The 102,500-nt window shown below is 45.4% G+C and overlaps 3 protein-coding genes and 2 long non-coding RNA genes across 5 annotated transcripts in view; 1 reads left to right on the top strand and 4 right to left on the bottom strand.

Moving 5' to 3' along the window:
* Nucleotides 1–10,062, bottom strand: part of LOC146198143 (uncharacterized) — a 22,539-nt gene extending 12,477 nt beyond the window's left edge. The window contains exons 1-3 of the mRNA XM_084593473.1: nucleotides 9,907–10,062; nucleotides 7,238–7,323; nucleotides 905–1,009 (exon numbers count right to left, since the gene is read on the bottom strand). Of these exons, the coding sequence (XP_084449599.1) occupies nucleotides 905–1,004 (100 nt within the window). The 5' untranslated portion in view covers nucleotides 1,005–1,009; nucleotides 7,238–7,323; nucleotides 9,907–10,062. The remainder of the gene's footprint in view (nucleotides 1–904; nucleotides 1,010–7,237; nucleotides 7,324–9,906) is intronic.
* A 13,391-nt stretch (nucleotides 10,063–23,453) lies between these two features.
* On the bottom strand, nucleotides 23,454–62,212 carry eIF4A (eukaryotic translation initiation factor 4A). Its single transcript, XM_084593474.1, has 9 exons — nucleotides 62,070–62,212; nucleotides 60,295–60,385; nucleotides 60,061–60,193; nucleotides 54,972–55,277; nucleotides 51,215–51,324; nucleotides 31,854–31,997; nucleotides 31,527–31,664; nucleotides 26,715–26,884; nucleotides 23,454–24,241 (listed from the first exon to the last, which is right to left on the bottom strand). The coding sequence occupies exons 1-9, from the start codon at nucleotides 62,090–62,092 to the stop codon at nucleotides 24,097–24,099; spliced, it is 1,260 nt and encodes a 419-aa protein (XP_084449600.1). The 5' UTR covers nucleotides 62,093–62,212; the 3' UTR covers nucleotides 23,454–24,096.
* Nucleotides 62,213–62,935: 723 nt separating this feature from the next.
* LOC146198145 (uncharacterized) lies at nucleotides 62,936–66,373 on the bottom strand. The gene is made up of 3 exons (XM_084592571.1): nucleotides 66,242–66,373; nucleotides 63,475–63,652; nucleotides 62,936–63,097 (listed from the first exon to the last, which is right to left on the bottom strand). The coding sequence occupies exons 1-3, from the start codon at nucleotides 66,371–66,373 to the stop codon at nucleotides 63,000–63,002; spliced, it is 408 nt and encodes a 135-aa protein (XP_084448697.1). The 3' UTR covers nucleotides 62,936–62,999.
* A 13,574-nt stretch (nucleotides 66,374–79,947) lies between these two features.
* Nucleotides 79,948–89,021, top strand: LOC146198146 (uncharacterized). Its single transcript, XR_014704951.1, has 3 exons — nucleotides 79,948–80,104; nucleotides 80,837–80,944; nucleotides 88,817–89,021. It is a non-coding gene; the product is annotated as an uncharacterized LOC146198146 (long non-coding RNA).
* On the bottom strand, nucleotides 82,076–92,477 carry LOC146198147 (uncharacterized). Its single transcript, XR_014704952.1, has 2 exons — nucleotides 92,242–92,477; nucleotides 82,076–82,437 (listed from the first exon to the last, which is right to left on the bottom strand). It is a non-coding gene; the product is annotated as an uncharacterized LOC146198147 (long non-coding RNA).
* Nucleotides 92,478–102,500: the final 10,023 nt, after the last annotated feature.

The raw sequence follows: 102,500 nt of genomic DNA on the forward strand, positions 1-102,500 counted from the left end.
CGGCTTTTTTTTAATGTTTTTTGTGAACACACTAGCAGTGACAATGCGACACTACGAAATATCTCGATGCAAGCACCGGAATGAAGTGCCTTGCGTTGACACTCGAAGACCGTGAGAACCACCCTGAAGTCATGGAAGGCGCCCGTTTCGATGTTGTTCACTTTCTGAGGGGACGAAGCATAAGCTCATAAACATAATGCTTTCGTTGTGACATCGAGGTGAAATGCGAAATGTGAAGCGAGGAACACTAGGCTAGCTTGTTTACGCGGACGTCCTCGCTCGCACATCTTCTGTGCAGCTCGACCATTATCTCTATAACGCGAGAAAAACACGTGCTATACCATTTCTACCATCAGGTTAAGCTTCTCAAAATGATATCACTCGTTTCAGCTTGTTTATTTTTTTTTATGTGAGAAATTGTTAGTAATCGATGAGTGAAAAAAAAATGGAGTGCTGCGAACAATAACCTTACAAAAACTTTATCGGCGCATTACAAAATCCACAAAAATGTAATTTACTACGAGTAATTAATTAATTTGCAACTCATTAAGCACAGGTGCAGACATGAGTAAACTAAGCGTTACATCCCGTTCTAATTGCGATCACGCACGCGTTCCCTATAAAATATCAAGAAGCACCTGCCTGCAGGCACATAAAGTTGCTGGTAATTTCAACTAGGCAACTAGTGAAATATGTTAGTAAGCAACAACAGCGTGTTCCGTTTGCTTTTGTCGTCCACACCTGAACCAGCCTGGCAACGAGAGCTGAAAGATACACACTGAAAAAAAAAATGCATTTTAGCGAATACAGTATCCTTGCCAGTGTCATTCATTCTAACTACTCTCGGTATCACCATCCTCGTGATTATAGTCCTCATCGCTAGACCTGCATTCCTTGCACTTACCAGGTTTCGGGCCGCATTCGTCAAACTTCGAGCCCTCTCGAAGCATCAACATGGAGGCGTACGTGACGGCATAAAACCAGACTCGAGAGGCGTGCTTCATTGGTCCTGAAAGATGATAGACTGCTGATGCTATACTTGGAGACTCGTGGTTTCCACTTTTAATGCAGTAGCACACGGTAAACTTTCACGGCATAGCACAGATCACTAACACTGAATAAACCGCGCCTCACGCGGACAACAATAAGAGGCTCATTCAGTTCAGTTCAGTCGTTCAGTCGTGTCCGACTCTTCGTGACCCTATTGACCATGTCACGCCACGCTTTCCGGTCTCTCACTATCTTCCTAACATCACATAACTGCATCTGCAGTGCCTCGAGGATGCCATCTAACCATCGCGTTCACTGCCTACCCCTTCTCCGGCGACCCTCAACCTTTCCCAACATCAAATCGTTCTCCAGCGACTCCTCTCTTCTCATCAGATGACCAAAGTAGCTGAGCTTTAACTTTAGAATTTGGCCCTCCAATGAGCAGTCAGAGTTTATGGTCGACAATATTGACTGATTTGATCTTCTGGCAGTCCAAGGAACTCTCAAGAGTCTTCGCCAGCACCACAATCCAAACGCGTCAATTCTTCGGCGGTCAGCCTTTTTCACAGTCCAACTCTCGCATCCATACATCACAACTGGAAAGACCATAGCACGAGTTATACGGATCTTGGTTGGCAGACTAATGTCTCTGCTCTTTACTAGGCGGACAAGGCTAACCATTGCTCTCTTTTCCAGAAGCAGGCGTCTCCTAATCTCATGGCTGCAGTCTCCTTTCGAGGTAATCTTGGAGCCCAAGAAAAGGAAATCTGTCACAGCTTCCACTTCTTGTCCCTTGATACTCCAGGACTTGATAGGGCAAGACGTCATGATATTTGTCTTTTTAATGTTCAGTTTAAGCCCAAACTTCTCACTCTCTTCTTGTACGCGCATCAGAAGTCTCTTGAGTTCCGCTTCACTTTCTGCCATTAAAGTGGTATCATCCGTATATCTAAGGTTGTCGATACATTTTCCAGCAATCTTCACTCCAGCTGAAGACTCGTCCAGACCGGCTTTCCTCATGATGCACTCTGCATATAGGTTAAATAGGCAGGGCGACAGTATGCAGCCTTGCCTCACTCCTTTCTCAATCGGAAACCAATCAGTAAGACCATGCCCAGTTCTGACTGTGGCCTCTTGCCCTTCATACAGGTTCCTGAGGAGACAGATGAGGTGAATTGGAACTCCCATCTCTTGGAGAGCTTGCCACAATCTGCTGTGATCTACGCAGTCAAACGCTTTCGCATAATCAATAAAGCAGAAGTAGATGGGTTCCTGGAACTCTCTTGCTTTTCCCATGATCCAGCGAAGGTTGGCAACTTGGTCTCTAGTTCATCTGCCCTTGCGAAACCCAGCTTGCACGTCCGGAAGCTCCCGATCCACATACTGCTGCAGCCTACCTTGGAGGATTTTCAACATCACCTTGCTAGCATGCAAAATAAGCGCGATCGTGCGGTAGTTGGAACAATCTTTGGCACTGCCTTTCTTTGGAATGGGGATGTAAACAGACCTCCTCCAATCCTGTGGCCACTGCAGGGTTGTCCAAATCTTCTGACATAATGTATGCAGAATGTTAACAGCGTCATGGTTGAGGTTTTGAAGCAACTCAGCTGGAATGCCATCAATTCCGCTAGCTTTGTTCTTAGCAAGGCTGGCTAAGGCCCATTCAACTTCACTCTTCAGGATGCCCGGCTCGAGATCAGTGATCACAACCGTCTTATGTTGGGTTTGCACATTCGAGTCCTTCTTGTACAGTTCTTCTGTGTATTCCTGCCACCTCTTCTTTATCTCTGCGGCTTCAGTGAGGTCCTTGCCTTGTTTGTCTTTTATCATGCCCAGCTTAGCACAGAAGCTTCCTTTGATATCTTTGATTGTCTTAAACAGAGCTGTTGTGTTCCTTAATTGGCTGTCGTCCTCAACTGCTTGGCACTGTATGTTCAGGAAGGCATTCTTATCTCTCCTTGCTATTTTCTGAAAATGCGCATTGAGAACCTTGTATCTTTCTCTTTCCCCCATAACTTTTGCCATCCTCCTTTCCCCAGCTATTTGCAAAGCCTCTTCAGATAACCAGATTGCTTTCTTGCACTTCTTTTGCTTTGGAACTACCTTAGTAGCAACTTCTTGTATTATATCGCGAACATCAGTCCACATCTCTTCGGGCTCTTTGTCTTCTAGATCTAATTCTTGAAATCGATTCCTCACTTCCACAGCATATTATAATGGAGCTTGATCCAGATTATACCTGAAAGGCCTTCTAGTTTTCTGCGTTTTCCTCAATCGAAGCTTAATCTTGGCAACAAGAAGCTGATGATCGGTGCCACAATCGGCCCCAGGCCTTGTTTTTACTGCTTGTATGGCGCTTCTCCATCTCTGCAGGCAAATAATATAATCGATCTGATTCCTGTACAGACCGTCCGGTGAAGTCCATGTGTACAGGCGCCTCTTGTGCTGTTGAAAATGAGTATTCGCTATGGTCAGGTTTTTTTCTTGACTAAACTCTACTAGCCTCTGCCCAGCTTCATTTGGCTCACCAAGACCGAACTTGCCTGTAATTCCGGATATTTCTTCACTCCCTACATTAGCATTCCAGTCTCCTATGAGAAAAACGACGTCTGATGATGGGGTGCGGTCTAAAAGGCATTGCAGGTCCGCATAAAATCTCTCAACGTCAGCTTCTTCAGCAGTAGTGGTCGGTGCATAGACTTGGATAACTGTTATGTTGAAAGGGTGACCTTGGATCCGAAGTGAAATCATTCGGTCGTTTTGGGGGTTGTACCCTAGCACTGCTTTGCCCATTCTTCTGTTTACTATGAGAGCGACCCCATTCCTTCTCTTGGATTCGTGCCCACAATAAAATACATAATGGTCGCCGGAATTAAATTCTCCCATTCCGGTCCACTTGCGCTCGCTGATACCCAAGATATCAATGTTCAATCTGTCCATTTCTCGCTTGACGATATCCAGTTTACCTTGCTTCATAGATCTTACATTCCATGTTGCTATGTGATACATCTCCTTGCAACATCGGACTTTCCGGTCGCTTCCCGACACATCCACAACTGAGCGTCCTTTTGGCTTTAGCCCAGCCGCTTCATTCGTCCTGGAGCTACTTGGTATCGCCCTTGGTTCATCCCCAGTAACATGTGGGACGCCTTCCAACCTGGGGGGCTCATCTTCCGGCGCCATATCATTAATGGTATTGTGACTGGCCATAGGGTTTTCTTGGCAGGAAATACTGGAGTGGGTTGCCATTACCTTCTCCAGTGAATCACATTTTGTCAGAACTCTCTGCCGTGACCTGTCTATCTTGGGTGACCCTACACAGCAGAGCTCACGACTTCATCGAGTTTCGCAAGCCCCTCCGCCACGACAAGGCAGTGATCCATGAAGGGGAAGAGGCTCGTACGTATTTATAAATTCACCCTGTGTATCGAAGCCTGTGCTTGTGCGGTCACCCTTGCAATTAACAGTGGCCGTATGCCCGCACAGTGGCTTTCGGAATTGCGGTATATACTGTGCCGCTCGTCGCCAACACGACAAGATCAGTCTCCAAGTCCGCCAACGGGAAGCCGGACGTGAAGTACACCGGTGCATGTCCAATGTCGGTATCCAGGAGTACGTTTGTCGGTACAGGTTTGAAGCTCGTTAAGCCAAAGTCAAACTATTTGGAGCAACGGCTCATGGGCCAGAGAGGAGTTTAAATGCATGTGCCTTCGCCGCCCGGACTTCAGATGGATAAAGCAGACTTCATGGTTCAAACGGATGTTTGTGGTACCAGGAGTGGCACTGACAGCAATTCGCCAACCAATCTGGCATCGAGAGGTGAGCGACCCTATAAAACGAGCCCATATGGCAGTGAGGAGGCGGAGGACTGGCACGCAAGTTGTCCCAAGCCCTCTAAAACACCGACAAAGCAGTGATCAAAACTAGTGGCGGTTTAGCTCTGGTTAAACCTAGTTGAATTGCGATAGCAACGGCGGGAGCTTCTTTTGCTTGCTAAACTATTCTACTATCACGCCCTATCAGTGTAGAGTGCTACATTATTGGGGACACTTAAGCCCAGCCTTTAAGAGTATGACGCGAGAGCGTAAGCTACCAACCCATATATAAATGAGAAGAGTTCAACGCTGCTGAACCGAATGTGGAGCGAAATCATTAGCTGCCGAGGACCGAGCGTTCTTCTGCGCGGCTGTTCAAGGTCAAGGCCCTTCACGGGACCACGCGACGGGCCGGAACCTGGCGCAGTATTACTATCACAATAAAAGGGAAACCATTTGCAATAGCGCCACATGTAGTGGCGTCTTCTGCGATGATAGGACCATGGCGTGCACTATAGCGGCGCCAAGGGGGGCGAAGGGTGACGGCCATCACCCGAATATTTCCTGGCCACGGTAGAAATTTGGAACACACCAAATCTACAAAGCTCTTGTGTCATCCACCACAAATTTTCTAGCGCTGTTGCTGTTGGCGCGCTGAAAAACAGGCAACTTCGAGCCAATTTATTGTCTGGGCTGAACATAGCATGCCCTTGGTGCCAAACTGCCAAGGGAACGATCGGTATATTGAGCAGGAAGGCGCGCATCTATCGCTACCACCACTGCCGACCACGCAAGCCATGGCGGAAGCCAGTTCTGCGAAAGCTGACAGCGTGCTGGCGACAACACTAGGGTAGCGCCGGGACATGCGTATCATGCACGATCGCAACTACACACTAGTAAGGCAGTGTAAACAACCATGCGAACGATGCTTTGAACGCTGGTATCAGGGCCGGCTGGCATGGCAAGTACCAAATTTATATCCACAAATTGCCAGAGCGCCAGCTGCCTTCCAAGAAGCGATGTCCCATTTCCGAGGAACACTTGAACATTGGTGATATTCTTGTGTAGAGTTCCACAAGACAGAATCATGACAACCGTTTGAAGAAAGCCCTGAAAAGGTCCCAGACCCGTGGTCTATCTCTTAATGCGAACAATTGTGGCTTCGGCTTTCAAGAGCTCCTTTGTATGGGTGACATGATCAGTAAACGGGCATTGAACAACGGAACTCTAAATTTTGATGATGCCTGTAGATATAAAATTCTCAGCCAGCATTGGATCTGTTTAGGTAGTTGGGAAAATATTTTCTTGGGCCAGCAAAACGTACAGCCCTGCTTTGAGGAATTTTGAAAACCGATGCGAAGTTCAGCGGTAACAGCGGCCTCTCCACTGGCTGGAAGGACGTTGCTGCAGCACTGGCGGTGGCAGCACCCCTTTTCGACTTCTATGGCCCAAAGCAGAACGTTTCCAGGAGCTTACAATCACAGTACATCTCAAATGAAGCCGCCTATCGGCCAATCATCTGGTCACCGAAGAGCACATCACTTTCTGCCGACAGAGATAGCAAATGACCTAGTCCTGGCATGGATCGTTAAATGCCTGCGAGACAGCATAGCTATGCAAGTATGCAACGCGAGCCGGAACAGATTGCCGTGAATGGTGTGCTCTTCGAAGACTATGCCAGTCAAGTTGCATGTGGTGGCTGCATAGGAATGAACGAATGCAAGCAAAAGATACTGCTAAATTTTCGACCTGGGATCAAAGAGCACATTTTAGTCATGATTAAACGTTCTCCTAACTGAAATGAGTATGCCTGTCGTCAAGCAGCTGAAGTACTTATGATGAGATCGCCACGAGGACACCCGTAGTTTCGTGTTGGCGTACTCTTGTCCCAGTGCGCTGGAAAAGTAATCGCTTCCGTGTCCAGCTACCCAGCAATGTGGACGCTGTATGAGTGCTACCCGATCTCGAACAGCCATTTCGCTATTCACTCATTTTTTTTCTCGCCACCAGACTTGTAACGGGCTCTGACAACGAGCCCGTTCAGGTCTAATGTCCACGTCTAATGCTCTCTGGATCTCTGCTAGGGACTATAGGTACAAATCTCTGCAACGAAGCACGTGTCTGTAATATCTTAAGACTTCAGTTCACTGGCGACTTAGTTAGCTTGATTCACCTGTTTTTAATCGTCTGCCAGCACTGGTATCGCTAGGTTTCAAAAATTATATTATTAAATAGTTAAATATCAGTGGCCTGAACACACACACACACACACAAGCGCGAGCGCGCGCGCACACACACACAACGCACGCGCGCACGCGCGCGATGCAACTATATCGAAAGCTGTGAATGCACTGTAAGGTGAGGGGGATATCTTGATGACTTCCAGTGACATGGCGACTCAACAAAGCTTCTGGCGGCACCCGGAGCCATACCTGCTTCAGTTCAGCTTCCACGGTTATGTTTCCGTCAGTGGCATCTCTTTATTATTATTTAGCTCTTCTGTTTTCCTTTCTTCACCCTGAAAAAGAATGACAGACAGTGACGTTTATTAGTTTTGACGCACATATGAAACCAGTGTTGGTAACGCAGCGCGAAACTACTGCATGTACTATGTCGAGCGCAGACTGTCGGCTGACTTTTACAAAATTGCGACATTTAACGAAAACTGATAGTTAATTCATTCGGTTCATTTCGATAATAAAACGATTGTGTATTGAGGTTTTCTATTCAGTTACGGCTACCGCACTGAAACTGAAACTTATTGACACATTGAAACTTCTTTACACACTATACACATTGGCAATTGAGACTCAGTTGAGCTCGCTCGACACGCTCTACAGACTCAAATTACCTAAGGGAAGTCATGAGGTTGTGACGTCACTACCTTCTTTACCAATCCAGAGTTTTGTCACGGGACATCGTGGTTTGCTCCGAATATCCTTTCTATGCTACCGCGATAAAAAGCGGCGATGGCGTACTATAGCTGCCTGGCGCTGCGGTCAGCGGAGCGACATGTCCGCGCCTTCGCGGGTTCGTCTCTGTCTTCCGGCTGTCAAGTTATTTACTGATATCTTCTGCAGGTGGGACAACACACGCAACCTTGGCATGTCGACGTGCGCCTTGGCGTATTTGGCTTGTTCAACAGAAAAGCTGTCGCCGCAACCCAGGAACGTATCGGTAAAAATACGGAAATCAATAAAAGAAATCTTTTTCTCATTGGGGGTACGAACCCATGCCCTCTGCATAATAGGCGTGGATGCAATGCATATGTCACAAACGGTCGCTCGTAGCAAGCATTTATTTGTACCAAACAAATTCAGCGTTGCCAGGCTTCGCTTATGCCCGGCAATCGTGTCATCCAGGTGTGGCATTAATCATATTGCTTCATATTGCTTAACTGTTTTTGTAAGTGCATAGACGCTTGGTACAAAAAACACTGTGAATTCTGTTTCCGTAACTGCGATGCCAAAAGCTGTTAATTAATGTGAATCAAAGTGCCCGTAAGTCATGTTTTTTTTTTTTTTTTTTTTCTGCCGAAATTAAAACCGAGTTACAAACCTGCGTAGAAACATCAGTTTGTGACGTACATAAGCAAGACGCAGTGTAGCTGCTGCCGCCGAGTTGGGTTAACAGCGAGGGGTGGTCCATAGGAATGCAAGCGCACGAGAATTTTCAAAGTTGTTCCCATCAGTGTGCGCCGCTTTTTTTTTTTTTTTTTCTTCAACGTGTTCCCTGTTTTCCCAGTGCAACGACAAGGTTGTGCATTTAGCTTGCAAAATCCAAGCACATCCTGTAGAATGGAATGTGCAAGTATAAGGAAGGTCATTTCAAAGTCGGTGTATGTTTAAGACATCACAATTTGCGCCTGTCTGTCGGAATTCGCCTACGAATGGTAATAGCGGTTGTGAGCACCAGCTGCCCATAGAAACGAGGGTAAACAATACTTCCCATGTGCTATTTTTTTTTATTTCACTGCGAACCTATGAGTTATTCGCTAACCACTCACGAGTGCTTTGAACAATATTATAAAGTATGTAGTGCCATTTTTCAAATCGTCAATGCATTTTTAGTGCAACGGATATATGCCCCTACAACGCCTAGGCGCTCAGCCAGCTGCTAGTTTCTTTCCGAATGGTACAAGCTTCTCGCAGAGTCCGACATGCTGCTGCGGGGCACTACATTCGCCAGTATGTACACAGTCTTTGGAGGTAGACAGCCTGGATAACTATACGTGGAACTAACAGTGCTAACGGAGGGGCCAACTGATTGATCATTGGTTAAAATACGGGAAGAGAGAACCACAGACGACACAAGCGCAAACTTACATTGTTTTAGTCCATACCTATGGAACATGTTTATACATAGATCGAATCATATCACAGGGGCATATTCATGCATACACGTTATCATTTCCACATTCCCCTTTATTTCGCCTTTACTCCATATATCTTGACTCAGTGAGCGCGACTGATGGTGAACTTCACATGCTCCTTTGCCCGCTGTAGGATTAAGCCTTGCACCTATGTTCGCGCGGACTAACCAATGAGCATTTTACTCCGTCACTGGCGAACGACGCGATGGAGCTAGAGTCGCTCACTGCTGATCGTGTTTCTATGTCTTGCCGAGTTCGCCTCCTAACACAATTGGTACCTTCTATTGCGCTGTGTGCCTAGGCGCAAACAAAAACAAAGGCTAAATAGTCTCTACAGCTGCGTAGACAGTGGGCCGATCGTTATTCGTGTGAAAAAAAAGAAAGTGTTACTGCCCACGATAACTCGAATGCCAGTGTGAAAGCGCCAGAAGAGCTGACCCAACATTCTTGAAAGTGGTCAACTGTTGCCGCTAAGGTCAAGCGGAAACATTGTCACGCTGTCTATTTTAGTTCACTGTAGTATCAGGCAATGGTGCAAACGATGACCTCGACCGCCTCCGGCGTCTGCGATAACCATTGTTTGTGAACAATATGTTGGTCTATTCAAAATCCAAAGAAAGGGTGAGAATCGTAGGCCGTGAGATAAGAAATACTTATCTCATGCGCGTCATTCGCTAACATAACCAATGGAACGTTGTGATCCTCCTCAAAGCCTTCAAAAGTACTTACTCTCTTCTGGGATTTGACCAAGAATATGAAGCAGTATTCGCAAGTGCTTCCCAAAAGATGAACTGTGCAGGGAGAGACAATTAACCTGAGACCTCGTTGCATAGCGTCGAGTCGGATACGCTCTGCTTGCACAGCTGTCTCGCCGAACGTGACGGCCTATACGGCGGCGCAGCTAGCTTGCCATTCCATAACGGCGAGAAACAAGCGAAAGAAATATGAGGACGCATTGTTCTGCCTCACGGAGTTTGTCGGCAGTCGGCAGGGTGAATTATTTACTTGCTCAGCCGCCGCACAGCCTCAGAAGCGCAGCGAATGGATCTTTTCTCCAAATATCTTCTTCTGTTAAACGCTGAGACTATCGTGATTGTCCAGTCGTACGAGTCTTGGAAATACAGTGCCACTGCCTTCGGAGCAACTGTGAGAGGAAGGATGCAAGTTTGCAATTAACTGTATATAGGAAGCATGCAACAAAGAGTACGACGGAGGTACCCAGTATGCATACCGCCTCTCGTGGCTATATAACTGTAGTTCTTGTCAATCAAGACGTCTCCGAAGCTCTGGCACTGCAGAATTCTCATGCACCAGCCTATGTGATAGGACTGTACGTCCAAGAACTCATGCACGTTTTTTTTAAACTCTCATGCAGGGCATGTGCGTACGCTTTTGGCGCGAGCGTACGTGTCCCAATTATAAAGGATAATGTGCAGATATATATATATATATGTGTGTGTGTGTGTGTGTGTGTGTGTGTGTGTGTGTGTGTGTGTGTGTGTGTGTGTGTGTGTGTGTGTGTGTGTGTGTGTGTGTGTGTGTGTGTGTGTGTGTGTGTGTGTGTGTGTGTGTGTGTGTGTGTGTGTGTGTGTGTGTGTGTGTGTGTGTGTGTGTGTGTGTGTGTGTGTGTGTGTGTGTGTGTGTGTGTGTGTGTGTGTGTGTGTGTGTGTGTGTGTCGGATAATTTAGTGTGGTTCGGTCAAATGCGAAGTACGTGCGCTAGAACTTAGGCTTCTACTTTGGTATCAGTTTCCGGTCGCAAGAACTCATTAGCATACTTTCATTATCTATCACATTATGTGAAGCACCATCAGACATAGGTACAAAGCCGGATCCAAGGGCCCCGGAGTTACCTACCTCCACCTCAGAAGCACTGCCCAAGTTGGCAGTTACTGACATTAAATATGGTGAGGCGACCAAAAGAAAAAGTAGCTGCGTTTCGATGGAGGCGAAACGAAGAGGCATCCGTGTGTTCTGCGATGTCAGCGCACGTTAAAGATCCCCAGGTGGTCGAAATTACTCCGTAGCCCTCCACTACGGCTTCTCCTTCTCTTTCCACTTTAACTCCCACCTTTCTCCCTTCCCTTAAGGCGCGGTTCAGGTGTCCACAGACACAAGTGTGACAGATACTGCGCCTTTCCCTTCCTGTGAACCAATTATTATTATTATTATTGTATTGTTATTATTATTATTCGGACTCGGCCTTGTTGTCCTGATGAAGAGTGCGGGACGGACAGTCAGCAGCAGCACTGTGCTTCTTCTCTGACTTTTACACGATTGTGACATCAGATTCTTGCATTCGAAGACACCAGCGTGCAAGCCGCCCTGAAGAAACTTTGAGGTTCGTCAGTCAACCCAGCGAATGGTGATCGCTCGCTCTCGGGAAAGGTGACCATAAAAATACGGGTTAAATTTCGTCACTGCGCACACGATGTATAGCTAGGCATTCTTCATCGGTGGTGTAATAGTTCTTATCGAACCGTAATAAGGTGCGGCTTGGTTACGCGATTACGTGCTCGAGACCGCGTCCTGCCACTGCACAAGGACTGAATCGACTCCAACGTTGCAGCTCCGTATCGGCTTCGTCGTCAGCTCTCAAGTATGACCGTACTTTGAAGACAATGTAGGCGTTCGAAAGTCTAGTTCTTGCTCCCGGTCTCAGAAGAAAGACTATTTATCTTTTTTGCGGTGGCTTAAGAGCTCAACAATGTAGTTTTTTTTTTCTTTTTTTCACAAAACGGCGATAATAGGCGCACAGACCAAGAAACCGTCGCAGCGATGGTGGCTGTCTTAAGGCACGCTCACACTAGCGGAAAAACGCGCAACACTGGACGTTCTCCGCGCGCCGTTTCCCGCAGAAGCCAGTTTTTTTTCCCGCAGGCTGACTTGTTTGACGTTCCGCGGAGCGATGGGGTCGGGAGCTATTTTTCCCGTCCCGCAGAACGGAGTAGCCAATCAGAGCGGAGCGCTGACCGTGACGTCAAATTGTGCACGTGAAAAGCGCGTGCTTTCTCTTCTCTCTTGTCACGTGACTGCTCTTTCTCGCTCCGCTCGCCTTCGCCTCCTCTGCATTCCACAACAAATGCAGCGGGAAAACAGGCGTAGTGTGAGCGTCCTTCCGAGGAGCTGCGACGCAGCGGCGGCATGAACGTTGCGCCGCTGCGGGAAGTTTCCCGCTAGTGTGAACCGGGCTTTACCGGGGTCTGCGCTAACGCCCTTAGATCTCACAATATAGACGAGAAACGAGGTCTTGAAAGTCTAAGTGACACGTTACCGGCATAGGGAAGGGGATGGCTGAACGAATTGTTTCGGAAACGGTGCGCGAGCCCCTCAGGTGCTCATCGAAAGTGACGGAGAAGACCACAACGTCTCCAGGTACACGACACAAGACTGCCATTTCAGCTCGCCGAGCACGGTGTCTATCATCGGCTGGAAGGTATACAAGGAGCTGGGCGGAGGCCGGAACGGAGCGCTCTGATTTAGTACAGATCGTCAATGGTAATAAACGCGGTCTTCCCCCCATCAAGTTCGTCCACCTATATTTGTAAACAGCCACTACGTAAATCGAGCGACGAAAAGTACGTTGCGTGGTGCAGCCGGTCAAGAATAATCAATCCGCAGCAGAGAAGAAAATTGTTTATATTGTCTTTGTTTAAATGTGTGTTTTCAATGAAGAGCCGTAAGGTTCCATTTTTCTCTGCCACCAGGAAGACTGTCGATGTCCATGGACTCGTCAACGGCTGTCTCACGTCGGCCTGGAGCATTTATGAACTTGAAAAAGTATCACGTTCTGGGCCGGGGTTTTCATCCCGGCCAACTTACACTGCAGCAGCGACGCTTGCCTGCGGACTCTGGAAGAAGAGTTTTTCCATTTCCTCGCGAATCATGCTCCGTGCGAGTTCTCGGAGCTCCACGGCGCACACTGAAGTAGGTGTGCAGTGCATGGTGAGCGCCTGCTGCGGTAGCCTGTTCAAGTTCATTGTTTCATATTGTTACAGGGGTGTGTTAATACTGCGCCAGGTTTCGGCGCGTCCGTGGCCGCAGTCATTAATGACCTTGAACAGCCGCGCAGAAGAAGAAGAAGAACGCTCGGTCACCCGCAACTAATGCTTTCGCTCCATATTCGGTTCAGCTTCGTTGTGCCCTTCTCATTTTTTATTTACAACGTAAGCGGGGAATGCATGAAATGCATGAATGCAAGGCACAGTCAGAGTAAGGTTTGTCCTAGTTCTAGTCCACGCACTTCAATCTAGTCCTTCCCTTCTTGCGCAGCGCCGCGTGGCGCAGCGCAATTGACGTAACAGTTGTCCCCGGAACAGACGAAGCTCGTCCTTGAGCGACTCAACTAGATCTATGATTGCAGCGTTTCAATCGTGCTACGTGAGCCAGCTGCGTCTTTCCCGAGCAGCGATTCGTCCATGTCGATTTAACTATAACGTAGGTTAATTCGCTTAACCGACTTTAAACAATAAAGGGTCCGGCGTAGATCGCCACAGGAACTTTTGATAGAGTCCACGGCGTCGCAATGGCGTCCAAAGCCAAACCAATTCTCCGGGCTCGTAAGTGACTACAGATGAGCTGCATCACCTTTTCACGGTCTTGGGAGGCGATGGTTCGCAAACGAGCAAGACGACGTGCTTATTCAGCAAGACAGAGATGTTGCAACACGGATTTGTCACCGTGAACGGAGAATGGAAGAATTATGTCCAGGAAGGTTGCGTAAAAGAAGTGTGCGTAAAGGAAGAAAAAAAGGAGAATATCTGGTCACTTTATGCTTAGCTGTATTATAGGCGTAAATAACAAATGACAAGATGTCAGTTCTTGCGATCTGACGCTACATACATCGACATCATGTTGATGAGAGTCCGGGTTAGGCGCTCGGTAAGGCCATTTGTCTGAGGGTGGTTGGGAGTAGAATGACGGTATTCGAAGCCACAAAAGCGCTAACGTTCTTGCACCATATCTGCAGTGAACTCTCGACCGCGATCACTGAGGATCACTCGGGGCGCGCCGTGGCGAAGAACAATTTGGTGTGATAACAAGTTCGACACGTCGGCTGCTTTGGCAAAAACGAGTGCAGAGTGGTCCAATATGGCCGAGTGAAGGTTTGTTTAGTCAAAGATTTGAGTAAGGAGGCGGTGCCTGTTGGGTGTGTGTCGCAGGCGAGTTTGATGATGGGCTAGATGCGTAGCAATAAGTGCATCCACTGGTGGGGGTTGAGCGAATCTGTGAAGCTCCGTGATGCGCATGCGTGTGGATAGACCAGTTATAACCCTCAAGGCGGAGTTATAAAGTAAGCCTTTAATTGGCTGCGGTCAAGTCAATGTAAGGGGCACCGTAGCGAAGCTTAGCGAGCAGAATATCGACGGTGAGGCGACGCGCTACCTCCGTCCCTGCGCCCCCACTATGATTAAGTGGAGCGTTGGCTTCCATTGCGATTTTAGCTGTTGGATCCAATCCTTAGCAGTACCATTTTGATTAATGGGAACGCCAAGTACGCGGAGATGACCTTCAGGGGGTTGTTCGGTGCTCTGACCGCCGAAATGAAGGGACGTCCACGCCGCCAGGCGGTGGATGTATGACCAGAAATTTAATTTTTTCAGGGGATGGGGCGCATGTCTGCAGAATGAAGTTCATTGTCGATTGTATCTAGTGGTAGTTGCAGCGACTCCGTTTGTACTCGAGCCGTATTACGGTACGTGGTCCAGAGCATGATGTCGTCCGCGTATATTGTGAACCATAGGCCATCGGTTCTGTCTAGTTGCCAAGCGATTTTCGCCTTGACGAGGTGTTAAATAAGCTGAGGGAAATGACTGAGTCTTGAGGCACGCCCGTGCGATTTGTAAACTGTTCCGCCGTGTGGTTGGTATTGATTTGAATTTCATAGGTTGTTACTCAGGAAGGATATCACAAAGTTGATGGCGCGGACTCCAACTCCAGTGTGGATGAGAGCGTCGACAATGGCTTGAAGGCTGTTGGTGTCGAATGCCTTGTGTAAATCGGCAGCTACGAGTATGTCGGGACGGCCTTTGCACCATCGGCGTGCTCTGTTCAGGTTGGTGTGGAGAAGATAAAGGCTGTCCTGTGTTCCTAGCTGAGGGCAGAAGCCAGTCTGGAACGGGTGAAAATAATATGAGGTATCAAGGTAATGTGTGCGTGGATTGGTGACCATGCGTTCCATTAGCTTACAGAAGGTAGAGGTTAGAGAGAGCGGTCGCAAGTTGGCAAGCTGCGTGGGGTGTTTTGCAGGCTTGGGAATGGAGACGACTACCGAGTGTATCGAATGTAGTGGTAGGCAGCCCATATCCCACAACTGGTTGATGAAGTCAAGCAATTTTTCCTTAGTAGGTGTGCTCGAGTTCCGGAGCATACTCCAAGTGATGCCATCTTTGCCGGAAGGGCTGTTCTTTTTCACTTGTGAAAGAACATATTTGAATTCAAATGTGTTAAAGGAGGCGTTAATGCCAGTCTGTGGATGAAACGAGGGCAAAGGTATAAGGTGAAGGTGGTGAGGCGGGTTGTGGAAAGTGCGGGCTGCCTCCTGTTCAAGTTCGGTAGCACACGCTCCACCACATCCACGCACGCACGCCAGAGGGCATGCAGTACAAGTACTATCACAATGTCTCGGAGCTATGGGCCACTACAAGGCACGTCAAGACACAAGAGGCCTGGCCATGTGACGTCCAAATCCATGCCAAAATTCCAGATGTGCGCCGTGTAAAATTCCATAAAGACGTGTTGAGCGGTCTCCCGCCTGTCACACAGGAGACAGTTTGCGCCCCATGTTAGGAAGATACCCCGCTCTTCCTGACGGGCTTTCACGGGCAAAACTCCTGAGTGGAGACGGTAGTAGAAATCCTTGGAGCCTGTTGGAACGGGCAGTCTCCTGACTCGCTTGAGGAAATCAGTCTTGCGCACCCTTGAGGATAGCTGCCGATATACTGGAGGTTGCAGAAATTGTGCCAGTAGGTCCTAATAAAGCTTTTTCGGTTTTACTGCGAGCAGGTACTCCCAGGAAAAAAGTCCTTGCAGCAGCGCCAGAGACTGCGCTACCTCACTGTAGAAAACCGTGACTCATGCAGTGGCATATTGGTTTAGTTGAGGCCAGCCAAGGGGCCAAATGCGCCGAGCCGAGATACTGAGTGGCCGCGCGCAGAAAATTATCTTTTTTGCTCCGAAAGAAAATGAGCCTTTGGACGACAAGCTTAAGCTCTACGTTCACTAGGCCCAGTGCGCGTCCCGCTCCATTCTCCAGAAAAGGTTGTATCGGCGTATGGGCTCTGGCGCAGAGCGCCAAATGAAGACTGCCCGTGATCTATGTACCCACGGAGCCCTTATCGATAATGGTCACTCTGGATGAGTATAATATCGCCAGGTAGACCACCGCATTGCATACACAGGCTCTCGTGAACACGGCTATGTGTCTCGGCCGCCAAGAATCTAGCTTTCTTTCAGCGGCAGCTAGTTTGGGTTGCCACCTGTTCATGGCCACTTTGCCAATGTCGATCGAGACTGACGCCCAGGTACTTGTCAATTTTTTCGGTCCATTCTACTCCAAAGAGTTGGCGGGGCTTCCCACTCTAGTCTCCCAACCAGGCGCCTTGCGATTTTTCTAAATTTAGCTCGGCTCCAGAAAATTGACGGAAGCGGCTAGCCAACCGAATCACCTCCTCCACTTGTTGCTGGCATGTGCAAGTGAAGGCTGCGTCGTCCGTGTATGCGATGACGCGCAGTTCTTGGCCGACGAGTCCTGAATAAACTCTTGATGGCTTCAGACGAAAGAACCATGCAACACAGGGGTTCCAGATACAAGGTAAAGAGAAAAGGCGATATCGGACACTCTTGTCGTACCGATATATATTCACCTGCATCGGCGTGCTTAGTATACCGTTATGGACGATTGAAGTACTGATCTCAGTGTAACAGATTTTGAGCCAATCTATTGTCTTCACCTACTTCGCATTGCTGAAGGAGAGAAAAGAGGAACGCCCGGACAACCTGATCAAACAAACACCTTCCTCAAATCAATCTGGAGAACCGCCAAAAAGGAGCCCTACCGCCGCCGCCTCGCGGACAGTCCTCATGCGGTGCAAGTTGGTGTTTATGGAGCGTCCTTTGAAGCCACGTGTTTGGCGCTCTCCCACCACAGTGCTGAGGGCGATTCCGAGTCGACGAGCGAGAGCACTAGCCAGAATTTTATAGTCCGTGGAAAGAAGACTGATTGACCTGAAATCAACTACGTCGGGAGTCGATTCAGAAGAAGGTTTTTTAGGAAATAGGACTAAATTGCTGCGCCGCATTGATTTTGACGCTCCGGATCGTGAAAATATATAATTCCCCTTGTCTACCGTGAGGATGATAGCGATACTCCCAGAGTGACAGACACTGCGCCTGTCCTTTCCTGTAACGCCGGTGAGCTTTGATGCGTTCAGTGAAATGCTGGTTGTGTTCTACAAGGGGCTCGCGATGTACAGTCACGACAGGTGATGAGGTCACCAGGCGATTCATGCATATTCGAAGCTGACCCCGCCGGCCGTCCGATTCAGGCGTCCGTGCGGCGCCTTTCATTTGACACTTCCTCAAACGGCGCACCACACAGCAAACAGAAGCAGGCCCAGATGTCTAGGTGGCGTTAGTACAGCAGGCATCAGCGGCATTTCAGATTCATTTAAAGGATAGAAAAGGCGCAGTATCCAATCATATAACTCCGCGGACATACGTACCACGCCGTAAAGGAAGAGAGGAAGGCGAGAGTGAAAGAAGAGATGGAAATAGAGGTGTCATAGTTTAGGGCTACGATCCACCGCACTGTAATGGATTTCGCCTCATCGTACTTTAGTGATCCAAAGTACCCTCGAATTTTTTTTCGATATCTCGGCGCATATCGAGCAAAAAAAGAAAATATAAAAGCCTCGGAGATATCCAGAGGAAAGAACACGAGACGTTTCCTTGCCGTACACGCAGTGAAAAGGGCGCACGCCAGCGGCTGTCAGCAACAACAAATAAAAGGTATAAGGCTTCGCGGCGATATAATCCATCCTTAAACGCTGGAGCCTTAAGAGAGCAAATTAGTTTTTTTTTTTTTTTTTTTTCCACATTCTGGATATTTTTATGGACACTTATACACCCTGCCCAAGGCGGCGAGGAAGATTGGCGGATGACCACCTGGGGCGTCCGGGGCGCCTTTTAGAAAATAGTTACATTCCCCGTTCATATACACGCTGTTACTGTTGCGAAATCTGGTTTAAATCTGGTCGATATAATAGTTTGCACTACCACGTCACCTGGCAATAATTACAATCAGCCTCGCCCAACGATGACCAAGAATATGCACCAGAAATACGCTTCGAGCAAGCAAGGATATACCCGCTTTCAAGTTGCGGAGGTCACAGCAGACATGCTGTGCTCTAAGTACTTGCATTAGGAACGACAGTTTCACTTTAGTTTCACGCACGTTTTTCCTGCGTTTGCCTACAAGCACCTCCATCTTAGTTCAGGGGCCCTATTTTCGACACGTGGGGGTAGGTGGTGACGGGTGGCTGTTTCTGGCCCTACGGGGCTGGGACAGGCAGGTCAACGCCGCTTGCGGCGGTTGCTAGCCTGTCACCAAATTTTTTATCTGTTGTAGGCCGTCACTGCACCCGCCACCGCTAAGGTGGTGGACGACGGCTGTTACGGCGCGCGTCTTTCTTTTTCTTTCTTCTCTACTTCCTTTCTTCTGTCTGCACGAGGCAGCGGAGGTAGTGATGGCAGAAACATTTACTGCCAAGATTACAGAGGGTGGGGGCGTTGCCTCCTACATGGCATTTGGCCCCCTCCATGTACGGAGGGCCCTCTTACAAAGCAAAAGAAAGCTCTTCGAGGGCTATCCCAGCGGAGCGCATGTAATGATGTTGCGCTGGTCCTTGTAGGAGGTACTGGTGAGTTGCTTCTTCCAGTAATCTAGGGCCACCTCTGGTGAAGGAGAATGAGGGAATGAAGGACAGGTGAGTAATATGTTTAGAAAGTCGCCAGGTTTGCCACAGAGCTTACAGGAAGATGAAAACTGGTCAGGGAAGCGGGCGAGGAGAAGGATGGAGTATGGGGCTGTGCGCGTTTGTAGCTTGCACCAAAGGGCAGCTTGCGTTGTGAGATTCGTGGCAGGGGGTGTAAGTCCTCCTAATTTCGCGGTGGTAGGTAAGCATGATAGGCCTCTCTCCTTCTCATAGGTGTCAATAGCGTTGAGGGCTGTTTGGACGTGAGTATGGTAGCGTCACGCACCCGCATAAAGAGAGAAATGTATGTTTGAAAATGCATGGGCCTGCTACTGGCTCAGTACCTGAGCCAGTAGCAGGCCCATGCATTTTCTTTTCCTTCTTCCTACAGCCACAGCATTTTCGACACACATGGCCGCCGTTCGGCGCCATGTTGTTGTCGAAAAGTCGTTTTAAATTTGTGACGCGAAATTGCGGTCTGTCGAAATGGTGTTTCGCGGTGACGTAAAAGTGACGTGAGCGTGAAAACGGATTTTTAGCAGCGTTATGATGCCTGGAGGGTATATATAAGTAATTGTGGAGCGAAAACGAAGTTATAGATGGTAGAGAGGGAAGAACTTACGCTTGTATTACGAATGGGGTGAAATGAACTGTCCATTGTCTAAAGCCTCCTCCTGAAATCTGATTGGCTGACGTTGTGTGGCGAAAAATACGTCATGTATAAACACAATACGATGATGTCAAAATGACGTTTCATTATGTGAAGGATGTGCTGCCATTGCTGTAAATGACCAAAGTTGGGCGCCACATTTCCGACCATTTGAAGCGACCGCATAAAAAACTGCAAATTCGACGTGGATTATAGACGCGTCTTAGCTCACCGGTTTGGTAGGAAGTTTGGTGGGTGGTTAAGTAAGCTGAGACAAGGGTAATATTTAGCTGCTCAAACTTTTAAAGGATTAATAATGGAGACGCAAATTTACAGCCGCACGAGGGTCCTACCTGCCTTCCCGTTGCAAATGATTTGCCCTCATCGATCCGCGCCGTTGTTGCCAAGCGCAGAAATGGCGGCCTGCTAACTCAAGCGGTTGATCTGCGCGAAACGAGGCATTTAAATAAATAAATAAATTGGTTCACAGGAAGGGAAAGGCGCAGTAACTGTCACACTTGCTCTGTGGACACCCGAACCGCGCCGTAAGGGAAGGGAGGAAGGTGGGAATGAAAGTGGAAAGAGAGAAAGAGGAGCCGTAGTGGAGGGCTACGGAGTAATTTCGACCACCTGGGGTTCTTTAACGTGCGCTGACATCGCACAGCACACGGACGCCACTTCGTTTCGCCTCCATCGAAACGCAGCCGCCGCGGTCGGGTTCGAACCCGGGAACTCCGGCACAGTAGTCGGGCGTCTTACCACTGCACCACCCCGGCGGGGCGAAACGAGGCATTTCAGAGCATTATTTGTCTGAACGGTTTGCGAGTTTAACCTGAGGGGGCATATGGTGCGGTGGCTGTGCAGGAACTTCGCGCGACGAGCAGCGATGGACCACCAAAGACTGCCTTAAACGTCGGCCCTGAATACGTTGCCTTTTTTTTTTTGTCTAGCACTATGTACTGACTGCAATGTTACTTGCAGAACTTTCCCACGATGGGAAAGAGCAAGCAAAACTACTGGCAGCTTCTATTTTAATAAAGGAATGTAAGTGCCATGTACTTGGCACATGTTCGCTTGCCACATCACATTTATGCCACATATGCGATGTGTTTAATGTAGTCTCGTTTTGATATGCACGCAGGCTCACCATTTGCTTATTTTTTAGGGAAAAAATTAGTAAAATGAGTACCCCAGAGCATGTAATGACGATACGCCTTTATCGATTTGCAATTTGCCGTTTCGGCAGTAGGCGCGCGCGCGTTCTACTGCAGGCCCCAAATAAACGTTTTACCAATCCAATCTCTACTTTCCGCTCCCATTTTGCACCAGCGATGGCGAATATTCCGTTGCCGTTCTTGCTCTTCAACTGAAACTCGCGCAGCCTTTCCGTGCGTAGAGATCGCAACGCCAAAACATATTTCACTCGCCCACACTGCAACCCGAGACTTCTGTACCGTGGAATGCATCGCAGCAGCTCGGTTCATCAAGCATCGTCGTTTCTCATACTTAGCGCCTATATATAGAGCGAACGACAGCGCTTCTTTTTTTTCTTCCGAATGCGCAACCGGATCATGTGCTTACGTAGCCTAGCTGGCACCGTCCTGCTGCATACGTCACACTTTGAACAAAAATGTCGAATTGTCGAAAATAGGGCCCCAGAACCCCGCCATACGAGTGGTAAACAACACGAGAACTAGGTGGGATGCGCGCTAGAGCTATGTACGGGTTTAGGCCGGCCCGTACCCAGCCCGCAAACAGAGCCGCTCGAAAGCCCTTTCGCTCGGGCCAATGTATATTTGCTTCGGGTGGGCCGGACACCCCGATCACGAACACATGCAACATTTGCGAAAGCGCGAATCCGGCGTAGTGCGATAAGAGTCTAGAATGCACAGCATTTTCCCGCACCGTCCCCACGCGAGAGCTTCCGAGTTCTTCGCCGGCGCCGACCAACCTTTCCTCCTCGTAGCGAACGGATGTTTTGGTAGCAGTCAGTGAAAAAAAAAAAAAAAAACAGAGGGGCTACTTGTGGACTATTTAATTTCCGCTTTGGTAACACGTCTCTATTGAGACTTACTCCTGCCTCGGCATGGCCATGTTTGAAGAACGCATCTGCGGTTCAAAAGTTTCATGTTTCTCTTGTTTCGAAAATTTCGCATGAAAAGCACACGATGCCGAGCTGATCGAGTACTTGGCCACACAATCAACCCCTCCTTTAGGCTTAGAGCTCGCGCACATTTGGGGAAGCAAACTTGCTTTCCTACCGAAGAAAGTGCTAGTTTTTCCAGTTAGAAGTTGTGGCACAGAAACTTCAGCGCTACCGGGTCCATTATCCAAGAGCGCCGCAAATGCCTCAATTTAATGGATAACTTGTTTTGGCGCAATGCGTCAATTATACGCGCAGGCGCGGACATAAGTAAACGGAGCACACTTTTCGGTTCCAATCTCCATCACACCTTTTGTATTGGACATAAAAAAAAATTTGTCCCAGAGAAAGCATACTGAAGGCCCCTGCCAGCCTGCACATGCCACGGCTATCAGTTTCAATTATGCAACGCGTGAATTAGAATCAAATTGTGTTCCGTTTACTTTTTCTCCGCACTGGTACGTCCTGCGCCCTTATATATTCAGGAAATTTGTCATTTCAAACGTGAGCTCAACACTTGGTCTTGAACGTATCCCGAAATTATTTTTCATTCCTTCAACTGCAATTATAGCCCGGACAGGCAGAGTCCGGGCCTTAAATTTAAGCGCCGGACTGGGCCGGGCACGGTCCCTATCAGAGTCTGGTTCAATTTCGGTGCATGCACACCTCTAATGTGCCCCTCGAAAGAGGCACTCCAGGCAGTGACGTCAACAGATAGTCATGAAGACTCTTAACTTTTCAACTACCTGGATTAGCCAATGACCTTACCTGTGCCAAATGCATATTGCTCCTGCAATGGCTTAACTACGTTTGGCCAGAGCACGCACATCTGCACACCTGTCACTGTCTCTAGCCTGAATGTGTCTAGTACTATTCAAAACATGTGCAAGGTTTCCAATAGCACCATGCTTGAAGGAACAGAGAAAGTTCTACTCTCCAAACATTAGCTTTATTTGGCGTACCAAAAAGTCTCCCCTAAACTCTGAGTGTGGGCAGAAAAATAGAGAACACACCTTTTCACTCTCCCAGCCCAAAAAAGTTCCAATAGCACTCAATGACTCTGCAAACGGGGGCTTTTATGCACAGCGACAGGAAGTTAGCAAAGCACGATATATGTATATAAGATATATCAAGCACAATACTGAACTACGGCACGGTGAAACACCAGCTAAAAAGAAACGTGTTTGAACCCATGCTGGGCCTCTCAGTCGAGAACATTTGCTCCCCCTGCTTTATAAATATGTTGCCTACTATTATACAAGGCAAAATTGCAGAGCAACAAGACAGTTAGTGGAAGGTGTACGGTATGTACAGAGAACAACACACTCCAAGCAGGGAACTCTTGCCCAGCTAGGCTACTATACAAAACTCACCCAGTAGGAGTATGGTCGAACACCAATTGTGAAAATTAACTTAAAAGTATACATTCAAGGTAAAGATTTGAGAAATAAGGACACCTTTCACATAGGAAGATCCTTTCTCAAATGTGAAACAGTGGAAACGCAACGAAGTCGTGTTACGAAGGAGAAAGCATTTCTCCCTTTACTTTTATTAACATATTTAGCATTTTTTTCATTTAGTTTTGTTGTTGCCAAAGGCAACTTCCACAAAACACTTGCCTCGCCATATAAAAAAAATTCTGGGACATGAGTGAGGCAAAACGGGGGCGGGTGACAGCATCCTGTCCTGGTGAAGCCGCGACTTCAATGCACCAATTTTTTAGCCCCGTTAGTTGCGTGGCTGACCAATGCCGACACCCGACACATGCCAAGGGCAGCAAACAATGGCGAGACACTGGCACTGAAAGCAAGGAAAAAAGCTACCAGCAACAGGCCAAATCAAATGCATGGTGCAAAGTTGAAAAAATAAATTTTGAATGCCCCAAACGAGGGCTGCTGCTGGAGCTTTCTAAGCACATGCCTCTGCAGCGCCAGTGTTTGCAACCAATATTTTGCTGCCACTAGTGTGCCACCGACCAGCAGGCAATGCACATACCAACTAGGCATAGCTTTTGCCGAATTGCTGGCATCCCACCCCCCTTTTCTGTCCCATGCTTCAGTTCCCCCCCCTCCCCAATGTCCATCTGTTGCATGTGGGTGCCAATTCTCTGCCCAATCATATCTGCGAACCCCAGCACTGTCGCAGGGCCACACTCTAGATCAGGTCAGCCACGTTCATGGGCATTTCTTCAATCTCTGTGTTGTAAAAGCCCTCAATGTCCTTCAGGGTGCGCTTGTCCTCTTCAGTGACAAAGTTGATGGCGACACCCTTACGACCGAACCGACCTCCTCGGCCAATTCTGGAAGGCAACAGAAGGGAAAGAAAAAAAAAAATAGCAACTTCAGCAGATAACCAGCACATGAAAATATAAAAAAATCAACAAAGAAACTCCGGGAAGAGGTCGGAAAGAGAAATGTTTCAGAGGTTTAACGTTCCAAAGCAACTCTGGCTATGAGGACGCCGCAGTGGAGGACTCCGGAAGTTTTGACCACCTGGGGTTCTTAAAACAGTGCACAGGCACCTTGCGGTTCGCCTTCACCGAAAAGCAGCCGCCAAGGCCGGGATCTGATCCCACATCCTTGGGAATAGTAGTCAAGCGCCATAACTACAGCGCCACCCCGGCGGGGCAGGTTGGAAAGTTTGTAGGTCCTAAGAAGATGCTACTCGAACACACGTTTGCTTTAATATTTGACTTAGAGGTATGAAACTCCTGCTATTCAGTCTTTTATGCTGATTTGAAATCTGCAATTAGTTTTACTGTAAGTTGTTTTCCTGTTCAGTGACAATGTGCAAAATATACACCTTTTTGTCATACTAAACTTCCATAAACACACATCACTGATATCATTAATGGGTCATTTGAATCCATTTAAACTGTTGAGTGCCAAACACATATAAAGTATGCTAATGACGTGAAAATTTTGAACCCGGCAAGTTACATTTTCTAGACACCACCATGTGGTAAATTATTTTTTTTTTAAATATCTGAATGGCATTTATTCTTGAAATAGATAACGGCACTCCACATACCTCAGAGAAAATGTGCAAAATTTCTGATATGAGCATCAAAGTACCAAAAACAAGAAGGGGAAACTCAGAAAATTGAAGATTGCATTTTGAGAAAAATGCACTGAAGTTAAAATTGCATGTTTATTTAAAAAAGAGGGCTTCAATTTCTATCAAACTTTGGCACAAAAGAAAATAGCCCATAAAGCAGCCGCTGCCATTAGAAACTTTCTGCAGCATAAGTCACTCCCTCGCGACCGTTGCAAGTGGACTCTGACAGTGTACGGTGATTTGCTTTCGCTTCCGCAGTCAGCTTCAAGGAGATTTGTTTCTGCCTTTTTATTTCTCTGGTTATGCCAAGCTATGATGCATCACCTTGTGGCGTCCAATAATTGAGGAAAATCGCACTAGCTGCTCGTATCCAATTCTATAGAACGGGCCACCACAGCAGCTTTGACATTGACGGCGAAGCTTTCATGCGAGCTCCCGCTGTCATAATCTCGGCTTGCATCCTCGCTTGGATCCCTGCACACTGCAACTCACTGCGATGAGCATGTTGTGGGAACACTTTGCGGGCCGGCAAAGTTCTCACAGAGTAGTTCAAGGAACGAACAGAGTCTACGCTTCGCGGCTGCTTCCCGGACATGGGAAGTCCTAACGCTGGTGAGTTGGGCAAATCGCGCCCCTCGCCATAATCTCGGCCTGCATCCTCGCTTGGATCTCTGCACACTGCAACTCACTGCGATGAGCATGTTGTGGGAACACTTTGCGGGCCGGCAAAGTTCTCACAGAGTAGTTCAAGGAACGAATAGAGTTTACGCTTCGCGGCTGCTTCCCGGACATGGGAAGTCCTAACGCTGGTGAGTTGGGCAAATCGCGCCCCTCGCAAGAATGTTTAGCGCAGTCAAGTCAGTCTTTCCTCACCTTAGAAACGTCCACTCTTTTTCCGAGGCACTCACATACTCTAATGCCGCTTCAAATACCCTGAAGGCATCTGAAACGCTAGAGGGATTGGCGTCGTTTCCGCTAGGCCTAATGCGAGTCGAGTTGTCACTGGACGAGCCCTCCCGTTAAGATTTTCGCCGACGTCCTCTATATTTGTGACCAGAATGGTAATGACTGCGCTGGTTCGATTGTGCTTCATCCATGACGATGATAAAGTTTCCGAACCATCGTCATTCTGAAATGCACCTTGACGTAGCATGGAGCCAGCAAGTGGGCTTCGCCACATGCGCATGCATGGCAGCCAATGGCGATGCCCAATTCGTACCGCGTGATTTAAAAACCAGTCGCAGCACACAAAAAATGCAGTGAAGGCATGCTTTTTAAAATATTTTTTTGCGCCGTAGACACCGGGCAACTGTGGTGATTGGGAGAATGCGGCTTGGCTGATCTCCTCACACGATCAGCAGCAGCGAGCAAACGCGGCATGCCGGCCACGAGACGCTCTAAGATAGCATACTTTCGGTCATTCAACAGCCCCGTGTGCTCTTTGAACGCAATTTCAGCCCATTTCCCATTTAAATCAGCTTTGATTTTTATTTTCATGAGAGTAGAGATGCTTGAAAAGACAAGAAAAGACAAAAAAATCAGTCATTCTAAAAGGGGGAAAAAAAACTAACTTTTCGACCCCCATCTCCCCTTAAATAGCAAGTAAACAAGAACATCAGAAACGACAATACATCGACAGTTTTTTCATTCAGAACCAGGGTTCAACTGAAGCACATGAACTGGGCACAGCCAGCAAGAAAGTAAACACAGCTCACCTGTGGATGTAGTTTTCCCTATTAGTGGGCAGGTCAAAGTTGATGACCAAGGACACTTGCTGAACATCAATGCCCCGAGCAAGCAGGTCAGTCGTGATTAGCACTCTGCTTGAGCCCGACCGGAACTCTCGCATGATCACGTCTCGCTCCTTTTGGCCCATGTCTCCGTGCTAGACAAAATGTATAGGAAAGACCCGTCACCCCACTGATGACACACCAGCCCACACAAGTCAACACCCACATCTACCTCTTCCAGATACTCACTTCTTTGCCAATGACAAGCAAGAGCACAGAGTACATTGCAAGAGGCATCAAGATCTAACTGTGGGGTTTGGTTTATAGTTTAACGTCCCAAAGCAACCCGAGCTATGCACAGTCGAGAGCTCCCAATAATTTTGAGTATCTGAGGTTCAACATACGCCGATATCACACAGTAGACGGGCACTCCACTGAAACGCAACCTGAAGAAAATTAGAAGCGGCTGCATGCATCAGGCCGGTTAATATGAAACTCTGGGGTATTACGCCCAAATAGCCGATCCCAATTTCACCACAAACAAATGAAACGATGGCCCCTCGGGAGTCCCGAAACAATGCCACAAGGCAGCGCTGATGCTTAATGCGCCATAGCACCTCGGCCTCAACTCCCAACAAGCACACACAAAAGCCCCTGTGGTACTGTTTGTGAACCACAGAAATGCACCTGCAAAGACTATATGCTTCACTGTAACACAGCTGCAGATGCTTTCGGTACTCAAAACATGGCCGGAATGGCAACAGCGGCAGTATGTGTTCCTCGACCTGACCATTATTATTCTCCACGCTTTTTACAGGTTGACTGCACGAAACACCAGCACCATTCCTTTAGATGGTGTGCCAAGGCAGGAAAGTTGGGTTGCAGGCATCTGCATTTTTTATGCACTGCACTGTAAGGTCACCCAAATAGAAGAAAAAAATAGGGGTGTGCGAATATTCAAAACTCGAATATAATTCCAATATTATATTTTTAGTATCGGTATTTGATTCGGAAACCAAGTATTTGGAAACCGAATATTCGTGCATAATTCGATCCGACGTGCATATTCGTATTCAACCGAATATTCTATTGTGAGCACAGGCGTTTGTTTAGGTCCACAAGTCCTATCGACATAGACATAGCAACATGGCAGCGCCCAAAGCCATGCCGCAAGCTTTTTTGTGGCTGCGCGTCCGACTGATTCATGCCATGGTGAGCGAAGGTTGTGGACAGCCACCCACAAAGAGGGCAAACAATGTGGACACGACGTCGAAAGGCAAAGGAAAGTGTTATGTAGAAATATTTTGTGAAGTCATTGCCATCGACGGAAGAGCGCTTAAAGGGCCACTGTCCAGGGAAGGACCTTTTAAGCTAAGGAGCCCAGTGTTTCGATCAGGTACCGCAGATAATCTGTGCAAAATGCTACTGTGACACGCACACCGCAAAGCAACGAAAATACAAATCAAAGCTCTCGCACGCTCTCTTTCGGGAAGCCAGCTTCCCTGTTTCCTGCACTGGCCCGTCGAGCCACAGTTATGACGTACTTGCCGCGAACGACGTCCATTGGTCCGTCTCGCTGACTAACGGGAGAAACTAGGATGGGCGTACACCTCTAATTGTGTCCACCGCTCGCCGCTGCCCGCTTTTCCCTCGCCTGTTTCGTTTTCACGCATGCAGAGAGTACCACCATCACCACCCCCCTGCTCTGAGTCCGTTCTGTGTGCTGCGCCGTTTTTACAGCCTTCCCTTTCGCGCAACCTGAAGCTTTCACTCCAACGTGACCGCTCGTTTTCTCTCCCTTTTAGGAGAGAGGTTCGGCGACTCGGCCCAACGTCAACGAGACAGCAAAAGCAAAGAAAAAGAAAAGTCTCAAAGGCGGGGCCATGATGTACGCGAGTGAAGTTCACCTCCCACCTCCCGCCAAACGCGGAAGAGGAAGGGGAATTTGGCTTACGGTGGCTAGAGAACCGAGCAGGAGAGTGAAAACCTGAGAGGGGACGGAAGGAAAGGGAAGTGCAAAATCTGTTGACTGCAATGGTAACTCCATTATTGATTACTCTTCAAAAACTTCCCGCGACCTTGCGTTGTGGGGACGAAGCCTCAAAGCCACCGCGGAAAAAAAAATTTGGACCGGAGGGTGGACAGTGACACGGCTACATGCATGTGGCCGAGATAGAGTATCGGAAGATGAAAGCAGGTGTACCAGAGAAAGGCTTTTGACAGCTTGCATAGCCCTCAAATTAACATCGAAAATTCAACTACCTTCTTTCCGCAACGACGGTGCCGCAGAAAGCGCAAGTACATCATTTGCGCTGCCAACCCAAGCTTTGTTCCCACTGAACTGAAAGCCCAGCTTGCGAGCACTGCTTGCACTTGACATTCTCCAGAAGCCTGTTTAGGGCCGTGACTTGCAAAATGACGAATTCATCCGCTGACTGCACTGGTGAGCGCTTGGCCCTCACCAGTCAGCTCCATTTTCCGTGCAGTTGCAGGCACAGAACTCAGCTTTCATTGTATTTTTGCGGCGGCTTCCTGCAACGCTTCTGGCAATAAAAAACGCAGCTGCAGGTGTGCCTGGATGTTGCGCCCGGGTGCTCGTCGACGGCGTGGCAATATGTGTGAAGTTCCGAGATGAACAGTGCGATGACCCGCCGACGCTTCCAGCAATCCAGAGCGCAGCGCGTGAAGTTCACCAGTACCGCCGGTGCTCTCAGACGGTGTATCATCCACAGAGGAAGTGCTAGGTAGCGGCTCTTCAATAGCGCGTACACACATTTACCCGCACACAGCCTTTACCTCCGCGCCTATAACTTCGGTTAAACTCATAGCCACACAAGAATCACTCACATCCACATCTGTAATTGCAGTCAAAATCGTAGCCATGCAGGATGCCCTCGCATCCGCGCCCGTAACTTCGGCGGCACTCATAGCCACGCACGAAACACTCGCATTCGCGCCTGTTGCTTTGGTAGCGTGTTAACATCAGAAATTCTTGAACTTCTTTACCATCGGCAAATTTCGTAAGCATGAGGCATCTTGTACTTCAGACAAGATGGCTCCATGACCACAAGTAAAGCGTGCTTCCGAACTATGCTCCGCACGGACTAACATGGCAGCCACGTATTCCTATTCGAGAACTATGCTCTGCGCAAATAACAAACACGGACAGGCTCGTGAGTCTGCGCAAATGACTGGCACGGCATGCCTAGCAAGAGGCGAGCGCAGCAGACGCCGCTGCAGGGAGCGCCCACTGGTGCAAGGAGACAGACTGCGGAGCGTGCTGCTCACGTGATGCGCGCCGCCAATGAATCGTCGAGCGACCCCGGAACTTTTGCTTATTATGTGTATGGTGCCGCTCGGAGGAATTCGCTGAAGCGAAAAACATGAAGCCAAAAGAATGCACTTTCCATACAGACCAAGATGGCCACGCTCAGTTGCGCGGTTGCCGAGAAATCAAGACTTGAAAAACAGGTTTTTTGTGATTTGAAAGAAATTTTATGCTACCTTTGATCATAGAAACAGTGATTTGGAGTATTTCTAGATTGTTTTTGACACACAAAACAAGAGCTTTCAAAAATTAATTTTTCGACTGTTGAAAGTCGCGTTCCCCATTAAGGCAAGCTAGCCTTCATCAATGCTGTGTACTAACAATTTTCTGCGACAGTTCCACTCTACCAAGAATGTCTGCTATGTTCTTGGATGCTGCAATAAATGTTTTGTAGCGGTTAAATGCGCCTGTCGATTATTCAATTTTCAATTCTACATTCGGAACGTAAGTATTCGTATTCGAAAAATTTGATATTCGCACACCTTTAAAAAAAAAACATCCAAAATATGGCCGACCTATTTTCAGGGTGCAAGATAGCTTTAGACAAGAGGCGGGTAGTATGTGCCCCATGACTAAGGCCATCCCAGCAGGACGCACGATGTTCTGTGCACTAAATGTAGAAGCTAATTTATTTGCAGATCGGTTAGGCTACAGATAGAATTGCACACCAAGTGGTGTTAAAGAAGCCTCGGACAATATCGCGAGAGCGTGCATGCAGTGCACAATCCGAGGCTTGAACATTTTCTGATTTCACAGTGGCTACAGATTTGCCAGCAGCAAGTCATAAGGACCAAATTTGAGTGTGGAAGGCAGGGTAGAGCACTTATTCCCTTGATGCCATCCCACAGGCTACAAAACAGTGAGAAGAAGAGACAAAGCAGGGGAGCATGCACAGTACATTCTCACAATGAAATTTTTTGCCTGTATCTGTTTTCCTTTTTCTTTCTTGCAGAGTTATGTTTTTTTGCCTGTTGCAGTGACTTCAAATTTGTTTTGTATCGGCCACATGGCCACAAAGGAGTACTACTGATGTGTGCTTGACCAGCACACATCTATGAAAATACACTGCTGTCTGCAATAAAGGGCCTGCCCCTGAAGCGTCTGGCTCCTGCTTCACAAAATAAGTTGATACTGCATATGAAATTTCAACTCCCCTAAAAGAAACCTTTTTTTGACTGCATAATTACAGAAACCGTCGTCGCTGTGGGGCTCATTTATTAGTGTTTAGTTGAGAGACATCAAAAGAACATGGCCAGAGCCTACGAAAAAATGCTTGTTCTGTGAAGAAATTCGTACCTGTGGTTTTAATTATTGCAGTGTTTCTGTATCACTGGTTGCAAGTGGAGTGTGGGAACTAGCCACGTTCGTAACTTTTCAACCCGGTTATTTGAACCCTTCAATTGGTTCACTCTGAAATGGTACCCCAAGGCAGCGCCCTCTGTCCCCATAAAAAGACCAAGACAACTCACCAGGGCTGAAACAGTGAAGTCTCGCTCGTGCATCTTCTCCGTAAGCCAGTCAACTTTCCGCCTCGTGTTGCAGAAGATGACTGCCTGTGTGATGGTCAACGTCTCGTAAAGGTCGCACAGTGTGTCCAGTTTCCATTCCTGCACAAGAGGCACCGGACAGCTGTTAAAACTCCCTTGCATCTGCTGCAGCAAACAGCACACATACACAATGAAGCCTTAAAAATGGCAGAAAGCAGACAGGCTTTCAGACAGCAGACAAATGTTGAGCACAAAGCAGCCTGTTTTATGCTTATACAGCCAAGTGTAATGGCAAGAGAACCAACTTGCCTCACGGTCTACAGCAACATAGAACTGCTTGATACCCTCCAGAGTGAGTTCCTCCTTCTTCACGAGGATTCGAATGGGGTTACGCATGAAGCACTTGGTCACATCCAGCACATCCGAAGGCATAGTAGCCGACAGCAGGATCACCTGCAACAAGACAGCGAAGTGCATCAGATGAATCCACAGCTCACCATGCCATACGGTGGACAAAACCATGCTTACAACGCTAGCTACGATTACCACCAATCAAGCCTGGCAATGTTGAACTGCTTGGTTAGCCGTTCCGCTATGCTATTCATACTGTTAAGGAGGACATGGGGATCGAAGTGAAATTCTTTAATTTTTGTAGTAGAGCAATGAAACTTGGCATGCTTATTGGAAACTGTGCTGAATGGCTAATTACAAAGTTTCCTTAAGATATTTCCAGTAGTTTTTACATTAGAAATTTATATTTGCATCATTGTTTACCAAATTTGCAGAAAGCCTGGCGTGACAAAAAAACGTGGTAGAAGCCCATAGTTGGTCTTATATTTTAGCCATATTGTTACGGACGCACAACGAGGAGTAAGCGGGCAGTGGCGCGGGCTGGAGCACTCACGCTAGGCCCACCAACCATTCATTAAGGGGGGAGCCGGATCTTTGCAGCCGAAAATCGGTCAGAAAATCGGATTTTGAATCTTCTAGTTTTCGCAGCAATCTCCGAAGTTTCGTTGAAAAATATCGCCTAATTTGCGCTTTACAGTGCTCCAAAGACAAGAATCTGCGCGTGTGGCCCTTTAAACTGAGGTCAAATCGCTCCGAATTTCGATCTCCCGCAGTTCGAGAAATACACAATCCGCAGGCATAATCTTGGTGTCGTCCGAAAGATCGCGATTCAGGCCGTTCCTATCTCTTGGTTGGCAACCATGAGTGAGCCCACCGAAGCGGGAAACAAAGGAACAAAATCGCGTGAAACACTCCCTGCTATTGGTCTCCCACCGCACGTGAGCAAAATGGCGAGCTTTGGTTGGCTGGCGGCGTCGACTGCTCGCGGTCCGGCGCCATTTTGAAAAGGTCTCTCCTTTAGGCCTAGTCTGCTAGCGCCGTTCCCTCATCATAACGCGAAATGCGCAATATTAAGATTCATGCGTCATTATTAGCTTTAAAAAAGTAGCGAGAGGAGATAAACGTGCCGGGGACGCTGCATCGCCGCATCTGGTTATATGTTATCAATGATGAAGCGCCTACGCTCCGCGTAGAGTCCGCGATGGCCTGATAACGGCGTAACATAGCCGGTCGTGCTCAGTGCGACAGCAAGGAGCGGCACGACCTGTCGCGTACGGAATCGTGATGGTGCAGATGAGCAAGTGCAGCTTTCAACGCCAGGATAGATCACCCTGTGAGGCAGTGCCGCGACCAGCCACAGCGGCAATCGCGAAGCAGCGTCTAGATACACGCGGAACATAGAGAAAAAGATTACGTGGAATCCCAAATCTTGTCGAAATTTATTAAACTTCGTTCTGAATGCTTTGCGGTGCAAGATGAGCAATGGTCGCTATCACTAGTTGCAGGCCGCCTGCATTTACAGCATGAACGTGAGAATGCCAGCACTTGGCACCAAATTTTGCGGAGGTCACGATGCAAAAGCGCTCGTCTTGATGGCGGCCTCTGAACCATGCGTTCCGTTTGCCGGAAATTTCATTCTTTGAGTGCAAATTATATCGATTGTAAATGATGCATTGACATCAGAAACCAGTCAGAACCCACTTTAATGAGTTACTGTTAGCTCTGGTGCTTCAAAGATTTATCAACACGTTTTTCATCAATTTCTCAAAGTCACGGTACATGTTTGGAGGTGCGATATCTCTGGTTCTACTCATGATATTGCTATAATTTCTTTTGCACCAGAAAGGTAAACTCATGTACAGTGCAAAAATACGAGTTCGTGGTATTTAATGAGGAGTTTTTAAAAATTGCATGTTTTCGGGAGTATTAAGGTGGCTTTTTGGTCTCTGAACTTTGACAAGCTGTAACTTTGGTTAAAATGAGACCAGAACATTCAATCCTGATTTTTGCATTCTCTGTGTTCTAAATTGATTTGATACGTCAGTTTTCATTGTAACTCTGTAGTTTGACAGCTCACCTCCAAACAAAGAACATAGTGTTCAATATCTTCAGAACTAAACGACTTACATAGAATTAATGTGCATGTTTGAAATCGGCACAAAAAGCCGCATTAATGGTGCAACTTTCATCCAAATCTACCAGTAAATAAAAAATATTGTCTTAAGACCAGGGTCCCCCCTTAAACGTCACCTCACAGTCATCTCTGTCCTCTGTTCTCCTGCGTTCACCGGCTTGCCGCCACGTAACATTTGGTTGGAGGTGCGAGGTACTTCATCATCACCTCCTCATCCTGGTCCAGAGCTTTGCCACCATGCTACTTTTTGCGCCGTCAGCTGAAGGTTAGAAGGCATCGCATGGCTGTTCCCCAGCCTGCCAGATCCCGCAAGACCTTGCCGTTCCTTCGTCCCATCCCCCGCCCCAACCACAAGACACGACTGAGACTGACCCGAGACGTCCCCTACATGCCCACAAGACAGCGAGAGAGCCAATGACCATGTGACCCTACTGAACCAAGACCCCACCGACCCAAGACACCGCCACACATGAACACATGACCCCTGCCCATGTCATGTGGTGCGTGCCTTTGCCTCCCCCATTGAGTCGTGGCAATGTGTTGCACGAGAGTGTCCTCTGGAATCATGCTGGCAAGCCCATCTATTCTTCCTTCTTCAAGCATCCAGACACGCCTATCATCGTGCCATGGACTCATCATCAGTAAACTTCCTCGTCCATAATCGGGACGATCGCTCAGTGGCCCCGGTTTATGTTACGGACGCGCAAGGAGGAAGAAGCAGGCAGCGGCGCGAGCAGGAGCGCTCACGCTAGGCCCGCCAACCATCCATTAAATGTCATCTCACGGTCATCCAAGATCATCTCTGTCTTCTGTTCTCCCATGTTCACCGGCTTGCCGCCACGTAACAATATGAATGGTTCATGCAGTGACATTCCCCAAATACTTTTATCAGCTTGCCTTTTCTTTTTTACACAGTACATCCATGCTTGCATAATGCACTCATTTTCACCATTTCAAAATAGCTAAAAAGTAAAAGAATGACACCATATTTTGAATATATGGGAATGTCACTGCATAAAGAAATTACGAAGGAATATAATGCAACAAAGCTCATGAAAATCCATCAAGCCATTGCCACGCTACGCTTTCTGCAAGCATGACAGTTGGGTCAAAAGGCACTTTTGAGAAAACTGACATTAAAGTTGCACAGCTACTTTTTGCCCATTATAACGCCTCTGCATTGAAATAATGTATCGCTACACTGCACGCTTCCTTCTGGGTTGTTTCCGAGGGCACAGAACGCGGTTACAGGCATCTGAATGGTGTGAATTGGATTAGGCAAACATTTGCCGTAAGCCTGGCAGCGCATCACTCATCACAAAAACGGAAGTTTCTCCGTATCAGAACTGCATCGCGATGTCGCGGCTAGTCAATGGAGCCAGGACCTCGGATTAACTCCTGGGAATCTATTTCGGGCCTAGGTGCCATGGAATGGTGCTATACCGGTTGCACAAATGTTCGCAGTCGCACTCGAGAGCTCGCACCACATCCACGTTGCGAAAACAAACTTTCACCGTGTTGGCACTGCACTGTGACATTGGTTGACGGCCCCAGATCTTCGGGTTCATTTCCTAGCATAGATTCCAAGGGCGGGTCAGCCTTTCGCGACCTATCTCCGTCGTAATCTTCACCGAGTGCGTCGGGGCATATCCGTGCCACTGCGCGATTGCATCAGCCGAACTTTCCGCGCGTCTGGAGACTTCCGTTCATTGGAGCCGTACCACGTCGAAACATAAGTGTGAGATCCTTGTCGCTTTCACCGCCGCTTCAGTTTCTTTGCCTTTCGGACAGACCACACGGTGCGCTGATACTTTTCTTCAAGAAGCGTTTTTGTCGACCCGGTCCTCGCTTTGTCCGATTTGCTGCCGATCGCTTTTTTTTCTGAATAGGAGGCTTGCGTTCGTGCTTCCCGCACGCATACTTCGTCCTATACTTCTGCACAGCGCGTCGCTGCATAGCTGGCACACAGACGAAGCCTCGTGCAACAGTGGGGAAGTGACGAAAAATGCAGAACGGCAGCCGCGGATTCAAATTTTGCTATTTGATCCCTGCGTCCCCCCTTAATGAGGTACATCAAATCTTCAACCCTTGTTTAGTTCTCTTTCTTACCGTATAGAAATATGCATCTCGTTCTAACCTGTGAGGCTAAGAAACTGAAAATGTGATACTGTGATATTAAACAACATGTACAAGGTCTAAGTGGAGACGCTCCTCGGAAAATTGTTTTTCCATTTGATACTGGGGCTAGGTGGTTAGGCGGCCATTGTCCATCAAGTACAACAACCGAAGTGACGCAGTGATCGGCGGAACGAAGCTGCATTTACAAATATCTTATTTATATAACGTGGTTTCAGGAGTACCCGAGTGTCGTCCGACGAGGCGTCAACAGCACGGTCAAGCACCCACGATGGCAGCACCTCCTCGACCGCCGTAAACACCGCCGCTAAAGTGAGCTAGAATTGGGTAGTGGGCTCACTCCTCAGCTGGTGCCATACATTGCGATGACGCCGCCTATGTCAGTCAGGCTGATGATGATGATGGTAAGCGCACTTCAGGCTATCACAGAACAGACGTGCAATTCGGAGGAAAAAACCTCAGTTCCATGTTAGTCAGCTTGACTTCGTTAGAGGGATGGAACATACATATCAGGCACAAATGCCATGTCACTTTTTCTTTTTTTATTCTCTTTTCACATCAGCAATTTTACTATTGAGATTTGTCTCCTTATTACAGGCAACTGAAAAACAGCATGTTTGGCAGCTGCTGGACATAGCAGCAAAGCATGACCAAACATTGAAAAGTTTTTTTCTTACCTCTAAAACTCTTCTGCATGCAGATAAAAGATGATGCAATACTGCAATGCAATTATATATCTGGTGCATAGTTTTCACTGCCAGATGCCTGAATATTTTTAACATTTTCTAGCTTAAAAATACGCCCAATTACAATAAAACCTAAATGCAGTTTTAGATATCATGTATGTCAAATTTGGTCTTTACTTCACGAAACGTAAAATACTTTGCACAAGAGCCATGCATAGTCCAGAAAATGCGGCTAAGGTTGTTTATTGCTGTAGTTTACAGCCGAAACAGAGGTACTATGAGCATGAAATTCGCACAAAATGCAGGCCAGGGCACATGATACAACACAGCTGTACAACTCACTGGTGCCAGAGTAGTACTCTTAGAATTCTTATTAATGACCCGCATCCTCAAGTTTTCATGGCTAAACAGTGGCAATAAGATGAGACTATCTTAGGTACACCAAAGGGTGCTTACCACCCTCGGCACAGCCTGCCTGAGCTGCGCGTCGCAATGAATATGCCGACGACAACAAACACTGGACATGCTGCAAATGGTGCAATGTAACTCTAGAAACAATTAGTGCCTTTACCACTTTTCAGCAAACTTGCGGATAGAATTTTTGGTTGTCTGCAAGCCATGCACGTCACGTTGAACACCAATATGTTCATGGTGCCCATCTCTTAGCTGAAGAAGCTCGCCAACTCCGCACCATTTCTGTCTTCATTACTGATAATCTTATGATTTTTACTGGTGTGTAGATAAACACATCTAATGGATGTTGAATAGTGGATTAATGGATGTCAGAAGTGTAGTCTTTATTGTGGTTAAGCTTAACTATCACCAACGACTCTGTTGCACGCTAGTGGACAGATTGCATTTTACTGGAAAGATGGAATGGCAGATTTCCATAACTTGCGCTTCCACCAAAACATTCGAAACTGAAAAGTGTTTCTTCTCAGAAACCACCAAAATAAAGAGCACAAAGCTGCATGAAAGCTTGTGGAACACTTATGCAAAACTGTCAATTACAAAATGAACACATGGGCTATGAGTATGTTGCAGGCTGAGACGCAGCTGAAATCATGCCATGTGATTTGAAAGCCCACTGAAAGCACTTGGAAGGAAAACAAACTGCAGTGTTTTAACGTAGTTAAACCTATAAAGATGACATAGAATCCATATGTGCAGCATTTGTGAATGTGCGGTGCAGTTTAACACATAGGGTGATTGGCTCTGGCGATAGCTAAGGCTTCGTACTTGCTTTCCACAAAAATTAACCACAACCAAACCAACCGCACTCCAACAGGTTTCCCCCCCCCCCCCTGAATTCGGCAGGGGTTTCATGCAAGATTGGAAACGCAAGTGACACACAATGTACCGTCAGTCATTGAGGCCTTGGAGACTTGTTCCCCCTAAGGACTCACCCACAACTGGCGTTAGTACTGTCCAACCTCTCGACGATCCGAAACCGTTAGTGGCAGAACGGTACCGGTGCTTTTAAAGGTCGCATACAAAATTTGCAGCAAGACCACAGAAAAGGTGACCCAATTACTTTGACTAACAGTGCCAGTCAACAGCTGACAGCGAAACACCAGCTACATTGCTTAGTCACAATCCAGGAAAGTAGCCAAACACTATTACATGCAGCTACACAAGCCGGCAAAATGCGCCCTTTTATCTCCATCACCTTCGTCGATTTTGGCTAATACAAAAACTAAAGCTAACGACTGCTATGACCGTTACAGTACATGGATAGTACATGAGCAGCCAACTCAATCTACCATCATGTTAGTATACTGTAAAATTCCACAAATAATACGAACCGACATATAATCCTTGGTGGAATTTCAGAAAAGCGAAAGAGGAGAAGTCACCCATATAAAATGCGAGCTATAAAAGCTCAATGGAACTTTATTTGCACTGCATTTTGCTGTTGCCCCACAAGGCATACGCACTCTGCTTCTGCATCCACACCCCCTCTAGTCAGGATGCCGGTTCACACTCACTGAATGTGAAAGCCACGTAGCCCCTGTGGTTGTAAACCAGTATGCAGCTTCCAGATCCTATTCGGAATGGCAGCGCATGAGCTGATGGGATAGCATGCACGGCACTCGCACCTGTACAGAGTCACACTATACGAAAACGCACAGCATGTGCTTTCGCATTTGGGGCTTGGCGATCGTCTTCAGTCGGTGTACTATCTGCCGAGGGTCCCTTGCCAGATAATTCTCTAAACGTGCTCTCCTTCGGGAGCCCTGAACGCATTCGGTATCAAACATTTCTTGAAAAAACAATAACACGCTCCTCAAGAGTGTGTCCAAAATGGCTTCAGATATCCATTTCGGCTATCCAGTAGCGGTAATTGCAGTAACAACATTGGAAGCTCTCTCCGCCTCATTCAGTCTGGTATTGTTCCATGTAGTGCCTGCGCTTTCGGCAGCTACGATTACTTTTTTCCTGCTTTCAGGGTTTTGACATGGCCGTGAGGTGTTTTGAGGTATTGAAACAGTCAATTTAACAGTAAAAATTGAAACGATCAAAACAGTCAAGCGCAACAATGTGATCGTATTTGCTGTGGGAAAGCATGCCCACAAAACGCTCTTTCAAACACGACAAAGGTGGCTGCGCTCTGACAAGTTTTTTCATATTATGGCCGACGCAAAATGGGCTATTTCACTAACCATGCTTCCTGCAAAAAAAAAAATCAGTTTTCCCTAATATATTTAAGGGGGGAGGCTACCCTTGAACACCAACTTTTTTATTTCTTGAGATATTTAAATGAAATTTTCAGGGTATGCTCATAGTACAAACATTTGAAGAACTACCAAGTTTCGTGGAGCTGGGCTCATCGGTTCTCAAGTTAGACTATATCAAGATAGTTTACATAGGTCTTTAGGGGCGGGCCTGGAGAATTTGCAAAATGTGCTAGGAGTGTGAAATTTGTTAAAGTCATTCCTTGATAGTTTCCCCACGGCGAGACAATTCCCTTTTTCCGAATTTCCTCTCTGAAAAATTTTAGTACAGCACCAAATTTAGTGTTAAAATTTACACCTGACTTATCAATATTTGACATATTTCTTATTGCACTTGAAATATTCTGAAAAATAAAAAAAAGACATTTACTTAGGTATGCAACAAAAAAAACCTCATGAAAATCCAATAAGCGGTTCTTAAGATATGATTTTCCCTAGCAGCCACACTGTGCCAAAAAATTGATTGAGAAAACTGCTCTCAAAGGTTGAGAGAACAACAACTTTTTTGTTTCTCAAGTTATGATAAACTTTTCAGGACAGGCTCATGACATTAACAAATTAAAAACCATCTAGTTTCATAGAATTGTGCATGCTAGTTCTCAAGTTACGAAGCATATCACATTGGTTCAAATGGGTCCTTTATATCAGGCCTGGAAAAATTATGAAAGGCACTGGCATTGTGCAATTTGTCATGCTGATTCCTAGATAAGTTCCTCAGGGCAAGACAAAGCCCTTTTTCTAAATTTTCTTGCTAAAAAATAGCATAGCACTGAATTTTTGTTATCAATTAGACCTATGTTGAATAATCAAATTAATTATGACAAATTCCAGACAATATTTTGAATACATGGGCTTGCCTTGCCCTCAAAAATTTATTCAGGTACAGTCGAGCCCACTTATAACGGCCCCACTTAAGGGGGGATGCGGGGCTAAAATCGCGACTTTAAAAGAAAAAACGTGTTTTTTATTTTTTGCTATTTTGGATCCTGCATTTATCAAAGAAGCTTCTCACCAATTTCGGTAGTCATCAGCGCCGTAGAAAATAATAAAGTGAATTTTTTTCACGAGGTGGTGGAGCGCGTTCGCTGCAGAAAGCGCCTATGAACGCTGCTTTCAACGTGCGGCCGCAAAGCGGGCAAGAAACCGAACGCGGAGTGGAACGCCACATTAGAAAGTTTGTTTTTCGCACTTTCTAGCCAAAGATGACCTGCTATGAGTACAGCGCACAACTAAAAAAAAAACAAAAACGGAAAGCCTTATTTTGGGCCGGGCAATTGCGGATTGGCTGGAAAACCGAAACTGAAGCTTGGATTGGCCGAAAAAGGTATTTTTAAGACAAGTGACCTTCGAACGCTGTTTTTGCGCCAAAAGTAGCCTGGCTAACCAGACTGCTTTAGTAAGTTCGATGCTGCTTATCTTTCTTGCGCTTCTGCAAGTTTGTTGCGATCAGTGAGTGGTTGATAGTGGGATAGGAAGATGCCTGCAACAAAGTCTTCGACGCGGAGAAGCTTTGGGAAGCGAAGCAATCGCCACATAGCAGCGTCGAGTTGAAGAGGAGGGCCCTATGTATGCAGCAGGGCACTTTGATTAATTATTTTTGGTCCGAAAATTAAACAGCATGTTCCGAAATGTTTGAACTCATTTTTCTAAGTTTGCACTTTTTGCGAAAACACAACCTTAGGAAAACTATCATTTCCAAACTCTTTCGCTATAAGCGGCTTTCAAGGTGGTTTCTGGACTATATTTTTGTCGGGAACAAGATAAGGCACTTTTTAGATCACTAATTACTCTCCAAGTTAAAAAAAATTGAGATATCTGACATACAATGACAACAAAAAAAATGAAGTTTGTTTTCCAAATGCAGAAATTTTTACAAAAATGCCGTAAAAAGCCCGCAATTCTCCTTATCCTGCACGATGAACTATCTAGAAGGTATTCAATCACAAAAAATTAGTATATCTTCATTGTTTTTGAAATGATAGTTTTCCTAAGCTGACACACCTCTTTGTTCAGTCTAGCAGCTACAAGTTATTACCTATTTGTGCTAGGGCAATGGAATTTAGAATATATTCTAATAAGAGGAAGGTAAGCCACTCCAGAAAATTTTATGAAAATTGGTACAGCCGTTTAAAAGTTGACCCTTTAGCCTAGCATCCCCCTTAAGACGAACACTCGCTTATCACGAACAAGTCCGGTGCGACCGTAAAATATATGGTAGGGCTATGGCGCTCCATCTCGGCTACAACAAACATCTGTGCGACTAGCCGATCGGCTACAGCGAACACCTTGGTACCGCGGACAACTTTCCACATGCAGAGATCAGTCGATCCTGTGCTCTGCAAGCCGCGACAATCGGCATTCCCAATTCCCCCCGCGGCATTTCGCCCAAGGCATGATGAGCGGCGCAGACGCAGCAAGCGGCTTCCTGGTTTATCTCTCGCGGCATCTCGCCAGAGGAATGAGGAGCGGCCCAAACGCGGCAAGCGACTTCCCGGGTTATCTTCTAAGGTATAGGCGCCGAAACGAAAAAAAAAAGCTAGCCAAATGGGCACTGAACGAGTATCGCATCTCGAGGCATCGTGAGCGAGCAAAATGGCGAAAGGCGAACAGAACGCACGAAGTACAAAGACAGCCAACAACGACAGTAAGCAGAGCCAGAGCAGACTCTGGCAGGTAGCCGGCAGAGACCCTGCAGCAGCCAATCCCTCGCATTTTTGCGGAGCGCCCGCTTTGCCCAATCGCAGCCTTGAATTCGAGTGCGGGAAACTCGAAAGCCGCCAGGAGGCTCCCAATCGGAAGCAAGCCACGCCGCCGAAGGTGGCAGAATAAAGCGCAAGAATTCACAAATAAAACAATACCAAGATGGCAGCGCTCAGTTCGACAAGAGAAGAATGGCACGCACGCGAAGTTTGGGAATTTTCGGCACTTGCTCGCTGCTCCGCGGCTGCCGCCGCTTGTTAAATAATTAATATAGAGTATTTCTACGGAGAGTTCGGCATTGATAATTACAGAAATGGTAGTAAGACATACTACCGGAATATATAATCCTCCAAAAATCGACTGCTTCGCAATTTTTCGGTTTTCAAAGGTCGCGTCCCCCCTTAAGGGGAGATGCGGGTCGAAAAACGCGGGTTTTTTCGAAAATGACTGATTTTTTGTTTTTACTTGTTTTGTCAAGTTTAGTATCTCTACTTTCATGAAAATAAAAATCAAAGCTGAGTTCAAACAGGAAATGGGCTGAAATTACGTTTAAAGAGCACACGGTGGCGGTTAAATGACCGAAAGTATGCTATCTTCGAGCGTCCCCGCGGTTGGCGTAGCGCAGTTGATCGCCGTTGCGGATCACATGAGGAGATCAGCCAGGCCGCATTCTCCCAATCACCACAGTTGCCCGGCGTCTAAAACGCAAGCAATAATAAAGAAAAGCATGCCTACGTCGCGTTTTTCGAGCGCTGCGACTGGTTTTTAAATCACGTGGTACGAATCCAGCCTCGCAATTGGCCGCCGCGTGCGCGCATGTGGCGAAGCCCACTTGCTGGCTCCATGCTACGTCGAGGTGCGTTTATGAGTGATGATCGTTCGGCAACTTTATCTTAGTCATGGATGAAGCACAACTGAACCAGCGCAGTCACAGAGGAGTGAAATAGCGTTCTGTTCACAAATATAGAGGACGTTGGCGAAAATCGAGAGAGAAGGCTCGTCCAGTGACAATTCGAACTGTGGCAGTTAGGCCTAGCGAAACCGACGCCGATCCCTCCAGCGTTTCAGATGCCTCCGAGGAATTTGAAGCGGCGTTAGATTGTGCGAGTGCCTCGGAAAAATGGGCATTTCTAAGGTGAGGAAATAGCCTGCGATGAGGCGTCATCTGTAGTTACTGACTTGGCAGCGGCGAACGTTCTTGTGGGCGGCGCGATTTGCCCAAGCCAGCGTTCAGGACTTCCAGTATTCAGGAACCGGCCGCAAAGCGCAGACTCGCTTCGTTTCTTGAACTACTCCGTCAGAACTCTGCCTGCCCGCAATGTGTGCTTTCCACAACATACTGATTGCGGCGAGTTATGGCGTACAAGGATGCGAGCAGAGATTGACAGCGGGAGCTCGGATGAAAGCTTCGCCGTCAACGTCAAAGCTGCTGTGGCGGCCTGTTTTATAGGAATTAAATATGAGCAGCTAGTGCGATTTTCCTCAATTATTGGACTCCACAAGCCAATGCATCATAGCTTGGCACATCCGGAGAAATAACAATGCAGAAACAAATGTCCTTGAAGCTGACTGCAGAAGCGAACACAAATCGCCGCACACTGAAGAAAAAAAGCGCATGTCGGAGTCCACTCGCAAGGGTCATGAGGGAGCGACATATGCTGCAGGAAGTTTCTAGTGCCAGTGGCTGCTTTATGGACAATTTTCTTCTTTTGTTCCAAAGTTTGATTGGAATTGAAGCTCTCTTTTTTAAATAAACATGCAATTTTAACTTCAAATGCATTTTTCTCAAAATGCAATTTTGGGCAATTTTCAGCATTTTCCCTTCATGTTTTTGGTACTTCTGATGCTCATATCTGAATGAAATTTTGCCCACATTTGCTCTGAGGTATGAGGAGTGCCGTTATCTCTTTCAAAAATAAATACTGATCAAATATTTACAAAAAAAAAATAATTACCACATGGTGGTGTCTTGACAATGTAGACTTGCCAGGTTCAAATTTTTCACGTCATTAGCATACTTTATATGTACAGTGAAAGCTCGTTAATTCACAACTCGTTAATTTGAAATTTTGGATAATTCGAAATAGTCATCGTGGTCCGGTCCGCAGTGCATAGAAGTCTATGCGCGTAACAGCTCGTTAATTCACTCAAAAATTGGCGCCGCCACCCATAATTCGAACTGCGCGCCGCCAAACGGCGCTGTTAAAAACCATCGTTGGAAGCTTTCACGGCAGAACGATAGAAGGCACAATCATCGGGGCGCCGCTAGGGTGCTGGAACAAGTACTAAACAGTCTTTCCTGCCGCGACTCCTTCGAGGAACGACGTTTTAGTGTTACCGACCACGGTTTCGTGTTGCATTTCGTGAGCCCTCGTTTTGCACGCCGCTTGTGAGCTTGTGTCCGCGAGATGTGTTCGCGTGGGAAATACTGTGCCAAGACGGTGAAGGAGAAAGTGGCTATTTTACGCGAGGTGGATGAACGGAAGGCCAGCAAAGTGGAAATCGCGAAAAAGCACGGGATTCCACCAAGCACGTTGTCGACGTACGTCCGAAATAGGAAGGCCATCGAGGATGCCTATGAAGCCGAAGATTTCGCCAGCAACAGAAAAAGGCTTCGGTTAGCCAAGTATCCGGAAATTGAGACCGCTGTGATCACGTGGGTGAAAGAAATGAGAAGCGCTGACATTCCACTGAGCGGCCCAATTATCATGGCGAAGGCGGCCGATTTCGCCCTGCGCTTGAATGTGGAAGATTTTGTCGCCTCCGAAGGATGGTTTCACCGCTTTAGAGACAGACATAATCTTGTCTTCCGGGTGTTGTCTGGAGAAGCCAAAGAAGTGGATGCAGAAACTTGTGCCACGTGGCGAAGCGGTGCTCTGCAGCAGTACTTAGAAAGCTACTCGGCACATGATATATTCAATGCTGATGAGACGGCTTTGTTTTATAAGCTCCAGCCCGACAGAACAGTAACATTTAAAGGGGACAGCTGCGCTGGCGGCAAGCGAAGCAAAGAGCGGATTACTGTTCTGGTCGCCGCTAATATGACCGGGATGGAGAAGGTCCCTCTTTTTGTTGTCGGCAAGGCACATAAGCCTAGATGTTTCAAGAACATTAGGACGCTGCCGACGAAATACTCCGCCAACAGCAAGGCGTGGATGACGGGCGAATTGTTTAAAAAATGGCTCTTGAAATTCGATTGGAGGATGGAGCTAGGGAAGCGTCAAGTTCTCCTCATTGTGGATAACTGCTCGGCACACAAAGTCGACGCCGAGCTGAAAGCCACAAGGCTCGTCTTTTTGCCCGCCAACACGACTGCGGCCTTGCAGCCGATGGATCAGGGGGTGATCAGAAACATCAAATGTTTCTATAGGCGCCACATGATCGAGCGCATGACTTTGTGCACTGGAAACCAGAAGACCAGCACCATCACATTGCTCACAGCAATGCACATGTTGGTGCGTGCATGGGAGCAGGTCACGCCGTCCACAATTGCAAACTGCTTCCACCACTGTGGCTTTGCTGCCGGAAGTATGAAAGAAAGTGGCGACGATGGGAGTCCGGAGCCTCTGCCTGCGGCTGTGCGTGCTGTGCTGCAGGACGTCAGTTTTGATGATTACGTTGGAGTAGACAGCGATGCAGCAGTGTGCGGTGCCCTAAGTGATGAGGACATTGTTGCTGAAATTGTTGGGGAGCAGTCTGTCCCCAGTCTGTCCCAGAAGAGGCAGAAGACGAGGACGACGACGAGGAGCAAGAGCCCGTGCGTCCATCCGCGGCAGAAGTTATGGGAACGCTGAATGTCGCGCGCCTTTTCTTCAGCTTTGAAGAGGAGGAAGAAGACTCCCTGCGTCGCATTCGCATGCTAGAAGACCGAGCGAGTACGGTAGCCCTCAGAGAGAAGAAGCAGAAGATGATAACAGACTTTTTTGCTAAATAAATGTTTTTCGTGCCCTCCGGGCATCTAACGCCTTCATTTTTGCTCACTTTCATTAGTTAGAATTTTGGTTAATTCGAACTGGCCTGGCGGCCCCGTGGAATTTGAATTAACGAGCTTTTACTGTACTTTGTTATTAGTTTTTGGCACTCTACAGTTTATATGGATCAAAATGAGCTATCAACTATGTGTGTTTATGAAAGTGATAAAGAAGGGGGGCAAAAGAGTGTATATTTTACACACTGTTACTGAACAGAACAAAAACTATGCAACTTACAATAAAACTAATTGCAGATTTGAAATCAGCATAAAAAACTGAGTTATTAACCAGAGTTTCATAGCTCTAAGTCAAATATTAAAGAAAAAGTGTCTTCGAGTAGCATCTCCCCTTAACAGAAGAAAGGGGGTGACAAAGAGCAAGGTGCTGTGGTGTAAGGCTCCGTAGTAATTTAGACCACCCGAGGATCTTTTTAGCGTGCGCTGACATCGCGTTTCGCCTCCATTCGATCCGGAAGGTCCAGGTTTAAGCATAACAGTTCAGCAAACATCGTGCTAAGAACTCAACCACCGCTATAAAAGCTTTTACATCATCGCAGTTTAGTGGTCCAGAGTACCCCCTAGAATTGTTTTGCGTCACATGATGTGACCGAGAGCCAATAGAAGATCGCGAAAATGTGTTCATATTTGGTTTGCATCTTCCATATGGAGCCACGATAGAGACTAATGTTCGGTGGGAAAGCATGCCCACAGAACGCTCTTCCAAACGTGACCTAGATGGCTGTGCTCTGGAAAGTTTTTTCAGGCTATGGGCGATGCAAAATGGGTTATTTCAACGGTGTTTCATTGGATGATTAAACCGTTTCACCAAATAAAATCGCAGATATTTAATAACAATAGGGCACTTTCAGCCTCAATTTTGGCAAGAGAAAAATTCAAAGGCAATAAAGTTTAAAAGTTTTTTCCAATTTTTTTTCGTCTCTAGAACAGTGTCCCCACTCAAAAATGATGAAATGTAACATTAAAAATTACTGTAAGCCTAACCATGATTGCAATAACATGAAGCTAAGAAAATCAAGTTGTGTCACTGAATGCAAGAAAGTGTGAAGGATTCATGTCAACCACATCCCACAAAACAACCCAAGAACTTATTTTCATTCATGGAAACTGTTCTTGAATTATCAAATATTATAAAGAGTGAGTAAATGTAAGAAGTGACTAGTTAAGGGGGGACACGGCTCTTTGGCACCGAAAATCGGCCTGAAAATCGGATTTTCAATTTTTTCATTTTCGTATTCCTCGCACCATTCCGCATCTGCACGCAAATTTTCATCCTTATACCCCGCGTATTTATGAAGTTATAGCGATTAAAAAATGCAGTACCACACCCACTGCCCTTTAAATCGTGGACAAACGACACCCAATTTCGATCGCCCGGCGCATGAGAACTACGCGCTCCACCGCGGCGATTTTGGTCTCGTTCGAAAGCGCGCGCTTTCGGCTTATTTTTTCTTTCGGAAAGCAACCCTGTGCGCTCCGCCTTCCCCATAAAAAACAAACAGAAAGATAGCATGCAGCGCGCGCTACTATTGGCCGGTTAAGGCACGTGATCAAAATGGCGTCGTTTGGTTGGTTCCGGCAAGCTAGCCCTGAAATGCGGACTCCCAGTGACGCCATTTTGTCTTTCTGCCGACCACGCTAGTGCAACGCGAGAGTCATGCCAGGCGCGAAGAAGTACCGCTCTTTGCACAAGTTCGGGCGAAAGCAACCAAAGAAACGCGTTAAGAATGCGACTTCATTGCATACTGTGCAAGAAGCAAGTGCCAGTGCTGCGGGATTGTGTGACGATCACGTTGCGGGCGGCGACGCTTCTCCGATTCCGCTGGACAACGGCGCCGTTCTTCGTGCCGACTGCAGTCGTGTACGTATTGATACCGCGCCTGTCACTAACAGTGACATAACTCAAGTGAGTGCCCGTGAGCAGGCTACGCTTGATAGACTGGTATCGACGCCGGCGACGGCACGAAAGACCGCGCTGTTCGCCGATGCAAGTGGTGCGTCCGCAGAGTCAGATGCGGACGGAACAGCCTCCTATGCGGTAATTGACCTCAGCATTGTGAATATCCTTCTGGATGCCGTGCGGTGCAAAACGTGTCGTGGATGCGTGCGTTTAATTACCAGCGACCGGAGCTATGGCCTCGCCGTAAAACTGATCGTGCTGTGCGACAACTGCGGTGAGATTGCGGCCGAGTGGAACTCGCGGAGGGTTGACGGCGAGAAAAGGTGCAATCCTTTTGAGCTGAATATTCTGGCTAGTCGAGCAATGCTGTCGACCGGTAACGGCCAGACAGCAATGAACGATATCTTTTCGGCGATGGGGTTGTCGCGGCGCGGGATGCACAACAAGACGTTTCAACGGCATCTGAAGAACACACTGCAACCCGCTGCTACCCGAGCCGCCACGACCGCTATGGCACAAGCCGCGCAGGCAGTGGCGAAGGTCTACGATGACTTGTGTTTTGGGCATAGGGGGAACATTGCCGTGTGCTACGACGGCACATGGATGACGCGCGGACACTCATCACATATAGGCGTCGGTGCCGTGGTGGAACTCTTCACTGGTTACGTGCTTGATTATGTGGTGTTGTCAAACTTTTGTCTGGGCTGCGAAATTGGTCCCAAGCCAAACACTGACGGCTACGAACTTTGGAAATCACGCCACCAGTGCCAAAAAAACACCAACTCCAAGGCTGGTCAAATAGAAGTAGAGGCTGGCAAAATTCTGTTTGAAAGATCTCTGCAGCGCCACAACATGCGCTACACAACCATGCTATGCGATGGGGACAGTCGCACGTTCAGTGCTCTTAAAGATGGTGCAATCTATGGCTACATTGAAATAGTCAAAGAGGACTGCATAAATCACGTGCACAAGCGTATGGGAGCAGCTTTGCGCAACCTCTTGCAGAGACACAAGGGTGCAGGGAAGCAAAGTCTTGGCGGCAGAGGAAGGCTGACAGCTGATCTAGTTGACAAGCTGGCAATATATTATGGCCGAGCGCTTCGATCAAATGTAGGTGATGTGGATGCCATGCAGCGAGCTGTGATGGCGACATATTACCACATCACATCTACTGATGACTGCCCCAAACACAGTTTGTGTCCTACCGGTGAGAAGTCATGGTGCCGCCGCAACGCTGCAAAGGCAAAAGAGGAGCCTGCACCAAAGCACAATTACAGTCTGCCAAGAGATGTGGCTGATGCTCTTTTGCCTGTTTATAGTCGTTTATCAGAGAAGAGCCTGCTGCAGAGGTGCATTCGGGGGAAGACCCAGAACTCGAACGAAAGCTTCCACTCTGTCATCTGGACCTTGATCCACAAAGAGCGGCACTCATCACTGTTTGCTGTGGAAGCAGCCACAGCAGAAGCTGTGCTGCGCTTCAATGCCGGCTGCAAGCATACAGCAGCAGCAATTCTGCAAGAATGCAGTACAAATGTGACAGAAACTGGGTCCAGGAGAGCTGAAGAAAAGGACTTGCACCGTAGCGTACGTTCTGCAAAGAAGCGGGCGGCTTCGCTTGGCGTTGCTAAAACAGAAAAAAGAAAACACCGCGACAGCATGCACCCCGACTATGCTCCTGGTGCATTTTAATAGCATGAGGTCTTTGAGGTTGCCCTTCCTGATTAAATGCCGTGAGGCTTGAGTGCTTCCGACAATCCCCCAATTTTGGTAGTGTTGCATTTTTTAAAGATCAATATCTCTGGTCCTGTTCTTGCTATTGCTTTAAAAAATTTTTTTCTAGAAAGGGAATCCTGCGAGTCTCATGAAACCAAGGTAAATGCAGTGACGACAAAAGAAAATTTGCTGAGAAGGTTATGTTGTCTTCGGTACCCAAATGAAATTTTCCTTTCAAGCGTTTCCTATTGCGTAACTTTGGCTCAAATTGGCATAGGCCATTAATTTTCGCTTCAGATCACTTTCCACCTGTTTCTGATCTTGTTGACATATCAATCATTGACATAATTTACACCTACATGCTGTGAAGTGTTTTTCCTCGTTTTCTCAAAACTGCAATTTTGAGGGTGCTGCAATTTTGGAGGAGAGATATCTCTTAGTCTATTTGTGCTATAGCTCTCATTCTTGTCTTGTTAGAAAGAGAAAACCTTCGACAGTGCCGTAGGACAAAAATACGTACAGTTATTATGCGGCAACATTTACAGAATTAATTATCAATCTTAGGTGCCAACCTGGGCTTTTATTCATAAAAGTTTGACTTATTGTAACTTTGGTTCAAATTCTTCTACCACGTTAATTCATGACTAGCGGCACTCTATGATCCTTCTAGATCACTCTGGCAGGGCTATTCTCCTCATGCCATAAAGTGTTTAGTAATTAACTCACCTCCAAACGAAGAACATGAATTAGGTAATATTTTGAAAGCTATTTCATCTACAAGAAAACTAATCAGATATTTGAAATCAGCATGCAAAAGTACATTAATGGTGCAAGTTTCAGTCAGATCCACCCATAAATAAGAAAAAAAGTTTTAAGAGGGGTGTCCCCCCTTAAGTGCTCTGCAAGACAAAGCAGCACTTAAACTGGCTATAAAGTGCTATTGTCAATTTAGTAAATTTCGACAGCGTTTAAGGGTGCTCACTGTGTGCAGAAATGGAGAGTTCCCTCCGCAATGAGGACCTTGCACATAAAAATTCGTGGCACCCCATTTTGGGAAAACAGACTCGTGCTCATCTGGACCAATAATGGCAATCACTCAGCAAAATGCATTTCAGTTCATGGGCCTAATGATATACATGGGCATCGTGAAGGTTCTACGACAGATTTGTACTGGAATGCAGGAAGCTTCTAAGCAGTCTCCTCCCACAACTGTTCATGCTGTGAAGCTGCTTTCTAGCTTTGCTCAGAATCGTCTGATGTCATCAGAACGATATAAGAAAACAATGTTTCCATTCTAAAAGTTTTGCAACAGGCACAAGCAACATACCTGAATGTTTGAGTTTAGTGTCCGGAACACATCGTAGATCTGGTCTTTGAATCCTCGGGACAGCATTTCATCAGCCTCATCCAACACAAAAATGCGGATGTTGTTTGTTCCTAAAATAAAAAGGGTGCAAGGTGTACGATTAACACAATGTATATGCAACCAGAAACAGCTGAAACCAGAACTTGAAAGCAATGGCTGTGTTGCACCAGTGATTGAGGTCTCATGGCAGATTTTCCCATGGCACCTCACCCAAAACCAGTGGCACACTATATGACCTTGCGACATCTGTGGCCGTCCTGCAATTGCACGGTCCCAGTGCTTTTATGGTCAGTTGCCTGCTACTACACGATAAAATGCAAAGCTACACGACATGCTGCGCAAAAAAACAACTGCCTATAGCAATTTCAAACAGCATTGCACTTAAGGGGGGGCATGGTTCTTAGAGCTATTTTTACCTTTTGGCAAATTGTAATGAAAGTTCACAGCCTTACTGAATTTTTCATGCTGATTTTAAATATGCAATCTTTTTTTCCTGAAGCCTAATTAATTTGCAAGATAATAACTTCTGTTTAAGGCATTTAAGGCCTCAATTCTGAAATAATGAATTGTTAAAAACTTAAAATTAGAGCATGGTTAAGTAGCCAGAAAGGTAAAGAATGAAATGTTGGGAGCAGTTTCCTGTATGTTAATTAGAAGTCATTTTGCAGCTTTATTAATTTCAGTATACAAAGCGTGTGTACCAAGTGGGAATAAACTCAAAATAACTAACTTCAACTTTCAAAAACAAACAATCTGCTTCCAACATTTCACACAGCAAACATTCAGCTTCCTATTGCAAAAAGAATTTCAGCTCTATGTGCTTTGGGTGGCGAAATATTGAGGCCGCAAAATTGCAGGTCGACAATGCATGTTTTGAAAAAAAGAGCAGAAAAAGAAACGCTGGATTATTTAACAGACATTTACTGGTGCAATGCACATGGCTAGAAACCGTCAGGGATGTACAGACGAGCCCCCTTATAACGAACCTGAGCGTCGCGCGGAATTCATCCGTTGTATCCAGAAGTTCGTGATATGTGGGCCGCCCACAGAAAATATAGACCATCAATGAAAAATAAAAAAAATAATCCAGAAAAAAAAGTGATCGTTGTCTGCCTCTAAGCGTACATCCGATGACGGCGGTTTCAAGCTTTTTCAAAGCTAAGATGTGTTCGTCCCCGAAGGCCTTTAAATATACAAAATTTTTAAGTTCCTCAATATGGTTCACTGCTGTGCTCATGCAGCTGTCGTCGCCGGATGCTTCGGAGTCGCTTGATGCCCGCACTTCCCGGTTGGCCCTCTCATCGCAAAAAAGACTCCGCGACTTCAGCATCATCGTCCGCATCAACAAAATCTTGCCAATCAATATTAAGACCGGCCAGCTCAGTGTCAACAATGCACCGCCACAAGTAGTCATCAAGCTGCTTTGTTCAGTTGCGTTGGCGAAGCCGGCCTTGTGAAAACAATTCCGGATGGAATCATGTGTCACTTCCATCCACGCTGCTTTGACCATTTAAACCGCAGAATACAGAGAGATCTGGAGAGGCACAAAGGCAGCAGGACGATCAACTGCAATCAGCATCCTCTGCACAACACGGCGCCGGTAGGCCACTTTAAACGACCATATTATGCCCATGTCCACTGATCGCCCTTGTGATGTCGCGCCTGGGGGCAGAAAAAGCAGCTCAACTGCCGTAAATGAAGCCTGCACATGGTGGGCAGTACAGTTGTGAAGAATGAGAAGAACTATGCACTCTTTCTTTATCATGCTGCTGTCAAAATCAATGAGCCATTCTGTGAACAACTCTAGTGTCATCCACGATTTTTAGTTGTGTCTGTACCACACAGGTATGTAAGTGCGGAAGCAACATGGCTTCTTTGACTTGAGGACAAATGGCAAGCACCGATCGCTTCCGTCCATGTTCGTGCCCAGCAGTAGTTATCCGCACTTTGCTGTGCTTACCACCAGCACATTTGTCCCCCTTCATAGCGTGCATAGAATAGGGCCGTTTCATCGGTGTTATGTATGTCCCTTTCAGCATACCTTGATACATGGGCCAAGTTCGTAGACAGCCACATACTGACGTCTTCGTCATTTACTGCTGCCGATTTGCCATTGATGCACTTGAAAATTATCCCGTGGCGGAGCTCGCGATTGAGCCAGCCGTTTTCAGGGGAAAAATAAGTCCAGGAGAAATGCAAGGTCTTTTGCTTGGACAACATCAGCAGCCCGCTGATAGGCACATTGCGTGCCCGAGCGTCAAGAAACCACTTAAGGAGTGCATCTTCAATGTCTGCTATGTGGCCTTCCGTAGGCACTTCCTCGTCGCAGAGTCCGTGGCGGAACACATGTAGATTTCATTTTTCTCTTTCAGTATTGTGGATATTGTCGACTTTGACAAACCATACTTTTTAACCAGTTCCTTGAGAAAGATCTTTCAATATTAAAAGTTTTGTGCCTAAGTCTAAAGCTTTACGCCTCACTGCTGAAGTAGACGCTAGCGAGTTCGGCATCTTGAATATATGCTTCACAGCACTAGGAAAAAACGCACCAGCACAACTGCAAGCAAGAGAAACGAGTAAACGACTACACACTGCACCACTGTCAGTCGTGAGACGCAGGGATAGAGGGAAGGGGTGAGGGGGAATGGAATGCGGGTTCGACAACACGATTGCATGCTATGTTGTCGATTGGTAGCAAACGACTGTTGCTCTGACGTTCCAGTGCCGAACGAGATGTTGCTTTCGGTCCTTGCCTTCGACCTGCGTATTCACGTGGCTCACGTGTGCTAGGCTTGGCTAGCTTTTTTTTTCGTTTCGGCGCTTTCTTTGCTGTGTCGCCATTCCTCCGTGCCTCCGTCTTAGATGCCGCGTTTGATAACCTTTGAGCCCACCTCATTTCTCCGGTGAGATAAACCGGGAAGCCGCTTGCTGCGCCTGCGCCGCCTCTCATACCTCGGGCGAAATGCCAAGGGGGAATCGGGAATGCAGATTGCTGCGGCTTCCAGAGCACAGGATAGTGTGCGTGTTTATTCATCCTCGTTTGTCTCTGGCTGTTCTTTCACAATTTAGCTATGAACCAGCTAGCCCAAACCAAAGTCTAGATTCAAAATATTTCCTGTGAACGTTGCAATTTTCCAAAACAGCATGCTGCTTGACATTACTCTGTCCTCCCAAGTAAATGCAGTGCTGAGAACTGCTATGTCACCTCTGCTCCTAGCTTTACAACTTGATCAGACAAAGCAGGCGTGGCCAAGCTCATCTCCTTTGTCCACAAAGGCCTTGCAGACCAAAGTGTAGACATGCAGAAAGAAACCGTTCCCCTTCCCATTTGCGTGTGATGGTGCTGTAGTGCATATTTCTACAGCTGCCACTGCCATCAGATTACCAATACTAACTACCACACACTAGTCTTAGTCCGCCATGTTTCTTATACTGCCTTACTGAGTGGATACCATGGTACTAGTATCACAGTAAAAGCTGCACCGTCAGCACATAGTCTAGTATTTAACACTGAAGCCCACTTCTCTGTCTTCATAACCAGCAAGTGTTCAGTTTAACGGCAGAATTGGTATAGAAATTTCTACAATGCACAACCTCAAAACTACACCAATCTCGATTCTTTCTTGGTTTTACCACATAATTAACTTTTTAAATATCATTAAAGGAATTCACTAATTAGACACCATTGTGAGAACACACAAGCATGAAAAGTACGTACGCAGGGCCTTGCGGCTGATCATGTCGAAAACACGCCCTGGGGTGCCAACCACCACATGAACGCCTTTCTCAAGCTTGCGGATGTCCTCGCGCACGTTGGTGCCACCAATGCAGGCGTGGCACTGTGCGCTCATGTAGTCACCCAAGGCAATGACCACCTTCTGTATCTGCTGTGCCAGCTCCCGCGTGGGTGCAAGGATCAGTGCTTGGCACTCCTTCAGCGATGTGTCAATCTGCTGGAGGATGGCAATCGAGAAGGTTGCCGTCTTGCCAGTGCCCGACTGGGCCTGGGCTATGACGTCCATCCCTGAAAAAGAGACACCAGTGCCACTCAGCAACCAATGCAAAAGGGAGCACATTGGTGCAGGGAAGAGTGCCTCTACTGTCAGTCAGTACTTGGACAAAGGTCACAGATGGGTGCCCTCTGCACGATGTTGAGACAAGTTTCAATATTGCATCCTTTGCTGTCAGACGTGCAGATTTAAGGCACAGCCCGACTATTAGTAGATGCTGAGACAAGCATTACTGCAATCGCTGTAGTGTGCTGAACTTTCTGACAGTCTACCGCTAAATTACGTCAGGCATGCATAAGCATTTATGACCATATCAATTCAAGTACTAATTGGTTCCTCGCACATGCACACTGTGCAACTTGTAATTCACCTATATAACAATTACATTTCACAATGGCATTTTCGCGGCCACCAGTGAAAAGTGGCTCACATCTATGACTCACTCCCTTGACACCTGAAGTGTTACAAAAACTGAACGAAACTTTTTGTTCTGGATATAAAGGCAATACTGTTGTGTGTAATTTCATGGCAAATGTGGCAAATGATGACAGCCTATTCTTTGCAAACGGGAGTCGAGGCAGTGGTGGAGCTCTCCACCGACAATATCCTTAACTACATTTAGCTTAAATCTTTTGTTTGAAATAAAAAATCAGCCCGAAGCCTCACTCAGTCAGATGAGTGATGTATGAAAACCTCATCCACGTCAATTGAACACTGACTGCAAGACCGAACAGAAGGAAGTTGCAAGGTGTCTCGCAAAGCACTGTTTTCAAAATCCACGACTTTTCCAGGTTTTCCCTGAATATTTCAGTTCAAATTCCCTGACGAGTGAAGAGTGAAGTGTAGCTGCTGATGATAAGCATAGACGAAAAATTCACAACGAAAAGCTATTTATTAACCCTAATATTCAATTTACAATGGTGAAAAGGCTGTCATTAGTTTTAATGGCCGTTAAGAACGTCAAATGCTTAATGAAAATTAAATGTGCACAGATACCAGCCACAGAGCACGCGAGCCGCCCACCCCACAAACAGCCGAACCAATACAATCCAATATGCCTACGCGCTTGTCGCATACAACTCTCACGCAGCGCTTCCGCCTATTTTGTTGAGTACCCGCCTCACAGGTGTATTGGTTCTTCTATTGTGACAGCTCAGCCATGCACTGGCATCTAAGCAATACATCGCGCTTTGCCTTGTGGCGCTGGCGAGACAGCACAGGAAAAAAAATAACTGCATGAATAACATCCTTGCCGTGTGCCAGCTTAAAATTAAAATGCACTGTGGAATATATTGTGTTATTTTTCCAGATTCGGCAAAATTTTTTATGGTTTCCCCAACATTTCACCAATTTTTCCCAGTGAATAAAATTTCTACAATTCCCAATTTTCCTGGTTGCTAGACACCTTAGGTCTCACCTAGCGATGAGGATGCCATGCAGAAAGCAGTAATGTCAACATGTCACCATGCCACATGAACCAACAGCTAGTCTGACCACAGTCTTTGCCAATGTAGCAAGAATTCTTAGCGCCATCATAAAGCGGCAGAAGGCAAGGATGAGCCCCAACCAGGGAACATTTATAATTTGACAGCAGTGAGGCAGAGGCACTTGGACAGAGCTGCTAGAAAGGTGCCAGCAAGAGCAATCTAAATAACTAGAATATCTGAAGAATACCTAAAGAGTCAACTCCACTTGGTAATCTTGAGTTCTGATTCCCCCCAAAATATTTTTCCTTTTGCTGTAGAAGCAGCCATCGCAGACACAGTGCTGCATTTCAGCACCGGCAACTACCACGCAGCAACAATCATTCTTCAAGTGGTGATATGTCATCAACCTTCACCTCTTTCCAAGACAATATGAAAAAATGACGGCCAGTAAAAAGAAGCAAGAGACTGTTCAATCACATAAGTAGTCAAGTGAAATACCTTCGTGGAGTTTGATTTCATGGATGATTTCGGGCGGCAAGCATTTGATACAAGTAAACACACATATTTACAAGACGGGCACCTGGTGATAAGACAGCGTTTTTCTTTTTACAAGCATAAGTATAATACCAAAGTGGGAAGATCTAAACTGTTTCATTGATTCATGTGATGCCAATGTTGTATTACTCACAGAAACGAGGCTTTCTGCTAAGACAGAGAGCAAGGAACTGTTTGATTGCAAGAAGCGTTACAATGTTTATAGTGTTTGTCAAGAGGGCAAAGAAATGGAGGAGGTGTCCTTTTGTCAAGTGTGTAAAAGTTCTGCCACTATTAGAGATGGTTAATTGTGTCTCTACCTAGTCCTATACTACCTCCAATTCAAACACTGTTCATTTCATTACATAAACAACAGCATTGGCCATTTCTTTCACTACTTCTCATTAATTAGGGTATTGGTGACAAAACTAGATATCCGCCTTGACAGCGACCTGCAACCATTTGACCCAGATTGTGGATTCGACCAGTCGGGTTAACCGTATCTATAGTTTTGAGCTTACCAAAGTCTTGAAAAGTCCCTTAATCAAATTTCATCTATATTATGGGTTGCTGGGCCTGAATACCACATGCATACATCAGCTCCAAAAGGTGTTGCGCCACTGCTTTCAGCAATGGATCCCCACATAATGGCAAAGGAATACCAGTCTCGAGTACAAGATTATTTACTCCCGAGGCACATATCTGATTGGAGAATCTTATGTCTACATAAAGGTGCTTGAAAATGTTTTCTTTATATGCTAAAAATTATAATTTGATTATAGTTTGGACACAGAAGTATTCTTGAATTGAAAGCATCGGCTTCTTGTGGAATCACGGTAATTTCATTTCTTTTTCTTTCCTCAAACTAACTTGTACCATTTAACATCTCTATAATAAACTTTCGTCACTGCAGCTGTATGGGCTTGCAATGAGTTTAGCAAACTGACCTAAAAGACTCCTTGTTCCATCGCAATCTTTAGATAGATGATTATTTTAGTGTGCTAAACTTTACCAGGGCATCAACTCTTCAAGAAATTATTCACCTCCAAATAAAAGTAATTACACTTCAAGCTATTTGCTACACAGAAAAAAAAAGGTTTAATATCAGTGCATAGATCTACAAGCCTACAAGTTTCTTAAAATTTGTGCACAAATTTTACACTCTGCAGAGCAGCGACAGCTTTCACCTAGACATTATCTGTCTGGTTTTACACAGTTGAGCTTACTGCAAATATCACCCCTGACCCCTTTTAAAAATCCTTATGATTTTTACCAAAATGACACTTTCACTTATGATGACATACCAAAAACATTTGTATCTACTATAAATTTCTTCCTTGGTTGTCGTAAAAAACAAATCGCTTGCATTATCAGAATAGGACAGATGGACGATTCAACATTCACTGCATTTCAGCTTTACACGCTACGGGTCATGTAAATTTTCATTGAAGAAATTCAAAGCTAGCGAACTTCAAAAATGTCTTGGCCTGAAGTTTGGTGCCAGATGCGAAACAAAAACAGGCAGAATAGACAACAAAATCGTGAAGATATCTGTTTCACAAGTGAATCCATCAGAAAATCCAGAACGAAAAAAAAAGTGCGGATAAACAGAGCAAATATGGGTCACGAACATTTCTGGAGCGATTCAAGGATTTTTAGCACAAACACTTGAGAACAGTATAAAGAAGGCCCACAACTGAACACAATTACTTAAAAAATGTTTTTGGTCATTTTTCGCCATCTCTAAGCCAGATCCCCTTAAGTCAATGTAATGCAACACTTGTCTCGGAGATTTCAAAATAATTCATCTTGGTTTAAGAACTTGTGAAATACATCTGCATTTGTTTTTAATACACTAAGCACAGATGGTCCACTCCATCATTTAGCCATTCGAGGGGTGCTTGTGCACAATATGAAAGTCTCTGCTGGTGGCTTGTATGCCCTCCCTAGATGGCACATTATGGCCCAACTGGGAGGAGCTGCCAACTTGGGCAGCACTTTTGAATTGAGATCTCAACCTAACAGAGCCCTTGGATACTGATTCAGACCCGCTACTACAACAACCCATTCTCCGGAAAAGCCAACATTTGAATTGCCGTTGCGAGTGAAAAATCAAGGGCTTAATTTAAGACTGAAAACCCACCTTTCAAAACACTACTGCTGTTTTCCACACAATGTAGTGCCTAATGCTATGAAAATTATGCACAAGTTCCAATAAATCATCAGAAGCTGTTATCGCCAACCCAAACCCAAATGACCTGCCCCGGGCCTCAGCAAGAACTCACGTTAGCCACTATTGCTAGCCACCTAGAATGACTAAGGAAGCTCAAAAAAAATTACCATCACAATGACAAAAAGTTCTCTTTCGACCCCTTTACACCCCTTGAAATCTAATTACGAATTAAAACATCCCTCAGGTAAACCACACGAAGCAGTGAACATGAACTGAAGGTTGTGAACACGAGTGACTCCATGAGCTTGTTACTAAAGTTGCTGGCCGCAACAGTGACGTGCTGTATGCGGACCACTCACCATTCAATATTTAGGCTGTTAGTATCAAAATAACAATGCATGTGGAGCAATGAGCCAAACTGTGCCCCCGCCAGCAATTACCAGCTGCAGCTGCTGCAATGCTCGACATCTACCACTATCATACCTTTCACATAATTTCCAGATTTACCAAAGCTCAAATTAAACATAGCATATTTGCAATCTTGGGACACCCAGCTGTGGCTAAGCCTTCCCATTTGGTGTCACTCGGGCGCCAACAGAGTCAGCCAGCCTAACAAACAATAGAACAGTCAAATTCCGAGCTAGTGCTAGCTGAGGTACTTACCTTTGATGCATGGGATAATGGCTCTCTGCTGGATAGCAGATGGCTTCTCAAAACCATAGGCATAGATTCCACGCAAGAGCTCTTCACGGAGGTTCATGTCATCGAAGTTATCAATGATCTCCTCCCAATTACTCTGCCGAAAAGAAAAACATTGCATTAGCTCAGCGCTCAATGTAGCTATTACTCCCTACACTACATGCTGCAGAATGAGGGCATAAAAAACAGAAGGCTCACCTCGATAATGCCATCCGGCTCCATGCCGGGGGGCCCATCATACTCCTGGTCCTGGCGTTTACCGTCAGACTCCCAGTCGTTCGGCCCATTTCTGTAAAAGCAGCAATCAGCAAAAAAAAAAAATGAAGGTAAAAAAAAACTACAGCATTCCAGCTAGTTAAGCCAGCTGGAAACAGTAACTGACCTAGACCAGAAAGGCCACACGATAGCCCAAAAGCAAGCCCAGAACCATACTGCTACTGCATTGGCATGATTCCATTATTGATGCAATTAATAGCGGGAATAAGCAAAGGGAGATACTCTGCGGAAGGAACGCTGCCGGCAGTTATGTCAACACGCCACATCAAATAAGTGCGACAATATGTACCGTCAGTCATTGAGGCCTTGGAGACTTGTTTCCCTCTAAGGCCTCACCCAAAACCGGCGTTAATAATGTCCGACCTCTCGACGATCCGAAACCGTTTGATACAACCCAACGGTAGCGGTGCTTTTAAAGGTCGTGTATCAAATTTGCAGCAAAGCCCTCGAAAAGTAACCGCTTACCCTGGCAAGCAGTGCCGATCAAGGGTTGACAGCGAGCTATCAGATCGCTTAGTCACGGTGCAAGAAAATTTTAGACAAACACTTACACCCAGCTACACAAGCCGGCAAAATGTGACCTATCCCGACTGTCTTCGCCTATTTTATCTACACAAACTAGAGGTACTGACTACTATGACCTTTATTTTGTGCATGATGTTAGGTGGCAGCCAACTGAGGACAAATGTTAACGCCACATCAGTATAAATCTTGGTGAAACAAGTGCATGCCAGATGGTTCCAATCCGCAGTTACGCGCATTCTGAAATACAAAAACTGTCAACAGCGCGCACGACTGTGGAGTTAGGTGGGGTGTCCGCCCAACTCTTGACAACCGGAAATGCCGGAAAACTTTGTTATGGCCACCAGAAAGACCATTTCAGTCAGTCATCAGAAAATGTACATATTCCTTATCGGCATCAACCGCAGATGAAGCTGGAGAACTTAAAAAATGTAGTGCAATGTACGAACCTTTTTCTTTGTTAAATTTTGATGACCGACCAAGAAATCGCCAGAATATATGAACCCAAATATGTCGCAGTGGTGGTGGGAACATCTAAATGCGTATTTGCTGCTCACAGACTCCTACATGAGTAACGTTGAAAGCAATACTAGCTCCAGAAGAGAGATGACACGCCGCAAGGCCTAAACTAGGCCTAACCGCAGACTCCGGCGCAGTTGAACCGGCGACACGGCGCAGTTGATAACAGGCAACTACGTATTTGCCCAAACGGGTGCCCAACCGTAATTAACGCTAAGTGGGTGTTACAGCTTGGCCAATGTCATTAAATCACCTCTGATGTTGTCTCGTACGCTGTTTCAAACGCGCCCATTCAAACCACCGACCGGCTGTAGGCGGGTGGGTTTAGTACGGTTCGAATGGCTGGACGAACTTGAACGCAACACAAGTAAGGAAAACAACTAACTGGCGTCTCCTGAAGAGAAGTCATCCATTTACTACGAAAGAAATTTCACCTAAGGCACCGTTTTCTGATGCACGTGTTATCCACAAAGCAGAACCAATTCGCCATGATGGCCGTGTCACAAGACGGGCTACAAAAATTCGCCGATTTTGAACATATGTGCCATACAATCATCCTCAAGTGTACTTCATATTAATAACTGACTGTTTAAAAGTCTACTCCAATCAATTTTAGCAAAGTGCAGACGAAAAATATTGTTGAAACAGGAGCTCACCTTTCATCGTGGGAATAGGACATGTTCGCATGCAATTAGTGCGACACGAAAGGAAAAACCGGCCGCAGTTTCAGACCTTGTATCCCTCCGCTTTATCGTGCCGGCGGCGCTTTATCGCGAGATGGCTTACAAAATGACAAATAAAGTAAAACATGTAACAAAAAGTTATATCTTAACATTTATGTTATCTATCATGCTTTACCCGTTTGTATATTTGCCAATATAAACTCATGATTGTAGGGACTACGATACGGTGTCGGAAGTACTTCCGCTGATGTCAAACGGCGCGGCGGCGCGGCGGCGCTGCAGCCGTTTTTGTTGAGTTTTAGTTGGTTGTAGTACGCGGGACGTTTTTTCGCAGATGTGGCTTGAATTTCTCTGTGCATTTCATTGCCTCCAAACCGTAGTGCAATGCTTTTTTCACACCTCTAGTAAGCGAGCAGCCTGACGTATTGCTGTGGCCGATAATATAAGTACTTTTCTTTTTACAATGCTTTGCAGTGAGTGGTTCATTGTGGTAAGTTCATCAACCGGTTGTGTGCCTTGCCGTGCGTGGCACTTAACGGTCAGCGTGCTTTTGCTTTCTGGCCATCCACACTCTTGAGGAATGCAAGTGGCGAGGCAGTGGCCGCAGTGCTACTGGAAAGTTACAAACCCGACGGATCTAGAAGGGCGAGTTTCAAGGATATTCCACCGATTACACGATGGCACTGAGTGACGTCATTGAAGTGTCAAGCGCCGATCAAGGGGGATTGGTTAGCTTTGCGTTCGGAACTTTTCTGCTAAGCGTATATTAAATACTTGAACAGAAATTGTTAACTGTTTCCAATGCAAAATAACAACCGACGCGCCAAATAATCGTGTGTTTGAAAAGTTTTATTGCAGTTCTCTTTATTCTTTTCTCCGGTGGGAGAGCTTGCCAAGCACTATTCAGTAACACTGCTGAACAAGCATTGTGCACATCTCTTGAAGCTTGGGAACCACCAGCTTGGACGGCTCATGGACCGAGTAGACAGCGACAACGAGCACTAGAAGAGAAACGACGCACATGGAACTATCAGATAACGTCCCAGAGATGCGCTCATTGGCACACTAAATTGAGGCGATAATTACTAGTGTTTGAACCCATGACCCACTTCAGCCAAATACATGATTTTCATTTCATTATTTATCGCTGCCCATGCACTTTATTTGTTTGACCCACGCTTTGCAGGTGACAACTCGCGCAAGAAAATACTCCGCGAATTATTTGATTTCATTTTCATTTATTCTTCCCTCAAAGGCCCGTGGGCATTACATAAGGGGGCATTACACATGCATTGCATTGCCTATGACGTTAGCTGACGTAAGATGCGCGGCGTGCCCAGAGCTAGAACAGTGACTACTGACATCAGCGCTTCCGTACCGGTGTTCGCGAAGCCCACGGCGCACTTGGCGTCTGGCCTCCGCAGCAGAATGACGTTTTTGCCCTCCATCTTGAGAAACGTGAAGCGCAGCTTGCAGATGCTCACACCCCCACTGTACATGCGCAAGGGATTGCGGTGTGATGCCGCCAGCTCACGAACCTCGGACTCGGACACACCCTGCGGGCCGAGCGTCCGCTTTTAGCATAGCACTCTTGACAGTCTTTCGTGCACTAAAATCGCCTGCTAAAAACTGACCGCAAGAAACGCCAGAATCGATGTGGAATCTATCCTTCGCAGCTGACACAATTTAAGAATGTTTTTTAGCGCAGACTGACGAAACAGGGCGGAACAAAAGTAAAAGGATAGAGCGCTCTATCCTGTCAACTTTGTTGTTGTCGCTCGTGTTGTCTACATCTCTCTCGTCCTTGTTCATATGCGCTAGAACGTGTCTGCAACTTTGTTACTTTGTAAAAAAAAAAAAAAAAAAAAAAAAAAAAAAAAAAAAAAAAAAAAAAAACGCGATATGACAGGTATGCAGGTTCGTTGTCCCAGGTTCATTTGACTCTGTGCGCATTAATAAAAACTGGCACGGTTTTGCGCGTTTTATTATGTTTTTTTTTTTTTTATGTTCAGTCGTCTACCGATTTTACGCAAAAAATGATCGTGTGTTGGCGTTCTTTTCCGATCTCATATTCATTTTAAGTCAGCAGATTTTCGCTATATTCTTCGACACAAACCTGGAATGCGCTAAATACCTCATCAAATTTTTTTCAAGTATTAAAGCACACTGATTCCCGAAGTTTGTCACGTCGAACTGTTACAACATGAGGAGGCCTGCAAACCTCCTCACTTGAGCCAGAAAATGAGCGTGCTTCGACTGGCCAATCAACAAATGACATCAAATTAATATCAGCGATAATGTCGCGCTGAACAAGCTGGTTACATTCGTTTCACGGATTATATTTTCCAAGCAAATCCTGCATGCGTACATGTCACTTTCCATCATCGGTGACATTCAGGACCTGTCTAGCAATCTCTAACTATACTTAGAGGCTGGAAGTGGAAACACAATTTTTGTTTGTTTTTTAGTTCCCAGTGCATACATTTTTGTAAAACTCACTAGAAGAAAAAAAAATTCGACTTGCGATATGCGTGTACGGTGGAAATTTGCCGTAATAACTCCCAATGACATTTTTTTTTTTTTTCCTTTTTAGGAGAAAGATTTACTGGCCTAGTAGGAGCCAAGGTTATCGGCGGGCCACATTTGGCTTTCAAGCGGAGGAGCGATGGGGTTTGCTGTGTGGCTCAGGTCTCCACGGAGAAAATGTGGCAGATGCTGTGCCTTTCCTTTCAAACCAATATACAATGTCAGCGTAGACTAGCAATGAACCTTCAAGGAGCCAGAGGACAAAGTGCGGCTATGAGTATACTGCGCTGTGCGTTCCTCAAAACGCCCCGCTTCTGGACCTTCAAAAAAGTATGCATTCTACTTGGTTTGCATAACCATAAGCTAGGGTCGAACGCGCGACCGAGTAAGAACTCTCGAAGGCTATGTCCCCACGGGCCAGGCGTGTTTTGGTTTAGAGTGACGCATGCGCGCCGTCTTGGAAGCAAAATATTCCTCACTAATTCGTCCTACGAGGGATAAGATACGTAGTAAAGGCATCGAGAATATAGTGGTCACGTAGCAGATGCAATGACACTCGTTTCGGAAAAGGCCCAGTTTTTTTTTTCTTTTTTCTTTTTTTAATCAGCTTCGCTGAGGTCACGGCCAAGGTCCACCGCAAAACGAGTCATCCGCGAAAGATTGCGCCGAGCAGGATCACTGTTGCGAGTTTCTCTTCACATGAGATCCTCAGCCTGCATATGAGCGAGTCGTCAAAGAAAGAGCGACACGAAAGGGGCGATCAGATAGTCGGGCGGAGGCGGGAAACCGAGACCTACTGCGGCGTTCGCCACTACAGTGCTAGGTAGGGGAACTTCCGTTCGCGCGCACGTGCTAGCATCGAACCTCACTGGACCAGTGCGTCAGGGTCACATCACGGGCGCGCTTCTTTGTAGTGTGCGCCCTCGTGGTGATGGCGGGTGAATGACCTTGTGGCGTTTTTTTTTTTTTTTTTTTTTTTTTTTTTTTTTTTTTTTTTTTGTGCAGGCAGATGGCGAAGGGCAGTCAATTGCAGCCGTTCGCGGCTGGTGAAAGACCTCTTTCCATGGAGGCCTCCGTTCTGCCACGGCCGGCACAAATATTTTTTTTTTATTCCGAATTATTTTTGGACAAGCCATTTAGCCTCGCCTTCCACAGCGGAACGTTCCATTGCAGGTACCAGATGTCTGTTCACACTGTTCCCTAGCTGCTACCGACTCTTGCACGTGTGGTAAAACCTCCCTGACCGTCACCAGGCAGCAGACATTTCGGCACCCTCTATTAGCGGCCGTGGCTCACAGTGCTTGACAAGTACGTATATATGTCGGTGAAAAAAAAAAAAAAAAAAAAAAAGAAAAAAAAAGACCCCTCGTTTCCATTTATACCACAATGCAAATGGCCCCTCGAGCACTACGAGAAAAGTGCACGAGAAGAAGGATTACCAGCTCCGAAAATAAGAAATGTATGCAAATCACTTGAACCATTTGGCTCCATGTTAACCCGTTCAGCCGGATCACTGCGCACCACGTGTACAAGCTATATGCCGGTACATACGTCGCTAACACGGTGGTCGCGAACTGACCGAAGCTACAAGCGTGCACGCCCCTGTGCGGCGCTCTCACCGGGCATATTTCGGGCGGCTCGTACGCGATACAGGCCCCCGTCTGGATGTTGTGCACCGCGGCGTACAGGCACTGGCCCTGGCCCTCGGCCGGACCCTCGGTGAGCCCGCGCAGCAGCCGACCCCAGTCCATTATTGACTTGGGTGTCGCAATTCGCAGAAGAGCTCGAGACCACGAGTTCAGAAGGTCGCCGTTGCTGCGGAGCACACTGGGGCTCACACCATGGCCTGTGGCTCACCGCGTCCCTCACGGAAGACAGGTGCCGAAAAATTTTTGAAAAGAGGACAAGACTACACAAATTAAACTGCCATAAAAAAAAAAAAAAAAAGACAACGGGAAAGTTAAAGACAGAGCGAAAAAAAAAAAAAGCATTGTACGCCCTCCAGCACGCATGGAAAGAGGTGATAGAAAAAGATGAAGGTCGTGCTTATGGGGAATGGCCACGAGCCAATTGGAACAAATGTACACATCAGATTAATAGACTGCGTGATGGAATCATCAGATAATCTGTCCGAATACTGTCTTTCTGCTGAATGGGGCTAAACGAGAATAAATTGGCAACAATCATACATAAACACATTTCTTTAAAGGAATTTCCAGGAATAGTTTTCGGAAGGGATGTGGAATGAGGACAGGAATTATCGGCTTGACTCGTCTTCAATCGTTGAGTCATGTGCCGGCCCGAAGCCGTCGGTAAACTCGTCACCGTGTATCGGAAGCAATCGGGAGTTGCGTAAAAAAAAAAAAAAAAAAAAAAAAAAAAAAAAAAAATCTATATAATATGGTAATTTGTGGATCTAGTGATTGATCATTATGAAATCATTTTAAATACTCAGAATGAAAATTCATGCTGATGGTGCTAAATATAAAAATTTAGTGTGTGTAATTGATCAATGAATTAATTGAAACAAAAATGAGAAATGTGTTGAAAGGTGTCAAACTGCCCAGAAAAAAAATTCAACGCATGAATATGCTATTTAGGAAAATTTGGATTGTTTAATTGGTTAATTAGTTACTTAAGGAAATGAAAAGTGCATTCAAAGGTGTCAAACTGCTCAGAAAGAAAAGTTAATACCTGATGGCATTAATTATCGGTTCACACAAATAAAAACAGTAAAAAAAATGTCCGTATGTATCCTACCACACCCTTAATTGTCTCCCCCCCCCCCCCCCCCCCCCCAACTCAACTCTTTTTTTATTAAACTAAATCATCAGTGCAGCGCCGCCGCTTCAGGGGGCGTCAAGTGAATCGAGCTTTGTTTTGATAAACGCTTAACCTGACCATCATCGATCATTCCCAAGGAAACCTTGATCCTCCCATCCAAGTTGACTCCATCGCTACGTTGCCTCTACAGGTCAACCTCTCCCAACGACCTCCGATAATTCTGTTCTGCGCCAATCGCGGTTGCCCAATCACTGTACCAACTAACCTAACGAAATACAAAAAGGCGCTTTAAAATTTCGCACAACTTGTGCACGGACTTAAACGAATATTTCACCTTACAGAATCTGGTACTAAAGCTAGTACTAAACAAAAATTGGGCCCAGAAAACACTTCAGATAATATTTTTTTTTAATGCGAAAACATTACTTCGCTATGCCCAGATTCCTGTCCGCAGACCACGTCCGCACACCGCGCCCGCAGACCGCGTCCCCAGAACGTATCCGCAAAATCATGTCCGCAGCAGTTGATAGTAATTAAGAAGTCATAGAGGTTAATGAGTGGTGTCAATCGATGGAGGGTGACGTGATGTTGTCTCAAAGAATAATTAGGCCAAAAGGTAATTAGGTAATAAATTAGAGGCAAAAAATGTAAAATGAAGGCGAAAATGGTCCCATTGGCCAGTGGCCTGGCGTCACATTTGAATGTATCAAATACTAAAATAGTTAATTAAATCAGTCAATTAAGGTGACGTCAAGGATGTGACGTCACGCAACCGGAAGTAGAGCCGAAAAAGGGCATAGTGAAAGTGACCAACAGCAGCATCCGTGCTTTCGCATTACTCCAATGCAGATTTTGTAGTGCTCTTTAATTTTTTATTCCAGAAACGTTTTTTCTCGGTACGCTTGAGTTAATGCTGGTCAGGCGTAAAACATTTCATTCCAGTAATAGCCGTCAATTTAGTGACCACAGCTCATGAGCTTAATTAGCAAAATGTGCTTTTAATGTGTATATTCACCCATTTAAATTTAGTTCTGCATTAAAAAATACACCTCCAAACATTTCAAAACAAGACACCAACACAACACTTTTACATCAAACATATAAATAAAACAAACACGAAGTCCCCCTCACCCCCTCCCACACGCACACAAAAAAATAGTTCCGGAATCCCTGTGAATCTGACAGCTTTTCTTCTGCAGCTAGCCTGTGAACATTTTTTACAAGTCAGAAATAAAACGTTAATTGGAGGACGGAATTCACGCCTCCGATTTTCCGGCACGTGTTATTCGAAAATTATCAGTGGCACTCGTCAGTGGCACGGTGGCACCACGGCTTCTTGGTGTCTTCGACTGACCACGTGCGGTGGGAGAAATCAAATGTTTTCTTTTCCTATCGAATCTATAACTATATAGGCCCTTGGTGGGAACATATGGTCTTCGTCCTCGAACCAAGAAAGGGCACAAGCGGTCACAGCGATCGAGGTCGCGCAATCAAGCAGACTATGGACCTCCAGGCTGTCCGGACACACGCGACTGATTAAGGGCCGCGCTTCCGCGCTATCTCGATGTTCCAGCGCAGATAAACGCCGTGGGCGTCTCCGATTGTGTTTTGTGCTGGTCGAGGCATGCATGCAGATAGTATACCGATAATAAATACTCCCGAGAGGACAGCAGAAGGGGAGGGGCGGTAGAAAGAAATCTTTAGGTTCTGCTCCGTCGATCGGAAGACCCAATGGCAACAATGCACAAGGTCACACAGACGCAGTGCAGAGTGTGCCGAGGCGAAACCATCCCGAAGTAGTCTATTCTTTTGTATCGGTACTTTCTAGGTCGTTACGTACACTTTTTGCTCTGGCGATGAAATGTGACAAACCTGGCATGCCTTTTTCTATGTCTATCTCTTCCTTTACCGCTCGTTTGACTTTTTTTCTGTTCCTTCTGCTTCCTCTGTAATCACGTGCCGTCATTGTTTTGGTTCTCAACTGTATGTTTCTATGAGGTGTTATTAAAGGCCTATCCACGCGACGGACGAAATCACCGATTCTCGGCGCCGGTAGAGCACCACGTAACTCGATGGTGATAGCCTATATGGTTTATTAAATAATAATAATCATCAAAAAGGAAGGAAAATATATGTTGCCGGCAGTAGCATTTATTATGTAATATCGTAAGCACCCGATGCTGCGGCCGGCGGAAAGAAAAGGGACAGGGAGAGATACAAAGGTGAACGAATTCACATCGCTCGCGCGCAAGTGTCCAAGCACTGTCCAAACAACGACTTCGCGTGAGCTGTAGCGTTCATTAGCAGACTGGTCACTGGTGAGTAGCACGCACGACACACTGCGAGAGCCGCAAGCGGGACTTCAACGCCACCTGCTCGGTGAACGCACAGAGGCTACGCACACTACCGCGCAGCCACAGGAGCGTCTCGAGACTGTCTGGGAGGATTTCCCAAGCCCTGTAGGCCGCGAAATTCTCGGAACCAATGTCCTCCTCGAACTTCCTTCCCACGCAAGGCAACTGCACGGGCACATGGACAGGTGACGACGCCATGCCAACCTCCAACAGGTTGTTCAGGCAAACAAGCCAGTAAAGTTGAATATTCACAATTGCATACTTTACTTCAGCGAAACTGGGAGTGCATAACCATTGTCCACGTTCGCTTGGGGAGCGCAGGTGTACGCACGGAAGGCGAGGGGTCAGCTTAAGACCCCCTCCCCCCCCCCCTCTATTATTATTATTTTTTGTGTGTGTGTGTGTGTGTGTGTGTGTGTGTCTTGCCAACTGCCTAAAGAGCGTCTCTTGTGGCTGGTTGCAATGCGGACGCGAGCTAGCTATGTGCTTCTTTATCCCAAGGTGCGTGTTCGCCTGCACTTCTAACGAGAACATCTTCGGCGGTCTGCTTGGGTTGTTGAAACAAAAGTTTGAGAAACACTGACACCAACCAAATATTTTTTTTTAACCCAAAGTTCCGGGGCCAACTCGGCCCTTACACATGGTCGACTGATGCACGTGCGAGCCATGCAGCCGCAGCATGGAGCGCCATTCTCTTCACCAACACGTGGAGGAGTGACAGAGGGATCTATTCACTGTCGCCGCTGTGAGCCGGATGTACCCTGACTTGACGTTTGAAAGGATTGGGCTTCACGGCCGGGACGCTTACCTCCCAGAAGGCGATTCTGTGGTCAGCCAACACTCAGTCCATTGGCAGTGCTCGGCGATGGGGTTGCTTTCCGAGTTCATTAACCGGACGTCATTCTTGTGTCGCCCGATTCGCTGATCGAGGTTCTTCGTTTCAACAAACGACGTTATTTCCCTCTGGGAATGCGCTCTTTTGGTCGTGGTAGAAACAGGCCGACCGTTGAAACGGGTTTGTGAGACACGGAGAGGCCGTATTTTCTCAGAATGCGTTCCAGCGCCTCTCTGTGCGGTGAAAGCTAGCTTTGAGCAAATCTATTAGGTGTTGCATTGGCTCCATATTGCCCACGCGGGGAAGCGAGGGTGCTTGCCACGCCGAGTTCGCAGGCGGAAAGGAAATTTACTGCGATTATAAATGAAGCGAGCCATTTACTTACCTGTATTTTCCTTTCCTCAATCTTCCCCCGCAGTGGTTAGGGCACTCCACTGCTGGTGGGTGATAATAAAAAAAGAAGGAAACGAGTGCTGCTCGCCGCGGCAACTGCTATGCTAATATATGAAGCACAATTAAGCACCCGAGATGCGGCACGCTGCGGCTGGCTGGAAATAACGAGGTAAAGAACATAGCACGCAAGAATGAATAGGGGTAGCTTTGTACATTATTTACAAAGTACAAAAAGGGAACAAGTGCGATGTCAGTGTTGGGTGCCTCACTGGCCATCATCATCATCAGACTGACTATACCCTCTGCAGGGCGAAGGCATATCCCATATTTCTCCAATTAACCCAGTTCTGTGCTAGCTGCATCCACTTGACCCCTGCGAACTTCTTAACCTCATCCGCCCACCTAAGTTTCTGCTACGCTTTTTTTCCATTGGAATCCAGTTTGTTACTCTAAGCGACCATCGGTTATCCTCTCTTCGCACTACATGTCCTGCCCATGCCCATTCCTTCTTCTTGATTTACACTATCATGTCAGTAACTTGAGTTATTTCTCTGACCCACTTACACCTACCATTTTTCGTTACATAGCCTTCTGCGTTGTCCTCAACTTGAGTAGAACCCTCTTGGTTAGCTTCCACGTTTCAGCCCCATAGGTGAGTACAGGTAAGCTGCAACTGTTGTATACTTTCCTCTTGAGCGATACGGGTAAGCTGCTAGTCATAATCTGCGAGTGCTTGCCAAATGCGCTCCGTCCCAATCTTATTCTTCTGGTTATTTCCTTTTCATGGTCCGGATCTGCGCTTACTACCTGTCCTAAGTGTAGACATATTTGCCTACCACTTCCAGTGCTTCGCTACCTATGTAAACTGCTGTTCCTTCCCGAGGATGTTGAACATTACCTTAGTCTTCTGCATATTGATTTTCAAGCCTACCTTTCTACTTTTCCTGTCTAGGTCATCAATCATTATTTGCAGTTCATCACCCGAGTCGCTTAGCAAGGCAATGTCATCAGCAAATCGCAGATTACTGAGGTATTCTCCATCTACCCTTATCCCTAACTGCTCCCATTCCAAGTCTCTGAATACTTCCTCTAAGCAAGCTGTGATTAGTACTGGGGAGATAGTGTCTCCTTGCCTAACAACTTTCTTTATGGGAATTTTGTTACTTCCTTTATGCAGAACTATGGTTGCTGTGCAGCCACTATATATATCTTCCAGCACTTTCAGCTGGCCATCGAGGCACCCTATGTCAGTGCATGTCAAAGAATCCCTAGTGGTTGAAACTTCAAGTAGGAGGCCGCTTTTTAGGAAAAAGAAATTGATCTCGGACACAGAAAAGAAATTAGCTTCCTTTATTAAAGATGACCTTTCTGTATTACAATTAAATAATTCAAATACACACACAAAAAAATTGTTTTCTTGCTTTCATTGTCAAAACGTCTACTAAATATGCATCCTACGCCAGCAATCTTACAACGAAGATCCCTTCTGCAGATATATGCATAAAGATGACAACTGTGCAATTAACCAAAATAATTACGATATCATTAATCGTCGTTTTTAATCACATAATTACCAAAAACAATGACTTTCAATAAGGAATTTTTTTAACACATATGCCATAATAATAAATGTTCTCTATAATTTAATTTTTCGTGGTTAATTGCACAGTCCACTATATATGAAGAACGAGTGTACAAAGTTTCATAAATATATTTGTTCGGGAAAAAACGCTAAGAATGTTCACGTAAGCTGAAATGGCAAAAACTGAGCTCCAAGCAGAAGAATAAAAAGGAGCTCATACAGCTGCCCATGTCGTATAACATTGTCCAAGAAGGTTAAAATAAGTTGCATTTATAGCCAATTATAAGGTTCATCCTTAGTGTTCTCTTTGCCGCTTTTTGCCCGTGCATCCGCTCGGTTCCTTTTTTTTTCTTTTTTTTTTTGCGTTTCTTGTGGCATCGATAGAGTTACAAGATGATTCCTTGATTCGCTGTTAGTCGCCCGTCAAGCAAGCTTCCAAAGAAGCTTTCACCTTTTCCGTGTAGCTAAAGCGTGTAAACAATGAGGTGAAGGCATACACGAGGCTCCAAACGGGTAGTTTGCAGGTTTCATTGGCGCGGGAACGCTCCAGTGTACATCACCTACGTGGCCAAAATGTCATGCATCCCTCTTGTGAACATTTTTGTTCTTAGAGGGACAGAACACAAAATATGTCATGAGATATATGGTGGAGATGAAAAGATCTAGCCTCATATAGTACAAATCGAGCACTACAATACCAAAGAAAAGTGGCTTTCCAATTTTAATTTGCCATTGAAATTTACATAAAAACAACTGAAGCGCTATCTAGCGGAGAAACCCTATTACTTTCAGTGTAGCGTGGCCTCCGCGATCGGCTCCGTCGCAGCAACGGCGCTGCGACGGAGCCGATCGCGGAGGCCACGAGTGTAGTCAGCAAAATATCGCTGATTTTCGTAAGTGCAGATTCTTTTTTCTTCTAGGAGTGCTTGTCATAATTATATTTTTCGCTCTCTTTAGATAGAAACCACCCCTCCTTTCGCACCGCAAGAGGCATGCTTTCAGGTTTTACCACACATAGCACCACAGTTATCGTGGCTACCATAACCATTACCATAACCATACCACTGTGGTATGGCGCTACCATTATGGTGGCCATACCACAGTGTTTGGAATTCCGTGAATGAAGCGATGATAGTACCCCGTAAAACTTTCGTTGACCAGGCGTGCGTTATTGCGCCGTAACAGCCTTGAATCTGAAACTGGAAAGGACTTTAAGTAAAAAAGGTCGGATTACTGCCTGGTGAGTGGAATTTATATTTGTTTTCGGTAAGTTATTTTTGTTGTCCACCAGTCGTCGGTGATATATCGGTGATGATGGGGGTGGCTATGCCATTGTAGCGGGTCGCCGCTGCCTAGTCGCGCGGCGGAGCTAAAAAGAAAAAATTAACGAAGTGTCTAAAGGTACGTCCGACGGATCCATTCGATTCTCGTAAAGATACGGCGGACGTCGATATACAGGCTCATGGCTATATGCACGTCGAACGCGGCCCCATTCCGCTTGCTACGCGTGAATGGATCTCATCCTCTATGATATCAGCTAGCCGCGACTCTCGATGAGGTGCTACGAAGAGTGTATCCGTTCTAACATAGATCACGGTCTTCACTTAGAGTTGTGTACGGCAAACATCGCTGTCAAGCACATAGCTGCAGGCGATATGCTACGTACTGCACCAGCTCCACCAGCTGGCATCGAGATACGCACATTCACGAGCAGCTTTCGCTTCGCACTAAACTATCACCTCGATCTGCCCGTAATGCGAGCGAGCTATTCCTAGCATTTACGCTGCCTTAGGTCCAGCATCGACCTCTGAAGATCTAGCGCCGGCACAACACACACACACCTCGTCGTGCAGCTGAACATTCGGCAGTCCAAAGTATGTATGTGAAATGGCATTATGCTCGTTCCTCACATGCAGACCGAGGAAACAGGATGTTTTTAGCTAAATTCTTCGTTTAAATTCTACCTCAGAGCCGTGGCAGAAGACATGCCGAATCTACTAGAGGCCTGCACATCGACTCGTCGAGGCGAAGACCTACTGCACCGCACCGCAAGAGTGCACAACCGGAAAGCCGGAAGCGTGAATGATCCGAATTCCCTGTGAACAGCAATGTTCTTTGGTATATAGGGGATTACTTGACTAAAGTGCTTAGGCTGCATCTTTTTCTTGTCGTTGAAGTTTGTGTACATGTAGTTTAAACCCCCGCATGCTCGAGGTTAGCGTGACCCGACCGAACGGCCGCGCAGCTTTGAAACGATCGGGATCGATATGCATGCATCGCCGGGCTTAGGTACGCGGTAGAAAATGTGCGCTGCACATTTCGTTGAAGAAGCTGACTCTTGGAATTTTGCAGAGTGTGCCATGCAAGCGATCGTTGCTACAACCACGCATCCATGTTCCCACGGCTGGCTAGCTACCCCGAGGCGCATAAATGTTCAACCGTGGACGTATCAATGATCGAAGAGAGGACAGATTTTCACAATATTGGGCGCGAAATCGATAGCTACCAGTGCTCAGTGTTAAAGAAATTCTGCCTTGATCATGCGCAATTCAGTGTTTCAGGTGTGGTCAGTAGCTATATAAGTTTGAACAGTTCGCCTTTCAAGTCAGCGGCGCCAGCGATGGATCGGCGGAGCGATTTTCCACGCTACACCGCTGTCTTGCTAAAAAGCCTATCTAGGCGGCGTTTGACATTCACCTGCTTTTTGTTGGCCCCGTAATTGAAAGCAACGCCTTCAGAAACGCGTTAAATGTTCAAAAATGTATTCTCTTCAACAGTTTCACTCCAGGCTGTCAAAGCAGGCGGACGTTGATAAAACAGTTGAGCACTCCAGTCTTTAGAAATCTGTACAATCACCTTCAGTTTGTAAAATTATTGGAATAGGTCACTTTCCGATCGCTGGGACATAGACCCTCATGACAGCGCTGTCACGTGAATAAGGACCACACCAGGCCGAAAGCTTGTCTCATATAACATAGCTAACCAAGGTATACCTTACAGCATTGTGTTGATTTTTATGGTGCCTAAGCGACTAATGCTGCCATGCACCAAGAACAAGGTTTAATGTATTTATTTTGTGTGTAATGACTAAAATGTTCTTTAGGATGTAGCTTTTTTAGGAACATTTTAGGAAACCAAAAATGCTGGAAATTTGCACGTCTCTCCTAGGATCATGCTGGGATGGAAATGGATCTGTTGGAAATTGTACAAAATGTTTCCTTTTTTCTCGACTCTGGCGCATGTGTAAGATATGGTTTATTGTTAGTTCATCTCCACACTCCTTGCATATTGGTTTGTCCTCTTTCATAAGTATGAAGCTGTGTGTGAGGTGTGGGTATGTGTTTTGTGAAGATGACCTAAAATGGCTTCCATGTTGCGTTTTTGATTACTGCATGATTTCCATTCCTTAATGAAAGGTTTGACAAGTGTAGTTTGTAGTTTATTTCAATATTTCAAAAATCCTGCCATTTCACTCTCACTTTTCTTTGTACAAGCTTCTTGGTATCTTCATGCAGCATATTCACCCTCTAATTTAGCATTGCGTCAAGGTAACCTGGTTATTTCTTTTCATCACCTTTCAAGACTACTGCCCCGATTTCATAAAGTTTCTGACGACAGGAACTCTTTGGAAGTCATAGAAATAAATGAGATCCACAATATGAGCTATCTAGGGTATGCATATACATGTCCATCGCTCAGTGGAATGGCGTCAGTACGCTGTTAGAACAGGTCTTGAGATAACAACAACCATTGTCTAAGGTGGTCCTTTAATGGGCATTGAAATGCTATGTAACTACAGGTACTGATAGAACTCTTGATCATGTTATGTGATGATGCGATCCTTGCATGAATATAGGTATGCTATGTAACTACAGGTACTGATAGAACTCTTGATCATGTTATGTGATGATGCGATCCTTGCATGAATATAGGTATACATTTCAGAATCTGCAGTGCACCACTTGGCCATTTGCCACCAGTTTGTGTGAAAATGTATTTTTCATGCATGTTAACCAGTGTTTAACAGATGACCCCTGTGCACAAGCCAAAAGTGCCACGAGCCAAATGTCACGAGGCCACACGACATGGCAGGAGCTGTTAAGCCAAGCTTACAAAGTTATATTTGAAATATTTCAGCTTCAACGTTTCAGCTCCAATTAAGAAAGGTTGAGGCTTACAGAGGTCTATGCTAGGTTGTCTATCACCTAACAGGGCAGCCTACGACCGTATGCTAATGAGTATATCTGAGATAACAGAGACATGAATTAAGGAATTAGTAGTAATGTTTGTAGCAAAGGGCATGTAAATTAACGAGAATCCACAGTGGGATCTGCAGACAAGAACCATTAACGCTGGCACACCATACCCTTACAGGTGGAGATTAGGAGTCTCCCTAATTTTTTGTCTGCTCAAAGCTTGTCATTTCCTTCGTTCTTCCAGATGAGGAAGATGTGAAAATGATAGCATCTAAAATGCCAGAGACCGTCGTTAACAAGGATGCTGATCCCAACAGCGTAAAAAGGAATTTCAGAAAAGATGGGTGACTAGTAATGCTGGCAACAGTTGAAACTAAGTGGAAAGGCATGAAATTGAAATGCAACATATGCAGAGATATGTTGCGAGACGACCAGTCTGTGGTGTGCGACATCTGTCTCCGTTAGTTCCATCAAGTGATTGGCCAAAGCAGATGGGGCTGGTGGTTTTGTGATAAGCGCAGTGTAGTAGCATAGATGCAACCTTGCCCATTAATAATTCGAGTGGAGTAAGTGCATTGTTTTGTTTTGTTCATGGTTTCCATGAAAACATTATGAGAAATTTTTTCCTAGAGAATGTTTGCTGAAATGTGAATATAATGTGCAATAAAACTAGTGTTTTCTTGCTGTTTACTTTTCCTTGTATACATTAGTTTTGTGAAGAAAACCACAGGCTAGAAAGAAATGTAATGGCATGCATTTTGATACTTGGCCCCGTTGTGCTGGCTCAGTAGTTAGAGTGCTTGGCTGCTGAACCCAAAGATGCAGATTTGGTTCCAGCCACAGCAGGGACATTTTAATAGAGGCGAAACAATAGGCCGTCATGCACCGTGCTGTGTCAGTGCATGTAAAAGAACCCCAGATGGTCGAAATCATACCGGAGCCCTCAACTATTGTGTTCCTCATAGCCGTAGTTATTTTGGGATGCTAAACCAGATATATATCACATCATACTCTGAGTAAGATGCTACTCATGGTCAGTTAATCATACACTAAATGATCAATTTTTTTTCTGCATGGTACAGCAGCTGTTGTACAATTTTACTTTAGCCTTCATGAAGAATATCACACTGGCTCCACATGGCCTTCTGTTGACCCTTGATATGCGTCACAATCACACACCCGAGTATGTATTTGTCTAAAGGCACCTATGCATGCAAGGAGGGGACCGTTACTTTCCACTTGTCAGAACTGAAATGCATGATCCACGTCATTTCTGTAATTCAACTGCTTGCTATTTGAACTGTCCAGCATTGATGCAAGTTTCAAAGAACTTCAATTAGCAAATTAATCTAAGCAGCAAACCATGCCAAGAACTGCTTCGGTTTCATCTTTAGCAACTGTTTGGGAACAAAAATTAGCCAAATGTTGCAAAACATAGATGAGAGGTTACAAAATCTAAAAAACAATGCAGCCTACCTGTGGCATGTAGGGTTTCACATCCTAAAGTGACATATGTAGCTATGAAGAATACCGTAGTGGAGAGCTCCAGACTAATTTGACTGCCTGGGCTTTGTACTTTGAATTGACATCTTGCAGAAAACAGAAGCATTTGCATTTCACCTGCACCAAAGTGCAACTGCCATCACTGGTATTAAACATCACGACCTTGGGGAAAGTAGCCTAACGTGCCACTAAGATGTCGCAGCGTGTACGTACATGCTATACATGTCAACCTTTCTAGCATTAAAGCTGTCACATGCATGGCAGATATTCATGTTCAGCTTTGGACTGACAAGTTTAAAAGTGTACTATTTGTGTTTGTCTAGCATGAAAAACAAAGGAAACTAAGGAAAAACGAAAAAAAAAATGAACATAATATGTTGAAAAAGCATTAGTCATTAACACATAAAGCATATTCGTTCCTTTATTAATGATAAAGTGGCCTTCAACAATAGTACAAAGCCTGAACATTTAGAAAGGTGCTGTGCCAGGCAGCTATTTTACAGAAACCTGAACCATTTCACCTGTAGTAATACGCATCCCGGCGGTGTGGGCTGGGCACTTATTTTTCGGTGCACTCCAACATGCGAAAACTGCATCGTGCATTCCCATTTTCCGAGTTTTGAGCTATGTAGTACAGGCTAACAAATTGTCGATGACTTATTTTCGTCTGATTGTTGTACAGCGCGTGTAAATAAATTACCACTGCACCTAATAAACACTGACATGCACGTGCAACATCGCCGATCATAAACGGACACATTGATGTCCGTCCGGACATCGGCGCACTCATCACAGCACTCTTCGTAGTCTCACACAGCACTCTAGTAGGACGTAATCCGTAATCACAGCATCTCACGGTAAGCACAAACCACACCTCCAGTTGTACAACAAACACGAATGACGCGATGCTTGGGCTAGAGACACGCCGGCGGTGCCCAGCTTTTTCAGCGCCGCTTGTACTACGTAGAACTTGCAGCACCAAACCTCAATGCGAGCAGAAAGCGATGCGTTACGTGACGCATCTCATCACAGATGGAAGTGAGGAAACTTTGAAGAATCAAAACTACATAATTACATAACGACCGTCGTAGACGTTAATCCACATAATAACGAGGACCAAATGAGCGGGCGTGCGGGCCGCGGGCTGGCCGTCAACACCGCGATTACATGCGCTTGCGCTCTGGTCGTGCTTGCCACCCTGCCGCGGTCCAACTCACGTAAACCTATCATCATGCCATCACGTAGTATATCACCCATTCTAGGCACTATTCTTGCCACTGTACTATTCTTTGTAATTTCACAGTTCACGCATGCAGTATGTAGTACATACTTCTTACACCTCGCACGTACACCTCATACCAACTTCGATTTGGCTACATATGGCTACCATGTTGTTGCTACAACCACATCTGAGTCCGGCTTTCCCGACGGATCCCAAGGCCCATATCGGAGAAAAATGCGTTGGGTCCGTCGGAAGAACCCTACCGATCGGGTCCGTCCGCCGTACCTCTGAAAAATATTTCCCGGATCCGTCGGACGGATCCCGAAGAAAAACGCACCGGGTCCGTCGGACGTACCTTTAAGACCATTGATCGGGTCCGTCCGGGCGCCGTCTGCTGCGACCCGGTTGCAGCAACGAAATGCTTCCTGCAACCGGGTTGCAGGAGCAAAATGCTTGCTGCAACCCATGACGTCTTATCCGGTTTAAAAAAAACGTCACGTCCGGCTATTGTTTTGTGGGTAGGTGGTTGTTTTTTTAGTAGCAGAATGGCTGGTCGTCGTCGGAGCCGTGGGAGCTGCGTCGCCGTGCCAGACGTGCGCTCTCGTGTTGTACGGTACGTAAGCAATTTTTTCTATTTTTTAGATATTTCAGTATGCATGTATTGAGTCATTGCCTGTTGTCTGGAACTCTGCATTCAGTTTTCAACTTCCCTGCGCCCGAATGTTCTGTTGACGACCATTGAGCCTGCTTGGCCGGCAGTGGGCCCGAACGGCCCAAAGGTTTATTGTAGAAAGTTTCAATCGAAAGCTCAACGTAGTTCGACACCAAGGAACATACGGTCAAATACCGTTTATTAGGCCAACCGCACGAAAGTCTCAGTCATGTAAAACACGCCTGACTACCAGTCTTGCGTGCGCGTGAAAACGGCGGGAAACTTGGGTAGGCTTTCCTCAGCGGTCTGGATGAATAGTTAATGATTGTAACGTCTTTGAGCTGATGGAGGGACTTAAGGAGATACTAGGACATGACAAAACAACGCGTAGAAGCAGGAAAGGCGAGGATCACACAGGCGTGTGTGGGAAGCTTTTGTTTCGGTGCACCACGACGTACTAACCATTTGTGCGACGTGACCCTTTGTGTGACCCTCATTGCTATGACGCGGTGTAGAATAATGATTTCATACCTCATTTTATGACTGCGCACTGTCAAATGTATGCAAGGCCCCTTTCTAATTACGGTGAGGTAAGCAATTTCGCCTTGTGTTTACATCAACACGTACTTGTCTTAATTTCTTTTGTGTGTGTAAACATCGCTTATATGCTGACGTCTAATATTTGGTACGCAGGGACCTTCCTGATATGTGTTTTGGAGTCTATCATGGGCTTGCTGGTTGCTGAGGCTGAACAAAGGGGACTATGAAAGGCGGAGGCAGCCTATGCTCCAACGCCACAAGGTGAGCCCTGTACTTAATTTCAAAACAATTGCTGTGCCACCGGGACTGGTCATTTGTTTTAACTTTTACACGGGGCAGGTCACCAGTTTGCATAGAGTGCATGAATGAATCGAACAAGCAAGCATCCCTGCAGCTTCCTGCAGCTGCAGTGTCCAGCTTGTAGTTTGCAGCCTTTCTTCCTCAGCTGCAATTAATGCATCGCAAACAGTGTGCAATGTAACAGTTGATTCAGACTAAGAAAACCAGACTAGCTCCAAAAACAAAGAAATGTTTGCACGAGATGGAAGATCAAACCACGCTATATTGTCTTCTCAATTCGCTGTGAGAAACTAGCAAAGCTGCCTTCTTTAACGAATGGTATTCCTGCACAGATTGGTTGTGTCGCTTTTTTGTGCGTGTAACAAAGTTACTGCAAGAACTTTATTTATTTATTCGGTTACTATCAGGGCCGTTGAGCAGCTAAAAACAGTGACAGTTTCTCTGGGCACCGATATGCCTACTAGCCGATTGTGGCAGGGTTGCTTCACATTAATCAAAGCAGCCTAGCAAATAAGGCTCACTGTAGCAGCAAGAATTGTGAGCACGCCCTCGCACTCACTTGCTTTGTCATCTCCTGCATCTTCTGGCACAGCAGCGCCGGGCAGTCTCTTTCCGCTCATCAGAGATGATCCTTTTATGCCAGGGGTCTTGGAGCACGGCCAGCGAAGCTGCATGATGCAGTCTGCCCAGCTCAATTTTCAGCCGGCGTTTTGAAAGCATTACCACCAGCCCTAATTTCGAACTAAAATAAGCTCAGACTTAGTACCCAGTTAGTATGCATTCATTTTTGATAAGGCGTTGACCACTTAATCTGCATGAACTTTCATTTGACATCACTATGCCTTCAAAAGCAAGGAGCCGGACATCCTGCCTTTTCTTTTATTTCCAAGTGTGCTTTTCTTTTTCTTGCTGAGGATTATAAGTGTGGTATTTATTAACAGGTATGTCATTTCAGTACCTCTCTCCGAGCGATCCTGAAGCTGCTTTTGTCCGGCATTCAAGCGGAAAGGAGCACACGTTGCTTTTCTTTTGCAATAATGGAAGGGCTTGGTCTGGAAAAAAGAAGTTTTGCTTATTTTTGTTCATTTTATCGTTATTTATTGTACTTTGTTTCCTGTTGTTTTGTTATTTTCTGGCTCCTGGGTCATGAGAGAAAAGGCTTTGTCAATGCGGCCCACGTAGCAATATGAGTTTGAGACCGCTGCTCTATGCCCATAATGGCATGGCTATCAATAGATATTTCATAATGAGTTTGTCTGAGGTAATTGTCAAGCAAAAAACTACCATATGCCACTGGTCGGCCCGGACCCACAACCTCCGCATCATGGTGTTAGAATAGAAGTGCGTGAGCGGGCTGCTCTGCACCGAACAGTAAGTGGCAATACCGATGCGCTGACTTCTGTAGGCTGCAGAGAGGCTGCGTTGACTGTTGGTGGCCGCGGGTTCGCTGGTTGCTGCAAGGAATGACAGTCAGTTCTCAATTTTCGCTGACGCCCCCGCTCCACGCCTTTCTTCGATCATGGTATATTCTAAGTTGTAATGTAATATGGAAAAAAGTGCATTGTTCTCCACTGCGATACAGGCTACGTATTCTGCAGTGAAAAATGTCAGCTTTTTTCGGTGCGAAAAGATGTCGAACAGCTTCAGCTATTGCGGCCGGCATACCAAGATAGGACCGAGCTATACAGTTACTGTTTGTGAGGAGCATTTGGAGCCCAGGTTTGTGTCCAAAACATGGATGACAGAGTTAAATTGGCATGTGCTGCAAAGCGTTGCTAGCAAAGGAAGCGGTCCCCACGATATTCTCTGCCGGCCTTGCCTACCTTTCAGACTTCGAAAAGTAGAAAGCGACCCACTGAAAGGCAGCCCCAGGAACCGAAAAAATAGAAGATCGTCAGACCTTCTGTAGAAGTGTCAGGTGAAGGTAGCACGTGCTTCACACGACACTGCGTGGGCATGGGCCGGCTCAAAAGCCGGGTGCGGCTCAGCCCACGGGCCGTCTGGGCCGACTCATGAACATTTTTGCTGGACCCGGGGTGGGCTTAAACGTGCGGGCCCAATCCAGATTCGGGCTTGTACACAGAGAGCCGTGTCCGATTTATAGTCACTTTGTCAGAGTAAAATACACATCTGCGGCGTCGCAGCAACGAAACGGATAAAATAACCATGGTACGCTCCGAGAAAAAGGTTTAGTCTTCATAGCTTATTTATTTACTTATTACGACACCGCGGTGGCTTAGTCATTAACGCTCTCGAGTACTGAGCTGGGATACCCTAGTTTGATTCTAATTGGGAGACAGCATTTCGGTCGGAGCTGAAAGCATGGCAGGCATATGCTTATAGATGACAGTTTCATTGAAGAACCCCATGTGGCCGAAGTGATCCGCACGCCTGTGCTACGGCGTCCTCATACCTTGAGCCGGTTTGGGACCATTACTCCAGACATAGCTTCTTTTCTTTTTTTTTTTTTTTTTTTTTTTTTTTTTTTTTTTTTTTTTTTTTTGTGAGAAAATTCAAAACCAAACATAGGTATGGTTTTCATTTTGAGCTGTTGATTGGATGATTGGAACGTCTCACAACAGAAATAGCCGCAAAGGCTTGATAGAGTTTAGAAATCTCCTTGACGTTGAAATAAGATAAATTTTGAATGAACAATGTTTAAATGAGTCGATTAATGTCGTAAACAATTAGACATGCGCCGGCCACATTGGACGATTCAAACTAATATATGAAATTACTCCCCCTCTGTGACTGAAGAGCAGCAGTCAGACACCGCTCTTGCATGTTTTAAAGCGTAAAATGCCATGTGCGGGTTACTCTAGTGTGGTGCTGCGTGGCGTTCGCCTAATAAATTAGAATAGCGCTGGATGAGGCTGTTTCAGCTATCAGCGAGCACAGACAGTCTGGTCTGCGATAAGGTGCTTCCGCATATGATCAGTTTTGTATACCACTGGAGACTAGGAACTGGAAACCTCATACAAACCACTGGGAAGGGCCAACGTCTGAACGCTTTATGAGGTGTGGCCTTTTCCAAGGTTGCTGTTCAACACTCGGGACGCCTCAGCCACAGATACAGTCTTGCTGCCGCAATGGCGCCATCTTTCTCGAAAGGGGAAATTGGAGGCGGGGGGGGACCTTCTACATGCAGAATCAGCGAAGAGCATTGCAGCCAGAACACATGCTGGCCCTGGCGGCGGTGCGATAAATATAGCTATGATATAACAGCACCTCTTGCACACCACAGGGCGGACACGCTGCCTGAGCTTCTTGTCTTTCTTCTACCACCGTCACCTCCAGTTCACAGATACATTAATTCGAGAAGAATATTGGCTTTCTCTTTCTTTGACGGAGGTGATACCTACGCTTGACGAACGGCCGTTTTGGCATGGCGTGAAGACTACATACGCATGCAATTGGCTACTTTGCATTTCCTCGAGATTTTAATCAGTTATATCTTGCTGCACGCGGTGTCTAAATATTAAAGCCTCCTCACAAGAAGTCCAATTACTTTTTCTTTTTTTTCTTTTTCTTTTTTTCCCGGAGGCCCCCCTCGAAAGTTTAGACTTGGTGGGGAAGGAGGAAGCCGCTGTGGCAGTGTAAAAGGCAGCACACGAGCTCACTGACTGCCGGCGTCTCACAGTCTGGCACACACCTGCGTTGATCGGCGTCTGTCTGCGTCCCATTGTCGGGGGCGCTCCTGCGTCGAACCATGTCGAACGCGCCACTGCGCGCCGTCGGCAAGACGAATTGGAAAAGCGCAGTGTAGATTACTAGCGAGGAGCTCGGCGCCTTTTGGTCTGGGCCACACCGTCTGCGTTGCAAGGGCCGTTACGCGCTGTCGGCCAGACTAAGGGGGTGACCGCGTGGCCGGCTTGAGGGTACTGACCCAGGCGGGAAGACGCCGGGATTCACTTGAACCTTTTTTGTTTCCCGATGGCCCGACTTGGGCTGCTGTCGCCGTCTGGCCAAACACCCCGCGTTCCTTTCCGGTGGGGAATTCTTGTCACAATAGTTGAAAGCGGCAGCTCTCGCGCTCGTCTCGTTGTCGCCATCCTTAACAGGCGACATGGCTCTTGAAGCTATTTTTCCTGCGTTTTTCAACAAATTTGATAAAACCTGGTATTTTGATATAGTTTCTTGCACTGATTTCAAATATATAATTGTTTCCAATTGGCCAATTAGTTCAAAAGATAAAATGAAATTGTTCATAATTTGCGGGAACAATGAAAAAATAACCACACTACAAAAAATTCACATGAACACTTTGCTAGGTACTAGAAAGCATAACGAATACAATGTTACGTGCACTTTTGTATAACAAATATTAGCGATGTTATAGCAGTTCAGAATTCACTGCTCCAAATGTGAATGCCTTCCTGTCTGATTTAGAGCAAAATTGAAAACTTTGAACTGCTATAACATCGCTAATATTTGTTAAAAAAACAAATGCTCCTAACATTGTATTCATTACGCTTTCTAGTACCTAGCAAAGTGTCCATGTGAATTTTTTTGTAGTGCTGTTATTTTTTCATTGTTTCTGCAAATTATGAACAATTAATTTCATTATTTCTTGAACTAATTGGCCAGTTGGAAAAATGGTTGCGTGTTTGAAATCAGTACAAGAAACCGAATCAGAATGCCAGGTTTTATCAAATTTGGTCAAAAATTGGAAAATAAGCAGAAGCGGAATGCAATACAGCTGACATATTTCGTGGTGTGTTTAGAGACTGTAAACGGCCTAAACTAATACATTCTTTTTCAGCGAATTTCTAACAGTGTAGAGTTATCATGGGAAGACGAAAGAGTCACACTGGCCATACTGCCCGAATCCGTGAGTCTCACTGCCTGTCGGAGGTTGGGCACACTACGAGCAGTGGCGTGCCGCGCCGGCGCGGCTCGTTCATGCACAACTCTTCAGACACCATGCTCCACATCATGTTCTACTTGGCACTTGCTGTATTTCATTTTAAACCAGCCAAAGGATAAGACAGAGAATAGAAGCGAACGAGATGAGTCTGGCTTCTCTGTTTCTTGTCTTTTGGCTGGTTTAAAATGAATGATTACCAACTCGCCCAGTCGTTAATCTTGTTGCTGTATTTACAGGGCATTCCCACGTCTGCTGCTGTGGTTTAGTTTAGCACTGGTGAACGCTGTCTATGTTGGGATACATGCAACATAAATAACTTGAAAGTAAAAGATTGCACAGCCATTATTGTAGCTAGTTTGTAAAGCATGGGATGCATAATGTGGAGGTCTCGGACCTCAACAGTGGCATGTTTCTTGTTTTTGTTTTGTTTTCCTAGTTTGCAATGAGTTTTTTCTCATTTGAGAGTAGATACACTGCTAATTACCGTTCATCACCAATGCAGATTTTGTTTTTATTAGTTAATTATATGCTTTCCTCAATTTCATTCTGTTCGTTTGCATACCTGTGTCGTGACAGGGCCTTTATATATTTTTCCTTTTCTGCTAAATAGAAGAGCATGAGCCTCTCATAGCCTGTGTTGCTTTGGGACATTAAATCTCATAAGCCAGACCAGCATGAGCCTCGTTTCTGGCAGTCGTAGATCTATTTCATTGAACCTCTTTGTTAATAATAAGCTTGTCGAACATACGTCAGACAAAAACATACAGTATTATGGGTGTGACACCGTGAAGGTGTCAATCATTAGAAATGTTACAAGTGTTGGGCAGGCATGGAGGGCCTATCATTAACATGTTAAAATTAAGGAAGCTCCGGTGCCACTCAAGCGAAAACATGAGAAGCCACTGACAGAAAGCCATGGAGTAGGGCATCTGAAGGAGGAAAGGGCTATCCTTGAGGGCAGTCTATCCTTACTGAAGGGATTACTGACCAGTGCTTTGGAAATTTTATCAGAACAGGCATGGGATGAAAAAAATTATATGCACAAGATAGGGAGTGGAAATGTGCTGCTTACTGATGTGAACTCCGAACTAGTCTAGTGGTGCTTGAGCACATCATAGTGGTATAGTCCACATTTCTCAAGCTAAAAGAGTCATGTTTTTAGTCAAACTTATCGTTCGGGCATCAAGTATAGAAACAAGCATTGCATTTTCTACTAGTTTGTTCCAAATTGTTTCTGAGGTCATTTGTGTTATTTTAAACATCTGTACATGTTTTGCCTGTTAGTCTTGTATTTTCACCAATGCATTGATCTTTGAATAAAAAGGAATCAAATAGGTTATTTTGGTATGCCAGGTATAAAAAATTCAGCTAATAAAATCTTTTGACTTTAGAAACGTGCTCCAAAACAATTTGAATGCTTCAAAACTCCCGTTTTATAGCTTCAAAGTGCTCGAGCCTGCTTCCACCTCTCCAAGTTGGTTTGTGGTTCAGGTCATTATTGACAATTCTGCATGACTCAATTGATGTCTTCAATTTGGAGTTTTGGGAAGGGTTTCATCCATGGGGAAGAGTGAAAAATGCTGGCCGAAGATAAGGAACGCTGCATTATGAAAATTCCGATTGCTATTGGGCAACCATCTCATGGATGATGGCACTTGAAAGCGTTTTGACTGGAGGTACTCGCACTGCTTGGGCTAGGCCAGTGCAGCACTTCATCTTACAGGAGCATATGCACCTAATTTTGATCGCATTTTGCTTGTTAATGACATGCAAAACATTACTCTGTACAGATCATCACCTGGTTTTTATCTTCAACCGCTAAATAATTTATAATTGAATTTTTGTCTTCTCTGTTTCAGGGTGTCTATACTCCATTAACACACTGAATGTTAGTAGTGCTGCTACTGCACTTAAAGTCAAGTGTTGGTCTCTGTTTGCAACATTTTTTAGCTGCTTTGAGAAGTATGATGCTCATGGACAGCCTCCTTAACAACATGAACTGGTGTATTTGTGATGAGGACCATATATCAAAGACAGCCAGAGGTTTTATGATGCTAGCATTGTAGCAACTGTTGTGGTGCTGTAGTTCGGTGAGGGATTTGGCCATCTTGTAGTTTTTGCCTGTTTGCTGTGGCCACCCTCAAAGTAAATAGCTATGGTCCTGTCACATAGTTTGAGAACTTTTTGTTACTTGTATGGAAATTACTGTTTGGCACAAAATGACTTATGGCTACCATCATGTGCGTTATAGAGGGCCAGCGACTACATTTCGGTGGAACAGTTCCTCATTCTTTTTCACAGCCCATAGGAAGGACTTCGCAAGTTTAGAAAAATGAAATGTTCACAGCTGAGTCAGTCGCAATTCTGGAATCATGCTGTGTAGTCGACAAACGCTACAATCCGAGGGCAACACATGTCGTCTAATGAACAGTGCAAGCGAAACTTCTTGGATGCAGCAGCAAATGAAAATGTGCACACATGGTTTTCAAGATGTCTCAACGTTTATTTATATGCTTCGCAACCTACCAAAGCACAATCAGCTGTCTGTTCTAATGTCTGCGGCCAGTGTTGATAACTTCATATCAGTTCTTTACCACCTATGGTGTCCATTTCTGCTGTGCATGTACACTGCAGTGATACATTGTCACACGCATGCAGAGAGCACTAGTACTGGCCTTACTTAGGGTAACCTTTTTGCTGTTTTGGCTTTTCTCATTCTTGAGCTATGCTACAGGGTGCACACTTTTCTTTTTGTCTGGTTCCTTTGACGAGTCATGAATTCAGCATTTGTGCTTCTTTCCTTTTTGAGGGTGTAGTGACCATATGCAAATCCACTATTAGAATATATGAGCTGCTGCATTAGCGCAGTCCTGCTTTTTATTTAAATTTGGTACGTCTCTGAGTTTCTCTGGGTGTTTTGTTATTGTTCTGAGCTTGCATTCTTTTGTTTTTTCGCCCCGTGACAGCCGATCCTGCACGTGACTGATACTAGTCGAGAGATCACAACAGCTGCCCACCTTTCAAAGCATGGCATTCCCTGGCCCAAGTTGACTGCTCCCTGTGCTACTGGCTCAACAGTGTACTCACAAGTCTGCACTTCACTTACGAGCGTAATGGCAACACACACACGTTGGCCATAGCTTCTGTGTCAAAATAAAGTATTCCTACTTATGTGCCTTTTCATTCATTATTAACGCACATGATTGGAGTTAATAAACACTCCAGTGCCAAAACACCATGTTGACACACTCATTTATGTTTAGACTGCCTACCTTCTGCATTACTTCCTTTTTGTAACCTACCTAGAAAGGTAAGTATTTACTGTATGTGTCATAGAACCACATGTATTTGTTATTTCTTTTGAGACTGGAAATAATCCGCAAAACCAGTGAAGTAAGAAAAGTTTACAGATATGTTTCGTAGACAATTTTTAGAGGTAAGCCCAATGAAGATGTTTCGAACTGCAGACAGGGACTGATGATAAAATGGCAAAGTGGGCGGTGTTTGTTGAATTGCACAAGATTGGTTTAACTCAGTATTTTGCAGATGAGCAGCAACTTTCTTAATTGCAATGCTTACTTACACCCATACTGTCACCTCATGTAATGCTTAAACATTTGGCAGTGCTAATCACTTTACTAAAATATTGAACTCTTGGCCCTTCAAAGTGAATTGTGTTCAATAGCGAGGTGACATGCTTGTAGCAATGAGATTAGATCTAACCTTGGATACCCGCTTAATACACTATTGCTGTGCCTCTATGCTACTGGGATGGTGAGGCAGCATACTAAAAGGGCATAAAAAAAAGCGTGTGCAGTAATTCTTTACATGTAACAATAGTTGAAGCCCTCGGCTAATTTAATGTGACTGCTTAAAAGGCCATATTTACCAAAAAAGGCAATTTGAGCGACAAGGATGAGTGGCAGATAGTATGACCGGATGGATTGGTCTGTGTGATGTGAGGACCATGGTATGGTCCAGCTGCCTACCCAAGCAGCTCCTTTGACATGAGAAAAACTCATTGCCTTTCAGAATCCCAAATCAGATGTGCGAGTTGGGAGTTCATTTACATAATGTGGTAATTAGTAATTTTACAAATTGGTATGTGTGATAAAAGTGCAAACTAAGATTGGTGAGTCAACAAGTAGCCAACTAAATGTACAGGGATGAGGATACAGGAGTCATAAATGCTGTGGCATGTTTTCCTTAACAGCGGTGCTGAAGTGCCCCCAAAATATTTGTTGCATTTGCTCAATTTATGTGTATTTCAGTTTCTGGTATAACCTTTCCCACACCTTTAACCTTTAGGCACAGTAATTGTAAGTAAAATTGGCAGTTAAAAAAATAGCATTGTCAAGATGACAGCGTTCCAAAAAATTGAGAAATAGTAATTAAGGTACGTATAGCAGCAAAAGTTGCTACACTGTACCATCAGCATACACGTGTGATCCCAGCCATTTTTGGAACCATAAATGCAGTATTAACATCAGTAGTTTATCAATTCAGTTTCGGACTATCCTCATGTTTGACAAGATTTTAATGATGAAACTTTCAGCTTAATGCCTCCAGTAGCCTGAGTATTCTGAAGCATAGCATTGTTGCCTTACTTAATTACTTGGCACACTTTCCAATTTTGCAGTGAGAAATTTTCTTAGCTTAAAACTGAAAAATTTGGCAGTACTCTGTCAGGGACGAAGCAAGCTTTTGGAAAAGGAAAATAGAGTAAATGTCTCTGAGTGGATATGTGCACTGTGAATGAAACTAATGAGCAAAAAAAAAGCATATGCTTTCAAGCAAAGTATTGCAATGCTTAATATTACATAGAATTCCTCCTGGCACACATAGATTTCATATTTCAAGCTGCCAGTTTCCATCATGCAAGGACGACTGGCAAGCCATGTTTTGCGAGAGGGTACCTTTCTAAGTGGACTCAGCTGGGCTTAACCTGATTTCCATGAAATATATATGGAAGGGTGCTTAAACCAGATGCTATCAGGCTTTAAGTATACCTGCAGGTAAGGGCCCTGCCAACTACTATTTTTAATAAAGAAAATTTGATATATCTAGTCGTCACTTAGTGTTTGTCATATATACTCCCTCAAGCACAATTAATAGTGGTCTAATCGAGCTGCTTGGTTGATACTAAAAGTGAAAACGCAGCACTGACACCAAACATGGACGGGCTACTGCTCAATTAAAACGCCTGGAGAGAGTGCAACGTAAGTCAACTTAATCGCTTTCACTTCTTTCTTGCCGACTGCGACGTAAAGTATCGGCAGCACTTGTGCAGTGGTCACCTTTACAAACCAAGCATGCTATGCGTCTGGTCATCGACTGGCAGCTGTCGGCCGGCGCATCCTCGCCGTCGATTCTCCTAGCAACGCCACGCCCTCCGCGGCACGGATTCAACCCTCTTTCCAGTTTGGTTGCTAATGGCCATCAATTTTCGCTGATTATTGCACTATAAGCAGGTAAGCCATCTCTACTAATTGAGCACATAAATAAAATATTTTATCGAGTTTAGTTTACAGCGCAGCCCTATGGCAGTCGCGTAACCGGCGAAGCGAATAAAGAGCACATCAGAGGATGAAAGTTCGGCCATTCACTCTGATGCATATCTTATGCACTGGATTTGTTAGAGACCAACATGGAATAATTTGAACAAATTGTTCGATATAAACGGTCGTTTGGCTGCTGGATATACCATTGCTTGTAAATCCGGCCGCGCAAAATATATAGTAAAAAAATTTACTTCTTTTTCCATATTTTATGTTCGCAACAAACATATGCATAACCACGCACTGAGATCAAGTGCCACATGAAAATTCGCGCTTCCACTTCAGTTCGAATAATAGCTCTCGAGGTCAAATGTTCGAATGAGTCACGTTACATATGCTGTATGCGAGGTGGGTACGTGGGGGACGAATTAAACTGCACTGCAAAAGATGGTTTGGTTTGGTTTATGAGGTCCCGAAGCAACTCGATCAGGCTATGAGATACGCCATATAGTGGAAGGCTCCGAGAATTTCGACCATCTAGCTGGGTTTTTACCGTACCGCGCAGTACACGCGGGCGCCTTGTTAGTATTCGCTCCCATCGAAAAGCAGTCACCCCAGTCAGGATTGAATCCCACACCCTTGAACACAGAAGTCGAGTACGCCAACTGCACCAGCACAGCGGGGGAGGGAGGGGGGGAGACTGCAGAAGACACTGTTGCGTTGTTGGGTGCTTGGTTTTGCCCGCGGCAGCTACGTTTTTGTGACATGGCCATGCAGTCCCGTTCCATCTAGCTTCCACTGGGCCATCGCAATTCAATCTCGACTACCTATAAAATCGCAACCATGCAATTCCTGGCACGAAGTCGCCTCCTGGTCGAATTAGCATGGCTTACCCTGCTCGAGTCGCCAGACAGTTCGTTTATACACGCTGGCCAACAAAGACGTACGGGATCTGTTGGCTCTTAAATGATCACAACGGTGCACTGCAATGCCGATCGACGCCACGTACACGCTTACGGGCGGCATGCAATTCGTTGCAGCCTCCGCTGCTGCGGGTGCGAGTCGTGAAAAAAGAAACTATGCCGGGACTGCGGGCATTGCAGAATTAACATGCAGTTTCACGGGTTGGTTCGGCTGGAGGCTTTTAATTGTGCCCGTGTATGCGGTGCGATAACAATTAATTAAGCAGGTGCTGGTATATAACTGATAATACTTTTTAACTAGTCATGCGCACTAGCGCCTCATTCACTAACAGCTATAGGTTTGCTGAGGTCGCAATTATAATATCTATATCAGTTGTTTAAATTTTGGAAACACCATTATCGTCCCCGCTTTTAGCACATGAATTTAGGCCGCGCATGACAGAAAACGAAACCTCTCGGTCGAGGATAATTTAGTGCGCGCGGCATATATATTACGGGTGTACGTTGTACGATCGCTTCGCTAGCCATTCCTCCCGGGCGCTCCCGAACATTATGAAAGGAGTGACACCCGCGGCGGTGCGTGGCGCGTATTCAGCATGCATGACTAGCGTGGCGATTTGCGCTCACCCGCTATATAGTTTCGGTTTCGCCTGTGTACGGCCGAAACTACCCGAGCAGGTAGCGTAGATGGCAGCGTACTGCTCCGAAGTTGTCACTTGCTCCTTCGTAGCGCACAGGAGGGACGACAAGCTTCGAAAGCAAGGTATACCCGCACATATGAAACGGGCTCATAAGAGAGCCAGGTCATAGCCTCCTCTATTTTTTCGAAAAAATAGAGGAGGTTATGGCCAGGTACGCGCTCGATCATCACAGTGGTTTCAATTTAGCCCGCGCATAAAAATTTCTTGCGCTAAATACGCCAACAGAATTATGTTTTGGGAAAGTTTACACTGATATAGATACTGACATGGGCGTCGGCATGACCCCCTGCATGGTGCCAACAGATTCTTATTCACTGAAACTGCATTGTCAGGACACTTAGTGACATAATTTGTTCATTCTAGAAGGACAAACTCGTGGAAGTTTAAATTTTGGGGCTTGTGTTATTAAATTAAGGAAAAAAGTATGGGAGATGGAATAAACCCCACCCTTTACAACCCCCTTTACTGATACATTATCACCAGGTTTGATTTGGTTGTTTAATCTGATGCAAAAATTCATAAGAATAGCAATAAATGGACAGCAGAAGACAATTAAGTAGTTCAGTTTGGTAGTTAAAATCTTAAGGGTCACTGTATCAAATGCTTTTTGAAGATTAAGAAAAGGCAGCTAATTTTATTTGAGTTGAACATGCCCATGCTTCTCATTTAGTGAATCAGTATATACAAAGCATTCCTCATCACCTGATGGGCCAGCTCATCAAGACACTTACAGTAATTGCTTAACTGTGGCTGCATCCTCTTTGTATGAAATAAAAAACTAATTGAATTTGAGGCAAACATTTCTAAGAAAGGAAAAGGCGCGAGTACTGAGTCATCAAAAGTGCTTTAAAATTGAGATACTCGCTTAAAATCAAGAGACTTAGCTGCAGTATATGCAGCCAAAGAAGAAACAGAAAAAGGCTTTTGAAATGTCAAAACAAGTGATTTTAATAGCACCCCCAAAATTCAGCAAGAGTACTGGGCAATTTTAGAGTGTATGGTTAAAGCAGAATTCATTTTACCCAAATTTAATACTCACCTTGGCTGTTCTGCCAATGGAAAATTTTTCTAAAAAATTGTAACACTTAGAAGCACAAAAAAAGCCTAGCCCTGAAGGCTTTTGCTTTCTTTTCTAGAATGCATTCATACCTTCAGTTAGAAATGTTAAGCTATAGAAGCACGATCAAAAGCGACCATTCAGAGCTTCATTGGAACTATCCAAAATATAAGTTATGAATTGCAAAATAAAACGACCCACGTTTAAGGTCTAATTGTGTTTTTTAAGTTTCGCTCTCAGCTATGCTGGTCCCTGTAGACCTTTCCTCAACTCTTTAAACTGTACTTCAAGACCTAGTAGAAGTGGTAGTAATAAACTTTATTTGGCTACAAAAATGAGTGCCAAAGAGGTTTGCAACTTGTAGAACCAGGGCCATCTGTCACTTCGACATGGAGGACTCCAGCCAGGTACACCAATTAAAAGGAGGAGAGTCAAGATAAAAGGGGGACTGAATGGCAATGGTGCAAAGGAAAAGCAGTGTTCTAGGTTGAGAGAGAGATATAGTTGGGACAAGATGCTTTAGGTGGAAATGGTAAAGAAAGAAATTCACTGGGAGAAGGAGGAAGAAACTTTAATAACATGGAGTATTAGGCACCGAGAATGTCCTGAGTACGGGTCACCAAGGCCAACCAGTCCGTCAGCTGATGCAAGACTAGCCAAGCCCACCAGGTCGGGAAACAAAAGTGAGGAAAATGAAATGTGCCGGGATGGTGAGAAAATTTGTTCCCATTTTATGTTTGACATGAGATTTAGTGACAGAAGAAATGAAGAGGTGTCAAAAGAAGAATGAGATAATCTCGAAAATGCTTGGAAAGCAGCTCCATTCATCAAATTGACAGGTTGAAAGAAGCCGGCTATCCGGAACATGGTGTCATCTCAGTTGCTGAAGGAACCTATAAAAAAATGAAAACAAACAGCAAGGAAGCTATGCCTAACACAGTGGACCGAATACAACAACAAAATCTGGTTGCAATACCCTATCTGCACAGCATATTGCATGATTTGAAACGAATAGGCAAAAAAGTAAATATCGAAGTAGTTTTTACAGCTTCGTAAAAGTTATCGAAGCTTTGTAGGATCACTCAAACTTGTGGTGTGCAGCGACGCGCATGTAGCATAAAACACCAGACTTTATTTGTACCCTGCAGCACAGGTGTGGTGTATGAGATCCCATTAAGCGGTGGGAAACGCTACATTGGACAAACGGGTAGATGCCTCAATGAACGGCTCTGAGAACACAATTATACCTATGAAAAACTTGCAAAAAAGAAACATCTGCGAAGGAAACATTGCTTTGCACTGCAGCAGGTGCACAGGTTGTATGCCCTGGCTTCTACAGGGCGTAAAGCCAGGGGGTGCGTCAGAGACCCCCCTCCCCCCCCCCCCCCCATAATATTTAAGAGGGGTCCGAGATCCCCACAAGCTTGAATTCAAGCACGAGGACTGTGAGAATACAAACCAGGTAACCATTGTTTTGTTCTTGTCAGTGGTGTAATTGGAAGGTTTTTTCTCTACCGTTTCAACAGTTTCACATTGAGTATTAATAAAAACCAGAGATGGAGAAAAATAATGATTTCTTCCCTTTGTATAAAACGATTTGCAAAACAGGCAACCAGCCACTTTCTCTCTTTATTTCCCTTTCCACCAATGCTCGAATCACTACAGACCCCCTCCGATTGAGCCAGACTTTAAGCACTGGGCTTCACAAAACAAAGATTATTGGTAGAAGCAACAAGCAGATTACAAGAGAGATTCTGGAGGCAAGAGTCATCAAACAGAAAAAGGGCTTGTGCGTCAGTGCACCTTTGATAATGCTCAGTGAAAAAGAACTTGAGATCCTGTAAGTAGCGTAGGCTTACTCAAAACGCTTAGTATGTTATATCTTTTCTTGTATGGCAGTTTTCGGTTCTATATCTGGTGGTTTTTAAGGCTAACGACACGACTTAATCCTGCTCATTCATACTTTACATTTTGACAACAGAAGCCCATATACAGCTCAACCTGGCTTTTTCATTTTTCTTCATCGAATGTTTAGCGGTGAGGCATGTGCTTGCTCATGGTGTATACTACTTCACTTGCGTTTTGGATTTTTGTGATTTCTTGTTTATTGTTACTTTTTTTTTGTCAATGCTTTGTTAGGAGAGAAAACTGGTATACGTGTATATGACGTTTTGACTTCGGCTGAGTCACATGTTATGAAAATGTGCATAAACTCCTCCGTTTTCCAATAAACCTCAGTTGACAGTCAGTGCTGTGTTCATCTCCCTACCTCTGACCACATCTATCTCAATCTCAAAGACCTCATTCCAAAAGTAACATGCACAAGTATTGATACAGCCATAAATTTATTACAATGAATAAGACTTTGCTGTCAACCATGATGAACTTGACTTTCTGCAACATCTAATGTCAAAGTGAAAGTGATCGCTTCTTCTACTTATATGCTTCGCTTATTATTAAGGAGATTATTAAGTTGGTTTAGACCTTAAGGCAGAATATTAGTTTAAATAGTTTAGTCACACAAACAAAAAAACACGGAAAAAAAATTATAACCGAGCTTTTTCTTGGTTGAAGCGCCGTACAGAGGAAGAAAGTAATCATATTTACACAGGTGGAAGCAGGCTCAAGCATTTTAGAACAGCTCAGGGAGCAGTAATAAAGTAACTTCGGAGCAGCTTTGAAGCAATAAAACTAGAGTTTTGGAGCAATCACATTATGTCTTGGAGCAAGATTCTAGACTCGCTTTTAATAATAGAATTCTAGCTTCCTCACTTAACTCTTTGACTGTCGAATATTCCGAAAAAAAAAAATCACCTCCAGTGTCGAACTATTTCAAACGCTATGCGTTTAGCGCAATACCCGTACTGCAAAAACGCCGCGGGACGGCATGCAGCCGCAGCACCTGTACGGCAAAACCAGTCAAAGGGTTAAATAGCAGCAAATGGAATGCTGCCTTCTACACTTCATAATTGAAGATCGTTTAACTAAGAGATTTATACTGTTTTGTAAGATTCAAAGGTGGACTTCACCACTTTGATGCACTCAAGTATTGCCACTAGTTTGAAGTTCACATCAATGAACAGTACATTTCTGCTTTCTATCTTGTGCATATTCTTTTTGATCCTGCGCCTGTGCCGATAAATTTCTGGGTACTGGCCAGTAACGCCTTCAAGGAAGATAGGTGGCACTTTAAGTATAGCCTTTTTCCCCTTCAAATTCATTACTTTATGGCCCTCTGTGGCTGCTCAAATTATTGCTTGAGCTATCTTAGTTTCAACACACTGGCGATAGGCCCTGTATGACTTTCCAACACTTTTGAAAACACATTTAGTGACTGGCACCTAAGTGGCATCACCTCCATAAGAGTTCCAAGTGTGCTTTTTGTCTGTCGTAGGCATGACAGGCTAGATGGTGAAGCACCTGCTTGTATTCACAGCAGAATCGCTATAAGCAAACCGTGTAGTTCGTTGCAGCTGGACAAGTTTCCAATGGCTCGTAGTCATCATCGGCCAGACTATACCAACTGCAGGGTGAAGGCCTCTCCCATACTCCTCTACCTGTGCTAGCTGCATCCACTTTACTCCTGCAAACTTTTTAACCTCATCCGCTCACCTAACTTTCTGCTGTCCCCTGCGACGATTTGCTTCCCTTGGAATCGTTTATTACCCTAAGCGAACATCGGTTGTACTCTCTACGCATTACATGCCCTGCCCATTTCATCTTCTAGATTTCCACTAGAATGTAATTAACTCAAGTTATTTCTCTAACTCACTCTATGTGCTTCCTATTTTTTAACGTTACACCTACCATTTTTCATTCCATAGTCATCTGCGTTGTCCTCAACTTAGGTAGAACCCTTTTCGTTAGCCTCCACGTTTTAGCTCCATAGGTGAGTAAGTGTAAGATGCAACTGCTGTATACCTTCCTCTTGAGCAATACCGGTAAGATACTAGTCATAATCTGAGAATACTTACCAAATCCACTCCATCCCAATCTTATTCTAGTTATTTCCCTTTCATGATCTAGATCTGCGGTTACTGCCTGTCCTAAGTAAACATATTCGTCTACCACTTCCAGTGCTTCGCTACCTCGTAGTAGTTTGGTGCGCCTGCTTCACTCGCTGATCTCATTTCCCTCACCAGAGGCGATTCAAAAGGCCGGAAGTAGGCGCTATATCAAGTGCACAGAACATTTTCCGTAACGAATTCCTCAAATTTGCTTATAAGCAAACATTATGCTGCATACTAAAAATAATATTAAAATTTTATATGTATTAGGCTCGGGTGAGATGCATTACACCTCTGCTACCGGTGTGCTGCCATCGTTTTGACTACACCAGCCACATACCCTGTATACAGAACTCATAACAGACCATTGCCCAGCTGCGCTTCTCATAGTCGCTTAACTTAATTGTCTCGGATTGCGGTTCTTGCTGCCAATACCAGTAATGTCCCACTGTGCGGCAAAACCGTGCTGCACTAAATTTAATGTCAGAACATTGATGCAGTCGAGTTGGAGCAATTTTGGAGCACTTCCACCCCTGCACTTAGGATGAATGCAAAGAAAGGAATACTGCAATCAAATTCTAAATTCTAAGTTCATTCTAAGTTCAAAAGGCAAGCCACCATGTCAGTGTTATCACTCAGTATCCTAATTTCTAAGTTCAATATCACAGGAAAGACAATTGTGCCAAGCTCAAGCTTAACACCGTTCAACATGATCCAGTTACATATATATATATATATTCCTGCCGAACATAATCACAGTTCCCATATTGTAAGGAATCTTTATCAACCATGCTTTTATTTATGTGTTTATTGATACCTCAGAGGTCCTAATGCAAGACTTTACAGAAGGAATGGGCTTGTGCACAGTGATAAATGGCGACAGGTTAGTGGTATACATGGCTATGATTAGACAGGTTCTTCGATGGCAGTATTGAAGCTTACAGGATCACTGATGAGGGATGATTCCAGTTGTGAACAGTGCTTGCGAAGAATGACTCATGAAATGTAGTTGTGCGGGCATGCGGTGAAACGCCACTTTTACGATGACCTGTGCGAGGTGTTCTATACACAGGTTAGCCGAGACGACTGCCATGAGGTCTTGTATGAAAAGCTTGTGATAAAGGCAAGGGCATGAAGTACAGTGACGAGAACAGAGACTGTAACAGAGATTTCATGGCAGAGATGCTGAAGGAGTATTCGAGGGAATGAAACTGGTGGCATGGTTTTGAACAGGCTCATAAGGTTCAGTAAAGTTACAGTAGTGTGGATCAACTATATGATTGGTATATTAAAGTTGTGATCACACAAGGATTTTGTAATCTAGTAATTTTACACAAGAAGGTGCCAGCCATGGGTAGGTTACGATAGAGGTATCCAACAGTTCTATTAGAGTAATTAGTTACATGGCTTACAAGGCAAGACAATGTTAAGCCATTAGTGAGGTGAACACCAAGGTACTTAAACGAATTCTTTGAAAAAGTAGTACTAGTGTTAATTTTGTAAGTAGGATGTGTTGTTTTGGCAGTGGTGAGAAGAAATCAACAGTTTAAAGCTTCTCAGGGACGGAGGCCACATAGCACATCACTATTGTATGCAAATTAAATATAGATATAAGGCAGAAGCGTCGGACGAGTTGGTTACAGAGCAGCGAAGTACACAGTCATCAACTAAAATGTGGCTGGTAGAAGTTACTGAAGGGAGATCGTTAAAAGTAAGGGACAGTGCTTTGTGGAACACATAGCCGAAAGAAAACTTTGAAAAAGAGGACTGGGTATTAGCAGTAACAAACCGCGAGCGGTCGGTCAGAAAGCCTTGGATCAAACTAGTGGATAGAGGTTTGTTCAATTCAGGCAGCTTCAGCAGAATGCGGGCAACGTGAAAAATGCGTGCAGACAGGCGACGCAACTTGGGAAAAGCGGTAAAAGAAAATCGAGTACCGAACCTGCTGGATATTTTTTTCGAAGTTAATACTGGGATATATTGAGGGCGAAAGGCACCATTTCGGCTCCATCTTAGTGCCTATACCCTGCGCGATTCAGGGAACGTAGGAACGGGTGAATGCTAAATATTTTTTACACACTCTTGTACACTACGCGAACGCGCACACTTCGTGAATAACGCGAAATAGAAGTGTCCTTTCGCTAAGGCAGTTTTGGGAAAACTGCTCGCAGCTTCGAAAAGACCCGTTTTATGGCATTGCAAAAGAAAGAGCACATAAACACCCTTCCAGAATCAGCCAAGCGATCACATACGGTGATTACATAAACATCGCAACCTTCAAAACGAAAGCCAAGACCACCTACACGTTGAGAATATTCTTCTTCCATGGCAGCACAAACCAAATCACGATCCCCATACACAGGCCTTTTACATACGCTCTTGGTTTCTAGTATGCCACACTGTGCACCATTCATGCTTCAAAAATAAATCCAAGACGCCCTGTTCGTGAAGCAACACGCAAATATGATTTGTTGCAGAATAAACGGAGAGACCGACGGGGTCCTCAGGTAGGAGCACTCTTTCAACTTCCGTGGATGCACGAAGCCTCTACTGCGTTTATCGCCTCTGTCGTTACTAACGTAATCCATGAAGAAACTGCAAGATGAGCACTGAGGCACGAAATGTGCACGACGCAAAAATCGCGATTCACACGACCACACATTCCAAACGTCGTTTACAAACACACGACACGTGATCTGCCTTGGGCTTTCCTGCAAAAACCCCAATCCGAAAATAATAAACAAAGCCAAGCCAATCCATGGGTTGCAATAACGGTTTGCTTATTTTCACCCGGTTGCACCAAGCTTCTAGCTTATTCCAACCGGGTCGCAGCAACGCCGGCCGTCCGTCCGACGTACCTTTAGCCACAGCCAAAAATTAACAGACGTCAAAAAAAAAAAAAAAAAAAAACGATCGCATCGCGGTCGCTGCTCATGGTTTTCAGCATCGGGCTATACATAAAAACGGGCGCGTGCACTGATAAAAAATTCTCGGTAAAATTTTTCTACAGCGTTTCTACGAAAACCATTATGGAATCAAACATTTTAGACATCAATCTTCCCATTGCGCCGAAAAAATTTTCAGACCTAAACTCCAGTGTTCTGTCCCTTTAAATGTTAACAAAAATAAGCATTCATGCGTGAAAACAAGTATGATTATAAAACTTGATAATTAAGAAGCAAAAGAAAAGCAAGACTTCTAAAACGGAAATTATGTTTGACACTTAGAAACCGAAACTACTAGTTTTGATTTTTAAAGGTTTGCAACCTTGCTTATCTTCCGAGTGGTTTTATTCAAACGTAAAATGTTTGCCAATCACTTAAACATGATATAAACTGATGGAATACAATATTTAAAAAATAACTTGCAACCTACGTGGTTAAAATTTCATTCAAATCTGTCAGCGTTTTTGTTAAATGCAAATAAAAATGTACATATATGCTTAGAAATAAATAATATGTTGAAAATTTATATATTAAGAAGGAAAAGATGCAAGACCAGAAAAACCTCAACAAAAATTTCCATATGTTCAAACTGAAACTGTTTGTTTCGCGTTCGCAAAATGTGCAAATTTGGTTACATCTCTGGAACGGATTTAGTTAGAAGCATACTTTATTTTGCTAATCATTCATAAATTGATTGCGTAATTTTAATATAATAAAGTTTAGAAAACTGACTTTTTTTTTTAAATAAGAATAAGAAAGAGCGTTTCATGTAGAAACGCGTGACTATCCTCTACTCTCATCCTCGATGTTTTTCTCCTCTAAAACGGGGCCGGTTCGGTTTCGTCGAGTTCATGTAAAAGTAGCTTTAGTATTTGTGAACTAAGGGCTGTTTTCGTCAGGGTACCATGCAAGTAAGTTACATTTACATGGTCTTCACCTTGGTTGGTATGCAATTCCTCTCTGTTCTATTAACTGTAAAGGTATTGGTTGTAAAATACTTATACAGTTAACATTTTCCGAAGTTTCCCTGAGTGCTGGAAACCAACTCAGCTGCAAGACGTCAAGCATCTGGCTACCATTATCTAAATACATGAAGGAAGGAAGTTGTTTCCTTCCTCCATGTATTTATATAATGGTAGACATGGAGGAAGGAAAATGTGTCTAAATATTTTCCTCGACCTCCAACTGAGAGCAAAAATCAACCGCGTCATTGCCCAGTTAATAAAAGAGGAAACTAAAATGCCAATTCTTGATATTATTGAAGGGGTCATATCTAGTATTTGAGCACAAACTGATTACTGCATTTTATTCTACATACTTTGAACTATAATTGCTTGAAATTTGGACTCATTTGGTACCGTAGATATTTTGAAGATTAATTATTTTCGTTTCTTCCAAAAACAGCTCTTTGATCAGCAAAAGATCAGTTGAGAAAATCCCATAAGGCCCATGTATCATGAAAAGGCTATCTAACTTGGTTCTAGTAAACTTGTTCAAGTTGTTCTAATAAGTTCGCACT

Source organism: Amblyomma maculatum, chromosome 2, assembly GCF_055883805.1.
Source record: "Amblyomma maculatum isolate TAMU_Amacu chromosome 2, ASM5588380v1, whole genome shotgun sequence".
Classification (NCBI taxonomy): domain Eukaryota; kingdom Metazoa; phylum Arthropoda; class Arachnida; order Ixodida; family Ixodidae; genus Amblyomma; species Amblyomma maculatum.

Excerpts from the sequence above, each read along its gene's own strand:
- eIF4A (XM_084593474.1), bottom strand. The coding sequence starts at position 62,092 with ATGTCCTATTCCCACGATGAAAG. Across the intron at positions 60,194-60,294 it reads AGCCGGATGGCATTATCGAG|AGTAATTGGGAGGAGATCAT; the intron begins GTGAGCCTTCTG and ends TCTTTTCGGCAG. Across the intron at positions 31,665-31,853 it reads ATGTTGCTGTAGACCGTGAG|GAATGGAAACTGGACACACT; the intron begins GCAAGTTGGTTC and ends CCTCTTGTGCAG.
- LOC146198145 (XM_084592571.1), bottom strand. The coding sequence starts at position 66,373 with ATGGACTGGGGTCGGCTGCTGCGCGGGCTCACCGAGGGTCCGGCCGAG. Across the intron at positions 63,653-66,241 it reads AGCCGCCCGAAATATGCCCG|GGTGTGTCCGAGTCCGAGGT; the intron begins GTGAGAGCGCCG and ends CTCGGCCCGCAG. Across the intron at positions 63,098-63,474 it reads CGTGGGCTTCGCGAACACCG|TGCTCGTTGTCGCTGTCTAC; the intron begins GTACGGAAGCGC and ends TTTCTCTTCTAG.